We start from the raw sequence: 144,179 nt of genomic DNA, 5'->3' as shown, positions 1-144,179 counted from the left end.
CAAACAGAATGTTGCTATATTGCCTCGGCTGGTCTCAAACTCGTGGTCTCAGGCAATCCTACTGCCTCAGTCTGAAAGTGCTGGCATGAGCCCCCATACCTGGAATTTTTTCTCTTTTAAGAAAAAAGGACTTTAAATAATTAATAGGGAAATAAAATAAAGAAAGGTATTGCATAACGATAAAGGGTTCAATTCAACAAGAAGTCTTAGCTATCCTAAATGTAGATGCACCCAAATTTGGGGAACATAGTGTTATACAACAAGTACTGCTAGACCTACAATAAGACTCAAGTAGACACACAATAATAGTAGGGGAATGCAACTCCCCACTAAGTGTTTGACAGATTATCTAGGCAGAAACTTAACGAAGAAATTCTGGAGTTTGATTTGACACTTCATCAATTGAAACTAATAGACATTTATAGTATACGCCACACATCATCTATGGAAAGTAAATTCTTCTCATCTGCTCACAGAATATACACTAGGATTGACCACTTCCTAGCCATAAAGCAATTATCCATACATTTTTAAAAAATTAAAATTATGCCAAACATACTATCAGCCTACAATGGAACAAAGGTAAAAATCAATACCAAGAAAATCTCACAAAATCGCAGAATGATATTGAAATTAAACAACTTGCTCCTGAATGAATTTTGGGTAAACCACAAAATTAAGGCAGAAAATTAAAAACATTTTGAAATAGATGAAGAGACACAATATAACAAAATGTCTGGGATGTAGGAAAAGCACTGTTAAGAGGAAATTTGAGAGTGCTAAATACTTGCATCAAGAAGTTAGAAAGATCTCAAACTAACAATTTAAAGTCACACTTAGAGAAACTAGAAAAATAAAAACAAACTAACCCCAAAGCTAGCAGAATGGGAAAAATATTCACAACCTATGAACCTGACAAAATCTAATACTCAGAACCTATAAGAAACTTAAAGAATTCACAAGCAAAAAATTACCCCATAAAAAAGTGGGCAATAACAGACACTCTTTAAAAGAATACACACAAGTGGCCAAATAACATGAAAAATGCTCATCATCACTAACCATCAAGGAAATGTAAATAAAAACCACAATAAGACAGCATCGTACACCAGTTAGAATGGCTTTTGTTAAAACATAAGATGATAATAGATGTTGAAGAGGTTTCAGAGGGAAAAAATCACTTATACACTGTTTATAGGAATACAAATTTGTTCAGCCACAGTGGAGAGCAGCTTGGAGCCTTTCCAAATAACTGAGAGTTAAACTATGATTCAATCCAGCAATTTCACCGCTGGGTATATTCCCAGAAGAGAATAAATTCTTCTACCAAAATAGCACATGCACTTGTTGGTTCATCACTGCACTATTTATAAGAGGAAAGACATGAATCACCTTAGGTGTCTATTAATGGTAATTTTTTTTTTTTCTGAGATGAAATCTCACTCTGTTGCCCAGGCTGGAGTGCAGTGGCACGATCACAGCTCACTACAACCTCCGCCTCCCAGGTTCAAGCAATTCTCCTGCCTCAGCCACCCGAGTAGCTGGGACTATAGGCCCATGCCACCACGCCCGGCTAACTTTTATATTTTCAGTAGAGACAGGGTTTCATTATGTTGTCCAGGATGGTCTCGATCTCCTGACCTCATGATCCACCCACATCAGCCTCCCAAAGTTCTGGGATTATAGGTGTCAGCCACCGTGTCCAGCCTATTAAAGGTAAATTGAATATAAAAAGTGTCACATGTACACCGATACTACTTAGCAAAAAACAAAACGAAACAAAACAAAACAAAAGTTGTCCTTTGCAGCAACGTTAATACAACTAAAGGCCATTATACACAGCAAATTAATGCAGAAATGGAAAATGAAAATACTGCATGTTCTCACTTATAAATGGAAATTAACACCGGGTACAAATGGACATAAAAACAAAAATAATAGACAACTCTTAGAGGGTGGAGAGAGGGAGGGACCAAGAACTGAAAAACTGTCTACTTAGTACTATGCTTACTGCCTGGGTGATGGAATTCCTCACATTTCAAACCTCAGCATTATAAAAAATACCCATGTTAAAAACCTGTGTAGGTACCTCCTAAATCTAAAATAAATTTGAAATTCTAAAAAGAGGTCTTACTCTCTCACCCAGACAGGAATACAACACCATGATTATAGCTCAATGCAGTCTCATATTCCTGGTGAAGTCAAGCAATAGTCTTACATCACCCCCAACTTCCTGAGACTACAGGAACATTCCGCCATGCATGGCTAATCTGCAGAAATATTTTTTACATACAGCTTGTCACAATATTGCCCAAGGTGGTCTCAAACTCCTGGCCTTCAGTAATTGATATTGTTTGGCTCCGTGTCCCCGACCGAATCTCACCTTGAATTGGAATAATCCCCACTTCTCCTGGAAAGGACCCAGTAGGAGGTAATTGAATCATGGGGGTGGGATTTTCCCGTGTTGTTCTCATGATAGCAAATAAGTCTCATGTGATTTGATGGCTTTATAAGTGGAGGTTCCCCTGAACAAAGTCTGTTGCTTGCTTCAATAATGGTGAGACCTCCCTAATCATGTGAAATTGTGAGACCGTTAAAACTTTTTTCATGATAAATTACCTAGTCTTGTTTTTGTTCTTATTAGCAGTATAAGAATGGTTTAATACAGTAGTCCTCTTGCCTTAGCTTTCAAAGTAGCTGGAATTACATGCACATGTCACCGTGCCTGGCTAAAACACCTAGCTTAAAGATGCTCAGTCAGCTAAAGAAGAACATAGAAAACTAAACAGAAAAAGAAAACAATGCATGAAGATAATGAGATTATCAACGAAGTGATTAAAGGTACAAAATCGAAACATAAAGTGTGGAGCTGAAAAGTAAAATACCTGAATTTAGAGATTCACTAGAAGGTCCAGCAACAGGTTTGATCTAGCAGGAAAAAATCCAGCAAGCTTGATAAGAAGTCATTTGAAATTATAGGCTGTGGAGGCTAAAAATAATTTTAAAAATTAAGAGAGCCTAAGGGACTTATGGGATACCATTAAAATGGCCAATATACTTATAATGGGAATTCTAAAATAAACAGAGAAAAGACAGCAGCAAAGTTATTTCAAGAAACAAACAGTGGCTGAGAACTCTCAAAATTTGAGGGAGAAAATGACCTAAAATTTAATGAAACTTTACCAATTCTAACTATATTCTTTGTTATTGTAATGAAGATGCACAGAATACTTTACTTCTGCTATATATTTGAGATAACAAAGACTTAAAAGTGACTGTAAATCTGTGCCAATTGATTTATAATACAAAATGATATAATTTGTGACATCAAGAAAACACTTAGGGAGCCATAAAGAGGCACGGTTTTATATGCAATAGTAGTTATTCTTGGTAATATCTATAGTAACAACAAAGAAAATACCTATAGTACTTAGGATTTTGAGACTAGTCTGGGCAACATGGCAAAACCATGTCTCTATGAAAAATAACAAAAATTTGTCAGGAGTAGTGGTGCGCATCTGCAATGTTATTGAATTTGTTTAGTAGTTCTAATAGTTTTTGGTGTAGTGTTTAGAGTTTTTCACATATAAGATTAGTTTGTCCACAATCAGAGTCCATTTGACTTCGTCCTTTCCAATTAGTATGAGTTTTAGTTCTTCCTCTTGCCTAACGTCCTTGCCTAGGACTTCCCGTACTATGTTGAATAAGAGGGCTGAAAGTGGGGGTGATTTGTGTTGTTCCAGATCTCAGAGAGAAAGCTTTCAGCTTTTCCTTATTCAGTATAATGTTAGCATTGCTTTGTCATAAATGGCCTTTATTGTGTTGAGGCACATAACTTCTATTCCTAATTTGTTAAGAGGTTTCATCATAACGAATATTGAATTTCATCCAACGCTTCTTCTGCATAGGCAAAAGGAACAAAAATTAAAATACTTAATGTGATGTTCAATACAGGGTGTCAAATTGATTGGAGGATGGAAAGCACTGATCCTGGGTGTGGCTGTGAGGGTGTTGAAAAACGTGATTAACATTTGAGTCAGTGGGCTGGGAAAGGGAGACCCACTCTTAATTGGGTGAGCACCATCTAATGAGCTGCCAGTGAATATAAAGCAGGCAGAAAAATGTAAAAAGGAGAGACTGGCCTAGGTTCTCAGCATACATCTTTCTCCTGTGCTGGACGCTTCCAGCCCTCAAACACCAGACTCCAAGTTCTTCAGCTGTGGGACGTGGACTGCCTCTCCTTGCTCCTCAAACTTGCACACAACCTATTGTGGGATCTTGTGATCTCTCCAAGGAAGCCCGACTAATACACCTAGAAACAAACTTAACTAAAAAGGTAAAGGATCTCTACTCTGAGAACAACAAAACATGGATAAAAAATATAAAATACTAATGAATACATCAAAAAATCCTGTGTTTATACAGTGGAATAATACTGTTAATATAGCTACCCAAAGTGATCTACAGACATAACGTGATTTTCATCAAAATATCAATGACAGTTTTTCACAGAAATAGAAAAAATATTTTAAATTTGTGTGAATCCACAAAAAACTCTGAATAGACAAACAACTTTGAGCAAAATAAGCCAAGCTAAAGGCATCACTTTATCAAACTTCAAAACTTCCTATAAAGCTACAGTAACCAAAACAGCACTGTACTGGCATAAAAACAAACAAATAGACTAATGTGCCCAATAAGCCCAGAAGTTAATTTATGCACCTAAAGCCAACTGATTGTGAATAAAATTGCCAAGCACACACTTTAGGGAAAAGCTAATCTCTTCAATAAATGGTGCAGGGCCATTTAAATATTTATATTCAGAAAAATTCTACTAGACCATTGGGCTTTGCCATATATGAAAATCAACTCAAAATAAAGACTTAAATGTAATGCCATAAATTATGAAACTATTAGAGAAAAACATAAAAAAAGCTTTATAACATTGGACTGGGAAAGGATTATTAAAATAAGATGTCAAAACCTACGCAACAAAATCAAAAATAAGCAAACAACATTATGTCAAACTAAAATGCTTTTTCATATTAAAAAAACAACTAAAAGATTGAAGAGACAGCTTAGGCAATGAAAGAAAACGTTTTTAGGCTATACATATGATAAAAGGCTAATATTCAGAATATATAAGAAACTTTAAAATCTCAAAATAAATACACTTATAATCTAATTTTAAAAAATGCAAAAGATCTTAACAGACGTTTGTCAAAAAGAGATACAAAAATGGCTAACTGGAACATAAAAAGATGTTCTACATTACTAATCAGCAAAGAAATGCAAATCCAAACCACAATGAGGTACCACCTCACTCCCATTAGAATGGCTATAATAAAAATAAATAAATAAATAAAAAGTACTAATTAGGATATAAAAACTAGTGAATGTATACATTGTTGGTGGAATTGTAAATTAGTATGGCCATTATAGAAAATATTATGGAGGTTTCAGAAAGAAATTGAAAATAAATCTATTATATGATCCAGCAATTTTACTTTTGGCTGTATATCCAAAAGAAAGGATATCACTGTGTCAAAAAGATATCTTCATTCTCATGTTAATTACAGAACTATTTATAATGGCTTATATATGGAATCAATTCAAATGTACAGCAACAGATAAATGGATAAGGAAAATGTAATTTATATACACAGTGAAATCCTATTCAGCCATAAGAAAGGATAAAATTCTGTCAGTTAAGAGAGCATGGATGAACCTTGAACATACCATGTTAAGTAAAATAAGGCACATAGAGAAACACAAGTACTTTATGATCTTATTATCTCACTCATTTGTGTAACCTGAAAAAAAGGGATGATATAAGCAAATAGTACAACGCGGGTTACCAGAGACTGAAATAGGAGGACGGTAAAAGACTGCTTAGTGTTACAATTAGATAGGAGAAAGAAGTTTTTGTTTTTTATTACACAGTAGAATAATAATAATTAATGAAAAGGTATCGCATATTACAAAATACCTAAAAGAGACCACTTGTGGTGGCACATTCCTGCAATCCATACATTTTGGGAGACTGAGGTGGGAGAATCACTTGAAGACAGAAGTTCAAGATGAGCCTGGACAACATAGTGTGACCCTGTCTCTGTGAAAAATTAAAACATTATCCAGGCATGGTGGCAGGTTCCTGTAGTCCCAGCTAATTGGGATGCTGAGGTTAGAAGATTGTTTGAGGTTACTTGAGCTAGGATTGCACCACTGCACTCCAGTCTGGGTGTTAGAGCAAGATCCTGTCCCTAAAAAAAGTTAATACATAAAGATAAAATAAAATAGCTAGAGAAGAAGCTTTTGAATGTTCTCACCACAAAAACAACACATGCATGAGGCAATAAATATACTAAGTACTCTGATTTTTATTGCTATACAACATACATACATAATGGTTTCCCCAAAATATGTACAATTAAATGTGTCAATTTTAAAAAATGAAGACTATAATGTAAAACCTATAGCTGTAAAATTCCTAGCACAATACAGAAGGGTGAAGCTTCATGACGATTGGTCTTGGCAATAATTTGGGGGATGTAACATCAACGGATCAGACAACAAAAGCAAGGGAATGCACATGGTACTAAATCAGTGTGAGAAAAATATCCCAAACAGGCAAAGCAGAACATGGAATAGATATATGCACAATTATGTACATTGTAGTATTACTCACAAACATACTACCTGGAAGCAAATGTACCTTTAAGGATGAGTAGATTCAACAAACAGGGCAGGTATATTCACTGGGATAGCATTCAGCCTTAAAAATAAGGAAATCTTGAAAAGTACTACAATAAGGACAAATCTTGAAAACATTCAGTAAAGTAAAACAAGACAGTCAAAAAGGAAAACCGTATAATTACACTTATATAAAATATTTAGTCAGTCAAACTCATAGAAACCAAGTGTTGTAGTCTCAGCAGTGCACCAAGATGTAACAGTATCTCGTAGTCTGAGATCACACCCAGAGTTCTTTTTTCTACCTCTAAGGAGATTAAGGAGCGTGAACACAAAGGTGAGGTTGGAGTGAAAGTTTGATAAGCAAGAAAAAAAAGCTCTTTGCCAGCAGAGATAGGTGTCTGAACGGGGTGCCCTCTACGAGGCTGGGGTCCAGGGTTTTTATGGACTGGGAAGGGAAGGGAAGGGAATGTGCATAGTTCACAGGCCGTCCTGAAAAACGTGTGGCTCAGCTTGGCCCATGACTTTGGCCCGGTACCAATCAGGAGCTGAAGAGATGATTCATAGATGCTACTTAGCTTGGCCCATGACTTATCAGAAGATAAGGTGAAAGCTTGGCCAAGCAGCTTGGCCAGGGAGCAGTTAGGGGCTGAAGTAATTATTCATAGAGATCAGACTTACAGTTCAAATAAAGGAGAGTATCGACCGGAATGCACCAGAGCCCACTGTGCTTATGCCCACAAAAGGAGAAGAAACTTTTTCCTGGGAGCCCACTGACTGTACAAAGGGCAAAGGCGTTTCTTTTTTTCTTTCTCTGTTCTTTCTTTCTTTCATTTTTTTTTTTTGAGATGTACTTTCTTCTATTTATTTATTTATTTATTTATTTATTTTGAGATGTAGTTTTCTCTTGTTGCCCAGGCTGGTGTGCAATGGTGCGATCTCGGCTCCCAGCAACCTCTGCCACCTGGGTTCAAGCGATTCTCCTGCCTTAGCCTCCCAAGTACCTGGGATTATAGGCATGCGACAGCATGCCCGGCTAATTTTGTATTCTTAGTAGAGACGGAGTTTCTCCATGTTGGTCATGCTGGTCTCGAACTCCCGACCTCAGGTGATCCGCCCTCCTCTGCCTCCCAAATTGCTGGGATTACAGGCATGAGCCACCGTGCCTGGACAAACAACGGCATTTCTATTCCAGTTCGGTCTTGTTCTCTTAACTAAGTGGGCTGGAGGTTTGTACAAGTTTCTATCCAAATGGGCCAGAGGTTTTTCTATCTGTGCAGCCGTGGGCAGGTCTCCAAGCACAACACCAAGTGCTAGTTCCCTTGTTGGTGTCTGCAGCTTGATTTTTTCCAGGATTCATTTTATATTATGAGACACTGACCCATAGGGGGATGAGACACTGACCCAAGGTCCAGGGACTTTCCAGGGACCCTTCTGTTGCTACCTACCTAAAGCAAGCTAACTAACTTCTTTCACAAGTAATGAGTATTCACTTTTACTTTTGTAAGACAAAAATTATCTAAAACCTATTGCAAAACAATAGAACTATTCTTACCACTTCTAAACAATATACTTAAAATGTTAGAAATGACAATGGCATGTTTTTAACGACAATTAGAAACTTAAGACTACCTAAAAGGCACAGTTACAAAATCTTCAAACATCCCCTTCAAATAATAAAGGGTTCTCCTCACATAATTGTTTAGATTTAACTATAAGTTGATTGTGAATTTACGATTATTTCCCTGACTACTCACCAAGATGGAATAAAATAATCACTAGAAACCAAGAAAAAAGGGAAATTTATAGCACTAATGTCCACATCAAAAAGCTAGAAAGGGCTGGGCATGGTACCTCATGCCTGTAATTCCAGCACTTTGGGAGGCTGGGGCAGACAGATCACTGGAGGCCAGGTGTTCAAGACCTGCCTGGCCAACATAGCAAAACCCCATCTCTACAAAAAAATACAAACATTAACAGAGTGTGGTGATGCACATCTGTAATCCCAGCTACTCAGGAGGCTGAGACAGCAGAAATGACTTAAAACTGAAAAGCGGAGGTTGCAGTGAGCCGAGATCATGCCACTGTACTCCAGCCTGGGCAACAGAGTGAGACTCTCCCACAAGAAAAAAAAAAAAAAAAAACCTAGACAGATCTAAAGTTAACAGACTAACATCTTGATTAAAAGAACAAGGAAACCAAGTGAAAAAGAACCTGAAAGCTAGCAGAAAACAAGAAATAACCAAGATCAGAATAGAGCTGAAGGACATAGAGTCACTGAAAACACTTCCAAAAAAAAAAAAAAACTCAACCAATCCAGGAGCTGTTTTTATGTAAAAAATTAATAAACTAGATGGAACACTAGGTAGACAAATAAATAAGAAAAGAAAGAAGAACCAAACACAATGAGAAATAATAAGGGAGATATCATCCCTGATCCCATGGAAATAAGAACAAACATCAGAGAATACTATAAACACCTCTATGCACATAAACCGAAAATCTAGAAGAAATGGACAATTTATTGCAAAAAAAAACCCTCCACAAGACTGAAACCTGAATAGATCAATAATATGTTCTGAAATTGAGGCAGTAAAAACTAGCCTACCAAGCAAGCTGAATTTGACCAGAAGTACAAGGGGAGAGGGTACATTTTCTCCTAAAACTACCCCAAAAAAATTGAAAACAAAGATGTTCTTTCTAACTCATTCTACCAGGCCAGCATCATCCTGATACCAAATCCTAATATAGATACAAAAACAACAACAAAACATCATGCTAACGTCTTTGATGAACACCGTGCAAAAATTCTCAATAAAATACTGGCAAACCAAATCCAGCAGCACATTAAAAAGTGCATCCACCACAACGGAATTGGCTTGGTCCCCAGGATGCAAGGTTGGTTCAACATATGCAAATCAATAAATGTGACTCGTCACATGAAGAGAAGTAAATACAAAAACCACATGATTATCTCAATAGATGCAGAAAAAGTATGCAATAAAATTCAACATTCCTTCACGTTTAAAATTCTCAATAAACTAGGAACTGAGGAAACATACCTCAAAATAATAAGCGCCATATACAACAAACCCACAGACAATATCATACTGAATGTGCAAAAGCTGGAAACACTCCCCCTGAAAACTGGCACAAGAAAATTATGTCTTCTCTCACCACTCCTATTCGACACAGTATCAGAAACCTTGGCCAGGAAAATCAGGACAGAGGAAGAAATAAAGAGTATTCTAATAGAAAGAGAGGAAGTCAAATTATCTTTGTTTGTAGATGACCTGATCCTATATGTAGAAAGCCTTATCTTCTTAGCCCCAAAGATTCTTAAGGTGATAAGCAACAGTAGCAAAATCTCAGGATATAAAATCAATGTGCAAAAGTAGCTAGCATTCCCATACACAAACAACAGGCAAGCAGGGAGACAAATAATGAATGAACTTTCATTCACATTTGCTACAAAGAGAAAAAAAATACCTAGGAATACAGCTAAGAAGGAAAGTGAAGGACCTCTTCAAGGAGAACTACAAACAACTGCTTACAGAAATCAGAGTGGACACAAAACAAAAGTAGAAACATTTCATGCTCATGGAGAGGAAGAATCAGTATCATGAATATGAGCATATTGCCCTAAGTAATTTATAGATTCAATGTTATTCCCATTGAACTACTGACATTCTTCAGAGAATTAGAAAAAAAAAAAAACTTTAAAAATTCATATGGAACAAAAAAAGAACCCAAATAGCCAAGCCAACCTTAAGAAAAAAAAAAAGCTGAAAGCGTCACTGCCTAACTTCAAACTATACTAGTACAGTAATCAAAGCAGCATGGTACTGGTATAGAAACAGAAACATAGACAAATGAAACAAAATAGGGAGCCTAGAAATAAAGCCAAAAACCTACAACAACCTGATCTTTGACAAAGTCAACAAAAACAAGGCATTAGGGAAAGATCTCCCTATTCAATAAATTGTGCTAGGAGAACTGACTAGTCATATGCAGAAAATTAAAACTGGAACCCTTCCTAACACCATAGACAAAAATTAACTCAATATGGATTAAAGACTTAAATGTACAACCTAAAACTATAAAAACCTTAGAAGAAAAAATCTAGATAATACCTTTGAAGATATAGACAGGAGGAAAGATTTGATGACAAAAAGGCCAAAAGCAATAGCAACAAAAACAAAAATTGACTAATGGGGTCTAATTAAATTAACAGCTTCCGCAGACCCAAAGAAACTATCATTAGAGCAGAGAACCTAGAGAATGGGAGAAAAATTTTGCAACCTATCCATCTGACAAACGCCCAATACCCAGAATCTATGAGGGACTTGAAATTTACAAGAGAAAAACAAACAACCCCATTAAAAAGTGGTCAAAGGACATGAACAGACATATCTCAAAAGAAGACATACATGTGCCCAACAAACATGAAAAGCTCAACATCACAGATAACTGGATAAATACACATCAAAACAACAATGAGATACCATATCACACCAATTACAATGGCTATTAATAAAAAGTAAAAAAATAAATAAAAACAGATGCTGGCGAGGTGGTGGAGAAAAGGGAACACTTTTACACCGTTGGTGAGAGTGTAAATTATTTCAAGCATTGTGGAAGAGAGTGTGGAGACTCCTCAAAGACCTAGAAGCAGAAATACCGTTTGACCCAGCAATACTATTACTGGGTATACACCCAAAGGAATAGAAATCTATTTTAAATATACATGCATGCATATGTTCATTGCAGCACTATTTACAATAGCAACGTCATGTAATCAATCTACATGCCCATCAATGATAGACTGGATAAAGAAAATGTGGTATACCTACACCATGGAACACTATAAAGCCATAAAATGTAATGAGATGATGTCACTTGCAGGGACATGGTTGGAGTGTGAAGCCATTAAACCCAGCAAACTAATGCAGGAACTGAAAACCAAACACCACCTATTATTCTAACTTATTAGCGGAAGCAGATCAATTAGAACACATGGACACACTAGGAAGAACAACACGCACTGGACACCTGTTTCATGGCATGGGGGAGGGGAAGGAGAGCATCAGGAAGAATAGCTGCGGATGCTGGCCTTAGTACCTGGGTGATGAGATGATCTGTGCAGTAAAGCACAATGGCATACGTTTATATATGTAACAAACTTGCATATCCTGCACATGGACCCCTAAACTTAAAATAAAAGTTGAAAATAAGTTTATAACATATGGACCCCTGAACTTAAAATAAAAGTTGAAAAAAAAATGCATATCTGGTGGATTCTCTATGTTAGAAACAAACTGAGGATCCTGAAGCTCCCGCTGGGAGAATCAGGGCTGGGGGCATCCTGGGGAGCCGCTGCCAAGGCTGTCCGCCATCCCTACAGGCCACCTCCCTTCCCGGCCAGTGATGGAAAGGAGAGGGGGAATGTGAACAGCTGTGGAACTCAGACTCTCAGGAACTGAATCAGGCCCCAGCCCATGCCCCCCATCCCAGTCCAGCCAGCGTGCCAGCCAGGTTTCCCCCACAGCCAGCCCAGCCTTCAAGATTGTAAGATGGAACAAGGCTCCATCATCACCCAGGCATGGAGGGAAGACGCCTTGGTCCTTACCAAGCAACTCCTGGTTTCCAAAGTGCTCTCCGAAGAGGTCTCATGTTTGTCACACCTTAGAAGGCCCCTTTCTGCTCTTCTTGCACCCAGCATGTTGGCCAGTCACGTTCCCCTGCTAAGCTCTTCACACATAATTAGGAAGTCAACACCATTGCTAAGTCGGATCAGCTCCAGAGTCTCCATTATCAGTTTTATCAGATCCCAGGAACCTGCCTGCTCCCAGAGGTGACAGAGAAAAATCAAGGAAGGATCTGTCTGAGCACTGACCTGGATGAAACCCTTGTGCATAGCTCCTTGAAGGCATTCAGCAATGCTGACTGCCTAATGCCTGTAGAGATTGAGGGGATCAGACACCAGATCCATTTGCTCATGAGGCCTTATATGGGTAAGTTCCTGAGATGACAGGAGGAACTTCTTAAATGTGTTTTTTTCATTGCTGTCTTCATTCCAGCCTGAACAAGGATGCAGATCCTGTTGAGAGGTGACATTGTGCTGGCAGTCCTCACAGCCCTCGCTCGCTCTCGGGGCCTCCTCTGCCAGGGCTCCCACTTTGGCGGCACTTGAGGAGCCCTTCAGCACACCGCTGCAGTGTGGGAACCCCTTTCTGGGCTGGCCAAGGCCAGAGCTGGCTCCCTCAGCTTGCGAGGAGTTGTAGACGGAGAGGTGCGGGCGGGAACTGGAGCTGCGCACCGTGCTTGCGGGCCAGCGCGAGTTCCGGGTGGGCGTGGGCTCATTGGACCCCGCGCTCGGTGTGGCCGGCCTGCCCCACCGGCCCTGGGCAGTGAGGGGCTTAGAACCTGGGCCAGCAGTTGGTGTGCTCAATTTCTCACTGGGCCTTAGTTGCCTTCCCACGGGGCAGGGCTCTGGACCTGCAGCCCGCCATGCCTGACCCTCCCCCACTCCATCGGCTCCTGTGTGACCGGAGACTCCCCGACGAGCACCACCCCCTCCTACACGGCACCCAATCCCATCAACCACCCAAGGGCTGAGGAGTGCGGGCGCACGGTGCAGGACTGGCAGACAGCTCCACCTGCAGATCCGGTGCAGGATCCACTGGGTGAAGCCAGCTAGGCTCCTGAGTCTGGTGGGGATGTGGAGAACCTTTATGTCTAGCTAAGGGATTGTAAATACAGCAATCAGCACTGAGTATCTAGCTCAGGGTTTGTAAATGCACCAATTGACACTCTGTATCTAGGTATTCTGGTGGGGACAAGGAAAACCTTTGTTTCTAGCTCAGGGATTGTAAACGCACCAATCAGAGCCCTGCCAAAACAGACCACTTGGCTCTACCAATCAGCAGGATGTGGGTGGGGCCAGATAAGTGAAAAAAAGCAGACTGCCCGAGCCAGCAGTGGCAACCCACTCGGGTCCCCTTCCACACTATGGAAGCTTTGTTCTTTTGCTCTTTGCAATAAATCTTGCTGCTGCTCATTCTTTTGGTCCACAATGCCTTTATGAGCTGTAACACTCACCGTGAAGGTCTGCGACTTCACTCCTGAAGCCAGCGAGACCACAAACCCACTGGGAGGAATGAACAACTCCAGACGTGCCGCCTTAAGGGCTGTAACACTCACCACGAACATGTGCAACTTCATTCCTGAGCCAGCAAGACCACGAACCCATCAGAAGGAAGAAACTTTGAACACATTTGAATGTCAGAAGGAACAAACTCCGAACATGCCGCCTTTAAGAACTGTAACACTCACCATGAGGGTCTGCAGCTTCATTCTTGAAGTCAGTGAGAATAAGAAACTACCAGTTCCGAACACACTGTGATGGGTGTGCTGGACCAGTGTGGGGTGTTCTGGGGTGGCCTAGCCCATGAGTCATGTTTGTTCCACTAGGGCTGCTATGTCAAGGACCTCAGCCATCTGGGCACGGACCTGAGGAAAACTGTCATCCTGGACAACTCGCCTGCTTCTTACATCTTCCACACAGAGAATGCAGTGCCTGTGCAGTCCTGGTTTGATAACATTCCAGACAGCAGCTGCTGCACCTGATATCAATCTTTGAGGAGACGAGTGGAGCAGATGGTGTCTACACTAGCCTTAGGCCGCAGTGGGCCCTTAGCCTTCCCTGCTTCCCAGCAATGGCCATCACAGTAGGGGATTTTCCCACACTGTGCCTTTATGATCAGCCTGAAAGAGTGAAGGCTGGAACACCTACCCACATGGGCCTGGAAAGGGTAAGAAATGATTGAAAAGAGCTTTAGCACAGCTTAGATGCCCAGTGGGTGAATGCCAGACCAAGGATACCCAGAGCTACCTGCCATCAAGTTGTTGGGTTCCCGAGATGTAGGTGTGAGAGAAAGAAAGAGAGCATGTATGTTTTGCCATGAACTGTGGCCCTAATATATAGTGTTTCAGTGGGGGAGAAGCTGAAGGATGAATACTTCCCAAGTTAGCTTGTCTCCTCTCCTGTCACCCTATGAGCCCCTGAGCTCCATAGGGATGAAGACTCTTGAAGGCTCCATTGCAAACCTGGTGTTTCCTTAGTGCAGCAAGGCCTATGCCAAGGAGAAAGGAAAGGTATGCCTTTGGGTGTTCCAGACACACATCTTTCTGAAATATTTCTCCAGCCAGTTGTTGCAGACAAAAGACTACATTTCTGGGAAGATGGGGACTTATGTCCAGACCAGTACCCAAGCCATCAGGTCTTGTGGCCCAAAGGCTGTGCTTACTTAAGTCCAGCCAAGTGCCTGGGATGGATCATTTCTGCATCTCCCCAAGACTCACCACTTAGCCATAGCCTCAAACCTGTGGGGAAGGAAGTTATCTCCCCACCCTGCAAGAGGACAAATAACTGATTTCTGCTCTTTTTACTCTGTTTTAAAATTCTCTTTTAAAAAAAAAGCCTATCTGAAACTAAAAAACAAACAAACAAACAAACAAAAAAGATGTCAGACTTACATAGGTGAAAACCTCACAGATATATCTATAACCAACAAACACAGCTAATTCACACATATATTAAACATCACATTGAGATAAAGTGTATCGAGCTAAACATTATCATTCAACTCATGATATCAAGCTTTAAAAGCAAAAATACAATTAACTGATCTGAGAAAACATACCCAAGAAAAGAAACGCAATAACACGCAATTGAAAATAAGAAGAGAGATTTTAATGCATAAAATCCTGAAAAAAACATGGATTTACAATGAAAAATAACTTTTTTTTTTTTTTGAGACAGAGTCTTGCTCTGTCGCCCAGGCTGGAGTGCAGTGGTGTGATCTCGGCTCTGCCCACTGGATTCATGCCATTCTCCTGCCTCAGCATCCCGAATAGCTGGGAATACAGGCGCCCGCCACTGTGCCCGGCTAATTTTTTGTATATTTAGTAGAGACGGGGTTTCACCATGTTAGTCAGGACGGTCTTGATTTCCTGACCCCGTGATCCACCCGCCTCGGCCTCCGAAAGTGCTGGGAATACAGGCATGAGTGACCACACCCGGCCAAAAAATTACCCTTTAGATATCTACAGCATTCAACTGCATGCACTCATGAAAAGCAGACATTCTAAGTCATTGGAATTTAATAATTTGCAGTAAAATTATACAGAAAATACATTACAATCATTAATCACAGGCTCTAATTAGAAGAATTTAATTAATAATCATTAAAAAGATAGGAGAATTTAATTATGTCCTCAATATGTTTCTGCTCTTCTTACCACAAAATATAATAAAACTCTATGACTATAATATAGCTTTCAGGAGCTAAAAAAGCCTTATGTTTCCAAATAAAAGAACAACAAAAATTTTGCAAAATACGCTGAGCATTACTGAAGTATAAAGTAAATATCTGGAATTAAAAATACCATCATTTAGATACAGACTAAAAAAAGAATATAAATGTTAATGATTCCTTTCTGGCTGCAGTGAGCTTGAAATTACAAACAAAAATTTTAATAAATATGTTGCACCTACAAGAAATTTTATTAATAGCTTACATAATGTGTAAATTTCAGCAATTTATTTTAGAATTTTTGAATCTAAAAATCACCAGCTTTACATTCATTTCAGAAAGTGAAATATAAACGAGAGTAACATAAGCAAGATGACAGAATGGGTGGTTCTGCGTGCACATCCCTCACAACATAATGCAGCTGCCACAGCAAACATAAGTGCATTCATGTAAGCCTTGGAATCCAGTTCAGAGTTTGTGACACCCAGCTGGAGGCAAAGACCAAGGAAGACATCTTCAGAGGGTAAGCACTTGACCAAGTGGCAAGCTTGCCAATCATGGTCCCGGCTTCAAAACAGAATACTGCCTCATCTTACTGTAGACTTGCCTATAACTCATTTGACTTTGGTCCTGCCACTGCAACTATCTGTCAAAAACACAAGAGAATTCATACTCACCTGAGACAGGTGACAGGCCTGCAGAACTTGATTCTCTCTATAGTCCCTGAATCAGGCAAAACCCACCTTCTTTACTTCTCCAGCCATGGTCTAGAAGAAATCTTCACATTGATAAGATGAAATGCTAACTACCAATATGAAAAATACTAAAGTATAAATGTCACTAAAATGCTAAATACATACCGAAATTCAGAATACTCTAAACTGTTATCATCTTAAACCAGACTATTAAAATACAAGATGTTTTATATAAGTCTCATGATAACCACTAGGAAAGAAATTGTAACAAAAAAAGAGAAAGTAATTAAAGCATATACAAACAACAAAAATTACACATTGGATATGGTGGCTTCTGCTTATAATTCCAACACTTTGGGAGGCCAAGGTGGAAGAATCATAAGCTCCTTGGGTGTTGTGGTGTGTGTCTGTAGTCCAAGCTACTTGGGCGGCTAAGTTGGGAGGATTGCTTGATCCCAGGAGGTTGAGGCTACAGTGAGCCATGATATGCAACTGCACTTCAGTCTGAGCAAGAAAGTATAACTTTGTCTCAACAAAAATTAACAATACCACAGGAAAGACAGAACCAGAAAAAAAAGAAGCAAATTTAAAATGGATAGAAAACTACAAATTTACAATGGTAACTGCTTACCAATCACTACCTTACAAATAAGAAGATTAAATTATCTACTAAACAGATACTGCTGTAGACTGAATGTCATCTCCAAAATTTAGGATAAAATTTAATAGCCAATGTGTTAGAATTAAGAGGTGGAACCTTTAAAAATTAATTAAGCTATAAGAACTCTGCCCTCATGAATGGACTAATGTTGTTATTATGGGAATGGGTTAATTATAACAAGAATGGATCTGTTATGCATTTTAAAAAAAGCTCTCTCTCCCTCACATCTTTGGCCAAGTTATTATCCAGCAACTAGACCTTCAACAAATACCAGTATCATGTTGTTTTGTCTTCCCAGCCTCCAGAATTATGAGTCAAACAAAATTCCATTCTTTATTACCAGTCTGTGATATTCTGTTATAGCAGCCAAAAGACACTAAAGCAGACAGAGTAGATAAATGAATCTTTTAAACCTGGTAATATGCTGCTTACAGGAGACTCAATTATGAATTAAGAGCATAGGCTAAAAGTTAAAGGATAGAAAATGATATTACATGCAAATAATAATCAAAGGAATGCAATGGTAGTTATGCTTAAATTAGACAAAATAGACTTTCTAGCAATGTCTCTCAGAAGCATGAAATGAGTTTACCATACTGTAATAATAGAGGATAATTTGTCAAGAGAATATAGCTATATATATTTATGTGCCCAAAAGGGAGGTTTCTAAACATAAAAAGCAAATATTGCCAGAAGTGTAGGGAGAAGTAGAAAGAAATCCAATAACAGAAAACTTTAATTAAATGTATAGTAAAGGACAAATAGTTAATAGCATTGTGAATTGGCAAGGGAAAGCTGGTCTCATGTGTTGCATTTGAGAATGCAGCAAAGAAAATGGGACCTTAGAATTTTACTGCAAGTCTGAGTTAGGCTGAAAAACAGGGTGGTCGATTAGAGGCTCCATTTGCCATACATTAAAAAAACAGGAGAAAACCAGTCCTCTTCTGGAGTGTTCAAATAATTAAAGAGCAGAAAACTAGACTAAAGTGGCTCTAGTGCCCTGTGTTCATAGGTTAAAAAAAAAATCTAAAACCTAACTCAAATACATTTCCTATAAACCATTATCTTAGCCTGAAACAAAATGCAGGTTTAACCAATGACAAACATGCAATTAACCTCTGAATATGTAACTAGGAAATTTCCATCTGCATAGTTCAAATAAGGCGACTACATAACTGGAAACAATTTATGAATTTGGGTTGCTTTCTCATGCATCTTATAAAAGCCTTTCCTTTATGCCCCTCAGGTGGACCACAAATCATGGCTGGGTGTTTTCCATTTCAGCAATCACCGTTTGTTCAGATAAACTGGTTAACGTTTTAACATAGACTCCCGTTAATTTTTAATAAGAGAGACTGTGGACGCCACGGGCCGCAGCTCCTCCCACGCAAACACCCAGTCTCGGTTTTTCCCTGATGACCCACCTGGCATCCCTGAACAATCTGGGAAATACTCATGGCTGTGGGCGCAGAGCAGGGCGCTGCCCAGGGACAGGACCGGATGGGCCGGGCGGGACGTGGGGGTCCTCGCTGCTGGCCCAGCGGCCATCTTGCAGCCACAGGGGACTGAGGGCCAAGCTGCGGGAGGCTCGGAGCTAACCGTGGGGAGGCCGGTCCTGCCGGTTTCTCAGGCTGCTCTCCCCTCTCGGGATGCCGAACCCCGCATACTCACCATTTCCCAGCTTCCAGGATGTCCTGGCACCTTAACTATGCGTCCCCAAGGACCTACAGATCACAGGGCAACAGGGGCTGTGAGAGAGTAGCCCGGGGCTCCCAAGGTGGAGGAGGCGAAAGAGGAGACGGATCCCAAGCTCCTGTGCCAGCGCCAGCGAGAGACAAAGACCCCGCCAAACGCCGGAAGCCACTCCCTCCTTTCCTCTCCGCTCCCACTGCGCGCCTGATTGGACGGTTCCCACATCAGTGTCACTGATTGGATAAAACTCCAGGACTCACCCACCCCCGCCTGACTCCTGCCCCTACCTCAACTCCCCCTCAGCGTTAGTGCATTTTTGTTAGTTTGTTTTACTTTAAGTTCTGGAATACATGTGCAGAACGTGCAGGTTTGTTAGGTAGTTTTACGTGTGCCATGGTGGTTTGCTGCATCTATCAACCTGCCATCTAGGTTTTAAGCCCCACATGCATTAGGGATTTGTCCTAATTTTCTCCCTCCCCTTGAGCTCAATCCCCTAACAGGCCCCAGTGTGTGATGTTTCGTTCCCGGTGTCCATGTGTTCTCATTGTTCAACTCCCACATATGAGTGAGAACATATGGTGTTTGGTTTCCTGTTCCCGTGTTAGTTTGCTGAAGATAATGGTTTCTAGCGTCATTCACGTCCCTGCAAAGGACATGAACTCATTCTTTTTATGGCGGAATATTATTTCATGGTGTATCTGTCCCACATTTTCTTTTTTCCAGTCTATCAATCATGGGCATTAGGGTTGGCTCCAAGTCTTTGCTATTGTAAACAGTGCTGCAATAGACATATGAGTGCATGTGTCTTTATGCTACAATGATTTATATTCCTTTGGGTATATACTCAGTAATGAGATTGCTAGATCAAATGGTATTTCTGGTTCTAGATCCTTGAGAAATCACCACACTGTCTTCCATAATGGTTGAACTAATTTACACTCCCTCCTGTAGTGTAAAAGCGTTTCTATTTCTCCACTGCCTCACCAGCATCTGTTGTTTCCTGACTTTTTAATAACTTCCATTCCAAATGGTGTGAGATGGTATCCCATTGTGGTTTTGATTTGCATTTCTGTAATCATCAGTGATGATGAGCTTTTTTCTTTTTTCTTTTTGTGCGTTTGTTGACCACATAAATGTCTTCTTCTTCTTCCTCTTCTTCTTCTTCTTCCTCTTCTTCTTCTTTTCTTTTTATTTATTTTATGTATTATTTTTGTTTCTAAGATGGAATCTTGCTCTGTTACCCAGGCTGGAGTGCAGTGGCAGGATCTCAACTCACTTCAACATCTGCCACCCAGGTTCAAGTGATTCTCCTTACTTAGCCTCCCAAGAAGCTGGGATTACAGGCCACCTGCCAATACACCCTGCTAAATTTTTGTGTTTTTAGTAGAGACGCGGTTTCACCATGTTGCCCAGGCTGGTCTTGAATACCTGACCTCATGATCCACCTGTCTCCACGGCTAAAAGTGCTGGGATTACAGGCTTGATCAACCACGCCCAGCCAAATGTCTTCTTTTGAGAAGAGTCTGTTCATATTCTTTGCTCACTTTTTGATGGTATTTGTGTGTGTGTGAATTTGTTTAAGTTGCTTGTAGATTCTGCATATTAGACCTCTGACAGATGGTTAGACTGCAAAAATTTTCTCTCATTCTATAGGTTGCCTGGTCACTCTGATGATAGCTTCTTTTGCTGTGCAGAAGCTCGTTAGTTTAATTATATCTCATTTGTCAATTCTAGCTTTTGTCGTGACTGCTTTTGGTATTTTATTCATGAAGTCTTTGCTCATGCCTATGTCTTGAATGGTATTGCCTAGGTTTTCTTCTAGGGTTTTTATGGTTTGGTGTTCTACATTTAAGACTTTAATCCATCTTGAGGTAATGTTTGTATAAGGTGTAAGGAAGGAGTCCAGTTTCTGTTTTCTGAATGTGGCTAGCCGGTTCTTTCAGCACAATTTTTTAAGAAGGAAATCTTTCCCCATTGCTTGTTTTTGTCAGGTTTGTCAGAGATCAGATGGCTGTAGATGTGCGATGTTATTTCTGAGGTCTCTGTTCTGTTCCATTGGTCTATATATCTGTTTTGGTATCAGTACTGTGCTGTTTTGGTTACTGTAGACTTGTAGTATAGTTTGAAGTCTGGTAGCAGGATGCCTCAAGCCTTGTTGTTCTTGCTTAGGATTGTTTTGGGTTGACAGGCAAACAGGCTCATATAGTTGGGGTCACATGCCCAGAGTATCACAGCTAATTAAGACGTGAGCTGAGAATTGAAATGCACATGCTCCTTCCCCTTCCTGGGTCTGTTGTATAATGCATCTTAGCAGGTATTTAAGGGTAGGAATTAGAATATTTGGACTTCTTTTTAACAACTTTTTAACCTGCATTTTGATAATGCAGGAAAGACCTTCATCCCATCCCTGAGCCCCTCTCTCAGAATGCTGCACCCCACTGCTGACCATATTGTGGGGTGGCCATTAGGAATCAGGTGGGGAGCAGGGGCCGGGAATAAATAATCATGAATTATGTTGCTCAAATTTGCCCATCTTAGAAAGTCTTCTCAACAATTCTGTGTGAAGTGATTATTCCAGGGCAATTGTGCCCTGATGCACTGCATCTCAGTCTGACTTGTCTTTTTGAAAATCACTGGATTACTCTCATGAACGGGGATATTTCTCTTTCTATTTGAAAATGGCCAACTGTCCTCTGCAGGTGTCCTGATTTGCTAGTTTAGACCCTGAAGGTAGCGGTGAGAAAATATTTGGACCACATCAGAATACCTATTCTCAGCTGCAGGATATATAGAAATTTCTTAATAATATCTAACAATTTTCTCAATAACCATTATATTTAACATTGATAGCTTGGAGGGCGGGGAAGGACACAGATGACACAATCTTGAAAGTTTAATTTGTTTATAAGGGTTTTTTTTGTTCTTGTTTAGTTTTGCTTAGTTTTTGGATACAAGGTCTTGCTCTGGTGCCCAGACTGGAGGGCAGTGGCATAATCATAAGTCATAATTTGGTTGTAACGGTTCTTTAAAACATATTTTTGCTGAGAGTGGTAGCTCCCACCTGGAATCTAAACACTTTGGGTGGCCAAGGTGGTATAATCTCCTGATCCCAGGAGTTGAAGACAAGTCTGGGCAACATAAGTAGGCTCAGTCTCTGGAAAAAAATTTAAAAATTGTCTGGGTGTAGCTTTGCATGCCAGTAGTCCCAGCTACTTGAGAGGCTACGGTGAAAGCATCACTGGAGCCTAAGAGTTTGAGGCTGCTATGACCCATGATTCAGCCACTGCACTGACAGAGTGAGACACGTGTGTGCGTGTGTGTGCGGGTGTGTGTGTATACAAAATTTGTATGTGAAAAAAATTCAAGCACGTGAGAAAAGTGAAAGCCCATGTTGGGAGATGTGCAGAAATGTGAGTATGGCTCCAACAACTCAGTGAGACTTGGTTTTCCATCTTGAAAAATTGCCCATCCACACTGAAACCACAGCCTAACAAATGCCCGTTCTCACACTACACCAGCTGGGATACCAGTATGTAGCCTTTTGAAAGAAATAAAATCTTTCACCTAAGAGAAGGACAAGAGAAAAGGAGGGTTTCACATCTTAAGCCTTCATTTTCTTTATGAATCAACAGCCACTTGTCATTTGAGTTGTCCAAAGGTGAGTGACAGCACTAATACACTTAATGAATCAATCAGGAAAAATGGGCCTCTCAGATGAGGAGGCATAATGGTAACAAAACCCAATCCATTCTCTGGTTTGCATGGTGCTCGCATCTCAAGAAGTGGTGTTAACCATGTGAACCATGTTCACTGGACAAGGCCAGAGGAAAGATTATTCAGCACAACACAACTATGAGGCTGCAAATCAAACTGGTAGTGGGAGCATGCGTGAGGCTTCAGTGGCCGAGACACTGGTGGCTACCCTTGCATGTCACTTAAAACTTAGAGGTGAAGGACCATTTTTTTCCCAATTGGCTCAGAGAAACTAATAAACATTAAAATTGAGATTTGTTTTTCTTTTCAAGATTTCCAAGACATAGAGGACTCTCTAACACTCCAAAGACATTCAGCTATTCATGCAGCTGAGTACCTGCCTGCTCTGTAGAGGGATGGCAGAGCAGCAGCCACTAGCTTTAGTAACTTTAAGCTTCTCCTCTCATAGGGAGAGGCCACCCACACACACACAACCCCCCTAACTTCATAGGCTCTGGCTGTCAAGTGCACCTGGGGGATTGTCTTCCTCCCAACTCACTATCTCTCCAAGACAGTCCAGCTCAATCTAAAAGCTACTCTAGGATGGCGAGTTGTAGACTCTCTTCCATTCTCCCAGCACAGTGTGACTTCTGGAGAGTGCTCCCCCATCTTCTTACCTCAACTGATGTGAAAAGAGCCGGTTCCCGGGCAGTTAGATGTTCAGTGACATAAGAGTACCAGCATGCACAGGGCTTGGCCCCACAGTGTGACACCTCTCCCCTACCAGGCCTTCACGCCGGCCTTTTCTCTTCTTTCACCAATGTCAGGTGATGGTCACCTCTGCCACACTCTCATGAGCTTGGTAAGTAGCAGGGGTGTAAACCCCAACAGATTTCCTGTGACTCTACCTTCTTACCTCCCACTCAAGTGACATTATAAGCATAATTTTACACTTGATCTAATTTATGCATAACTTTTTTATAACATTCCTGACAACAGCCTTCACAACCAAATGAGTCTGGGTTACAGAACACACGGGTGAGGCTGGGGTAGCAGGTTTCACTTACTTTATTCCAATGTGAAATGAAGATTGATGATTTAAAACCAAAACAAAGTTGTTTATCAGCTGTGGGGTTGCTACACTTGCTAGCTCATGCTCACTTCCTTTGAAACAAGTTATCTGGACAGACCATATTCGTAAGTAGCTCTTCGCAAAACCCCAGACAGAAGTCCCAGTCAGACACAGCTCCCTCAGGCTCACAGGGCGGCAACCTCCTCCTCCATGTTGGGCTCTGACAGCAGGCAAGGGAAGGAGAACAGGCAGCAGGGGACAAGAAAGGTCCGGGACTGTAGGGATCCCCAAATGCCCCAGAGCTATTCTTTGTAGAAGGGCGCACTCACATCTCACTCTTTCAGTGCAGTGGCTGAATCATGGGTCACTGCAGCCTCAAACTCTTAGGCTCCAGTGATGCTTTCACCTCAGCCTCTCAAGTAGCTGTGTGGCAAAAAGCCTCCTATATTTTGACTTAAAACCTGGACTTTAAGCCAGGTTGGGTCTGGGAATAGTGTCAGCAAAATCAGCAGCCAAATATACACACTCTAGATGTCTACACTCATGGACACAGGCATATTCCACACTTGCTGGAGCACGAGAGGCCTGAGAGGCACCTGTTTGCCAGCTGCTAAGTGATGTCCACACACCCCATTCAAGTGTCTTCATTTAGGTCTCTGCATCGTATATTCTCTCAGTCAGTGCAAACACATCTTCTGGGGGGCATCATTAATTGCAGCACCAGCCCCACTTGTTCGGGAGGGAGTCAAGAGAAATCTGGTTAGCTCCTAATCTCCCAGGACATAGGTGATGCCCCCTTTTCAGGACTTACATCCAGCAGCGCCATCTCGGGATGGGTTTTTCAAACACAAGCAGCATGAGGTAGCAAGCATGTTGTGACAGGCTCAGGGCCATGGGCAGCCGGCTGCTGGAGAAGCAGCACAGGGCAGGCACATCTGCGGGTGGCACCATGACAAGCCAAGGCAGCCACAGCCTCTACCCCCAACAGCCCCAGCCCAGATGGCATTCAAATCTTCCCGGATAGTATTTGGGTACCCAATGCCCATCACTCGCGGGCTCATTAGCACGGCCTTGTTGGTTACTCAGGGACTAAGGAGAGGGGGTGAGGGATGTAGATCCAGGATGGGCGCCGCCTCACGGCCAGAGTCCACCTGACTGCAGGCCAGCAAGCAAGCCCAAGCAGCTCAGCTCTAGTCACCTCTGGTGGCACTTTCTATGTATACTTTACACAAAGGTAGAAAAAGAGGTCAACATTCTCTGTTGTGACATGAAAGTCTACGCTCCATTAAGACCTTAAAATGCTATTGTCTTAAGCCCTCTTTAATAAAATTTATACAAATAAACACACACAAGCTGAAACTACTATAAATGAAGTATTAGGATTTTTTAAACCCATAAACAGACACGAAAACAGTCACTGTTTGATTGCAGAGAAAGTGAGATTCTAAAGCAGCTGACCACAAAACAGCCCCGCCATATCCCAGGCAGGCCAGGCAGTCTCAACACTACAATGCCACGTGATGGTCACAGAGGACGACAGCTCCCATAAGTATTCTAAGGCACTGTGTTAGCTTCTCACTCACAGTCTCAGAATACCCTGTGAGGGGAGGCCCCGCCTGACTAGAGCACAGGAGTTTCCTGAGTTCTTCTCAGAAAATGGTCATCAAAGTGTGGAGCAGAGGAAGCCCAGACAGAACAAGTGAGTCCCTAGGGTATCCTTAACCTCCCTCAGCTCCTACACATGGGTCCCTCAGGGAAAGTGAGCAGCCTCCTAACTCCCTTGATAGGGTCCCAGTCCTGCAGGTCTGGACTCTCTCATTTTATGCTACCATAGGGGGTGACAATGCAAACACAGGCACCCTTATTTGCCATCCCTCAATGCCAGGCCAGGCCCAGAGCCCTTTGCTGACACAGACCAGGGGATGCTCAAGGCCCACCTCCACACAGTCACCTGTAGTGTACTGAGATGAACAAGGGGGTGCAAGTAGACACAAATCCCCATGGGCATGGCCTCAGGCATGTTCCACAGGCTCAGGGCCTCACTGATGAGCTCACAGCCCTCCTTCAGGAATCCTGCAGATCACACCCTCAAGGAGCAGTGCTCAGATGAGCAGGCAGGCCCCACATCCTCCACCCCATGATGCTCTGTTCCACTTTGCAGGCTTCTGCATTGGCCAGTCCCCACTGCTTTCTGGTGAGATGTCCGAGTTGAAGTGAACGTTGAAGGCCACACAGCTGATGGAGCTCACTGCCTTGCCCATGTTGTACATCACCTCCTGGCTCCAAGGGTCAGCTGTGGAGACACAGCTTGATGGGAGGTAGCCCCACTCCACCATCAGTGGTGCTGTGTTGCCCTGATCTGCACCTTCCAGGTCCTTGCTGAGATGTCTGCATGTTTCTCTAAGGGACTGGGTCACGAGGCACCCCTGGCAAGGACCAGCTGGCAGAACAGGCTGGACACTCTCCCTCAGCCTCCCCAGCAGCCCCGCCTGTGCTGTCATCTGTGCTGATGATCTCCGTGGTAAGATTATGGGAAATTTTTAAAAGCATCGTTTCCCCGTTCACTTCCCTATCTTAATAACAGCACTGATAACTTTTAAGCCCTAACAAGCTGAAACTGCAAAACACATGATCTTCTGACTTAGAAGGGCCATGTTAGGGCAGGGTGTGCCCTGTTAAGAGCCCCATGGTTGTTAGTGGAAGCGGGGAGCTGGATGGGCCTGGCCCCACAGCCTAGTGAAAAGTAGGACCCTCTCCTTCCAGAACATGAAAGTCTCAGAGGCTGGAAAAAGGTGCTTGGGTGGCTTGCCAAGAAGCAGAAGGCTAGAAGGCCTGGAAGGAATCCCAACAGCCTTCAAGGTGCCTGAGAGGGCTGGGCTCGTTTCAGCTTTCTCTGCTTTCATCCTGTTAGCAAGAAAACCTGCTCACAGATGGCAGGCGGGCCTGAGGCTGCCAGTCCCGCATCAGGGGCTATAGGCAAATTTCATGTGTCTCTTTCTTGGAGCAGCTGCTCAGGCGGGTTCTTGCAAAGCAGTTCCCTTATTATCCACAGGTCCTTGTTCCAGCCTCATGTCTGCAGAGGGACTAGGGAGGGAGACAAGGGCTCAGCCTGGGTCCCACAACCTGCTCTGAGATATCTGTTTTGTTACTTCCTCACAGATAGCCTCAAACTTCCAAATGAACAGACCCAGCATGGAGGCTCCAGGAAAGTGCACAGAATTCTGTCTAGTACCCAGATGGAAGGGGTTCCCAGTGACGGCAGGGCCAGGCTGCATGCACCTCTCCAGGAATGTTCCCCCCATGGTCCAACTTCAAGGCGTACATCCTCTGTGTGCATGCATTCCATGGAAGGCTCTGCCTGGGGAACCGTCCAGCTGCACACCTGCAATGTGGTGATGACCCTCTTGAATGGGTGGTTGTGGGCCCCATGGCAGGCAGCAGAGAGGGAGATGCTCAGCCCACCAAGCCCAGAGTCCTACCACAGGCTTCTGTGAAGCCTCCACCTGCTCTAGGTTCTTGCCCTGAGAGGCTGCCCTGAAGTCAAACAGAAGCAGGTGGGCCTCTCTTCCACGGCTGTTCTCTCCCCCACTGACAGCTCCCTATAGGGGGACTCAGATGGTGGCGACAGATTACTCAGGCAGAAGGACTGGAGTTTAGGCTGACCGATTCATTCCATACCCCCACGTGACATGACACAAGGCAGGGGATATGGGACAAAGGCATTGCCTTTTCTTCTGGCATGAGGAATGGCTTAGGAACCAGGGTCTGGTGGGGCTGGGGTTGAGCGATAGGCTGTGGGCCTCAAGGAGTGCTCGAACACTAAGTGTCCTGGTTATCTGTCCACAGACCCAGAACAAGTGGCATCCCAGGAGCCTGGGAGGGGCTGGCAGAGACTTACTGGTTCCAGCAAAAGCCCCACATGGATGCAGTAATGCTGCCTGCTGGTCCTTGGCTGTAATTACAAACAGGTACGTGAGGTCCCCTTGCACCCTGCAGCTCTCAGAGAGTTTGTTCCAGCTGCTCATGGTAGGCACTTTTAGTCACTAAACGTGCTTCAAAAATGGTCAAGCTTGATTAAGCCAGGCGTCTTGCTGTGAGACTCTCCACCCAACTGAGGACCCTCTTCCGTGTTCCCCCTGGCAGTTTCACCTTCTAGTTCTGGTTCTGGAGACACGATGGCCCCTCTTGGACTCCCGGGAGAATGTGATCAGGTGACACACAGTCGACAGGGCCCATTTCCAAGCCATTCTTCCATTTCCCACCGTTTGAGGGGCCGAGGCTGGTGATCAGCACAGGGCCACCCAGGGCCAGCTGTCTGCAGCTAAATGTCATGCTGGTCTGGATGTCTCAGGGCCACAACCCTCCAGGTGAGATGGCCTGGTCCTCAGCACCTGGCCTCCATGCTCCTTTTTCCTCTGTTCAATCCTGGCCCCAATGCCTCCCGCAACTCTCAGGTCACCATTGGCGAAGATGCTCAGGAAGAACAAGCAGCTGCAGTCAACCCTGCTGAAGGTGGCATATGGGTCCAGGCTCTTGAGCTCATCTTGGACATGGCATATGTAGATGCAGGCTTTGAGCAGTGTGTGTAACTGTTTCTGGAAGGAGGGGAAAAGGATTTTCCAGGGTCCTACGCCTTAGAACGACCCATCTAGCAAAGAAAGTAGTTTGCAAGGTGCTGTCATGTGTGATTTTAATTTTCAGCTTTGGGCTTTCGTTTTCAAATTCCACAATAAGACATAAGGTAGGGTTCTGATTTCAACACACACACACATTCTCTCTCTCTCCCTCTCTCTTAGAATCTTCCAGTGCATTCACACTGAAAGCCAAAGTCCTCCCAGGATCTTGTGAGAGCCTAAATGATCTGAATAGTTTGTCATTGCTTTTGGGGATCTGGGAAAATCTCTGCACATTTCTGGAGACTGCTGTTAGGTCATTTTTAATAAATCTGTTGGGTTTCAATTCAGAAGTGTGTGACGAGAGTTGTGGAGCAATTGGCATTTGGTTTAGAAATTCCAGGAACTCCAGAGACAGATGATATTTGTTTTCTACTTCATAATTTCGAGTCTTATGAAGGCTAAAACCTAATTCTACAAAAAAATTAAACTGAAAATCTTTATAGACAAAAATTATCTTATTAAATAGGAAAATCTAATTATTTTATTTTAAAATTTTATTTTTCTCATAGGACCTAACCATAGAAATTTAAACTCTGTATGCCAACAGCCTCTACTGTAGGATGGCTTATTGTAAGTACTCATTTTACAGATTTCTTACAAAAACTTTTTCCTTAAGGGAAATTAGAATATTGTTCGACATATATTGAATTCCCAATTATTACCTTATTTCTCACTTATTATTTTATGATTCTGTCTTCTTTAATATGAAGATTACTGTGACTGTGTTTTCCATTTCTGAATTATCATGCATCACATTTGTCTGTAATTTCAGTTTCAGAAGTTCTAAAATAGCATGCTCAAATGAATATATTAGGTATAAATTATATAATTAATAATTTATTAAGATATTTGGCTTGTATGTTTAACAGACTCTAGGCACAATGTTACTATTAGCATTTTCTTCCAGTTTTCCCAACTTTTATTTGACTAATAGTACAATTTATTTCCAATTTTTATTTTACATATCGATGTTTTATATTGTATTTACAATATTTATATTGTTGCCATATATAAAAATGTAAGACTTTTCTATGAAAGGCTAGATTACAGCTTTACCGTTTTGTGTAAGAAAAGCAGCAATGCATCAAGTAGCATAATATAAAACTTTCTCTAGTATTAACTAAAGGCTTAATCCTTAAAACTTTCTAAACACAGCTCTTTGTAATAATTATAATGTGTTTTCTCTGAATTGTTGTTGCCCTAACTGTATACAAATAATTCAAAATTTATACTTTTCATGGATTCACAGGAAGAGTTGAAAATTGTAGTTACCTAGGATTCTTTTTCAGTTGGACACTATGTTCATTCAGGATTTTATGGATTAAAGTTTTCCTTAATTATGTTTTATAATTTTATGTTTCATAATTTTATGTTTCTGTATTTTTTAGAGTAGGCTGTCTCACATCAGTTAATTGTGTTTTTAGTTTCTACCTGTTTATTATGATTTTGAATTACATTATTCAAATAAGAATTCTGGGGGTTAATATTTCTTTTAACGTTGTTTTGCAATTTTACATTTCTGTGTTTCATGTTTTAGGGTAGGGCACATTACATCAGTTTATTGTTTTTAGTTTTAATTTATACAATGTAATTTTGTATGACAATATTCAACTCTGTACACCTTAAGACAGTGTGGGGCAAAAGTCAAATATGAACCATCCCTACGTCTTTTGTTAATATAATGATTTAAGTGTTTGTTTGCTTGTATAAATATTGCACCTATTTTGTTTATGACTGGTATATTTTCTTCTTATTTGATGGCCAAGAATTGATTCTGTCTAAGTGAGTAATCGTGGAAATTGTCTTAATTTCAACAACTACTGTTTATATTATCTTAGTGTGAAAGAAAGATTTATGCGATTGGAAGATAATATTTCAAAAACTTTGTAACCTTGTCTCTTCGGGTGTCTCTTTTTTTTTTTTCTTTTTTTGAGAGACTCTCACCCTGTCGCCAAAGTGCAGTGGCAAAATCTTGGATCACTGCAACCTCTGCCTCCCAGGTTAAAGCAATTCTCCTGCTGCTGCCTCTTGAGTAGCTGGCATTAAAGGTGAGCACCACCACGCCTGGCTAATTTTTGTATTTTTCATAGAGCTGGGGTTTCACCATGTTGGCCAGGCTGGTCTTGAACTCATGGCCTCAAGTAATCTGTATGCCTCAGCCTCCCAGAGTGCTGGGATTACAGGCATGAGCCATCACTCTTGGCCCTTGGGTGTCATTTTTAATTTCGATTGTGGAAAAAATACATAACATAAAATTTAGAATCTTTAACATTTTATCTTATCCAGTTCAGTCATATTAAGTGTATTTACATTGTTATGCAACATATTTGTAAAACTTTTTTCTTTTGCAAAACTAAAACTCAGTACACATGAAATGACAGCTACTCATTTTCCTTAGCACCTGGCTACTGATAAAAATCGTTCTATTTTCTGTTTCTCAGTTTCAATACTTTAGATATTACATATAAGTAGAATCATAGAGCATCTGTTTTATTGTGACTAATTTTACGTAGCATCATGTTCTCAAGATTTCTCTTTATTGTGGATGTTACAAGATTTTCTGCCTTTAAAAGCTGAGTAATAGTCCATTACTTTTATATTACAAATTGTATTTATTTATTTATTCTATCAGGAAAGTTTGTGTTGCTTTCACTTATTGGCCTCTGTGAATAATGCTGCAATGAATATGGGTGTGCAAATAACTATTTGCTCATATGTGCGAGGTTTACATCTGTGCTATCTTCTGTTTTATTGGAAAAAGTGTCCGTCTTTATGCCAGAAACAAACTGTTTTCATTACTGTTGCTTTGTAATGTGCTTTGAAATCAAAAAAGGTGAGGTCACTAACGTTGTTTTTTTAAAACATTTTTGGGCTTTTTATGTTTGCTTGAGATTCCATATAATTTGTTGGTTCCTTTTTCTATTTCTAAAAACAAAATTGTTAATTTAAAAAGGATTGCATTGAATCTGTAACTCGCTTTAGCCATCATGAGCACTCTTCATAATATTAAGTCTTACAACCCTTAAACATGAGCATGCTCAAAAGAGAGCTAATTTCCACATATATGTTGCTGTTTTTGTTTTCTTCTGTTATTGATTTCTAGTTTTATTCCATTTTGATCAGAAATAATAGTCACTGAAAGGCTAAACCACTCTGGGAAGTGACCTCCATTACAGAACACTACAAAGACATGTGAGGGAACCGCTTCAGCCCTGATGGGCTACAGGGATGAGTTCTCTGGAATGACACATTGCAGACAAATGCAGGGAACAATATAATCCCCTTTCCATGTTAGCTCTTCCCTATTTTTGTAGAGTATTAGTGATAGTGGTGGCTTTTAAGTCTTGGAGAAGGTCTGGCAGTACCGTGAAGCTGCCTGCTACAGATGACACCGGGGTGAATAATTAAAACTATACAAACTGTAGTAACATGAATAAATACAGCCTAGTGTAAAGTAAAATCAACACAAAGGCCTCCTCTGCTATTTCTACAAGAATGTAGAAAGGGACTCTATTCTTAACCCAGTTGCCATTGGGACTAGTTAAGGCTAGATTTTGGGGTGGAGATCTCTGGGTCACTCATGGAAACCCCCTACAAGAGAGCCCAGAGAAATTCCATATTTGGGTCTGGATCCTGGGCCCATCCTGGTTTTGTCAGGCCCCTCTCTGTAGAGACCCCCATGTGCCTGCTCTCACCGTAACTCATTGTATGCCATGCTTGGGGGTGTGGTTGAACCTGCCAGTCGTCCAAGGTTTTCGGGGAGTTGAACCCATCAAATATCTGCTTACTGATTTTAATGCAGCTCTACAAAGTGTGTTCCCAGCAGCAAAGCCGGAAAAAAAAAAAAAAAAAGAAAGAAAAAAGAAAAAAAAAAGAATTTAATTGTCTGCTTTGTTTTTACCACCAGGTGACATCTCCATTAGAAATTCTGTTTCCTAGATCAGGAACATAGGAGTATCCACATAGACCCCCAGCCAATGAGGAAACCAGACGACAGCTTAAGGCCTTGGAATTCACATCTGAGTAGACATACTTGGTCCGCAACGCTCAACTTTTTATTCCACCAGCCATGACCTGGGTATGAACATGACAGACCCACCAGGGTTCCAATGCCTTACAACCTGTCCCTGTGAGGAAGAACCCCCTCCTTTCCTGCTCCCCCTGCAACACATGGTAACGGTAGGCAGGGTCGTGTTGCCCAGATTAGATGACAAGGGTGGCCTGGCATGGACGGACCTGCCCTGGGCCACTCTGTGTTACCTGTATGTGCCTCTTGTCGAATGGCCAGTGGTACCAAGGATGTGGGCTGAGCCAATATGTATATTGTCAGAAAAGACTCTCACTTTGAGCCTTTCTCAGGCAACAGCTTAGGAATATAGCATACAATGAGAACACAGTGCTCTCTCAAGCATCTCCCATGAAATTAGCGAGATACAGGGCTGCTCTAGAATATAGTTGTCTGGTTCCCAAAGTTCTAAATTCTTTTAGGTTCCGTCACAAGGGAAGTCTGTTAACTTCTTCAAGGTTTTATTCCTTGAGCCCTTTTCCTCCATAAATCTATGTGAAGGCCCTGCTGGGCTGCTGATTTCTCACCCTCCTCTCCCATGTCAACTCTTTACCTGTAAACAGTTATGCAAACACAATTATGTCCCTTACTCCCCCAAAAAGATTTAAATGCAGCCAGGGCCCCATGTTTGAGAGAACAGAGTTGGGTTAAAATCTTTTCCTTTTCATTTCTGTGACCATATAAAAATCACTGTATGCTTTAGGTCTCCCTAGCCCTGAAGTATGCATAATGGGATTATGCTAGCATCAACTTCCAGAAACAGTCATTGGTGATATATGAGATAGAATGAATAAAACTCGATTGGATGCAGTGGCTCTTGCCTGTAATCTTAGAAGATTGGTAGACGAAGACGGGTAGAATACTTAAGGCCAGGGGTTTGAAGCCAGCCATGACCAGCATGGCAAAAACCCTTCTCTACTAAAAATGCAAAAATTAGCCAGATGTGTTGATGCATGCTTGTAATCCCAGCCACACAGAAGGCTGAGGAGTAAGAATCACTTGGGCCCAGGAAGCAGAGATTACATTGAGTCATGATCGTGCCACTGTACTCCAGCCTGGGTGACAGAGCGAGACTCTGTCTCAAAAATATATAAATATATCAAGTATGTATGTATATATTTATATTTATACATTATATATAACTATATATAAAAAATAAACTTATACATGTATATCTTTATATATAAAAGATACATATTTTACATATCTTTGTATCTAAAAGATACATATTTTATATATCTTTATACATAAAAGATATAAATTTTATATATATGGCATTATTTTTCCATTCTGCAGGAGAAGAGGTTGAAATTAAAAGAAAATCTGATACTGTAGTCTGGCATTAAATATTCCAGTGCTGTTCATTATATTTAGAATCATGTATATGCCTCATCTCAGCCTATGTGGTGGGCGCCCCCAACTAAGTCTCACAACAGCACTAAGTTGTGAGTGACTCTGTTATGTAAAAACGCAGCTCACCGCTCAGTGCCCCAGAAGTCGGTACTATAACACCGGGTTTCCAACAAAGAGATGGGATTCCAGCTCACGTCTCTTTCCCTGTGCTTACTTAAAGGTAGTAATATTCTCAGAAAGGTTTAGGAGGTGGGTTCTGGATTAGTAGGGAATTGCTGAAAGAAAAAATGTATGGAAAGTCATTGGGCATGAACAGTCATCTTTTCCTGCAACACACAGGTCACATGTGCAAATTTGCGGAGAGTTAGTGTAAAACATATGATGGAAATTTGGGCTCTGACATCAGTGAGCTGATTTCACACAGACTCCAGTTGACCATATTGGTTCTGACCAATTTTAGCCAGTTTTTAGAAGTCTCATAAGTGGAATAAATTTCAGTCTTTCAACAAGTTCTATCTTTTCTTATCTGTCATTCTGAAAGCTGAAGAATTTCTGCTAGTCACTGGTTTAACTCTTTGGGGACCTGGTTCTAGTTTCTGTCAAAGAGAATACAACAAATGTGATAGGTTATCACTTCTGACTTAGTTCAGGCTTCTATACCAAAAAACATAGACTAGGCAACTTATAAACAAAAGACTTTAGTTCCGGAGGCTAGAAATTTGAGATTGGGCTTCCAGCATGGTTAGGGTCTGGTAAGGACTCACTTCTGAGTTTCAACCTCCGGACTTCAGGTTGTATTCTCATTTAGCAGAGAGAGGTAGAGACAGCCTTCTGTGGTTTCTTTTACAAAGCTAGTGATCTCTATCATGAGGGCCTCATGCTTAGGACTTAATTACCTCTGACCTGCTAAGGCCATTACGCTAGGGATTAAGGTTCTGGAATGTGAATATGGTGGGGAATCACATAGTCTATTGCAACTTCCAAAGTTATATTTCTAAAACAGCTATTATTTTCCTCCTGCTTGCTCTGTCCTGTGCTTCCTCTCTCAATCTCTCTGTCTCCCTTTCTCTCTTTTTCTGTGCATATGTCTGTCTATCTCTTTCATCTTCCATCTCTCTATTATATTCCTCAAGATGAAGAAGCGACCTCCAGTGTCCTAAGATGCTCTAGGCACAGACCCACATGATACAGAACTGAGGAGATTCCCAGGCCAATCAAGAGGAAGAAACTTGGGCTCTCAGTTGACACTGAATCGTGCCAATTTCCCTGAGGCAGATTGGAGGCTGATCTCTCCCCAAATCCAGCTTCAGTTGAAATCACAGCCCTAGCCTCGTAAGAGACCTTGAGGCAGAGGCACCCAACTAAGCTATATCGAGATTCTGCTTCACAAAAACTGTGAGATAGTATTTGTTGTCAAAACGTGCTAAAATTCAGGGCAATGTTGTCAGAGAGGGGCAAATGACCAACCTCCTCTTTCAGGCCCCAGGATCCTCCCGCCCCTCTCTTCCTGTCTTTATCAGGCTGCCTGCAGCCACACTTGTCCCGTTACAACCTCCACTGCTGAACTCACATGTGCGTGTGAGTCTCTTCACAAAGAGTGGCTTTTCCCTGACACACTTTCCACACCTGCGAAGGACTGGCTCTCTGTTGTCATACTAGTCACAGCATAATGTCACCTCAGCGAGGCATTCATGTCCCCTCCACGCAACCTCTATCCAGCCCTCCCTCACAACATTCTACTTTATTTCCATTATAAAGTGTTCTTTCCTTTCGCATGTACTTGCTTTAGTGTTTTTGTCCAGCAGTCCTCAGACTGTGAGCTCCCCGCGGAGATGCAGGGATAACATAATCATTTTTGGTGCCACATGGTGAACCTACCAAGGTAGCTGCCAGAGGGTGGGTGCTAGGGGAAGAGTCGCTGAGTAAAATAACATGGAAAATCACAAAGCCCTTCTTCCTGCTTTTGGCCACCCAATAATGTGGAGATCAAGAATGACAACAGGAGGTGTAGGACCTCAGCGTGACTCTCCCCCTGGCTCCAGCTGCTCCAGTAAAGCCCAGCGGGCACAAGAAACACGGAGTCTGCCGCCACCTAGAGGCCTCCACTGGCACTGTAGTCCCAGACTGAAGCATCACAAAACAGGTACCTGCATTGGGGGATTCTCAAGGCAGTGGCTCTTCAGGGACCCCTGGGGAAAAGGAGCAGTATCTGAAGGTTCCAAGGGCCATAAAAGTGACCTCGGAAGCCTCCCTTGATTCCTATTTTCCTCAGCCTCTTTGGGTGTGCTGTGCACTCATTAAAAACTTTAACAGCATTCGGACACATTATTTTCTTCCACTTCTGAATGAGGACTTCAAGGACACCCCAAAAATCTAGTATTTTTTCTGGGCCCCACACTCCAGAGCCCAGTGCATTGTCACATTCTGCTTTATTCCAAGTCCTCATCTGCCTAAATCTCTAGGCCTCTCTCTTCTCTGAAGGACCTCTAGAAACTGAAAAGCCTCTTCCCAGAGTCTCAAACCACACTGAGTTACCAATGAAGAGCCAAGGACAGCAGACCCTTCTGAGTATCTTGAATCCTTGGTATTATTCCTTTCGAGTACGCCTATTTATGAGGGAGAAAATGAAGGCTTTCTTTCCCGTAGCCCTTCTTTGTATCACAAGGGGTGGTGGGGGGAGGGCAGAGCTCATTTTATTTCCAGGTGCCCACAGAGGTGGGAGTCACAGCCCCAGTCCTGTCCTTTTGAAACAGCTGGGGAGGTACCAAGGCCCGGCAGAACCCAGGGAACCTGGAGGATCCTTCATCCCATGCTGTCAGCTCCTGGACATGTAGCTGGGGGAGTGGATGCCTCTGCCTCATGGCAAAGCTGCGTCTACTATTTCTTCCCCTTTTGTCACTTATTTGGTTTCCTCTTCCCTAACCTCACTTTAGAAGCTCCACTTTAGATGTCCACTTTAGAAGACTGTGTGCGTTTGTGTCTGTGGTGTGTTTGTGTGTGCATGCCTCAACGTGAGAATATGGAAGAGTAGAAAGCCCAGGTAGAAAGTACAGCACAGGGTTTTCCAGGACTTAGGGGCTCTCATTTCCAAAGCAAACCTGATGGGTGAGGTGCATGCAAGGCCTAGAAAGCTGGCTCCTTCCCTAATACTCTGTGCTCTACCCAATTTCTGGGATCTGGACCAGTCTTTGCCTTTTTTGGGGACTCAGTCTTCCTGTTGTAAAATGAAGACTTGGTCACAAAACTGTATAAGCATATGTTCAGTGAAGACAGGGTGTCATGCTCAATACCAGACAGAATATTGGGATGGGGAGAGTTTGGGCAGACGTAGGTGTCCTCGGGTGCTCAGGCCTCTGGACAGGACCAATGCAGGCGAACATAAAGCATGACACAGCCAGGTTTTCTTTCCAAGGCTACGGGATGAAACTGCACCACAGGCTCTACCCTTGAGGCTGGTCCCGCAAGATTTTCCCGCCTTCAACCAGCAACTGTTTGATGAATTTCATGTCCTGAGAAGCCTATGTCCATCCCCATTACTGTTAGGGGTACAGGATACTAGACCCGTAAAATAATGTCTTTTGACTTTCTTTTCTTTTCTTTTCTTTTCTTTCTTTTCTTTGTTTTAACTGAGTGGATATTTCTTCTTTCTGTTTTGTTTGTTTTTTAACTAATTTTTTAAGAGGTCTTTACAGGTCAGCTGTGGTGCCTCACGCCTGTAATTTCAACATTTTGAGAGGCTGAGGCGGGTGGATCATTTGAGGTCAGGAGTTCAAATCCAGCCTGGCAAAACTGGTGAAACCCCTTCTCTACTAAAATTAGAAAAAAATTAGCCAGGAATGGTGGCACATGCCTGTAGTCCAGCTACTCAGAAAGTTGAGACAGAATAATTGCTGAAACTTGGGAGGCGGAGGTTGCAGTGAGCCGAGAGTACACGACTGCACTCCAGACTGGGTGACACACTGAGTCTCTGTAAAAAAAAAAGAGAGAGAGGGAGAGAGAGAGCGCTCTTTATGGAAATGTGAGCCCCTTTGAAATTTCATGAGTTGGAAATATTTATTCCAATTTTGGAATTTCTTTTCTTATTGTGGTGTTCTCTTTAAATTTGTTTGGATGTTATTAGTGTTCTGTTTTGCTTTGTTTCTATGTAACTTCTCCCCAAATTGATTTATAGATTTCTCTATTCACAATACAGTATTTTGGCAGAGATCTTGTGGAAACAGTCTAATCAGTTTAAAAAATTTAAATAAATATAAAAAATCAAAGAACTGTAGAAACTGTCCTGAAGAATGACAAATATTCAGACTTAGATTAAAGCTATAGCAATAAAAACTATGGATGGTAGTAATGCAAAAATAGGCACACAGAAATCTAGAAAAACTCGAGAGTCCAACTCAGACTCACACATTTGGACATTTTATATATTACAAAAGAGGCACAGAAGAGCAGTTGAGAGAAGACAGTCATCTCGGTAAATAGCCCTGGGTCAACTGGTTATTTATGTGAGAAACAAATACTCTTATCCTATATTATCAACAAATTTCAATGATAAGTGGATTTTAAACTTTAAGGTGAAAGTTGAACACAATATTTCTAGTAGATGACATAGGTAAATATGTTCATGACTGTGGCACAGGCCAAGATTTCTTGGGACACAAAATGCATTAATTATCACGACAAAAGTATGACAAATTGGACTTTATTAGAATTAAAACCTTCTCTTCATAAAAAAAAAACCTTCAGGAGAGCTGAAAGGGAAGAACAAAGTGAAAATCAACATTTGTCTTATATTTATGTGGCAAAAGCCTTTCATCTAGATTATTTAACTAAATCCCATCAATTGATAAACAAAGATGCAATACGTTGAACAAAATTGGCAAACATGTGACTAGGAGTTCCACATACAGAACCGAAGGGCCAACAAGTAAATCAACATATCCACTTCCTTATACATCAGAGCAATGCATATTAAAACTACAATTTAATAACACTATGCAATAATTAACATTTTTTAAAACTGACAAAGTTAAGTACTAGTGATGATGCCATGCAACTGGAACTTTCTTATACCATTCTGTTTGTAAACTGTTATAACCGCATTCAAAACCTCTTGAGTAGTATCTCCTTACATACACGATGTACGTAAGCACACTCTAGGACCCAGCAACTCTGCTACTAGGTATATACACCCAATAGAAATGCCAGCATATTTTCCAATGCAGAAAAGTGCTCGAAGCAGCATTATTTGGTAATTTTCCAAACTGTAAAAAAATTAAATGTGCATCGATAATAAAATAAATAAATAACACAAATACATTTTCCTTTATAAGGGGACATTATAAAGATATAAAATTAATTGGAGACATTAAAATATACAAAAATCTAACAAACACCATTTAATTAGATTTAAAAGTCCTATCCAGAGCAATCAGCCAATAGAAAAGAAAAAGGCATACAAATAGAAAAAAAAAATTGAATTCTCTTTCTCCATTGGCAATATGAGTCACTACATAGAGAATGCTAAAGCCTTTCCAAGACTGCTTTCGGAGAAAGCTTTAAAAGCCTCCTGAAATGGATAAGCAAGTAAAGTTTTAGGACACAAAACCAATGTACAAAAATCAGTAACATTTCTATGCACCAACAACTTTGAATTCTTGAACTTCTTCTGGTTGTATTGCATTTTCAATTTCTTCCCTCAGTTAACTATATATTTTTTCTTTTTTCAGCTAAACTAATTTATTCTTCTATATAATTTCACCTTGTTAATAAACCCCAGGCCAAAAAGTGAGAATAAAGTATTTGTCTGCATCCTGTTTCCTCATTTTGAAAACTAGTCCAGATGAAACCTATACTTGTTCTAGGGAGTTGACATAGACAGCATTTATTTCCATTCTCAGCAGGGATGCCAGCCAGAAAGAGGGATTTCTGCATTTTCAATTTGGTTAGACAGGACTCTGGATAGTTGTATGGGAAAAGATGTAAACTATAAGGGAGCCAAATAGGACATTGCAAAGATTTATGCGTTTAATCCGGGAGCAATTATTGTGTTAAATTTTGTGCGAAACACTGCGCAAAGAGCAATTAAAGTGAAAATTATTAAGGCATTACCTTTACCTTGGGAAACTCACACTAGTCAGATTCTCTGAACCTCAGAATTTAACAACAACCTAGTAAAATCTTGTTCAGAGTGAAGAGAGGGTGGGGGCAGGAAGGTAAGTTTGAAAATTAGGCTGGGTGAATGAGATAATTACCCCTAGTAAGGCAGTGGAAGTATGGATGGCCTTGGGATGGGTGAAGACAAAAGAATCTCAGCAGAGGGTGCAGATAAAAAAGGGCAGAAACCCAGGAGCCTTATGCAGGAAGAGGAATGAGTTTGCTGGACTGGGGAGAATGACAGTAAAAAGCAGAAGATAATAGTCACCTGTGGTCATCTAGGGACAATAGGGTGGATTTGTTGGGGCTTACAGAATCAGTGAGGGACTTTTGAACAGTAGGATAGGTAAAGAAGAGCTATATTTTGGAATAATTATGTAGCAATGGTGGTTAGGAGCAATAGAAACTCAAAGTATTACATAAATATGTTTTTTTCTTATTCTCCCACACAAGCCTTTTGACTTTCCTCTTAAACAGAGAAAGGAGTGGTTTGCTATGATGTTTTTAAATTCTCAGAGGCAAGCATTACTCTTTGCTGCCTTTTAGTAAAGGTTAGTTTTAAACAAAGAAGACTGAATGGATTTTCTGGCTCATAATGGTTCAGTGCAACATCTCATACCTTCTAGTAGTTTTCAGTATAACTGAAATAACTGAGTGTCAATACTCCATGGAGGGGTTCTCTGCTTGCTAAGGCTTCCTCCTCTGGGCTAGGCCTTCTACACCATGGGGGTCCTGCTGTGGCTGGAGCTGGAAATTGGATTGACCTCTGTGGGTCTTCCTAGCACACAATAGGGGCCCCATTAGCATGGCCAGAATCAAGCTCCTTCCTCTCGTCATTTATTTCTCCATTTATCCCTTGTTGGGAATGGAGAGTCCTGCCACTGAGTTCAGCTCAGGGTTGAAGTTCAAATCTCAGCTGATACTTGGTAGATGTTGACTTTTTTGGGAAGAACTTGGGAGAATAAAACATTATAAAGGCCCTGGCCAGGCGCGGTGACCCAAGCCTGTATTTCTGGCATATTTATTGGCTGAGGAGAAACAATTGATTGAGGCCAGGAATTTGCTACCAGCCTCGTCAACATAGTGAGACCGCATTTATACAAAAAAATTTGAAGCATTAAAAAAATTTAGCCAGGTGTGATAGTTCCAAACTGTAGTCTCAGCTATGCTGGAGATTGAGGCAGAAGATCACTTGAGCCTGGAGTTCTAGGCTGCAGGGAGCTATGATCATGCCACTGCACTCCAACCAGGGCAACCATGCAAGATGTTTCAAAAAGAAAATCTTTTATTATTCTTCACCCCTATAATCTCTCCAGAACTTATGCACTATGTAGCAGAAAGAATCAAACTCCGCAAGAGTTTTGTTCTTGCTTATGATTTGGTTTTCTGCTGCTTGGCTGCCCCCTCATGTCCCCATTTTGTATAAAATAAGAACCCCCAAGTGAAGTGGAATTTCTCCCCAGCAGAGGGTCTCACCAAGGCCCCAGGACTGGCACTTTAGGTGGAGGCTTGCCTTTCAAACTCTGAATAATAATTGACACTAAAATTGACAAGTTTTCCAGACACCAGCTTCCTGAAAGGAGCATCCAATCAGAAGACAAGATGAGGTCAGTAGCGAAGGTGACCCAGGTTGAGTGGGGAAGTCCATCAGCACATCTGAAGAATGAGCGAAGGGAGGGTTTCCCTGATGTTCACTCCTTCTGCCCTCCATAATTTCCTCTACTTTTCCCAAACTTCCCTCTGACATCCTCTAAACTTTCTATCTTCCCAGGGCTTTCTTGCCAGGGAGTCTAATGAAGTAAAAGCTTTAAAATTGCTTTGATTTTAAAAATAATTTTATTGATTCTTAAAATGTACTGACACAAAACAATAATCTCATTTCTTAAAATGTTTAAAAAGTTAATTAAGTGTAAGCTTACATTTAATTAACTTATTTGATTCCTAATTAAAATACAGCAAAAATTTTTTTGAAACAAGATCTTGCTCGGTCACCCAGACTGGAGTGCGGTGGCGAGGTCTTGGTATATTGCAACTCCACCCCCTAGGTTCAAGCGATTCTCATGTATCAGCCTCCCAAGTAGCTGGGACTACAAGCACACACCACCAAGTGGCTAATTTTTGTGTTTTTAGTAGATATGAGGTTTTGCCATGGTGCCCATACTGGTCGCAAACTCCTGGTCTCAAGTGATTCAACCGCGTTGGCCTCCCAAAGTGCTGGGATTACAGGTTTGAGTCACCACACGTGACCTTAAATTTTTTAAAAATTATACGTAAATTTAAATTACTCAGAAATAGTCAGAATTAACCGTTGAATACCCTGAATCTTTTTCTCCTTCATAAGCCTTTCTAATCTTTCTATTCAAATTTAGGATTTGATTCGGTTCTAGTGTTTTAAAACCTGCTTCTTTCCTTCAAAGAAATGCAGACCATCTCACAGGCCAATGGACATCACGGACATTCTGATTTTAGTGGCTGACTGGTTGTTTGTCTATGACCTCCCATAATGTACTTAAGTAACACCCTCTTGATGATGGGGTTAAGTAGTTGAAAATATCTTGTCTTTTCTGAAGCACTACGTGGAAAATATTAGATTTTGAAAGAAACACATAGACCCACACCACACCCTTCCTTTGAAATTCTCCACTGCTTATTTAAAGAGACGTTTATTCCTGACTAACGTCCTACATTACACTCTCTGTAGAACTTTTGGAAACTATAAAAGTACAAGAGAATCAATAAAGCACTTTAATTTCTCACAGGATCCTGATTCCTATAAGAAACACCTCAATTCCTATAATTCAGCATATTTCCTCTCAGTCATTTTTCTACACATTTTTAATTTTGAGCTCTAATGTATAAGTTTGGTTATACTTTTTAATGTATGCCTTCGATTAATATGTTTAATGTTATATCATCTCATAAGCACTTCTCCATGTCATAAAAAAATTTTTGTACATCCCATTTTTAATACATATCTGTAGCTCCAACGAAGAAGCATACGTTGTTTACTCTTCTAATCCCCTATTTTTAGAAAATTTTGTTTTTCCAATTCTTTGAGATAATAAACTGGCTAGGGTTAGTATTTTGGTCTCCATTTAAATTTTGTAAGAGTTGCCTTTCTATAAGTGGCTATGTGACTGTTACAGGAGTAAGATCCCTCCTGCAGAAATGTGCCATGGGTTTGAAGCCTCCTTGCAAAGTGCCTTCCTTGTGGCAGGTCCCCATGTGTCTTTCTAAAATCAGCACAGTCTGTCTGGGTGTGCTTGGAATTCTGCAGCTGTGACCCCTCTAGAATCTTTCTTGAATTCAGGTGCAACTAATCTCCTCCATGGTGGACACCAGGAAGTAGGCTGTAGAGCATTCCGTGACCCTGAAGAATGACACGAAGTTCTTGATGAAGAGGGTGGAAATTCCTGAAGGAAAAATAATGTTTTCTCAACAGCAGAAGTAGATAACGAGTCTATTCAATGACTGGGTCATGGAAAACCCTGTTCTCTAGAGGTTGATGCTGCATTCCAGGCAAACCCACACCCTCGGTGTATGCCAGAGGCGTCAGAAACACAAAGGAGCTCATACAAGAGTGCCAGTTAGCTATGAATCCTCAAGGTCTTCCACTGGAACAGAAGATAATAACTTACTCTGAAGAATTGTTTGCATCTCCCTGCCCATCCCCTAGCTACTGAGTGCAATTGTGCAACTCAATTGCATGCAACTATAAATATAGCTACAACTATGAAAAGAGCTCAGATTCTAAACCACAAATACAGACAACTACGAATATAGATGAGATGAAAAACTGTAAGCCTTCTTAAGGGTGTACAACATGTAACAATGGCACCCACTAGCTCATGTTTAGATACCAAGGAAATAATAGCAGAAATGTTTTATGTTCACATTCAGAACAAGACCTGTTATCATTCATCATCAGTTAATTTAGTCCTATTTTACTCATATTTGTTTTACTCTATCTTGTAAGCACAGATGCTTCTCTGCTAAAATTAGGGAAATAATTAGTCCACTGATAGTGTCTCAAATTTACGTAGGTCATTCTATCAGAAGCCTTTATATAAGAGTACTTGGCGCAGTTATTTCTGTGCGTTTCTGAGACATTCTTTTTACGTTGAAGACAAAGCCCTGTGGCCTTTAACTGATTTGCAAGCACTTTTAGAAAAACAGCGGAGTACAACCAAAGGTATATACTAATGAAAAATAAGCCATGATTTCAGGGATGTAGTTAGTTGGTACACTAAAATGTTCTTTTATATAATGCAAACAGCATTAACACTTTAAAAAATAGAATTATATTATGCACAGTGAAGGCACTGGAAATTTTTCTACAAACTTTAAATAATTTATGGATTATTTATGTTAATAAAAATTATGTAAAAAATTTAACCTAGGGGAAGTTAAGCATACTTCTGATTATTTAATATAACAAGATGCAAAATAGGCAAATTTCCATTTATGATAGTAGGATATAAAGAGTTTGTTCTGATACAAATATCAAACATAAAGTGTAAGTAAGAAATAGAAAAAAAATGACCTGTGTATGTTGATTATTTATATGTGTGTATATTTCTATGCAAAATTATTTATTTTTAGTAACTTAGATTATGTAAATATGTAACATATTTTAGGCAGCAGCAAATATTAACACATTTTTTAATGTGCAGCTTAGATAAGAGTTGATGATTAAAATTTATTAATATTAGCAACTTACAACCAACGTTATGCAGAAAGAAATTCTAAAAATAATTTTGTATTATCTTTGAAAATTTTAAACCGTTTTCTACAGAAGTTTTTAAATTACAGATAATAAAATAGACAGTTTATAAAAAAGAAAATGCTACTGAGAAATAGTTGGATATTGATTTATTATTTTTTCTGAATATTAGTATTTGGAGCTTCACTGTTAATAATTCCAATAGGCTACACAAATTTTCTCTTCGGTAAAATGGCAAAATAGAAGTCACTCTATTCCTAAATATATGATGCAAATTTATTACCATTTTTTCTATATAAATGCCACAAAATTTAGGCCAATAAAATCAGAATTTCTTCCATGAAATTTCAAGAGCTGAGCTGAGCTGGGAAGAGCTTAACTGCTTAATATCAGAGTTTTAAATTAAAGCAAGAGGCCCACATCAAAGTAATAGTTAAGCCTTTTTGTCTTCCTTTCTGTGATTGTGGTAAGCAACAGGCAACATCACATGAAGCACCGACTCCTCATTGTTCCATTTTTTCCTCATGGAGAAGCACCAGGAAAGGGTCAGATGGATCAGCGCAAACATGGGGCACTGTCTCACTGCCGTGGTGACCCCTCATTAAAAACAGGCCTGCAATTTTGTGAAAAAGGGGGCAGGAGAGCGAGAGGCGAAAGTATGAGCAAGATTAAAAAGTAAAAAGAATTGAGTATTAATAGGAATGTATAAAAATTATTATCAAAGTTCCATTTCTTCTCCAGAAACAGGGATCTGAGCAAAGGTTTCTGAAGAAGGCCTTGACCAAAAGCCCCTGAGGAAGGTGCCCCTGAATCTAGATGCCTGGATTGGGAATGAAAACTACATGTGAGCCTCAGTGGCCAAGATGGCCGGTATTGTTTATTTCAACCCCTCAGAGACTGCAAAGCATTGACATTTATATGCTTCTCCTAAATGCACATGTCAGCAGCAGTGTGACAACCAATGCTTTCAAAGATATAATGTAGGCATCAGAATTTCTGCCAAAAGTTTAAATAATCTTATCTTTTCAACCTCAAATAACCGTATATGCTGAGAACCTTCAAAGGCATGTACCGCCACAAATAATTTTTCAGGAAAGAAAGAAGCACAGCTGTAGAATAAAAATTAGACTGGAAGTTGATGCTACCTGTGGGAATTGCTAATAATGAAAGCACAGCTTGTTAGAATTCAACATGTCTGATTGGTGAATATAATGTCACAGCAGAATAGATGCAGGAGTATTTGGATCTGACTATGCTATCTAAAGCTAGAATCCTTACGTTTTCAAAAGTTTAGAAAAATAAGTTACAGTAGTTAGTGGAGGTGGTATTTCTTTTCTTTGGTTGACTTGGAAATTAACACCAATCCTCATATTAGCTTCTGGTTCATATGTACACCTTGTGTTTTAATCAGGACAATTTAGGTAAATAAATTTAATCTTTTTCAGGTGTCTGTAAAGGGAGCATTATTAACATTACATATAACTTTTCACTGGAATAAAATACCTCGACCCAGAATCTTCAATGGTCCCATCAATTGATGTCAGTCCTTTATAATAAAATGAAGTCTACTATTCTTTCTGAAATATACAAAGTTAAAGACATCAAGACCAAAGTTACTCAGAAACAAAATTATAATAAAAACATGGCTGTACCATTAGATCTTAATAAATCCCAAAATTGTATATATAGTATAGAAATAATATAAGTAGTTATAATGTTTAAATATATTAGGGGAAAAGTATAAAAGTAAGATCAAAATAAGTTATATTATCAAAATAATTAGGTAAAAATTTTAAATGTAAAGGATAGAATACATAGACAAATTACATAAATGAAAAAAGAAATTACGAATTAGAAGATAGGATGAAGTGAATATTTAGAAGTCCCAATAGGGATAAAACAAATAAACAATATGAAAAATTAAAATACATAAAAATCTAGAGTAAGTCGTATTGTTTAAATACAAGTTTAAATAAAAGGGAATGAATGTCGAATGGGAATAAAATATATAATTATTAAAATAATTAATTATAATAGCTTGAAGGCATACTGATCAAAAGAAAAACAATAGCTAAAAGCACAATACCAAAATAGAGAAAATCACGTAAAGGAATCTAAGATAATATTCAAATTAATTATAAAGCAATGAAAAGAAACATATTTCTCAATATGTGAATAAGATCAAGAATCCAATAGCTTATGGTCCTCAAAGATCTGAGGGAAAAACTTGCATTTAAAATTTTCTGAAAACTTAGTTTATGAAGAAAAATACTCTTCCTGAGAACAAACATTGAGCTAAAATAAATGTGCAAACATCTAAATAGACCTAAACCATATTAACACTGTGTCAAATTATACACAATGTGTGATATATCCATGTGAAGCATATTTATGGAAGAAGAAAAGAAAATGTTATCCCAAGGGTTATACTAAAGAGTAAATTTGGTAATAAATGAGGAACTTATTTTATATCAGTATAATGTGTATTTAAGGGATTTCTGTCACTAAATTCTTAAATATTGAGTGCAAATCCTATATACTGTTTGAACAATACTATTATTTTCTCAGCAAAGGTCAACACTGAAAGACTGACTCCTGCATAGCCACTGACCACAGCTTCTGGAACAACAAAAGCATTGAATCATTAATCCTGAATGTGGCCAATGAGCATGAGATGAGAAAATCTACCCAGTTCATGACCACAAAGCAACTCACCAGCAGCTGGATGGTCTGGGTAGCTTATTTCTCTGGAGAAACTCTTGGAGAGGGGCTCCTGCTATAGAGATGCTGAGACTGCATTTTGTGCCTGGAGCAGAGAATTACCACGTGTGATTTGAGAGCATCAGTGTTCCTCCAGAAGAGATATTTCTAAATGCTGCTAGTGTGAAAAACAAGCTTATGTTCACATAACCCCTGGGGGAAGGAAAAAAGTAATAAACAAGAAAAATAATTCTTGCCCAGGTTACATTTGATTTAGCTTTAGTGGGGTAGAGCAAGTCTCTGCTAATAAAGAAGTTGAGAATCCATGAGAAGAAGACAAAACATAGGGTATAACTAAAATGGGTGAGTTTGAAATTCTACCAACCAGTAGGTTCTGGAATTAATGGCAATGGCTTGTAGTATGCTCAAAGAGCAGGTGGTTCATGGGAAGAAGCTGCTGATTATCATGTTAAGGTAGACAGCAGCCTTCTATTTGAGGCCACTCTAGAGAACATCTTCCCAATCTGTCTGTAGAGAACAAGTTTGCCATGGTTGAGCATCACTATGTAGATGAAGACCAAGTTACTGATGCCCTTGTCACAGGACCTGGGGCTGCAACCAAAAAGCATGCAAAAATCCAGAAGACAGGAAGGAAGATGTTATAGGTTCCAATGCTATGGAATAAAAAGGAATTTTATGGCATTATTATTTGAAGATGTGCTCTTTGTCAGAAAAATAAACGTATATCTGGAAAACAAACGAGGAACAAACAAAGTCTCTTCTTAGGAAATCTCTGTGATTAGGTCAACCACGACCACCACTCTCCTCAGTGTTGACTATCATGTTTACTTCAATCAAAAAGTCCTGAGTCATTCCTAGCAACCCCATGGGCATCATCCCGCCAGCCTCCTCTTTCCTTCACTTCCCATAAGCATCAAATCTGCAATGATGCCATTGAAGACCCCTCTTTTTGTGATTTTATTATCTTCACACTTTCTGAACAATTATAAGTGCCATACCACTCTCCTCAGTGTTGACTATCATGGTTACCTCAATCAAAAAGTCCTGGGTCATCCGTAGCAAACCCATGGACACCATCCTGCCAGCCTGCTCTTTCCTTCACTTCCCATAAGCATCAAATCTGCAATGATGCCATTGAAGCCCCCTCTTTTTGTGATTTTATTATCTTCACACTTTCTGAACAATTATAAGTGCCAAGTGTCCCAGAAGTTGTTAATTTGTATATCTTCTCTTAAATTCCACAAGATTATGGACAATGACTTATGAACATTTTATCTGCATACCTGGTACACTGTTAGGTTAATGTTTTTCAAAAAGATGAATGACTGGAGATAAGCAGGCAATCCATTCGTCAGATTTTTTCACTCCGCTAATTAATATGAGGTGGGGAGAAGCTATAATGTGTAACTGACCAAACTTTCTTCATCGAACTTTTTAATAAGAGCAGTCATCTATTGATGAGGATAAAGCACACCTGACCTAAACACATCCCGAAAGACCACACCTCTCAATAGTGTTGCTGTGAGGATTAAGTTTCAACATAAATTTTTAAGGGAAATAAAAACAAGAAAACCATACCTCATGTGCCCAATTTATTTTTTTCTTCCACACAAAATACAATCATTCTATCTACTAGTTCTGTAATTCTTAGCTCATTCCAGAACCGATGATAAAATCTAAGTTCAAAGTCTTGTGCAAACATCATATGGATGAAATTCAAGGTGTAATTATTTCAAATGGAAATTTTTCTTTAGCTGTGAATCCATGAAATCTAACATGTTACATGTTCTTGAAAAACAACGGTGGGAAAGGCAAAGGACAGACATTGCTCTTTCAAAGGGAGAAAAAGGCAAGAAAAAATGAATAACAGGTCCCAAGTGTGTTGTTAAAAAAAAACAACAACAAGGTAGGCCATGCACGGTGTCTCATACCTGTAATGCCTGCACTTTGGGAGCAAAGGCAGGTGGATCACTTCTGGTCAAGAGTTCAAGACCAGCCTGGCAATATAGTGAAACCCGGTCTTCACAAAAAAAAAAAAATTAGGCAATCATGGTGGCACGCACATTTGGTCCCAGTTACTTGGGAGGCTGAAACAAGAAAATCACTGTAGCCTGGGGGGCAGAGGTTGCAATGAGCTGAGATCACACCACTGCACTCTAGCCGGGGCAACAGAGTGAGAATCCATCTCAAAGTACGTAAATAAATTTTTTAAATGGACAAAAACTGCTCAAATTTGAAAAAGGAAATGGACAAAAAAACTCACGAGGTTTAATAGATTTTGACTATCCTAAATTTAAAGAAAACCAAAGTGAGACACAATATAAAACTGTTAAATATCTCATAGAAAACATTTCAAAAGTTTCAACAGAAAAAAGAATAAACACATTCAATTTAGTCCTACTAATACTATCAAGAGATGTGTTTAAAGATATTTTGCAGTTCAGAATGTGGGATGATATACTAAAGTATAAAAAAAAAGAAAAATTACCAACCAAGAACATTATATATGGCAAAACTCTCATTGAAACATGAAGGTGAAATTAAGATTTCTTTTCAGATAAACTAAAGCTAAAGGAGTTTATGACCCCTAGGTTAGTTCTTCAAGAAATGCCAGAAAGTCCCTTAAGATTAAAAAATGAGAGTACCAAAAAATATACAAAACTATAAAGACCTGTTGTAAGGTAAACATATACAGAAATATAGCATCCTGTATTATTGTGATGTTGGTAAGAAATTTTGATTCCTTTACAGAATTTGACAGAGAATATACAAAAATATTATATGTGTATGTTAAATACACCATAAAAAAGGACTAAGTTGTGACATCAAGAGCAAAGTGTGTGTTGGGAAAGACAGCCACATAAAACAACGGATTTTTTATATGCTACTGGAGATAATATCACATTAAAAGTGATTGTTATGACTTTGAGACGTTTCATTTAATCTGTATATCAGCCACAAAAATAATACATATAAAATATACAGAAAAGAAAAAGAAATAGAAACATATTAGCACAAAAATTAATTAGATGAAAAGGAAGACAGCAAGAAAGAAAATAAATAAATAGAAGAACTACAAAAGAAACACAATACAATTAACAAAATGGCAATAGTAACTCCTTAACTGCAAATAATAACCTTATATGTAACAATGTTAATCTCTCCAGTAACAGACACAAGGTCACTGAAAAAATAAAAATAGAAAATCAAATAAATTCTGTTTATAAGAGGCTCACCATTTATTTAAGGATAAACATGGACTGAAAGTGCAGGGATGGAAAATTATATTCTATATCGTGACCAAATCATCCTAAATAGCAACCAGAATAGAACAAAGTTGGTCACATTTACATTAGATGATTAGACTTTAAGCAAAAAACTGTCATAAAGACAAACAAGGACATTATATAATAAAAGTAAATCTCCAAGAAAATATCGTAATTAAAATATGCACAAGTATCAGCAACTATTCCAAACATATAACACAAATAATGACAGAATTAAAAGGAGAAATAGGCTGAGTACAGTGGCTCATGCCTGCTTGTAATCCCTGCATTTTGGCGGGGGCTGAGGCAGGAGGATAACTTGAGCCCAGGAATTGAGATTAACCTGGGCAAGGTAGCAAAACTTTGTCTGTATATTAAAAAAAAATTATAAACAAAAATAAAGGGAGAAATACACACAACCACCAAAATGATAGGAGACTTTAAAATAATGGAGAGGACAATCTGGCAGGCCAACATGAAGACAGAGGATTGAGCAAGCAGTGATTCAACCAAATCCAATACACATATAGAAACGATCTTCTCAACAACAGACTGCACGTGCTTCTGGTGCGCACGTGGAACATTCTTGAGACTATATCACAAATTGGACCACAATTCAAGAAAATTAAATTCATGCAAAGTATCATTTGCAACTAAAATGGAACGGAACTAGAAATGAATACCAGAAGAAAAATTTAAAAATTTGCAAATACATAAAATTCAAGTAACATGCTCCTAAACATTATGGGTTAAAGAAGAAATCATAGTGAAAATTTCAACATAACTGGAGACAAAAAGCATCACGAAATTATTGAATGCATGTAAAGCTTCTATTCAATTGTAGTAGTAAATGTGTACATTTAAAAAAATCTATCTAAATCAACTACTAAATGTAACCAAACATAATTAAAGAATAAAAATTTCAGCAGTTAAAATAATAACAATTAAAAACCATAGACAAATCAATTAAAGTTTGGTTTTATTGAAAAGATTAAGAAGACTGACAAACAGATTAAAAGAAAAAAAGAAGGTATCTCAAATAATTAAATTCGAAATAAAAGAGGAGCTATTACTACTGATGCCACAAAAGTAGGAAAAGAAGAGATTATAAAAGCTTAACTCCAAGTATATGCCAAAAAATGTGATAAGCTAAAAGGAATAGACAAACGTCTAGAAATACAGATTATACTAAAAAGAAACCATAAAAAAATCTGAGCAGGCATATAACTAGTAACAACAACCTCCCCTCAAAAAGCCCAGGCCCGTCTCACTTCATTCAATAATATTTTTCAAAATGTTAAAGCAGGGTTAACACCAACCATTCTTAAACTACTTCAGAAAAATGAAAAAGAGAAAATAATTTCCAACATATTTTATGATCCCAGCATTAACACAACACCAAACCCCAGAAAGACACTAAAATATAACCACAACTCAATTTTCCTGATGACTATTGACGTAAAAATTCTCCTCGGAACATTAGAACACCAAATTCAATAACACATTGCAAGGGTTACACACCATGACAAAGAGGCAGTTATCTCTCCAATATAAGTATTGTTCAACACATGTAAATCAATTATTTATTTTTTATTATACTTTAAGTTCTAGGGTACAATTGGACAACGTGCAGGTTTGTTACATAGGTATACATGTGCCATGTTGTTTTGCTGCACCCATCAACTCGTCATTTATTTTAGATATTTCTCCTACTGCTATCTCTCCTCCAGCCCCCCAGCCCCTGACGGGCCCCGCTGTGTGATGTTCCCCACCCTGTGTCCAAGTATTCTCATTGTTCGGTTCCAACCTATGAGTGAGAACATGTGGTATTTGGTTTTCTGTCCTTGAGATAGTTTGCTGAGAATGATGGTTTCCAGCTTCATCTATGTCCGTGCAAAGGACTTAAACTCATCTTTTTTTATGGCTGCATAGTATTCCACGCTGTATATGTGCCTCATTTTCTTAATGCAGTCTATCATTGATGGACATTTGGGTTGGTTCCAAGTCTTTGCTATTGTGACTAGTGCTGCAATAAACATACGTTTGCATGTGTCTTTATAGTGGCATGATTTATAATCCTTTGGGTATATACCCAGTAATGGGATGGCTGAGTCAAATGACATTTCTAGTTCTAGATTCTAGAGCAACTGCCACACTGTCTTCCGCAATGGTGGAACTAATTTGCAATCCCACCAACAATGTAAATTCCTTCCTATTGTTCCACATCCTCTCCAGCATCTGTTGTTTCCTGACTTTCAAATAATCGCCATTCTAACTGGTGTGAGATGGTATCTCACTGTGGTTTTGATTTGCATTTCCCTGATGACCAGTGATGACGAGCAGTTTTCATTTGTCTGTTGGCTGCATAGATGTCTTCTTTTCAGAAGTGTCTGTCAATTTCCTTTGCCCACTTTTTGATGGCATTGTTTTTTTCTTGTAAATTTGTTTGAGTTTTTTGTAGATTGTGGCTATTAGCCCTTTGTCAGATGGATAGATTGCAAACAATTTTCTGCCATTCTGTAGATTGGCTGTTCACGCTGATGGTAGTTTCTTTTGCTGTGCAGAAACGCTTTAGTTTAATTAGATCCGATTTCTCTATTTTGACTTTTGTTGCCATTGCTTTTGGTGTTTTAGTCATGAAGTCTTTACCCATGCCTATGTCCTGAAAGGTATTGCCTAGGATTTCTTCTAGGGTTTTTACGGTTTTAGGCCTAACATTTAAATCTTTAATCCACCTTGAATTAATTTGTGTATAAGGTGTAAGGAAGGGATCCTGTTTCAGCTTTATACATGTGGCTAGCCGGTTTTCCAAGCACCATTTATTAAATAGGGAATCCTTTCTCCATTGCTTATTTTTGTCAGGTTTGTCAAAGATCAGATGGCTGTAGACGTGTGGTGTTATTTCTGAGGGCTCTGTTCTGTTCCATTGGTCTATATATCTGTTTTGATACCAGTACCATGCTGTTCGGTTACTATGGCCTTGTAGTACAGATTGCAGTCAGGTAGCATGATGCTTCCAGCTTTGTTCTTTTTGCTTAGGATTGTCTTGGCAATACTGGCTCTTTTTTTGTTCCATATGAACTTTAAAGTAGATTGTTGCAATTCTGTGTAGAAAGTCATTGGTGACTTCATGGGGATGGTGTTGAATGTGTAAATTACCTAGGGTAGTATGACCATTCTCACAATATTGATTCTTCCTATCCATGAACATGGAATGTTCTTCCATTTGTTTGTGTCCTCTTTTATTTCATTGAGCACTGGTTTGTAGTTTTTCTTGAAGAGGTCCTTCACATTCCTTGTCAGTTTTATTCCTAGGTATTTTATTCTCTTTGTAGCAATTGTGAATGGCAGTTCACTTTTGATTTGGCTCTCTGTTTTTCTGTTATTGGTGTATAGAAATGCTTTTGATTTTTGCACGTTGATTTCATATCCTGAGACTTTGCTAAAGTTGCTTATCAACTTAAGGAGATTTTGGACTGAGACAATGAGCTTTTCTAAATATACATCAGGTCATCGGCAAACAGAGAAAACTTGACTTCCTCTTTTCCTAATGGTATACCTTTTTTTCTCTTGCCTGATTGCCCTGGCCAGAACTTCCAACACTATGTTGAATAGGAGAGGTGAGAGAGGGCATTCTTGTCTTGTGCCGGTTTTCAAAGAGAATGCTTCCAGTTTTTACCAATTTAGTATATTGGCTGTGGGTTTTTCATAGATAGCTCTTATTATTTTGAGATACATTTAATCAATACATAGTTTATTGAGAGTTTTTAGCATGAAAGACTGTTGAATTTTTTCAAAGGCCTTTTCCACATCTATGGAGATAATCAAGTGGTTTTTGTTGTCGGTTCTGTTTATGTGATGGATTATGTTTATTGATTTGTGTATGTTGAACCAGCTTTGCATTCCAGGGATGAAGCCTACTTGATCGTGGTGGATAAGCTTTTTGTTGTGCTGCTAGATTCTGTTTGCCAGTATTTTACTGAGGATTTTCACATCCATGTTTATCAGGGAGTTTGGTCTAAAATTATTTTTTTGTTGTGTCCCTCCCAGGCTTTGGCATCAGGATGATACTGGCCCCATAAAATGTTAGGGATGATTTCCTCTTTTTCTATTGATTGGAATAGTTTCAAAAGGAATGGTACTAGCTCCTTTTTGTACCTCTGGTAGGATTTGGGTGTGAAACTGACTCTACACAGTGCTTTAAGTGTTTCCCAGAGATTCTGGTATTTTGTGTCTCTGTTCTCATTGGTTTCAAAGAACATCTTTATTTTTGTCTTCAATTCCTTATTTACCCAGTAGTCATTCAAGAGAAGGTTGTTCAGTTTCCCTGTATTTGTGCTGTTTTGAGTGAGTTGATTAATCCTGAGTTCTAATTTGATTGCACTGTGATCTGAGGGATAGTTTGTTTTGATATCTGTTATTTTAGATTTGCTGAGGAGTGCTTTGCCTCCAATTATGTGGTCAATTTTAGAATAAGTGTGATGTGTTGCTGAAAAGAATGTATATTCTGTTGATACGGGGTGGAGAGTTCTCTAGAAGTCTATTAGGTCTGCTTGGTGCAGAGCTGAGTTCAAGTCACGCATATCCTTGTTAACCTGTCTCATTGATCTGTGTAATATTGACAGTGGGGTTTTAAAGTCTCCCATTATTATTGTGTGGGAGTGTAAGTCTGTTTGTAGGTATCTAAGGACTTACTTTATGAATCTGGGTGCTACTGTATTGGGTGCATATATTTTTAGGGTAGTTAGCTCTTCTTGTTGAATTGATCCCTTTGCTATTATGTAATGGCCTTTTTTGTCTCTTTTGATCTTTGTTGGTTTAAAGCCTGTTTTATCAGAGACTAGGATTGCAACCCCTGCTTTGTTTGTTTGTTTTCCATTTGCTGGGTAGATCTTCCTCCATCGCATGATTTTGAGCCAATGTGTGTCTCTGCACGTGAGATGCATCTCCTGAATACAGCACAGTGATAGGCCTTGACTCTCTATCCAAATTGCCAGTCTGTGTCTTTTAATTGGGACATTTAGCCCATTTACATTTAAGGTTAACATTGTTATGTGTGAATTTGATCCTGTCATTATGAAGTTAGCTGGTTATTTTGCTCGTTAGTTGATACAGTTTCTTCCTAGCATCGATGGTGTTTACAGTTTGACATTTTTGCAGTGGTTGGTACTGGTTGTTCCTTTGCATGTTTTGTACTACCTTCAGGAGCTCTTGTAAGGCAGGCCTGGTGGGGACAATATCTTTTAGCATTTGCTTGTCTGTAAAGGATCTTGTTTCTCCTTCACCTATGAAGCATAGTTTGGCTGGATGTGAAATTCTGGGCTGAAAATTGTTTTCTTTAAGAATGTTGAATCTTGGTCCCCACCCTCTTCTGGCTTGTAGGTTTTCTGCTGAGAGATCTGCTGTTAGTCTGATGAGCTTGCCCTTGCCGGTAACCCGACTTTTCTTTCTGGCTGCCCTTAATATTTTTTCCTTCATTTCAACCTTGGTGATTTTGATAATTATGTGTCTTAGAGTTGCCCTTCTTGAGGAGTATCTTTGTGATATTCTCTGTATTTCCCGAATTTGAATATTGGCCTGCCTTTCTGTATTCGGGAAGTTCTCCTGCATAATATCCTGAAGAGTGTTTTCCAACTTGGGTTCTATTCTCCACGTCACACTTAAGTACCCCAAACAAAGGTAGATTTGTTCTTTTCACATAGTCTCATATGTCTTGGAGGCTTTGTTCATTTCTTTTCACTCTTTTTACTCTAAACTTGTCTTCTCATTTTATTTTATTAATTTGATCTTCAATCACTGGTATCTTTTCTTCTAGTGGATTGAATCAGCTATTGAAACTTGTGCATGTGTCACAAAGTTCTCGTGCCTTGGTTATCAGCTCCGTCAGGTCTTTTAAGGTATTCTCTACACTGTTTATTATAGTTAGCCATTCGTTTAACCTTTTTTCAAGGTTTTTAGCTTCCTTGAGATAGGTTCGGACATGCTCCTTTAGATCAGTGAAGTTTGTTATTACCGACCTTCTGAAGCCTCTTTCTGTCAACTCGTTAAAGTCATTCTCTGCCCAGGATTGTTGCATTGCTGGTGAGGATCTGCAATCCTTCGGAGGAAAAGAGGTGCTCCGGTTTTTAGGATTTTCCGCTTTTCTGCACTGGTTTCTTCCAATCTTTGTGGTTTTATCTACCTTTAGTCTTTGTTGTTGGTAACCTACAGATGGGGTTTTGGTGTGGATGTCCTTTTCGTTTATGTTGATGGTATTTTCTTCTGTTTGTTAGTTTTCTTTACAACAGTCAGATCCCTCAGCTGCAGGTCTGTTGGGGTTTGCTGGAGGTCCATTCCAGACGCTGTTTTTATGGGTATCACTAGAGGAGGCTGTGGATCAGCAAATATTTCAGAACAGCAAATATTACTGCCTGATCGTTCCCCTGGAAGCTTTGTCAAAGAGGGGCTCCTGCCTGCATGAAGTGTCTGTTGGCCCTTACTAGGAGATGTCTCTCAGTTAGGCTATATGGGGTTCAGGGACCCACTTGAGGAGGCCATAGGTCCATTTTCAGAGCTCAAACTCCATACCATGAGAACCACTGTTCTCTTCAGAGCTGTCAGATGAGAGGTTTAAGTCTGCAGAAGTTTCTGCTGCCTTTTATTCAGCTATGCCCTGCCAACAGAGGTGGAGTTTATACATGCAGTAGGCCTTGCTGAGCTGTGGGTGGCTCCAACCATCTCAAGTTTCCTAGCCACTTTGTTTACCTACTCAAACCTCAATAATGGCAGATGCACCTCCACCTGCCCAGCTGCAGCCTCGCAGGTTGATCTCAGACTGCTGCGCTAACAGTGAGCAAGGCACTATAGGTGTGGGACCCGCCAAACCAGGCAAAGGAGAGTATTTCCTGGTCTGCCGGTGGCTAAGACTCTGGGAAAAGTGCAGAATTTTGGTGAGAGTGTCCTGGTTTTCCAGGTACAGTCTGTCATTCCTTCTCTTGGCTAGGAAAGGAAAATCCACCGACCTCTTGCACTTCCTGGGTGAGGTGATGTCCTGTTCTGCTTCAGCTCACCCTCTGTGGGATGCACCCACAGTCCAACCAGTCCCAATGAGATGAATCAGGTACCTCAGTTGGAAATGCAGAAATCAACCATCTTCTGCATTAATTACACTGGGATCTGCAGACCAGATCTCTCTCTATATGGCCACCTTGGAACGGGAGTTTAAGTCAATCAATTTAATATACCACATTAACAGACTAACAGATATAAAACACACAATCATCTCAAATAATGCAGAAAAGTCAACTGACAAAATTAAGCATCTTTTCAAGATTAAAAATAGTTCAATAAACTAGAAATAAAAGGAAACTGCTTTAACATAATAAGACATGTAAAAACTCATCACCAACTGGGTGCAGCACCTCATGCCTATAGTCCCAGCAAAAAAAACACTCATCACTAACATTATACTGAAATCTGAAGTGCGGAAAGTTTATCCTCTAAGATTAATAAGGAAGCAAGATATTCACTTTTGATGCATCTATTCAAAAATAGCAGTGAAAGTCCTGGAAAAAGCAACTAGGCAATGACAAAATGAAAACATCCACATTCTAAAGGAAGAAGTAAAATTACCTGTATCTTATGATATGATGTTATATATAAAAAACCCTGAATGCTGAACACAACACCTGTTACAACTAATACTTGAATTTAGCAAAATTGCAGAACACAAAATTAAGTGTGTTTCTCTTCACTACAATGCACAATTTAAGTTTTTAAAATTCCACTGAAAATAGCATTAAAAAGAATGTACTTTGGAATAAACAAGCAAAGAGATATAAGACTAGTATAATAGACATTAAAAGATGTTGCTGAAGAAAATCACAACCATTTCGGAAGATATTCTGTATTTACAGATTAGAAAATTGATATCCCATATGCATATATTAGAAGAAAAATTCTTGTCTATGCTAATGAAAGTAATAATAGATTAAATGCAATAGCTATATAAATCACAATAATATTTATTTGCAGAAATAAAAAATTCTAAAACATATGGAATCTCAAACCTGAAAATAGGCAATTAAACTTGCAGCAGAATGTCAAGTGGGGAGCCGTCACAATTTTTAAATCAAAAACTAGTGGCAGTGCTGTTGAACTCTTTTTAAATGTGGTATTTTGAGGCCAGGTTCTATGGCTTACACATGTAACCTCAGCATTTTGTAAGGCTGAGGTAGGAGGATTGCTTGAGCCCAGGAGTTCAAAACACACTGGGCATCATAGTGAGAACCTCCATCTCTACAAAAAATAAAAAATAAAAATAAAAATTAGCTAGGCATGGTGACATGAACTTGTAGTCTCAGCTATTCCAGAGGCTGAGGTGAGAGGATTGTTTAAGCCTAGGAGATCAGGCTGCAGTGAGCGATGGTGGCACCAGTGCACCGCAGCCTGGATGACAAAGAACCTGTCTCAAAAAATGAAAAGGGGAAAACCAGAAAAGAAACGTAATAAATCAAGACATGCACACATAGTAAATAATAGAGACCACCCCTCTCCACAAAAGCCTTGTATATGCCGTCAAAATGATCTTCAAAAAGAGTGTAAAGGCCAAACTGTGCAGAAGGAATAGCCTCCTTTAACAAACAATGGTGGGAAGACTTGGTATCAACACGTAAAATACAGAGATCAGAATTGTAGTTTATACTATATTTTTTAAAAAACTCAAAATGGATTAAAGACCTAAATGTAAGGCTGAAAGCTGTAAAACTCCTACACAAAAATACAGAGGAAAAAATCCAACATTATGCCGTTGAATTTGGCAATGGGTTCTTGACTGCCAGCAGCCCCACATCCCTGGAGCATCCATCCGCTCACCGCTGCCTGGTGCTGGGTCCTTCCACACCTGTGGCGCTGCTTTGTTCGGGGCTCTGAGGGGCACCAGCCGGGACACCACGCCGAGCACAGGGCGCAGGCCGGGCGTTCTCGGGCTATTCGCGGACAGGCTGGCCCCATGCCTGCCTCAGGCGCCGGAGAGAGGACGGCCTGATCCGAGTGTGCGGAAGGAGGAAGAAACTTGTCTCCTGAGCCAGCAGGAACAAGGAGGTGGATGCGGGACACAGGCACACAGGGGTGGATGCCATAAAAATATATGGCGTATATTTCTAAACATGGCCGCAATTTGAATACTTACAATATTTAAAAACTCCAAAGATTGTTATGTTGACCCTGCACCAAAATTTGTCATTCCAATGACTACAAGAATTTTTAAGACTCTGAGGTCCTGCACCTCCTGTTGTCATTCTTGATCTCCACATTATTGGGTGGCCAAAAGCAGGAAGAAGGGCTTTGTGATTTTCCATGTTATTTTACTCAGCGACTCTTCCCCTAGCACCCACCCTCTGGCAGCTACCTTGGTAGGTTCACCATGTGATACCAAAAATGATTATGTTATCCCTGCCTCCCCGCGGGGAGCTCACAGTCTGAGGACTGCTGGACAAAAACACTAAAGCAAGTACATGCGAAAGGAAAGAACATTTTATAACGGAAATAAAGTAGAATGTTGTGAGGGAGGGCTGGGGAGAGGTTGCGTGGAGGGGACATGAATGTCTCGCTGAGGTGACATTATGCTGTGACTAGAATGACAACAAAGAGCCAGTCCTGCGCAGATGTGGAAAGTGTGACAGGGAAAAGTCACTCATTGTGAAGAGACTGTAAGGCACAAGTGAGTTCAGCAGAGGAGGTTATAACGGGACAAGTGTGGTTGCAGGCAGCCTGACAAAGACAGGAAGAGAGAGGCGGGAGGATCCTGGGGCCTGAAAGAGGAGGTTAGTCATTTGCCCCTCTCTGACAACATTGCCTTGAATTTTAGCACATTTTGACAACAAATACTATCTCACAGTTTTTGTGAAGCAGAATCTCGATATAGCTTTGTTGGGTGCCTCTGCCTCAAGGTCTCTTACGAGGCTGGGGATGTGATTTCAACTGAAGCTGGATTTGGGGAGAGATCAGCCTCCAATCTGCCTCATGAAAATTGGCACGATTCAGTGTCAACTGAGAGCCCAAGTTTCTTACTCTCGATTGGCCTGAGAATCTCCTCAGTTCTCTATCATGTGGGTCTGTGCCTAGAGCATCTTAGGACACTGGAGATCGTTTCCTCATCTTGAGGAATATAATAGAGAGATGGAAGATGAAAGAGATAGACAGACATATGCACAGAAAAAGAGAGAAAGGGAGACAGAGAGATTGAGAGAGGAAGCACAGGACAGAGCAAGTAGGAGGAAGATAGTAGCAGTTTTAGAAATATAACTTTGGAAGTTGCAATAGACTATGTGATTCCCCACCATATTCACATTCCAGAACCTTAATCCCCAGTGTAATGGCCTTAGCAGGTCAGAGGTAATTAAGTCCTAAGCATGAGGCCCTCATGATAGAGATTACTAGCTTTGTAAAAGAAACCACAGAAGGCTGTCTCTCCCTCTCTCTGCTAAATGAGAATACAACCTGAAGTCTGGAGGTTGAAACTCAGAAGAGAGTCCTTACCAGACCCCAACCATGCCGGAAGCCCAATCTCAAATTTCTAGCCTCCGGAACTAAAGTCTTTTGTTTATACGTTGCCTAGTCTATGTTTTTTGGTATAGAAGCCTGAACTAAGTCAGAAGTGATAACCTATCACATTTGTTGTATTCTCTTTGACAGAAACTAGAACCAGGTCCCCAAATAGTTAAACCAGTGACTAGGAGAAATTACTTCAGTTTGCAGAATGACAGATAAGAAAAGATACAACTTGTTGAAAGACTGAAATTTATTCCACTTATGAGACTTATAAAAACTGGCTAAAATTGGTCAGAACCAATATGGTCAACTGGAGTCTGTGTGAAATAAGCTCACTGATGTCAGAGCCCAAATTTCCATCATATGTTTTATACTAACTCTCCCCAAACTTGCACACGTGACCTGTGTGTAGCTGGAAAAGATGACTGTTCATGCCCAATGACTTTCCATACATTTTTCCTTTCAGCAATTCCCTACTAATCCAGAACCCACCTCCTAAACCTTTCTGAGAATATTACTACCTTTAAGTAAGCACAGGGAAACAGACTTGAGCTGGAATCTCATCTCTTTGTTGGAAACCCGGTGTTATAGTACCGGCTTCTGAGGCACTGAGCGGTGAGCTGCGTTTTTACAGAACAGAGTCACTCACAACTTAGTGTGTTGGGGGCGCCCACCACATAGGCTGACATGAGGCATACAGATATGATTCTAAATATAATGGACAGCACTGGAATATTTAATGCCAGAAGACATTATTTGATTTTCTTTTGATTTCAACTTCTTCTGCTGTAGAATGGAAAAATAAGGCTATATATATAAAATATATATCTTTTATATATAAAGATATATATGTATAAGTTTATATATTATATATAGTTATATATAATATATAAATATAAATATATATATACATTATATTTATATATTTTTTTGAGACAGAGTCTCGCTCTGTCACCCAGGCTGGATTGCAGTGGCACCATCATGACTCAATATAATCTCTGCTTCCCGGGCCCAAGTGATTCTTACACCTCAGCCTCCTGAGTGCCTGGGATTACAGTCATGCATCAACACATCTGGCTAATTTTTGCATTTTTAGTACAGAAGGGTTTTTGCCATGCTGGTCATGGCTGGTTTCAAACCCCTGGCCTTAAGTGTTCCACCCGCCTTGGTCTACCAATCTGCTAAGATTACAGGTAAGAGCCACAACATCCAACCGAGTTTTATTCATTCTATCTCATATATCGCCAATGACTGTTTCTGGAAGTTGATGCTAGCATAATCCCATTATGCATACTTTAGGGCTGGGGAGACCTAAAGCACACAGTGATTTTTATATGGTCACAGAAATGAAAAGGAAAAGAAGATTTTGACCCAACTCTGTTCTCTCAAACCTGGGGCCCTGGCTGCATTTAAGTCTTTTTGGGGGAGTAAGGGACATAATTGTGTTTGCATAACTGTTTACAGTTAAAGAGTTGACATGGGAGAGGAGGGTGAGCAATCAGCAGCCCAGCAGGGCCTTCGCATAGGTTTATGGAGGAAAAGGGCTCAGGGGATACAACCTTGAAGAAGTTAACAGACTTCCCTTGTGACGGAACCTAACAGAATTTAGAACTTTGGGAACCAGACAACTATATTCTAGAGCAGCCCTGTATCTCGCTAATATCATGGGAGATGCTTGAGAGAGCACTGTATTCTCATTGTATGCTATATTCCTAAACTCTTGCCTGAGAAAGGCTCAAAGTGAGAGTCTTTTCTGACAATATACGTATTGGCTCAGCCAACATCCTTGGTACCACTGGCCGTTCGACAAGAGGCACACACAGGTAACACAGAGTGGCCCAGGGCAGGTCCGTCCATGCCAGGCCACCCTTGTCATCTAATCTGGGCAACACTACCCTGCCTACCGTTACCATGTGTTGCAGGGGGAGCAGGAAAGGAGGGGCTCTTCCTCACAGGGGCAGGTTGTAAGGCATTGGACCCCTGCTGGTTCGGTCATGTTCATACCCAAGTCATGGCTGTTGGAATAAAAAGTTGAGTGTTGCGGACAAAGTGTGTCTACTCAGATGTGAATCCCAAGGCCTTAAGCTGTCATCTGGTTTCCTCATTGGCTAGGGGTCTATGCGAACACGCCTATGTTCCTGATCTAGGAAACAGAATTTCTAATGGAGATGTCACCTGGTGGTAAAAACAAAGCAGACAATTAACTACTTTTTTTTTCTTTTTTCTTTTTTTTTTTTTTTCCGGCTTTGCTGTTGGGAACACACTTTGTAGAGCTGCATAAAAATCAGTGAGCAGATATTTGATGGGTTCAACTCCCCCATAACCTCGGACAACTGGCAGGTTCACCACACCCCCAAGCATGGCATACAGTGAGTTACGGTGAGAGCAGGCACATGGGAGTCTCTACAGAGAGGGGCCTGACAAAACCAGGATGGGCCCAGGATCCAGACCCAAATATGGAATTTCTCTGGGCTCTCCTGTAGGGGGTTTCCATGAGTGACCCAAAGATCTCCCCCCCAAATATCTAGCCTTAACTAGTCCCAATGGCAACTGGGTTAAGAGTAAAGTCCCTTTCTACATTCTTGTAGAAATAGCAGAGGAGGCCTTTGTGTTGATTTTACTTTACACTAGGCTGTATTTATTCATGTTACTACAGTTTGTATAGTTTTAATTATTCACCCCTGCTGTCATCTATAGCTGGCAGCTTCACGGTACTGCCAGACCTTCTCCAAGACTTAAAAGCCACCACTATCACTAATACTCTACAAAAATAAGGAAGAGCTTACATGAAAAGGGGATTATATTGTTCCCTGCATTTGTCTGCAATGTGTCATCCCAGAGAATTCATCCCTGTAGCCCATCAGGGCAGAAGCGGTGCCCTCACATATCTTTGTAATGTTCTGTAATGGAGGTCACTTCCCAGAGTGGTTTAGCCTTTCAGTGGCTATTATTTCTGATCAAAATGGAATAAAACTAGAAATCAATAACAGAAGAAAACAAAAACAGCAACATATATATGGAAATTAACTCACTTTTGAGCACGCTCATGTTTAAGAGTTGTAAGACTTAATATTATGAAGAATGTTCATGATGCCTAAAGCGAGTTACAGATTCAATGTAATCCCTTTTAAATTAAAAATTTTTTTTTTTTAGAAATAGAAAAAGGAACCAACAAATTATATGGAATCTCAAGCGAACATAAAGAGCCCAAAAATATTAAAAAAAAAAAACAATGTTAGTGACCTCACCTTTTTTGATTTCAAAGCACATTACAAAGCAACAGTAATCAAAACAGTTTGTTTCTGGCATAAAGACAGACACTTTTTCCAATAAAACAGAAGATAGCACAGACGTCAACCTGGCACATATGAGCAAATAGTTATTTGCACACCCATATTCATTGCAGCATTATTCACAGAGGTGAATAGGTGAAAGCAACACAAAGTTTCCTGATAGAATAAATAAATAAATACAATTTGTAATATAAAAGTAATGGACTATTACTCAGGTTTTAAAGGCAGAAAATCTTGTACCATCCACAATAAAGAGAAATCTTGAGAACATGATGCTACGTAAAATTAGTCACAATAAAACACATGCTCTATGATTCTACTTATATGTAACATCTAAAGTATTGAAGCTTAGAAACAGAAAATAGAATGGTTTTTATCAGGAGCTAGGTGGTAAGGAAAATGGGTAGTTGTCATTTCATGTGTACTGAGTTTTAGTTTTGTAAAAGAAAAAAGTTTTACAAATATGTTGCATAACAGTGTAAATACACTTAACATGATTGAACTAGATAAGGAAAAATGTTAAAGATTCTAAATTTTTTGTTATGTATTTTTTCCACAATCTAAATTGAAAACGACACTCAAGGGCCAAGAGTGATGGTTCATGGCTGTAATCCCAGCACTCTGGGAGGCTGGGGCATACAGATTACTTGAGGCCATGAGTTCAAGACCAGCCTGGCCAATATGGTGAAACCCCAGCTCTATGAAAAATACAAAAATTAGCCAGGTGTGGCGGTGCACAGCTTTAATGCCAGCCACTCAAGAGGCGGCAGCAGGAGAATTGCTTTAACCTGGGAGGCAGAGGTTGCAGTGATCCAAGATTGTGCCACTGCACTTTGACGACAGGGTAAGAATCTGTCAAAAGCTGAAAAAAAAAAAAAAGAGACACCCGAAGAGTCAGAGTTACAAAGTTTTTGAAAAATTATCTTCCAATCGCATAAATCTTTCTTTCACACTAAGATAATATAAACAATAGATGTTGAAATTAAGACAACTTCCATGATTACTCACTTATACAGAATCAATTATTGGCCATCAAACAAGAAGAAAATATACAAGTCATAAACAAAATAGGGGCCATATTTATACAAGCAAACAAACACTTAAATCATTATATTAACAAAAGACATATGGATGGTTAATATTTGACTTTTGCACCACACTGTCTTAAGGTGTACAGAGTTGAATATTGTCATACAAAATTACATTATATAAATTAAAACTAAAAATAATAAACTGATGTAAGGTGCCCTACCCTAAAACATGAAACACAGAAATGTAAAATTGCAAAACAAAGTTAAAAGAAACATTGACCCCCAAATTCTTATTTGAATAATGTAATTCAAAATCATAATAAACAGGTAGAAACTAAAAACACAATTAACTGATGTGAGACAGCCTACTCTAAAAAATGCAGAAACATAAAATTATAAAACATAATTAAGGAAAACTTTAATCCATAAAATCCTGAATGAACATAGTGTCCAACTGAAAAAGAATCCTACGTAACTACCATTTTCAACTCTTCCTGTGAATTCATGAAAACTATAAATTTTGAATTATTTGGATACAGTTGGGGCAACAACAATTCAGAGAAAACACATAATTTTTACAAAGAGCTGTGATGCGAAAGTTTTAAGGAATAAGCCTTTAAGTAATACTAGAGAAAATTTTATATTATGCTACTTGATGCATTGTTGCTTTTCTTACACAAAACGGTAAGGCTGTAATCTAGCCTTTAATAGAAAAGTCTTACATTTTTATATATGGTAAAAATATAAATATTGTAAATACAATATAAAACATTGATATATAAAATAAAAATTGGAAATAAATTGTACTATCAGTCAAATAAAAGTTGGGAAACCTGGAAGAAAATGCTAATAGTAACATAGTGCCTAGAGTCAGTTAAACATAAAGCTAAATATATTAATAAATTATTAATTATATAATTCATACATAATATATTCATTTGAATATATTAGCAATATATTGAATATATATGCTATCTTAGAACTTTTCAAACTGAAATTACAGACTAATGTGACACATGATAATTCAGAAAGTGAACACACAGTCATAGTAATCTTCATATTAAAGAAGACAGAATCATAAAATAATAAGTGAGAAATAAGGTAATAATTGGGAATTCAATATATGTCGAACAGTATTATAATTTCCCTTAAGGAAAAAGTTTTTGTAAGAAATCTGTAAAATGAATACATACAGTAAGCCATCCTACAATAGAGGCTGTTGGCATACAGAGTTCAAATTTCTATGATTAGGTCCTACCAAGAAAAAGAAAATTTTTAAATAAAATAATTAGATTTTCCTTTTTAATAAGATAATTTTTGCCTATAAAGTTTTTCAGTCTAATTTTTTTGTAGAATTAGGTTTTAGCCTTCATAAGACTTGATGTTATGAAGCTGAAAACAAGTATCATCTGTCTCTGGTGTTCCTGGAATTTCTAAACCAAATGCCAATTCCGCCACAACTCCCTTCACACACTTCTGAATTGAAACCCAACAGATTTATAGAAAATGACATAACAGCGGTCTCCAGAAATGTGCAGAGATTTTCCCAGATCCCCAAAAGCAATGACAAACTATTCAGATCATTTAGATTCTCACAAGATTCTGGGAGGACTTTGGCTTTCAGAGTGAATGCACTGGAAGTTTCTAAGAGAGAGGGAGAGAGAAAATGTGTGTGTGTGTTGAAATCAGAACCCCACCTTATGTGTTTATTGTGGAATTTGAATATGAAAGCCTAAAGCTGAAAATTAAAATCACACATGACAGCACCTTACAAACTATTTTCTGTGCTAGATGGGTCATTCTAAGGCGTAGGACCCTGGAAAATCCTTTTCCCCTACTTCCGGAAAGAGCGACACACACTGCTCAAGGCCTGCAGCTACATGTACCACGTCCAAGATCAGCTCAAGAGCCTGGACCCATATGCCACCTTCAGCAGGTTTGAGTGCAGCTGCTTGTTCTTCCTGAGCATCTTCGCCAATGGTGACCTGAAAGTTGCGGGAGGCATTGGGGCCAGGATTGAACAGAGGAAAAAGGAGCATGGAAGCCAGGTGCTGAGGACCAGCCCATCTCACCTGGAGGTTTCTGGCCCTGAGACATCCAGACCAGCATGACATTTAGCTGCAGACAGCTGGCCCTGGGTGGCCCTGTGCTGATCACCGGCCTCGGCCCCTCAAACAGTGGGAAATGGAAGAATGGCATGGAAATGGGCTCTTTCGACTGTGTGTCACCTGAGCACATTCTCCCGGGAGTCCAAGAGGGGCCATCGTGTCTCCAGAACCATAATTGTAAGGTGAAACTGCCAGGGGGAAAAAGAAAAAGGTCCTCAGTTGGGTGGAGGATCTCACAGCAAGACGCCTGGCTTAGTCAAGCTTGGCCATTTTTGAAGCACGTTCAGTGACTAAAAGTGCCTACCATGAGCAGCTGGAACCCACTCTCTGAGAGCTGCAAGATGCATGGGGACCTCACGTACCTGTTTGTAATTACAGCCAACAAGCAGGCAGCATTACTGCATCCACATGGGGCTTTTGCTGGGAACAGTAAGTCTCTGCCAGCCCCTCCCAGGCTCCTGGGATGCCACCTGTTCTAGGTCTGTGGGCAGGTAACCAGGACACTTACTCAGTGTTGGAGCACTCCTTGTGGCCCACAGCCTATCGCTCAACCCCAGCCCCACCAGACCCTGCTTCCTAAGCCATTCTTCATGCCAGAAGAAAAGGCAATGCCTTTGTCCCACATCCCCTGCCTTGTGTCATGTCATGTGGGGGTATGGAATGAATCGGTCAGCCTAAACTCCAGTCCTTCTGCCTGAGGAATCTGTCGCCGCCATCTGAGTCCCCCTCTAGGGAGCTGTCAGTGGGGGAGAGAGCAGCCCTGGAGAGAGGCTCACCTGCTTCTGTTTGACTTCAGGGCAGCCTCTCAGGGCAAGAACCTAGAGCAGGTGGAGGCTTCACAGTAGACTGTGGCAGGGCTCTGGGCTTTGTGGGCTGAGCATTTCCCTCTCTGCTGCCTGCCATGGGGCCCACAACCACCCATTCAAGAGGGACATCAACACATTGCAGGTGTGCAGCTGGACGGTTCCCCAGGCAGAGCCTTCCATGGACTGCATGCACACAGAGGATGGACACCTTGAAGTTGGACCATGAGGTGAACATTCCTGAAGAGATACATGCAGCCTGGCCCTGCCCTGACTTGGAACCCCCTTCCATCTGGGTACTAGACAGAATTCTGTGCACTTTCCTGGAGCCTCCATGCTGGTCTGTTCATTTGGAAGTTTGAGGCTATCTGTGAGGAAGTAACAAAAGAGATATCTCAGAGCAGGTTGTGGGACCCAGGCTGAGCCCTTGTCTCCCTCCCTAGTCCCTCTGCAGACACCTGGATGGAACAAGGACCTGTGGATAAGGGAATTGCTTTGCAAGAACCGGCCTGAGCAGCTGCTTCAAGAAAGAGCCACATTAAATGTGCCTATAGCCCCTGATGAGGGAATGGCAACCTCAGGCCCGCCTGCCATCTGCAAGCAGGTTTTCTTGCTAACAGGATGAAAGCAAAGAAAGCTGGAATGAACCCAGCCCTCTCAGGCATCTTGAAGTCTGTTGGGGTTCATTCCAGGCCTTCTAGCCTTCTGCTTCTTGGCAGCCCACCCAAGCACCTTTTCCCAGCCTCTGAGACTTTCATATTCTGGAAAGAGAGGGTCCTACTTTTCACTAGGCTATGAGGCCAGGCCAATCCAGCTCCCCACTTCCACTAACAACCATGGGGCTCTCACCTGGGCACACACTGCCCTAACATGGCCCTTCTAAGGCAGAAGATCATATGTCTTGCAGTTTCAGCTTGCTGGGGCTTAAAACTTATCAGTGCTGTTATTAAGATAGGGAAGTGAACGGGGAAATGATGCTTTAAAAAATTTCCCATAATCTTACCACGGAGATCATCACACAGATGACAGCACTGGCGGGGCTGCTGGGGAGGCTGAGGAAGTGTCCAGCCTGTACTGCCAGCTGGTCCTTACCAAGGGTGCATCGTGACCCAGTCCCTTAGAGAAGCATGCCGACGCCTCAGCAAGGACCTGGGAGGTGCAGATCACGGCAACACAGCACCACTGATGGTGGAGTGGGGCTACCTCCCATCAAGCTGTGTCTCCACAGCTGACCCTTGGAGCCAGGAGGTGATGTACAACATGGGCAAGGCAGTGAGCTCCATCAGCTGTGTGGCCTTCAACATTCACTTCAACTCGGACATCTCACCAGAAATCAGTGCGGACTGGCCAATGCAGAAGCCTTCAAAGTGGAACAGAGCATCATGGGGTGGAGGATGTGGGATCTGCCTGCTCATCTGAGCACTGCTCCCTGAGGGTGTGATCTGCAGGATTCCTGAAGGAGGGCTGTGAGCTCATCAGCGAGGCCCTGAGCCTGTGGAACATGACTGAGGCCATGCCCATGGAGATTTGTGTCTACTTGCACCTGCTTGCTCATCTCAGTACACTACAAGTGACTGTGCGGAGGTGAGCCTTGAGCATCCCCTGTGCTGTGTCATCAAAGGGCTCTGGGCCTGGCCTGGCATTGAGAGATGGCAAATAAGGGGGCCGGTGTTTGCATTGTCACCCCCGATGGTAGCACAAAATGAGAGAGTCCAGACCTGCAGGACTGGAACCCTATCAAGGGGGTTAGGAGGCTGCTCACTTTCCCTCAGGGACCCATGTGGAGGAGCTGAGGGAGGTTAAAGAGACCCTAGGGACTCACTTGTTCTGTGTGAGCTTCCCCTGCTCCACACTTTGATGACCGTTTTCTGGGAAGAACTCAGGAAACTCCTGTGCTCTAGTGAGGCGGGGCCTCCCCTCACAGGGTATTCTGAGACTGTGAGTGAGAAGCTAACACAGTGCCTTAGAATACTCATGGGAGCTGTCGTCCTCTGTGAACATCACGTGGCCTTGTAGTGTTGAGACTGCCTGGCCCGCCTGGGATATGGCGGGGCTGTTTTGTGGTCAGCTGCTTTAGAATCTCACTTTCTCTGCAACCGAACAGTGTCTGTTTATGGGTTTAAAAAATCCTAATACTTCATTTATAGTAGTTTCAGCTTGTATGTGTTTATTTGTGTACATTTTATTAAAGAGGGCTTAAGACAATGGCATTTTAAGGTCTTAATGGGGCATAGACTTTCATGTCACAACAGCAAATGTTGACCTCTTTTTCTACCTTTGTGTAAAGTATACATAGGAAGTGCAGCCAGAGGTGACTAGAGCTGAGCTGCTTGGGCTTGCTTGCTGGCCTGCAGTCAGGTGGACTCTGGCCGTGAGGCGGCGCCCACCCTGGATCTACATCCCTCACCCCCTCTCCTTAGTCCCTGAGTAACCACCAAGACCATGCTAATGAGCCCGCGACTGATGGGCATCGGGTACCCAAATACTATCCGGGAAGATTTGAATGCCATCTGGGCTGGGGCTGTTGGGGGTAGAGGCTGTGGCTGTCTTGGCTTTTCATGGTGCCACCCGCAGATGTGCCTGCCCTGTGCTGCTTCTCCAGCAGCCGGCTGCCCATGGCCCTGAGCCTGTCACAACATGCTTGCTACCTCATGTTGCTTGTGTTTGAAAAACCCATCCCGAGATGGCTCTGCTGGATGTAAGTCCTGAAAAGAGGGCATCACCTTTGTCCTGGGGGATTAGGAGCTGACCAGATTCCTCCTGACTCCCTCCCGGTACAAGTGGGGATGGTGCTGCAATTCATGACTCCCCCCAGAAGATGTGTTTGCACTGGCTGAGCGAATATATGATGCAGAGACCTAAATGAAGACACGTGAATGGGGTGTGTGGACATCAGATAGCAGCTGGCAAACAGGTGCCTCTCAGGCCTCTCGTGCTCCAGCAAGTGTGGAATATGCCTGTGTCCATGAGTGTAGACATCTAGAGTGTGTATATTTGGCTGCTGCTTTTGCTGCCACTATTCCCAGGCCAAACCTGGCTTAAAGTCCAGGTTTTAAGTCAAAAAATAGGAGGCTTTTTGCCACACAGCTACTTGAGAGGCTGAGGTGAAAGCATCACTGGAGGCTAAGAGTTTGAGGCTGCAGTGACCCATGATTCACCCACTGCACTGAAAGAGTGAGACGAGAGTGCGCCCTTCTACAGAGAATAGCTCTGGGGCATTTGGGGATCCCTACTGTCCCAGGCCTTCCCTGTCCCCTGCTGCCTGTGCTGCTTCCATTGCCTGCTGTCAGAGCCCAACATGGAGGAGGAGGAGGTTGCCGCCCTGTGAGCCTGAGGGAGCTGTGTCTGACTGGGACTTCTGTCTGGGGTTTTGCAAAGAGCTACTTATGAATATGATCTGTCCAGTACCTTGTTTCAAAGGAAGTGAGCATGAGCTAGCAAGTGTAGCAACCCCACAGCTGATAAACAACTTTGTTTTGCTTTTAAATCATCAATCTTCATTTCACATTGGAATAAAGTAAGTGAAACCTGCTACCCCAGCCTCACCCGTGTGTTCTGTAACCCAGACTCATTTGGTTGTGAGGGCTGTTGTCAGAAATGTTATAAAAAAGTTATGCATAAATTAGATCAAATGTAAAATTATGCTTATAATGTCACTTGAGTGGGAGGTAAGAGGGTAGAGTCACAGGAAATCTGTTGGGGTTTACACCCCTGCTACTTACCAAGCTCATGCCAGTGTGGCACAGGTGACCATCACCTGACATTGGTGACAGAAGAGAAAAGGCCAGCATGAAGGCAAGGTAAGGGAGAGGTGCCACGCTGTGGGGCCAGGCCCTGCACATGCTGGGCCTCTTATCTCACTGAACATCTAACTGCCCGGGAACGGGATCTTTTCACATCAGTTGAGGTAAGAAGAAGGGGGAGCACTCTCCAGAAGTCACACTGTGCTAGGAGAATGGAAGAGAGTCTACCGCCATCCTAGGGTAGGTTTTACATTGAGCTGGACTGTCTTGGAGAGATAGTGAGATGGGAGGAAGACAGTCCTCCAGGTGCACCTGACAGCCAGAGCCTATGAAGTTAGGGTGGTTGTGTGGGGGTGGCCTCTCCCTATGAAAGGAGGAGCTTAAACCTACTAAAGCTGGTAGCTGCTGCTCTGCAATCCCTCTACAGAGCAGGCAGGGACTCAGCTGCATGAATAGCTGAATGTCTTTTGGAGTGTTAGAGAGTCCTCTATGTCTTAGAAATTTTGAAAAGAAAAACAAATCTCAATTTTAATGTTTAGTAGTTTCTCTGAGCCAATTGGGAAAAAAAAAGTCCGTCACTTCGAAGGTTTAAGTGACACCCAAGGGTAGCCACCAACGTCTCGGCCACTGAAGCCTCATGCATGCTCCCACTACCAGTTTGATTTGCGGCCTCATAGTTGTGTTGTACTAATCTTTCCTCTGGCTTGTCCATTGAACACGGTTCACATGGCTAATACCACTTCTTGAGATGCGAGCACCATGCAAACCTGAGAATGGATTGGGTTTTTTTTTACCATTGTGCCTCCTCCTCATCTGAGAGGCCCATTTTTCCTGGTTGATTCATTAAGTGTATTAGTGCTACCAGTCGCCTTTGGACAACTCAAATGACAAGTTGCTCTTGATTCATAAAGAAAATGAAGGCTTTAGATGTGAAACCCTCCTTTTCTCTTGTCCTTCTCTTAGGTGAAAAATTTTATTTCTTTCAAAAGGCTACATACTGGTATCCCAGCAGGCATAGTGTGAGAACGGGCATTTGTTAGGCTATGGTTTCAGTGTGGATGGGCAATTCTTCAAGATGGAAAACAAAGTCTCACTGAGTTGCTGGAGCCATACTCACATTTCTCCACATCCTCCAACATGGGCTTTCATTTTTCTCCCGTGCTTGAATTTTTTTCACATACAAATTTTTTATAAACACACCCACACACACACGCACACACGTGTCTCACTCTGTCAGTGCAGTGGCTGAATCATGGGTCATTGCAGCCTCAAACTCTTAGGCTCCAGTGATGCTTTCACGTCAGCCTCTCAACTAGCTGGGACTACAGGCATGCAAAGCTACACCCAGCCAATTTTTAAATTTTTTTCTGGAGACTGAGCCTACTTATGTTGCCCAGACTCGTCTTCAACTCCTGGGATCAGGCGATGATTCCACCTTGGCCACCCAAAATGTTTAGATTACAGGTGTGAGCTACCACTCTCAGCAAAAATATATTTTAAAGAACTGTTACAACCAAATTATGAGTTATGATTATGCCACTGCCCTCCAGCCTGGACACCAGAGCAAGACCTTGTATCCAAAAACTAAACAAGAACCAAAAAAATCTTATAAACAAATTAAACTTTCAAGATTTTGTTATCTGTGTCCTTCCCTGCCCTCCAAGCTATCAATGTTACATATAATGGTTATTGAGAAAACGGTTAGATATTGTTAAGAAATTTCTATATATCCTGCAGCTGAGAATAGGTATTCTGATGTGGCCCAAATATTTTCTCACCGCTACCTTCAGGGTCTAAACTAGCAAATCAGGACACCTGCAGAGGACAGTTGGCCGTTTTAAAATAGAAAGAGGAATATCCCCGTTCATGAGAGTAATCCAGTGATTGTCAAAAAGACAAGTCAGACTGAGATGCAGCGCATCAGGGCACAATTACCCTGGAATAATCACTTCTCACAGAATGGAGGAGACTTTCTAAGATGAGCAAATTTGGGCGACATAATTCTTGCGTATTTATTCCCGGCCCCGCTCCCCACCTGATTCCTAATGGCCACCCCACAATGTGGTCAGCTGTGGGGTTCAGCGTTCTCAAAGAGGGGCTCAGGGATGGGATGAAGGTCTTTCCTGCATTATCAAAATGCAGGTTAAAAAGTAGTTAAAAAGAAGTCCAAATATTCTAATTCGTACCCTTAAATATCTGCTAAGATGCATTATACAACAGACCCAGGTAAGGGAAGGAGCATGTGCATTTCAATTCTCAGCTCACGTCTTAATTAGCTGTGATACTCTGGGCATGTGACCCCAACTATACGAGCCTGTTTGCCTGTCAACCCAAAATAATCCTAAGCAAAGACAACAAGGCTTGAGGCATCCTGCTGCCAGACTTCAAACTATACTACAAGGCTACAGTAACCAAAACAGCACAGTACTGATACCAAAACAGATATATAGACCAATGGAACAGAACAGAGATCTCAGAAATGACATCATGCAACTACAGCCGTCAGATCTCCGACAAACCTGACAAAAACAAGCAATGGGGAAAGATTTCCTACTTAACAAATTGTGCTGAAAGAACTGGCTAGCCACATTCAGAAAACAGAAACTGGACTCCTTCCTTACACCTTATACAAACATTACATCAAGATGGATTAAAGTCTTAAATGTAAAACACCAAACCATAAAATCCCTAGAAGAAAACCTAGGCAAAACCATTCAACACATAGGCATGAGCAAAGACTTCATGAATAAAATACCAAAAGCAATCGCTAAATTGCAAAAGCTAAAATTGACAAATGAGATATAATTAAACTAACGAGCTTCTGCACAGCAAAAGAAGCTATCATCAGAGTGACCAGGCAACCTACAGAATGAAAGAATATTTTTGCAATCTAACCATGTGTCAGAGGTCTAATATGCAGAATCTACAAGCAACTTAAACAAATTTGCACACACACACAAATACCATCAAAAAGTCAGTAAAGAATATGAACAGACTCTTCTCAAAAGAAGACATTTGGCTGGGCGTGGTTGATCAAGCCTGTAATCCCAGCACTTTCAGCCGTGGAGACAGGCGGATCATGAGGTCAGGTGTTAAAGACCAGCCTGGGAAACATGGTGAAACTGTGTCTCTACTAAAAACACAAAAAATTAGCGGGGTCTATTGGCAGGTGGCCTGTAATCCCAGCTTCTCGGGAGGCTAAGGCGAGAGAATCACTTGAACCTGGGTGGCAGATATTGCAGTGAGCCGAGATCCTGCCACTGCACTCCAGCCTGGGTAACAGAGCAAGATTCCATCTTAGAAACAAAAATAATAAATAAAATAAATAAAAAGAAAAGAAGAAGAGGAAGAAGAAGAAGAAGAAGTCATTTATGTGGTCCACAAATACACAAAAAGAAAAAAGAAAAAAGCTCATCATCACTGATGATTACAGGAATGCAAATCAAAACCACAATGGGATAACATCTCACACCATTTGGAATGGAAGTTATTAAAAAGTCAGGAAACAACAGATGCTGGTGAGGCAGTGGAGAAATAGAAATGCTTTTACACTGCAGGAGGGACTGTAAATTAGTTCAACCATTATGGAAGACAGTGTGGTGATTCCTCAAGGATCTAGAACCAGAAATACCATTTGACCCAGCAATCTCATTACTGGGTATATACCCAAAGGAATATAAATCATTGTAGCATAAAGACACATGCACTCATATGTCTATTGCAGCACTGTTTACAATAGCAAAGACTTGGAGCCAACCCTAATGCCCATCATTGATAGACTGGAAAAAGAAAATGTGGCACATATACACCATGAAGTAATATTAAGCCATAAAAAGAATGAGTTCATGTCCTTTGTAGGGACGTGAATGACGCTGGAAACCATTATCTTTGCAACGTAACACGGGAACATGAAACCAAACACCATATGTTCACACTCATATGTGGGAGTTGAACAATGAGAACACATGGACACCGGGAATGAAACATTACACACTGGGGCCTGTTAGGGGATTGAGGTCAAGAGGAGTGAGAAAATTAGGACAAATCCCCAATGCATGTGGGGCTTAAAACCTAGATGGCAGGTTGATAGATGCAGCAAACCACCATGGCACACGTAAAACTATGTAACAAACCTGCACGTTCTGCACATGTATTCCAGAACTTAAAGTAAAACAAACTAACAAAAATGCACTAACGCTGAGGGGGAGTTGGGGTAGGGGCATGAGTAAGGCGGGGGTGGGTGAGTCCTAGAGTTTTATCCAATCAGTGACACTGATGTGGGAACCGCCCAATCAGGCGCGCAGTGGGAGAGGAGAGGAAAGGAGGGCGTGGCTTCCGGCGTTTGGCGGGGTCTTTGTCTCTCGCTGGCGCTGGCACAGGGGCTTGGGATCCGTCTCCTCTTTCGTCTCCTCCACCTTGGGAGCCCCGGGCTACTCTCTCACAGCCCCTGTTGCTCTGTGCTGTGTAGGTCCTTGGGGACGCACAGTTAAGCTGCCAGGACATCATGGAAGCTGGGAAATGGTGAGTATGCGGGGTTCGGCGTCCCGAGAGGGGAGAGCAGCCTGCGAAACCGGCAGGACCGGCCTCCCCACGGTTAGCTCCGAGCCTCCCGCAGCTTGGCCCTCAATCCCCTGTGGCTGCAAGATGGCCGCTGGGCCAGCAGCGAGGACCCCCACGTCCCGCCCGGCCCATTCGGTCCTGTCCCTGGGCAGCGCCCTGCTCTGCGCCCACAGCCATGAGTATTTCCCAGATTGTTCAGGGATGCCAGGTGGGTCATCAGGGAAAAACCACGACTGGGTGTTTGCGTGGGAGGAGCTGCGGCCCGTGGGGTCCACAGTCTCTCTTGTTAAAAATTAACGGGAGTCTATGTTAAAACGTTAACCAGTTTATCTGAACAAACGGTGATTGCTGAAATGGAAAGCACCCAGCCATGATTTGTGGTCCACCTGAGGGTCATAAAGGAAAGGCTTTTATAAGATGCATGAGAAAGCAACCCAACTTCATAAATTGTTTCCAGTTATGTAATCGCCTTATTTGAACTATGCAGATGGAAATTTCCTAGTTACATATTCACAGGTTAATTGTATGTTTGTCATTGGTTAAATCTGCATTTTGTTTCAGGCTAAGATAATGGTTTATAGGAAATGTATTTGAGTTAGGTTTTAAATTTTTTTTTTTTAACCTATGAACACAGGGCACTAGAGCCACTTTAGTCTAGTTTTCTGCTCTTTAATTATTTGAACACTCCAGAAGAGGACTGGTTTCCTCCTGTTTTTTTAATGTATGGCAAATGGAGCCTCTAATCGACCACCCTGTTTTTCAGCCTAACTCAGACTTGCAGTAAAATTCTAAGGTCCCACTTTCTTTGCTGCATTCTCAAATGCAACACATGAGACCAGCTTTCCCTTGCCAATTTACAATGCTATTAACTATTTGTCCTTTACTATACATTTCATTAAAGTTTTCTATTATTGGATTTCTTTCTACTTCTCCCTACAGTTCTGGCAATATTTGCTTTTTATATTTAGAAGCCTCCCTTTTGGGCACATAAATATATATAGCTATATTCTCTTGACAAATTAACCTCTATTATTATAGTATGGTAAACTCATTTCATGCTTGTGAGAGACATTGCTAGAAAGTCTATTTTGTCTAATTTAAGCATAACTACCATTGCACTCCTTTGATTATTATTTGCATGTAATATCATTTTCTATCCTTTCACTTTTAGCCTATGCTCTTAATTCATAATTGAGTCTCCTGTAAGCAGCATATTACCAGGTTTAAAAGATTCATTTATCTACTCTGTCTGCTTTAGTGTCTTTTGGCTGCTGTAACAGAATATCACAGACTGGTAATAAAGAATAGAATTTTGTTTGACTCATAATTCTGGAGGCTGGGAAGGCAAGAAACATGATACTGGTATCTGTTGAAAGTCTAGTTGCTGGATAATAACTTGGCCAAAGATGTGAGGGAGAGAGAGCTTTTTTTTAAATATATAACAGATCCATTCTTGTTATATTTAGCCCATTCCCATAATAAGAACATTAGTCCATTCATGATGGCAGAGTTCTTATAGCTTAATTAATTTTTAAAGTTTCCACCTCTTAATTCTAACACATTGGCTATTAAATTTTATCCTAAATTTTGGAGATGACATTCAGTCTACAGCAGTATCTGTTTAGTAGATAATTTAATCTTTTTATTTGTAAGGTAGTGATAGGTAAGCAGTTAGCATTGTAAATTTGTGGTTTTCTGTCCATTTTAAATTTGCTTCTTTTTTTTCTGGTTCTGTCTTTCCTGTGGTATTGTTAATTTTTGTTGAGACAAAGTTATGCTTTCTTGCTCAGACTGAAGTGCAGTTGCATATCACAGCTCACTGTAGCCTCAAACTCCTGGGCTCAAGCAATCCTCCCAACTTAGCCGCCCAAGTAGCTTGGACTACAGACACACACCACAACACCCAAGGAGCTTATGATTCTTCCACCTTGGCCTCCCAAAGTGTTGGAATTATAAGCAGGAGCCACCATGTCCAATGTGTAATTTTTGTTGTTTGTATATGCTTTAATTACTTTCTCTTTTTTTATCACAGTTTTTTTCCTAGTGGTTATCAAGAGACTTATATAAAACATCTTGTATTTTAATAGTCTGGTTTAAGATGATAACAATTTAGAGTATTCTGAATTTCGGTCTGTATTTAGCATTTTTAGTGACATTTGTACTTTAGTATTTTTCATACTGTTAGTTAGCATTTCATCTTATCAATGTGAAGATTTCTTCTAGACCATGGCTGGAGAAGTAAAGAAGGTGGGTTTTCCCTGATTCAGGGACTATAGAGAGAACCAAGTTCTGCCGGCCTGTCACCTGTCTCAGGTGAGTATGAATTCTCGTGTTTTTGGCAGATAGTTGCAGTGGCAGGACCAAGGTCAAATGAGTTATAGGCAAGTCTACAGTAAGATGTGGCAGTATTCGGTTTTGAAGCCAGGACCATGATTGGCAAGCTTGACACTTGGTCAAGTGCTTACCCTCTGAAGATGTGTTCCTTGGTCTTTGCCTCCAGCTGGGTGTCACATACTCTGAACTGGATTCCAAGGCTTTCATGAAAGCACTTATGTTTGCTGTGGCAGCTGCATTATGTTGTGGGGGATGTGCACGCAGAACCACCCATTCTGTCATCTTGCTTATGTTACTCTCGTTTATATTTCACTTTTTGAAATGAATGTCAAGCTGGTGATTTTTAGATTCAAAAATTCTAAAATAAATTGCTCAAATTTACACATTATGTAAGCTATTAATAAAATTTCTTGTAGGTGCAACATATTTATTAAAATTTTTGGTTGTAATTTCAAGCTCACTGCAGGCAGAAAGGAATCATTAACATTTATATACTTTTTTTTAGTCTGTATCTAAATGATGGTATATTTTCATTCCAGATATTTACTTTATACTTCAGTAATGCTCAGCGTATTTTGCAAAATTTTTGTTGTTCTTTTATTTCGAAACATAAGGCTTTTTTAGCTCCTGAAAGCTATATTATAGTCATATAGTTTTATTATATTTTGTGGTAAGAAGAGCAGAAATATATTGAGGACATAATTAAATTCTCCTATCTTTTTAATGATTATTAATTAAATTCGTCTCTTTAGAGCCTGTTATTAATGATTGTAATGTATTTTCTGTATAATTTTACTGCAATTTATTAAATTCCAATGACTTAAAATGTCTGCTTTTCATGAGTGCACGCAGTTGAATGGTGTAGATATCTAAAGAGTCATTTTTTGGCCGGGTGTGATCACTCATGCCTGTATTCCCAGCACTTTGGGAGGCCGAGGAGGGTGGATCACGGGGTCAGGAGATCAAGACAATCCTGACTAACATGGTGAAACCCCGTCTCTACTAAATACACAAAAAATTAGCTGGGCATAGTGGCGGGCGCCTGTATTCACAGTAACTCGGGAGGCTGAGGCACGAGAATGGCGTGAACCCATTGGGCAGAGCCAAGATCACGCCACTGCACTCCAGCCTGGGCGACAGAGCAAGACTCTGTCCTAAAAAAAAAAAAAAAAATTTTTTTTTCTTTTAAATCTATGATGTATTCAGGATTTTATTTATTAAAATCTCTTTTCTTATTATCAATTGCGTGTTATTGCGTTTCTTTTCTTGGGTATGTTTTCTCAGATCAGTTAATTGTATTCTTGCTTTTAAAGCTTGATATCATGAGTTGAATGATAATTTTTAGCTCAGTACACTTTATCTCAAAGTGATGTTTAATATATGTGTGAATTAGCTGTGTTTGTTGCTTATAGATATATCTGTGTGTTTTTCACCTATTTAAGTCTGACATCTTTTTTCCTTGTTTGTTTTTTTTTTTTTTAGTTTCAGATAGGCTTTTTTTTAAAAGAGAATTTTAAAACAGAGTCAAAAGAACCAAAATCAGTTATTTCTCCTCTTGCAGAGTGGGGAGATAACTTCCTTCCCCACAGGTTTGAGGCTAGGCTAAGTGGTGAGTCTTGGGGAGATGCAGAAAAGATCCATCCCAGGCACTTGGCTGGACTTAAGTAAGCACAGCCTTTGGGCCACAAGACCTGATGGCTTGGGTACTGGTCTGGACATAAGTCCCCACCTTCCCAGAAATATAGTCTTTTGTCTGCAACAACTGGCTGGAGAAATATTTCAGAAAGATGTGTGTCTGGAACACCCAAAGGTATACCTTTCCTTTCTCCTCGGCATAGGCCTTGCAGCACTGAGGAAACACCAGGTTTACAATGGAGCCTTCAAGAGTCTTCATCCCTATGGAGCTCAGGGGCTCATAGGGTGACAGGAGAGGAGACAAGCTAACTTGGGAAGTATTTGTCCTTCAGCTTCTCCCCCACTGAAACACTATATATTGGGGCCACAGTTCATGGCAAAACATACATGCTCTCTTTCTTTCTCTCACACCTACATCTCGGGAACCCAACAACTTGATGGCAGGTAGCTCTGGGTATCCTTGGTCTGGCATTCCCTCACTGGGCATCTAAGCTGTCCTAAAGCTCTTTTCAATCATTTCTTACTCTTTCCAGGCCCATGTGGGTAGGTGTTCCAGCCTTCACTCTTTCAGGCTGATCATAAAGGCACAGTGTGGGAAAATCCCCTACTGTGGTGGCCATTGCTGGGAAGCAGGGAAGGCTAACGGCCCACTGCTGCCCAAGGCTAGTGTAGACACCATCTGCTCCACTCGTCTCCTCAAAGATTGATATCAGGTGCAGCAGCTGCTGTCTGGAATGTTATCAAACCAGGACTGCACAGGCACTGCATTCTCTGTGTGGAAGATGTAAGCAGCAGGCGAGTTGTCCAGGATGAGAGTTTTCCTCAGGTCCGTGCCCAGATGGCTGAGGTCCTTGACATAGCAGCCCTGGTGGAACAAACACGACTCATGGGCTAGGCCACCCCAGAACACCCCACACTGGTCCAGCACACCCTTCACACTGTGTTTGGAATTGGTGGGTTCTTGTTCTCACTGACTTCAAGAATGAAACTGCAGACCCTCACGGTGAGTGTTACAGTTCTTAAAGGGGGCATGTCCGGAGTTTGTTCCTTCTGACATTCGGATGTGTTCAGAGTTTCCTCCTTCTGGTGGGTTCGTGGTCTCGCTGGCTCAGGAATGAAGCTGCAGATGTTCGTGGTGAGTGTTACAGCTCTTAAGGCGGCGCGTCTGGAGTTGCTCATTCCTCCCAGTGGGTTCGTGGTCTCTCTGGCTTCAGGAGTGAAGTTGCAGACCTTCACGGTGAGTGTTACAGTTCATAAAGGCATTGTGGACCCAAAGAGTGAGCAGCAGCAAGATTTATTGCAAAGAGCAAAAGAACAAAGCTTCCACAATGTGGAAGGGGACTCGAGTGGGTTGCCACTGCTGGCTCGGGCAGCCTGCTTTTATTCCCTTATCTGGCCCCACCCACATCCTGCTGATTGGTAGAGCCAAGTGGTCTGTTTTGGCAGGGCGTTGATTGGTGTTTTTACAATCCCTGAGCTAGACAAAGGTTCTCCATGTCCCCACCAGAGTACCTAGATACAGATTGTTGATTGGTTCATTCACAAACCCTGAGCTAGACACAGGGTGCTGATTGGTGTGTTTACAAACCTTGAGCTAGATACACAGTGCTGATTGGTGTATTTACAATCCCTTAGCTAGACATAAAGTTTCTCCACGTCCCCACCAGACTCAGGAGCCTAGCTGGCTTCACCCACTGGATCCTGCACCAGATCTGCAGGTGGAGCTGCCTGCCAGTCCTGCGCCGTGTGCCTGCACTCCTCAGCCCTTGGGTGGTTGATGGGATTGGGTGCTGTGGAGCAGGGGGTGGGGCTTGTCGGGGAGGCTCTAGTCGCACAGGAGCCGAAGGAGGTGGGGGGAGGGTCAGGCATGGCGGGCTGCAGGTCCAGAGCCCTGCCCCGTGGGAAGGCAACTAAGGCCCAGTGAGAATTGGAGCACACCAACTGCTGGCCCAGGTTCTAAGCCCCTCACTGTCTAGGGCCAGTGGGGCAGGCCGGCCACTCTGAGTGCAGGGTCCACCGAGCCCACACCCACCCGGAACTCGCGCTGGCCCACAAGCACTGTGCGCAGCCCCTGTTCCCGCCCGCACCTCTCCGTCCACAACTCCTCGCAAACTGAGGGAGCCAGCTCTGGCCTTGGCCAGCCCAGAAAGGGGTTCCCACACTGCAGCAGTGTGCTGAAGGGCTCCTCAAGTGCCGCCAAAGTGGGAGCCCTGGCAGAGGAGGCCCTGAGAGCGAGTGAGGGCTGTGAGGACTGCCAGCACACTGTCACCTCTTAACAGGATCTGCGTACTTGTTGAGGCTGGAATGAATACAGCAATGAAAAAAACACATTTAAGCAGTTCCTCCTGTCATCTCAGGAACTCATCCATATAAGGCCTCATGAGCAAATGGATCTGGTGCCTGGTCTCCTCAATCTCTACAGGCATTAGGCAGTCAGCATTGCTGAATGCCTTCAAGGAGCTAGGCACAAGGGTTTCATCCAAGTCAGTGCCCATACAGATCCTTCCTTGATTTTTCTCTGTCACCTCTGGGAGCAGGCAGGTTCCTGGGATCTGATAAAACTGATACTGGAGACTCTGGAGCTGAATTGACTTAGCAATGGTGTTGACTTCCTCCTTATGTGTGGAGAGCTCAGCAGGGGAACGTGACTGGCCAACATGCTGGGTGCAAGAAGAGCAGAAACGGGCCTTCTAAGGTGTGACAATCATGAGACCTCTTCGGAGAGCACTTTGGAAACCAGGACTTGCTTGGTAAGGACCAGGGCATCTTCCCTCCATGCCTGGGTGATGATGGAGACTTGTTCCATCTAACAATCCTGAGGGCTGGGCTGACTGGGTGGGAAGACTGGTGGGCACGCTGGCTGGACTGGGTTGGGGGTCATGGCCAGGGGCCTGATTCAGTTCCCGAGAGTCTGACTTCCACAGCTGTTCACATACCTATTCTTTCCATCACTGGCCGGGAAGGGAGGCGGCCTGTAGGTATGGTGGACGGCCTTGGCAGCGGCTCCCCAGGGTGCCCCCAGCCCCGATTCTCCCAGCGGGAGCTTCAGGATCCTCAGTTTGTTTCTAACATAGAGAATCCACCAGATACGCATTTTTTTTCAACTTTTATTTTAAGTTCAGGGGTCCATATGTGATAAACATTTTTTTCAACTTTTATTTTAAGTTTAGGGGTCCATGTGCAGGATATGCAGGTCTCTTTCATAGATAAACGTGTGCCATTGTGCTTTACTGCACAGATCATCTCATCACCGAGGTACTAAGGCCAGCATCCGCAGCTATTCTTCCTGATGCTCTCCTTCCCCTCCCCCAGGCCATGAAACAGGTGTCCAGTGTGTGTTGTTTTCCTAGTGTGTCCATGTGTTCTAATTGATCTGCTTCCGCTAGTAAGTTAGAATAATAATAGGTGGTGTTTGGTTTTCAGTTCCTGCATTAGTTTGCTGGGATTAATGGCTTCAAACTCCAACCATGTCCCTGCAAGGGACACCATCTCATTACATTTTATGGCTTTATAGTGTTCCATGGTGTAGGTGTACCACATTTTCTTTATCCAGTCTATCATTGATGGGCATGTAGATTGATTACATGACGTTGCTATTGTAAATAGTGCTGCAATGAACATATGCATACATGTATATTTAAAATAGATTTCTATTCCTTTGGGTGTATACCCAGTAATAGCATTGCTGGGTCAAACGGTATTTCTGCTTCTAGGTCTTTGAGGAGTCTCCACACTCTCTTCCACAATGCTTGAAATAATTTACCCTTTCACCAACGGTGTAAAAGTGTTCCCTTTTCTCCACCACCTCACCAGCATCTGTTTTTATTTTTTTTTACTTTTTATTAATAGCCATTGTAATTGGTGTGATATGGTATCTCATTGTTGTTTTGATGTGTATTTATCCAGTTATCAGTGACGTTGAGCTTTTCATGTTTGTTGGGCACATGTATGTCTTCTTTTGAGATATGTCTGTTCATGTCCTTTGACCACTTTTTAATGGGGTTGTTTGTTTTTCTCTTGTAAATTTCAAGTCCCTCGTAGATTCTGGGTATTGGACGTTTGTCAGATGGATAGGTTGCAAAATTTTTCTCCCATTCTCTAGGTTCTCTGCTCTGATGAGAGTTTTTTGGCTCTGCGGAAGCTGTTAATTTAATTAGACCCCATTAGTCAATTTTTGTTTTTGTTGCTATTGCTTTTGGCCTTTTTGTCATCAAATCTTTCCTCCTGCCTATATCTTGAATGGTATTATCTAGATTTTTTCTTCTAAGGTTTTTATAGTTTTAAGTTGTACATTTAAGTCTTTAATCCATATTGAGTTAATTTTTGTCTATGGTGTTAGGAAGGGTTCCAGTTTTAATTTTCTGCATATGACTAGCCAGTTCTCCTAGCACAATTTATTGAATAGGGAGATCTTTCCCTAATTCCTTGTTTTTGTTGACTTTGTCAAAGAACAGGTTGTTGTAGGTTTTTGGCTTTATTTCTAGGCTCTCTATTTTGTTTCATTTGTCTATGTGTCTGTTTCTATACCAGTACCATGCTGTTTTGGTTACTGTACTCTTCTAGTATAGTTTGAAGTTAGGCAGTGACGCTTTCAGCTTTTTTTTTTTTTTTTTTTTTCCTTAAGGTTGGCTTGGCTGTTTGGGCTCTTTTTTGGTTCCATATGAATTTTAAAAGTTTTTTTTTTCTAATTCTCTGAAGAATGTCAGTAGTCCAATGGGAATAGCATTGAATCTATAAATTACTTAGGGCAATGCACTCATATTCATGATACTTATTCTTCCTCTCCATGAGCATGAAATGTTTCTACATTTGTTTTGTGTCCACTCTGGTTTCTTTAAGCAGTTGTTTGTAGTTATCCTTGAAGAGGTCCTTCACTTTCCTTCTTAGCTGTATTCCTAGGTATTTTTTTCTCTTTGTAGCAAACGTGAATGAAAGTTCATTCATTATTTGTCTCCCTTCTTGCCTGTTGTTTGTGTATGGGAATGCTAGCTACTTTTGCACATTGATTTTATATCCTGAGATTTTGCTACTGTTGCTTATCACCTTAAGAAGCTTTGGGGCTAAGAAGATGAGGCTTTCTAGATATATGATCAGGTCATCTGCAAACAAAGATAATTTGACTTCCTCTCTTTCTATTAGAATACTCTTTATTCCTTCCTCTGTCCTGATTTTCCTGGCCAAGTTTTCCGATACTGTGTCGAATGAGAGTGGTGAGAGAAGACATACTTTTCTTGTGCCAGTTTTCAGGGGGAATGTTTCCAGCTTTTGCACATTCAGTATGATATTGTCTGTGGGTTTGTTGTATATGGCGCTTATTATTTTGAGGTATGTTTCTTCAGTTCCTAGTTTATTGAGAATTTTAAACGTGAAGGAATGTTGAATTTTTTGCATACTTTTTCTGCATCTATTGAGATAATCATGTGGTTTTTGTATTTAGTTCTTTTTATGTGACGTGTCACATTTATTGATTTGCATATGTTGAACCAACCTTGCATCCTGGGGACAAAGCCAATTCCATTGTGTTGGATGCACTTTTTAACGTGCTGCTGGATTTGGTTTGCAAGTATTTTATTGAGAATTTTTGCACAGTGTTCATCAAAGCTGTTAGCATGATGTTTTGTTGTTGTTGATGTTGTATCTATATTAGGATTTGGTATCAGGATGATGCTGGTCTAATAGAATGAGTTAGAGAGAACGTCTTTGTCTTCAATTTTTTTTTGGTAGTTTTAGGAGAAAAGGTACCATGTCCTCTTTGTACCTCTGGTCAAATTCAGCTTGCTTGGTAGGCTAGTTTTTACTGCCTCAATTTCAGAACACATTATTGATCTATTCAGGGTTCAGTCTTGTGGAGGGTTTTTTTTTGCAATAAATTGTCCATTTCTCCTAGATTTTCTGGTTTATGTGCATAGAGGTGTTTACAATATTCTCTTTTGGTTGTTCTTAATTCCATGGGATCAGTGATGATGTCTGCCTTGTTATTTCTCATTGTGTTTGGTTCTTTCTTTTCTTATTTATTTGTCTAGCTAGTGTTCCATCTAGTTTATAAATTTTTTTCATAAAAACAGTTCCTGGATTGGTTGAGTTTATTTTTTTTGGAAGAGTTTTCAGTGTCTCTATCTCCTTCAGCTCTACTCTGATCTTGGTTATTTCTTGTTTTCTGCTAGCTTTCAGGTTCTTTTTCACTTGGTCTTCTTTTTCTTTTAATCAAGATGTTAGTCTGTTAACTTTAGATCTTTCTAGGATTTTTTTTTTTTTTTCTTGTGGGAGAGTCTCACTCTGTTGCCCAGGCTGGAGTACAGTGGCATGATCTCGGCTCACTGCAACCTCCACTTCTCAGTTTTAAGTCATTTCTGCTGTCTCAGCCTCCTGAGTAGCTGGGATTAGAGATGTGCATCATCATGCTCAGTTAATTTTTGTATTTTTTTGTAGAGATGGGGTTTTGCTGTGTTGGCCAGGCAGGTCTTGAACACCTGGCCTCGAGTGATCTGTCTGCCCCAGCCTCCCAAAGTGCTGGAATTACAGGCATGAGGTACCATGGCCGGCCCTTTCTAGCTTTTTGATGTGGACATTACTGCTATAAATTTCCCTCTTTTCTTGGTTTCTAGTGATTATTTTATTCTATCTTGGTGAGTAGTCAGGGAAAAATAATCGTAAATTCACAATCAACTTATAGTTAAATCTAAGCAATTATGAGAGAAGAACCCTTTATTATTTGAAGAGGATGTTTGAAGATTTTGTAACTGTGCGTTTTAGGTAGTCTTAAGTTTCTAATTGTCGTTAAAATCATGCCATTGTCACTTTCTAACGTTTTAAGTATATGGTTTAGAAGTGGTAAGTATAGTTCTATTGTTTTGCAGTAGGTTTTAGATAATTTTTGTCTTACAAAAGTAAAAGTGAATACTCATTACTTGTGAAAGAAGTTAGTTAGCTTGCTTTATGTAGGTAGCAACAGAAGGGTCCCTGGAAAGTCCCTGGACCTTGGGTCAGTGTCTCATCCCTGCATAATATAAAATGAATCCTGGAAAAAATCAAGTTTCAGACACCAACAAGGGAACTAGCACTTGGTGTTGTGCATGGAGACCTGCCCATGGCTGCACAGATAGAAAAACCTCTGGCCCATTTGGATAGAAACTTGTACAAACCTCCAGCCCACTTAGTTAAGGGAACAAGACCGAACTGGCATAGAAATGCCTTTGTTTGTCCAGGCACGTTGGCTCATGCCTGTAATCGCAGCAATTTGGGAGGCAGAGGCGGGCGGATCACCTGAGGTCGGGAGTTCGAGACCAGCGTGACCAACATGGAGAAACTCCGTCTCTACTAAGAATACAAAATTAGCCGGGCATGCTGTCTCATGCCTGTAATCCCAGCTACTTGGGAAGCTGAGGCAGGAGAATCGCTTGAACCCAGATGGCGGAGGTTGCTGTGAGCCGAGATCGCACCATTGCACTCCAGCCTGGGCAACAAGAGCAAAACTACATCTCAAAATAAATAAATAAATAAATAAATAAATAAATAATAAGAAAGTAAGTCTCAAAAAGAAAAAAAAATGAAATAAAGAACAGAAAAAGAAAAAAAGAAACTCCTTTGCCCTTTGTACAGTCAGTGGGCTCCCAGGAAAATGTTTCTTCTCCTTTTGTGGGCATAAGCACAGTGGTCTCTGGTGCATTCCCGTCGATACTCTCCTTTATTTGAACTGTAAGTCTGATCTCTACGAATAATTACTTCAGCCCCTAATTGCTCCGGGGCCAAGCTGCTTGGCCAATCTTTCACCTTATCTTCTGATAAGTCCTGGGCCAAGCTAAGTAGCATCTGTGAATCATCCCTTCAGCCCCTGATTGGTACCGGGCCAAAGTCATGGACCAACCTGAGCCACACGTTTTTCAAGACAGTCTGTGAACTAGGCACATTCCCTTCCCTTCCCTTCCCAGTCCATAAAAACCCTGGACCCCAGCCTCGTAGAGGGCACCCTGTTCAGACACCTATCTCTGCTGGCAAAGAGCTTTTTTCTCTTGCTTATCAAACTTTCACTCCAACCTCACCTTTGTGTTCACACTCCTTAATCTCTTTAGAGGTAGAAAAAAGAACTCTGGGTGTGATCTCAGACTAGAGATACTGTTACATCTTGGTGCACTGCTGAGACTACAACACTTCGTTTCTATGAGTTTGACTGACTAAATATTTTATATAAATGTAATTATACGGTTTTCCTTTTTGACTGTCTTGTTTTACTTTACCGAATGTTTTCAAGATTTGTCCTTATTGTAGTACTTTTCAAGATTTCCTTATATTTAAGGCTGAATGCTATCCCAGTGAATATACGTGCCTTGTTTGTTGAATCTACTCATCCTTAAAGGTACATTTGCTTCCAGGTAGTATGTTTGTGAGTAATACTACAATGTACATAATTGTGCATATATCTATTCCATGTTCTGCTTTGCCTGTTTGGGATATTTTTCTCACACTGATTTAGTACCATGTGTATTCCCTTGCTTTTGTTGTCTGATCCGTTGATGTTACATCCCCCAAATTATTGCCAAGACCAATCGTCATGAAGCTTCACCCTTCTGTATTGTGCTAGGAATTTTACAGCTATAGGCTTTACATTATAGTCTTCATTTTTTAAAATTGACACATTTAATTGTACATATTTTGGGGAAACAATTATGTATGTATGTTGTATAGCAATAAAAATCAGAGTACTTAGTATATTTATTGCCTCATGCTTGTGTTATTTTTGTGGTGAGAACATTCAAAAGCTTCTTCTCTAGCTATTTTATTTTATTTTTATGTATTAACTTTTTTTAGGGACAGGATCTTGCTCTAACACCCAGACTGGAGTGCAGTGGTGCAATCCTAGCTCACAGTAACCTCAAACAATCTTCTAACCTCAGCTTCCCAATTAGCTGAGACCACAGGAACCTGCCACCATGCCTGGATAATGTTTTAATTTTTCACAGAGACAGGGTCACATTATGTTGTCCAGGCTCATCTTGAACTTCTGTCTTCAAGTGATTCTCCCACCTCAGTCTCCCAAAATGTATGGATTGCAGCAATGTGCCACCACAACTGGTCTCTTTTAGGTATTTTTTAATATGCGATACCTTTTCATTAATTATTATTATTCTACCGTGTAATAAAAAACAAAGACTTCTTTCTCCTGTCTAATTGTAACACAATACTTGTTAAGCAGCCTTTTCCCATCCTCCTATTTCAGTCCTCTTATTCAGTACAACCCGCGTTGTACTCTTTGCTTATATCAACCCTTTTTTTCAGGTTACACAAATGAGTGAGATAATAAGATCATAAAGTACTTGTGTTTCTCTCTGTGGCTTATTTTACTTAACATGCTATGCTCAAGGTTCATCCATGCTCTATTAACTGACAGAATTTTATCCCTTCTTATGGCTGAATAGGATTTCACTGTGTATATAAATTACATTTTCCTTATCCATTTATCTGTTGCTGTACATTTGAATTGATTCCATATGTAAGCTATTATAAATAGTTCTGTAATTAACATGAGAATGCAAATACCTTTTCGACACAGTGATATCCTTTCTTTTGGATATACAGCCAGGAGTAAAATTGCTGAATCATATAATAGATTTATTTTCAATTTCTTTCTGAAACCTCCATACTATTTTCTATAATGGCCATACTAATTTACAATTCCACCAACAATGCATACATTCACTAGTTTTTATATACTCATTAGTACTTTTTATTTATTTATTTATTTATTTTTATTATAGCCATTCTAATGGGAGTGAGGTGGTACCTCATTGCGGTTTGGATTTGCATTTCTTTGGTGATTAGTAATGTAGAACATCTTTTTATGTTCCAGTTAGCCATTTTTGTATCTCTTTTTGACAAACGTCTGTTAAGATCTTTTGCATTTTTTAAATTAGATTATAAGTGTATTTATTTTGAGATTTTAAAGTTTTTTTATATTCCGAATATTAGCCTTTTGTCATATGTATAGTCTGAAAACGTTTTCTTTCATTGCCTAAGCTGTCTCTTCAATCTTTTAATTGTTTTTTTAATATGAAAAAGCATTTTAGTTTGACATAATGTTGTTTGCTTACTTTTGATTTTGTTGCGTATGTTTTGACATCTTATTTTAATAATCCTTTCCCAGTCCAATGTTATAAAGCTTTTTTTATGTTTTTCTCTAATAGTTTCATAATTTATGGCATTACATTTAAGTCTTATTTTGAGTTGATTTTCATATATGGCAAGGCCCAATGGTCTAGTATAACTTTTCTGAATATAAATATTTAAATGGCCCTGCACCATTTATTGACGAGATTAGCTTTTCCCTAAAGTGTGTGCTTGGCAATTTTGTTGACAATCAGTTGGTTTTAGGTGCGTAAATTGACTTCTGGGCTTATTGGGCACATTAGTCTATTTGTTTGTTTTTATGGCAGTACAGTGCTGTTTTGGTTACTATAGCTTTATAGGAAGTTTTGTAGTTTGATAAAGTGATGCTTTTAGCTTTGCTTATTTTGCTCAAAGTTGTTTGTCTATTCAGAGTTTTTTGTGGATCCACATAAATTTAAAATAATTTTTCTACTTCTTTGAAAAAATGTCATTGATATTTTGATAAAAATCACGTGACGTCTGTAGATCACTTTGGGTAGCTATATTAACAGTAGTCTTCCAGTGTATAAACACAAGATTTTTTCATGTATTCCTTTGTATTTTATATTTTTTATCCATGTTTTGTTGTTCTCAGAATAGAGATCCTTTACCTTTTTGGTTAAGTTTGTTGCTAGGTGTATTAGTCGGGCTTCCCTGGAGAGATCACAAGATCCCACAATAGGTTGTCTGCAAGTTTGAGGAGCAAGGAGAGGCGGTCCATGTACCAAAGCTGAAGAACTTGGAGTCTGGTTTTTGGGGGCTGGAAGCGTCCAGCACAGGAGAAAGATGTAGGCTGGCAACCTAGGCCGGTCTCTCCTTTTTACATTTTTCTGCCTGCTTTCTATTCACTGCCTGCTTTCTATTCACTTAGATGGTGCTCACCCAATTAAGAGTGGGTCTCCATTTCCCAGCCCACTGACTCAAATGTTAATCTCGTTTGTCAACACCCTAACAGACACACCCAGGATCAATGCTTTCTATCCTCCAATCCAATCAATTTGACACCCTGTATTGACTATCACATTAAGTATTTTAATTTTTGTAACTTTTGCGTATGCAGAAGAAGCGTTGGATGAAATTCAATATTCATTATGATGAAAACTCTTAACAAATTAGGAATAGAAGGTATGTGCCTCAACACAATAAAGTTCATTTATGACAAAGCAATGCTAACATTATACTGAGCAAGGAAAAGCTGAAAGCTTTCTCTCTGACATGTGGAACAACACAAATCACCCCCACTTTCAGCCCTCTTATTCAACATAGTACGGGAAGTCCTAGCCAAGGACATTAGGCAAGAGGAAGAAATAAAACTCATACTAATTGGAAAGGACGAAGTCAAATGGTCTCTGATTGTGGACAAAATAATCTTATATGTGAAAAACTCTAAACACTACACCAAAAACTATTAGAGCTACTAAACAAATTCAATAACATTGCAGAAAATCAACAAAATATTAGCTTTCTGTATGCTTATAGCAAACGATCTGAAAAATAAAGTTAAAAATTCCATTTTAATAACTACAAAAAATTTGTTATTTTGAGTTTATTTCTTTATTTGAGATGGAGTCTTTATCTGTTGCCAGGCTAGACGGCAGTGGCATGATCTCGGCCCACTGAAACTCTTGCCTCCCAGGTTCCAGAGATTCTCCTGCCTCAGCCTTCCGAGTGTCTGGAGCTACAGGCATGTGCCACCACTGAAAACTAATTTTTGTTTGTATTTTTAGTAGAGACGTGGTTTCCCCATGTTGGCCAGGATGGTCTTGATCTCCTGACCTTGTGATTCACTTGCCTCAGCCTCCCAAAGTGCTGGGATTACAGGTGTGAGCCAACACACCCAGCCTTGAGTTTATGTTTTTATTTGGTGCAAGGTAAGGTCTAACTTTGTTATTTTTTCCCTGCGAATTTTTATTATTCCCAATACTGTTTGTTGAAGAGACTGTTCTTTCCTTATTGTGAATTCCTGGAACACTTTTTAAAAATATGTTTACTAAACCCATGAGGTCTTATATCTGGACTCTCTCATCTGTTTCATCATTCATTTGTCTTTATGTCAGTCCCAAAGTGTTTTGATTACTATACCTTTGTAGTATATTTTGAAATTAGACAGTATGATGCCTCTATCTTTACATTTTTTTCCCCAATATTGTTTGGCTGTTTGTGATCCCTTGAAATTCCATGAAAATTGTAGAATATTTTAAAACTTCTGCAAAAAGTTTCATTGGTATTTTGATAGAAAGTATATTGAATCAGTTGAGGGTGGTGACTCATGCCTGTAATCCCAGCACTTTGGGACGCTGAGGAAGGTGGATCAACTGAGGTCAGGGGTTTGAGACCAGCCACGGAAAAACACCGTCTTTACTAAAAATACAAAATTAGCCGGGTGTGGTGGCACAGGCCTGTAATCCCAGCTTCTCAGGAGGCTGAGGCAGGAGAATTGCTTGAACCCAGGAGGTGCAGGTTGCAGTGAACTGAGATCACACCATTGCACTCCAACCTGGGCAACAAGAGCAAAACTCCATCTCAAGATAAAAAGAAAGAAAAGAAAAGAAAGAACATTGAATCTGTAGACCACTTTCTTTAGTAGTGACATGTTAACAATATTAAGCCAACAACCTCTTGAACAAGAGTGTTTGAGAATTTGTTGTTTAATTTTTACTTATTCTTTGACATGCTGGTGTTTTTAACTTCTTGTTTTATTGTATCATAGGTAGCAATAATTTGTGTAATTCCATCCGTTTAAATTTACTAAGATTTGTTTTTTAACTTAACAGGTGGTCTATCTGGAATATTGTGGCATGTGTGATTAAAAGTATTGCATATTCTGCTGTTGAGTGGAGAGATATAAATGTGAGTGTTAGGTCTGATTGTTCTATTGTATTGTTGAAATCCTCTGTTTACTTATTCATCTTATGTTTTTTTTTTAATTTACATTACTAAAAGTCAGATATAAAAGTCATCTACTGTTATCAGGTGCTGGCTACTTCATGTTTCAGTTCTGTAAAATGTTGCTTCATATATTTGGGAACCGTGATGTAAGGCACATATGTTGCTGTTGTTGCTTTTATTGTTGTTTGTTGTTTCAATGTTGTTGCTTTTATTGTTGTATGTCGGTTTATTGTTGCATTTATTGTTGTTTTTATTGTCCATTTCCTCTCGTCTCTTGAGGAAGTTTTTGATATAATATGTATTTTGTCTACGATGACGATATTTGATTTTGCATTTAATTTTTTTTATTCTTTCATGTACGGGTTATATGTGTTCCAGATCATAATTTGTTTTTTTCTAGGAAGCAGAGAGTTGAACCTTGTTTCATGAATTTATTTAGTGAAAGTATGTTTTTGATTGATGTAATTTATTTATATAAAAAAATTACTAAAAGGGAATGATTTCCTATTGCATTTTGTTTCTTTTTTGTTTTAGGTCCTCTAGCTTTTTTTTTTTTTTGAGACGCAGTCTCACTCTGTCGCCCAGGTTGGAGTGCAGTGGTGAGATCTTAGCTCACTGCAAGCTCCGCCTCCTTGGTTCATGCCTTTCTCCTGTCTCAGATTCCCCAGCAGCTGGGAATACAGGCGCCCGCCACCACGCCCGGCTATTTTTTCTTTTTATTATTTTTAGGAGAGACGGGGTTTCACCGTGTTAGCCATGATGGTCTCGATCTCCTGACCTCGTTGATCCACCCGCTTCGGCCTCGCAAATTGTTAGGATTACAGGCGTGAGCCACCGCCCCTGGCCGGTTCTGTAGCTATTTTGTTCCTGTTTTTCTCTCTTGTTCTCTTTCTAAGTATATTATTGATTTTTGTAGTGACATGTTTTAATTCTTTTCTCACTACTCTCTGTGTGTGTGTGTCTTCGTGCGTGTATACTATAGGTATTTCCTTTTTTTTTTTTTTTTGACATGGTCTTGCTCTGTCACCCAGGCTGGAGTGCAGTGGCACAGTCTCTGCTTACTGCAAGCTCTGCCTCTCAGGCTCAACTCAAACAATCCTCCCACCAAAGCCTTCTGAGTATCTGGGATCACAGAGGTGCACCACTATTCCTGATAATTTTTGTTATTTTTCATAGAGACAGGGTTTTGCCATGTTGCCCAGAGTAGTCTCAAAACCCTAAGTACTATAGGTATTTTCTTTGTTGTTACTATAGCTATTACCAAGAATAACTACTATTGCATACAAAACCCTGCCTCTTTATGGCTCCCTATGTGTTTTCTTGGTGTCACAAGTTATATCGTTTTGTATTGTAAATCTACTGGCAAAGATTTACAGTCATTTTTAAGTCTTTGTTATCTCAAATATATAGCAGAATTAAAGTATTCTGTGCAGCTTCATTATAATAACAAAGAATATAGTTAGAGTTGGTAAAGTTTCATTAAATTTTAGGTCATTTTCTCCCTCAAATTTTGAGAGTTCTCGGCCACTGTTTGTTTCTTGAAATAACTTTGCTGCTCTCTTTTCTCTCTTTTTATTTTAGAATTCCCATTATAAGTATATTGGCCATTTTAATGGTATCCCATAAGTCCCTTAGGCTCTCTTAATTTTTAAAATTATTTTTAGCCTCCACAGCCTATAATTTCAAATGACTTCTTATCAAGCTTGCTGGATTTTTTCCTGCTAGATCAAACCTGTTGCTGGACCTTCTAATGAATCTCTAAATTCAGGTATTTTACTTTTCAGCTCTACACTTTATGTTTCTATTTTGTACTTTTAATCACTTCGCTGATAATCTCATTATCTTCATGCATTGTTTTATTTTTCTGTTTAGTTTTCTATGTCCTTCTTTAGCTGACTGAGCATCTTTAAGCTAGGTGTTTTAGCCACGCACAGTGACATGTGCATGTAATTCCAGCTACTTTGAAAGCTAAGGCAAGAGGACTACTGTATTAAACCATTCTCATGCTGCTAATAAGGACAAAAACAAGACTAGGTAATTTATCATGAAAAAAGGTTTAATGGTCTCCAGTTTCACATGGTTAGGGAGGTCTCACCATTATTGAAAGGACAGCACGGGAAAATCCCACCCCCATGATTCAATTGCCTCCTACTGGGTCCCTCCCAGGACATGTGGGGATTATTACAATTCAAGGTGAGATTTGGTCGGGGACACAGAGGCAAACAATATCAATTACTTAAGGCCAGGAGTTTGAGACCACCCTGGGCAATATTGTGAGAAGCTGTATGTAAAAAATATTTCTACAGATTAGTCATGCATGGCGGAATGTTCCTGTAGTCTCAGAAAGTTGAAGGCTGATGTAAGACTATTGCTTGAGTTCCCCAGGAATATGAGACAGCATTGAGCTATAATCATGGTATTGTATTCCTGTCTGGGTGAGAGAGTAAGACCTCTTTTTAGAATTTCAAATTTATTTTAGATTTAGGAGGTACCTACACAGGTTTTTTACATGGGTATTTTTTATAATGCTGAGGTTTGAAATGTGAGGAATTCCATCACCCAGGCAGTGAACATAGTACTAAGTATACAGTTTTTCAGTTCTTGGTTCCTCCCTCTCTCCACCCTCTAAGAGTTGTCTATTATTTTTTTTTGTATCCATTTGTACCTGGTGTTAATTTCCATTTATAAGTGAGAACATGCAGTATTTTCATTTTCCATTTCTGCATTCATTTGCTGTGTATAATGGCCTTTAGTTCTATTAACGTTGCTGCAAAGTACAAGTTTTTTTTTGTTTGTTTTTTGTTTTTTTTTTTGCTAAGTAGTATTGGTGTACATGTGACAATTTTTATATTCAATTTACCATTAATAGGCTGGACACGGTGGCTGACGGCTGTAATCCCAGCACTTTGGAAGGCTGATGTGGGTGGATCATGAGGTCAGGAGATCGAGACCATCCTGGACAACATAATGAAACCCCGTCTCTACTGAAAATATAAAAGTTAGCCGGGCGTGGTAGCATGCGCCTTTAGTCCCAGCTACTTGGGTGGCTGAGGCAGAAGAATTGCTTGAACCTGGGAGACGAAGGTTGTAGAGAGCTGTGATCGTGCCATTGCACTCCAGCCTGGGCAACAGAGTGAGATTTCATCTCAAAAAAAAAAAAAATTACCATTAATAGGCACCTAGGTTGAATCTTGTCTTTCCTCTTATAGATAGTGTAGTGATGAACCAACAACTGCATGTGCTATTTTGGTAGAATAATTTATTCTCTTCTGGGTATATACCCAGCGGTGAAATTGCTGGGTTGAATCATAGTTTAACTCTCAGTTATTTGGAAAGGCTCCAAGCTGCTCTCCACAGTGGCTGAACTAATTTGTATTCCTATAAACAGTGTATAAGTGATTTTTTCCCTCTAAAACCTCTTCAGCACGTATTATCGTTTTACGTTTCAACAAAAGCCATTCTAACTGGTGTACGATGGTGTCTTATTGTGGTTTTTATTTACATTTCCTTGATGGTTAGTGATGATGAGCATTTTTCATGTTATTTGGCCACTCGTATGTATTCTTTTGAACAGTGTCTGTTATTGCCCACTTTTTTATGGGGTAATTTTTTGCTTGTGAATTCTTTAAGTTTCTTATAGGTTCTGAGTATTAGATTTTGTCAGGTTCATAGGTTGTGAATATTTTTCCTGTTCTGCTAGCTTTGGGGTTAGTTTGATTTTAGTTTTCTAGTTTCTCTAAGTGTGATTTTAAATTGTTAGTTTGAGATCTTTCTAACTTCTTGATGCAGGTATTTAGCACTCTCAACTTTCCTCTTAACAGTGCTTTTCCTACATCCCAGACATTTTGTTATATTGTGTCTCTTGATCTATTTCAAAATTTTTTTAATTTTCTGCCTCAATTTTCTTGTTTACCCAAAATTCATTCAGGAGTAAGTTGTTTAATTTCAATATCATTCTGTGATTTTGTGAGACTTTCTTGGCATTGATTTTTATCTTTGTTCCATTGTGGCCTGACAGTATGTTTGGCATAATTTTAATTTTTAAAAAATGTATGGATAATTGCTTTATGGCTAGGAAGTGGTCAATCCTAGCTTATATTCTGTGAGCAGATGAGAAGAATTTACTTTCCATAGATGATGTGTGGCGTATACTCTAAATGTCTATTAGTTTCAATTGATCATGTGTCAAATCAAACTCCAGAATTTCTTCGTTAAGTTTCTGCCTAGATAATCTGTCAAACACTTAGTGGGGAGTTGCATTCCCCTACTATTATTATGTGTCTACTTGAGTCTTATTGTAGGTCTAGCAGTACTTGTTGTATAACTCTATGTTCCCCAAAGTTGGATGCATCTATATTTAGGATAAATAAGACTTCTTATTGAATAGAACTCTTTATTGTTATGCAATACTTTTCTTTGTTTTATTTTACTATTAGTTATTTAAAGTCCTTTTTTCTTAAAAGAGAAAAAATTCCAGGTATGGTGGCTCATGCCAGCACTTTCAGACTGAGGCAGTAGGATTGCCTGAGACCACGAGTTTGAGACAAGCCGAGGCAATAGGATTGCCTGAGGCCATGAGTTTCAGACCAGCCGAGGCAATATAGCAACATTCCGTTTGTACAAATTTTTTTTAAAGAAACTATACAGGAGTGGTAGTGTGCAGAACTGTGGTCATATTTACTCAGGATACATAGGTGGCATGACTGCTTGACTTCAGAAATTTGAGGATACAGTGAGCTGTGATTGCACCACTGCACTCTGTCCCAGGAGATAGAGTAAGATCCTGTGTTTTGTCACTAGTACCATCCTGTCTTGGCTACTGTGGCCTTTTAGTATAGTTTGAAGACAGCTAGCATGATGCCTCCAACTTTGTTCTTTTTACTTAGGGTTGTCTTGTCTATGCAGGATCTTTTTTGATTCCATATGAAATTTAAAGTAGTTTTTTTTTTTTCTAATTCTGTAAAGAAAGTCAACAGCAGCTTGATGGGGATAGCACTGAATTTATAAATTTCTTTGTGCAATATGGCCATTTTCACAATATTGATTCTTCCTATCCATGAGCACGGATTGTTTTCCGTTTGTTTGTGTCCTCTTTCATTTCCTTGAGCAGCGGTTTGTAGTTCTCCTTGAAGAAGTCCGTTACATCCCTTTTAAGTTGGATTCCTAGGTATTTTATTCCCTTTGTAGCAAGTGCGAATGAGAGTTCACACATGATTTGGCTCTCTGTCTGCCTATTATTGCGTATAGGAATGCTTGTGATTTTTGAACATTGATTTTGTATCCTGAGACTTTGCTGAAGTTGCTTATGAGTTTAAGGAGATTTTGGGCTGAGATGATGGGGTTTTCTAGATATACAATCCTGTCATCTGCAGAGACAATTTGACTTCCTATTTGAATATGCTTTCTTTCTTTCTTTCTTTGGCTGGTTGCCAGAAGTTTCAGTACTTTATTGAGTAGGAGTGGGGAGAGCAGGTGTTCTTGTCTTGTGCAGGTTTTCAAAGGGAATGCTTCCAGTTTTTGCCCATTCAGTATGATATTGGCTCTGCATTTGTCATGAATAACTCTTATTATGTTGAGATACGTTCCATCAATACATAATTCATTGAGAGTTTTTACCATGAAGAGGTGTGGAATTTTATTGAAGGTCTTTTTTGCATCTATTGCGATAATCATGAGGTTTTTGTCATTTGTTCTGTTTATGTAATGGATTACATTTATTGATTTGCATATGTTGAATCAGCTTTGCATCCCAGGGATTAAGCTGACTAGATCGTGGTGGATAACGTTTTTGATGTGCTGCTGGATTCTGTTTGTCAGTATTTTATTGAGGATTTTCGCGTCGGTGTTCATTAGGGATACGGGCCTGAAATTTTCTTTTTTTGTTGTGCCTTTGCCAGGTTTTGGTTTCAGGATGATGCTGGCCACATAAAATGAGTGAGGGAGGAGGACCCCTTTTTCTATTGTTTGAAATAGTTTCAGAAGGAATGGTACCAGCTCCTCCTTGTACCTTTGGTGGAATTCGGGTGTGAATCCGTCCGGTCCTGGACTTCTTTTGGTTGGTAGGCTAGTAATTACTGTCTCAAATTTAGAACTTGTTATTGGCCTATTCAGGGATTCGACTTCTTACTGGTTTGGACTTGAGAGGGTATACGTGTCCAGGAATTTATCCATTTCGTCTAGATTTTCTAGTTAATTTGCAAAGAGGTATTTATAATATTCTTTAATGATACTTTTTATTTCTGTGAGATCAATGGTTATATCCCCTTTATTATGTATTTGATTATTCTCTTCTTCCTTATTAGTCTGGCTAGAAGTTTGTTTATTTTCTTGATCTTTTCAAAAAACCAGCTCCTGGATTCATTGATTTTTTTGATGGGCTTTTTGTGTCTCTATCTCCTTCAATTCTGCTCTGATCTTAAATCTTTTCTTCTGCTATCTTTTGAATTTGTTTGCTCTTGTTTCCCTAGTATTTTTAATTGTGATGTTATGGTGTCTATTTTAGACCTTGTCTGCTTTCTCTTGTGGGCATTTAGTGCTATAAGTTTCCCTTTACACACTACTTTAGCTGTGTCATATTTTATTTTTAAGTCCTCAGTCTTTCTTTTTCATCATGATAGTCTTGACTGTTTTATGTTTCTGTAATGTAAAATTGACTACACAGTATTTACAAAGATTTTACCAAAATATTTTATTGAGAATGTACAAACCTGTCAGTCAATTAGAGGAGAAATTACATTGTAGTAATAAATAGCCACAAAACAAAACCCCAAAAGACATCCAAACCAGAATAAAACAAAACATTTTAACAAAAACAAAAATAACAAACTGGCAACAAATTTGTGCAGTTTATATCACAAAGATGCTCATATTTCCACTCTGAAGAGAGCTTTTAGAAGTTCATTTAAAACATGGCAAATACATTATACCACACTTCACAGAAAAAATAAATTTAAGCAGCTGTTAAACCATGAACATATTATCAAGTTCAGATATAATCAAAATTAAATATTTCACAAAAGATTCTACAGTATGGTAGAAACAGAAAAGCGCTTTTTTTCTTTTCTCCAAGCCCACAAGTCTAGTTTCTAGGGCTCCCTCAATATTCTGGGGGTTTTCATCAACTCCCCAAAATATAGGAAGCACAGAGCTGGTGGTGGCTGAATGTGGGTTATCCTTTGAAACCATATTTAAGATGAGAGCCCTTGGTCCATTGTATTGTAATCAGCTGGCTCAGGAAAGAAGACCTGGCTGTCCAGAGCTCTACACCTACTGCACAGGGTATGACAGGAGGCCTGAGAACCCATGGGGCCCAAACCCACCCCATCCCAATATATCATCCAGTATTGAGGACTCTGACACCAAATTCTCTCAGAGCATATGCTTATGCAGTTTTACATTTAATTTCTCATTACAATTGGGAAATTGAGGTCCCAAAAGGGGCAGGGACTTGTCCAGATCTCAGGAGGTAGGCAGGCTCCAGAGCATTAGGGAGGGCTCCAGCTTCCTAGGCCTTGGCTCCGTCCCACCTATCAGGTTTGTTTTGGAAATTAGAGTCTGTAGCTACACATTCAAGGGCACAGAAAATGAGCAGATCCAGGGTTCTTTTCACATGGGGACCTCTCCATGTCAGTTTCAAGATGACAGGACTGGGGTTCTGCATCCAGCTCTCAGGGCACCTGGAAGTAAAATGAGCTATGCTCCACCTCACCCTAATGTAGACAATGCCTACAGGAAAGCCTGTTTTCTTCCTCATAAAAAGGAGTGCCTGAAGTGGGTGACCTCGACGATTTCACATACTCATAAGTGTCTGCCTGCCTGAATTCTTGCTCTGAGACTGCAAAAATGCATCCACTCTCTGCAGTTCCTTCAAATCAGAGGGAAGCATGGCCATTTGAGAGGCTTCTTGGGTAGATGAAGATGAGACAGAGTTAAATGTGCCAGAGCATTGGACTCCGAGGCTGAAGTCCACGAAAATCCCAGCTACTGTTGGGTTCTTAAGGTCCTCATTTGAAAGTGGTAGAAAATGATTTCACTGGATAAGGGGAGGATACCTCATGAGTAAATAGCACAACCGAAAAGGTGGAGGCAAAGAGAGGGCAAAAGGGGATTCCTAGGTCACTCATTATACTTGGGACCTTCAGATCCTGCTACTTTTTCCCCTAGGACCTTGAAGAACCAGTGTCTTGAGGACAGAAAAATCAACGTACCTGATTTGTTCCATAGTGCTCCTTCATGGGGCTGTAGTGTTAGTGATGGTCTGGAGGTGGTTACAGCCTGCTGTTTCTGGTGCCCACTGAGCTTTGCTGGAGCAGCTGGAACAAGTAAGAGTCACACACCTCATGTTGTTATGAGTGATCTCCACATTATCATGTGGTGAAAAGATGAAGGGATATTAGAGATCCCCCATATAACCACAGCCAGTCTGTTTTCCCTTGCACTCACCCTTTGCCAGCTAACCTGGTGGGTCCAACATGTGGTACAGAAAATTATTACATCATGCCTGCAACCCCCAACCCAGGACCAAACAGTCTGAGGACAGCTGGACAAAAGCACTAAAGCAAGTATATGTGAAAGAAAAGAGCAAGGGCTATAATATAAAGTAGATTGTTGAGAAGAACAGCTGGAAAATTATTGCACGGGAGGACCTCAGGCCTCACTGGGGTGACTTTTAGTCCATGATGAGGATGACAACAGGAAGGCATCTGCACAAGCATGTGTCAGGGAGAAGCCACCCTTAGTGAAGAGACTCATAGGTGTGACTTTGACAGAGGTTACAAAGGAACTAGTTTGGCTGCAGACAGCCTGAGGAAGATATAAGCAGAGGAATGGGGAATCCTAGGACCTGGGAGATGAGGTTAGATATCTGCTCCTTTCTGACAACATTGCCCTAAAACTCGGGACTTTTCAACGACATATAATATCTCATAATTTGTGTGGACCAGAATCTGGACACAGTTCAGCTGGCTACCTCTGCCTTCAGGTCTTTTATGAGACTGGGGCTGTGGTCTTAACTGAAGCTGGACTGCGAATGTATAAGCCTTTAAGCTGACTCATGTGAAAATTGGCAGGGTTTAGTGTGGACAGAGAGCCTGACTTTCCTTCTCTCTACTGGTCTGAGCACCCTAAGGTCTTTGTTATGTGGGTCTCTACATGGAGCATCTCATAACATTGGAGCTTGCTTTCTGTGTTTGAGGAATACAATAGAGACAGAGAATTAGACAAAAAGGTTTACACAAAAAGAGACAGAGAGAAAGATCGAGGGCGCAAACAGGAAAAACCCAGTAGGAGAAAAATGAGAGCTTTAAAAAAATCTTGTCAGCGTGCCGTGGCTCACACCTGTAATACCAGCACTTTGGGATGCTGAGACGGGCGGATCGCCTGAGGTCAGCTGTTTGAAACCAGCCTGGACAACATGGTGAAACCACCGTCTCTTCTAAAAATACAAAATGAGCCAGGTGTGGTGGCGCATGCCTGTAATCCCAGCTACTTGGGAGACTGAGGCAGGAGAATCACTTGAACCTGAGAGGAGAAGGTTCCAATAAGCCGAGATCGCACCACTGCACTCCAGCCTGGGATAAAAGAGTGAAACTGTGTCTCAAAAACGAAAACAAATACAAAAAAAAAAAAGAGAGAAAAAAAGACTTGAGAGTTACAATAATTTTTCTTCTATATTTGTGTTAAAATTGTAACCCCCGGTGTAATGCTATAAGGAAGTAGGATGTAATTAACCCCTGAGGGTGGGACCCTCATGTAGAGATTACTGGCTTTATACAAGAAACTGTAGAGGGCTCTCATCCTCCTTCTACAAAATGAGGATAAAACCTGAAGTGTGCAGTCTGAAATTCAGAAGCGAGTCATCACCAGAGCTCAACGATGCTGACACCCTGATCTCAAATTTGAACCTCTGGAAGTATGAGAAATTAAGTCCTGTTGTCTATAAGCTGCCTATCTATGGTTCTTTGGCGTAGCAGCCTGAACTGATACAAAAGTGAAATCCTTTTCTGTATTTCATTGGACAGAAGATGAATTTGTGCTCCCTACACTGTTAAAAAAATGACTTAAAAAACGGATCTTCAGAATGAAAGATAGGAAAAGGCTTGTTGAAACACTAACATTGTATCTGCTTATGAGGTTTTAAACATTGGCTGAAATTGTTGGAACCAATATGGCCAACAGAAGTCCATGAAGAATCAGTTTGCAGATGTTAGAGCCCAAATTTCCGTTGTGTGTTTCATACTAACTCTCCCTGAATTTGCATGTGACCTGTGAGGAAGCAAGAAGAGATGACTGTGTATGTCTCATGACTTTCCAAATTCCTGCTTTCCTTCCAGCAATCCCCTACAGAATCCGCTTCTTAGGCCTTTTCTAATCACTGCCTTAAAGCCAGTATCACAAAACAAATTTGAGCTGGACTCCTATCTCCTTGTTGGCCAACCTACAAGATGATATTTTCCTCAAAACCGAAGGGCCATACTACTGGCCTCAGGCAGTAGGCCATTTTATTCGATAAAAAACTGAGTCACTAACCATCTAGTACTGGGAGACTTTGTGAAGACTTCCCCTGTCATAGGCGTGATAAGGCACATGGATATGATTCTAAATATAAAGAGAAAGGACTGTAAAGTTGAATTCCTGTATTAGTCCATTCTCATACTGCAATGATGAAGTACCTGAGACTGGGTAACATAAAAAAGAATTTAATTGACTCACTGTTCCACATAATTGGGGGGGCACCTCAGAAACCTTCCAATTACAGTGGCTGACAAGTGAAGTGAGTGAGAGCAGGGGATATAGCAGATGCTTATGAAACTATCAGATCTCGTGAGAACTCACTATCACAAGAACAGCACGAGGAAAACCCGTCCCCATAATCCAATCAACTCCCCTCAGATTTTTCCCTTAACACCTGGGGGTTATAATACACAATGTGGTTTGGGTGAGGACAAGCTGCTAAACCATATGAATACCAGAGGACAATATCTACATTTAATTTCAACTTCATACTGGAGCAGAATGAAACTGATGGCCAGTGGAGAAGTGACATTCCCAGGATCACCCTGCCAGACCCCAAGCCTGTTTGAGTTGTGGCCCATGCTACCTCTCACCTATTCTCCTAATGCTTCCATCTCTAAGTGTGTGCATCATCTACAGGTGACATCACATCATTATTTTTATGTCTTATCTTATATACACCTAATACATTGCATAGGAAGTAGATGTTAGCATCATCCCCACTGTGCATGCTAGGAGGCTGGGGAAGCCTCGAATACACAGTGACTTTTATTGGGTCCCAGAGATGGGAAGATAAACAAGGTTATTTTCCCGCTATGTCTTCTATCCTGGAACCCAGGCTGCATTTAGTTCTTTCCAGGGAATTAAGGGGAAGTTGTGTTTGCCTCATTGTGGACAAATAAAAAGTTGCCATGTAAGAGGAGACTGAGCCATCAGTAGCAGAGTGGGGCCTTTGGGTAGGTCTTACAGAAACAAGGGGCCCAGTAGATGGAATCTTGAAGAGTTTAACACACTTTCTTGGTGACAGAACCCAACAGCAGTTAAGAAACCAGGAATCCACATTCTTGAGACAGCTCTGTATCCATCTCTGGTGGTGAGAGATGCTCAAGAGTGTGAGATGCTCTTTCACTGTGCCCTGAAATTTCTGAGTTTTGGCCTTACAAAGGCTCAAGGTAAAAGTCTTATCTGATAGCACGGATGTCAAGTCAGCCTTCATCCCTCATGCCCCTGGCTATTGGCCGGGTGCACCTACAAATAACACAGGGCAGCCCAAGACAGGCCCCTCCACACCAGGCCTCTCTTGTCAACTCATCTGGGTAGTCCCACACCACTTCTTGGTACCATGAGTTGTAGGGGGAACAAGAGGGCGGGCACTCTTCTTGGACTGAAGCAGATTGTCAGGTGTTGGAACACTTGTATATCTGTCGTGTTCATACCCAGGCCATAGCTGGCAGAATAAATAGAAGAGCGTTGGAGAACGAGTCTGTGTACTCAGATGTGAATTCCAAGACTTTAACTTGTCCTCTGGTTTTCTTCCTTGATGGAGATTTATACAGATTCTCCTTAAGTGCCTAATCTGAAGAGCAGAATTTCTTTTCTTTTCTTTTCTTTTCTTTCCTTTTCTTTTTTCTTTCCTTTTCTTTTCTTTCCTTTTCTTTTCTCCTTTCTTCTCTTCTCTTTTTCTTTCTTTCTTCTTTCTTTCTTTCTCTTTCTTTCTTTCTTTCTCTTTCTTTCTTTCCTTCTCTCTCTCACTCTTTCTTTTGATGAATTCTCCTTCTGTCACCCTGGCTGGAGTGTAGAGAAAAGCAGAATTTCTAATGGAGGTGTCACATACGGTGAAAACAAGGCAGACCACTGACTTTTCTTTGCGTTGTTTCTAGGCACTTTTTACAAAGATGCATTCAGATTGATGAGGAGCTGTTTGATGTGGCCAACTCCTCCCTCTCTTTGGAAAAAGATCAGGTGCACTAAACCAACAACCACAGCCAGCACCGGGCTGTGCTGAGAGAAGCCACATAGGAGTCTCTACAGACAGAAACCTGAGAAGACTGGGACAGACCCAGGACCCAGACTCAAATATGAAAAATTTCTGGGCTTTGTCCTACGGCCTTCCCATGAGTAACTCATAGTCTTGTTTCAGTGGAATCTGGCCTTCATCAGTCTCAGTGGCAATTGGTTATGTGGAAAGTTTCTGTTCACACACGTGTGAATAACAGTAAAGACTTTTGTGTTGTTTTCATTTTACATTAGGCCGTGAGTATTTACGCCTGTGGCTGCAGTTTGTATTAGTTTCCTGCCCCAGGTATCTCCTGCAGAATGCAGCTTCAGTCCTACCAGACCCTCAAAACTTAAAAGCTAACAGTATTACTAGGGAGGATTTCGCAGGAAAATGGAGAAAGTGTTACACACAACAAAGGTTAAACTACTCTATGCATGTTTCTGCAATGTATTATCTCAAGAACTCATCTCTGTAGCCCATCAGGACAGGAGTTGGGCTCTCACCTTTTGATACTATTCCATAAGGGAGGTTCTTCCCCACAGTGTTTAGTCTTCCTACGCTGGTACAGCCTGACATGATGACATTCTACTGTCATGTCCGTCATGCTGCAGGGAATATTCTGTGAGTGTCCTAATAGGCTGGAATCATTTGCTAGGGTGAAGCCCATCTTTGGTGCTCACTTTTCTGTTATCTTATAATTAGCTTTATTCTAAGCAAATCCATGTCTATTTTATTTATCTGTTTACTTATTTATTTTTATGTATGGAAAAACACATTTTTTAATATACTTATTTATTTAGAGACAAGGTCTCCCTCTGTCACCCGAGCTGGAGCATATTGGTAGAGTGGTGTGATCATGGCTCATTGAAGCCTCCAACTCCTAGGCTCTAGTGATTCTCTCACCTCAGCCTCCTGTGCCACCATGGCCTGCTAGTTTATTTTAATTATTTATAAAGAAGGAATCTCATTATGCTGCCCAGGCTGGTCTCAAACTCCTTGGCCCAAGCAATTCCCTCATCTCAGCCTCCCAAAGCACTGGGATTAAAAACATGAGCCACTGTACTGAGCTGTGCCTACTTCAAAAGACAGAAAATAAAAAAATAGATAAATCTTTGCCAAATTAAAAAATAAAACAATAGTTTCCAGGTCTTAGATAAAGACAATTCTGTGTCACGAAGAATGGCAAAAGGCTTATTTAGCTGTTAAAATGATTTGCTTATATTTCAAAAAGCAGAGAAAAAAAGGTACATATAAAAGTTTACCAGGCCAGACAAGGTGGTTCATGCCTGTAATCCCAACATTTGGGGAGGCCAAGGCAGGAGGATCTCTTGAAGCCAAATATTTGAGTCCAGTGCAGGCAATATGGTGAAATTCTGTCACCATAAAAAAATAAAATAAAATAAATATGGCTGGGCATGTTGGCTCACGTTTGTAATCCCAGCACTTTGGGAGTCGGAGGCAGGTGGATAATGAGGTCAGGGGTTAGAGACCAGCCTGGCCAAAATGGTGAAACCCTTTCTCTCCTAAAAATAATAACAATAAAAAGTAAACCAGGCATGGTGGTTTGCACCTGTAATCCCAGCTACTCAAAAGGTTGAGGCAGGAGAATTGCTTGAACCCGGGAGGCGGAAGTTGCATTGAGCTAAGATCATGCGACTACACTCTAGCCTGGCCCACAGAGCAAGACACTGTCTTGAAAAAAAAACAAAAATAAATAAAGTTAGCCAGGCATGGTGGTGCATGCCTATAGTCCTAGGTAATTAAGAGGTTGACGCAGGAGGACTGCTCAAACCTAAAAGTTTAAGGTTATAGTGAGCTATGATTATGCCATTGCACTTTAGACTAAGTAAAAGAGTAAGATTCTGTCTCAAAAAATTAATAATAAAAGTTTTCTAAATTACATTGTTTAAGAAAAGGGAAAAGGAAAAACTATATTGTTTTTATTTTCAAATGGGAGAATAGAGCCTCTCATTTCTAACTTGTATTTCCTTCTGCAGAAAGTTGGTCTAGGTCCATGGTCTTGAACTATTGGACATCTGAATTTTAGTAGGTGCTGGATTCAGGCAACTGAAGGGTGGCCATGGGCACACTCTGTGCATATAAAAAAAAGTTTTGAGGTGAACTAGAAGGTAAAAGAGGGGAAAGTGCTGTTAAGAACGCACAATTGGGAGACAGTACAGGGTTGGTGGAAGGACTGGTTCATGGTACAGATACTGACCCAGGTGAAACTTTGTTCTGACTTATTTCTATGTTCATGCAGGAAGGTGAGATTGTGATCAGGTGGCACAGAGACCTGGGATGGTGAAAAAACCAAGTTGCCACTGCAGATACGGTGTCTGAGGTAGAGCATATGCCAGGGGTCTTGCAGGCTCCTGTGTGGGTTTTTGGTGGGAAAGTCTATGAGGAAAGGTAGCCTGGTAACAATCTTGATGCCGAAGCCCTGTCCTGGGAGGGGCTTGACCACATCAACACGTAGTGCGTATGTTCGGTGGGTGAAAAACATGTGGTGGCCTCAGGTTGGCAGGAGGGAAGAGGGCATCTGTTCTCAGAAATTCTTCCCTCAAAGTCCTTGGTCCTTCTCACCCTGGGAGGATGCCTTTAACCACAGGGCAGTGCATGGTGTAGCAGGCTGTGTGCAGAGCAGAGCCTACCTTCCCCGAGACATCTGGAGTCTCTCTCCAGCAGAGGCCCCCACATTGTCTTTCTTCTTACAACACTTTTGATCCTGAAGGTGTAAAGTTCCCTGAAAACCCACTGATTCTCCAACACCCATTTGTTGCCCAAAAATTTAATTCTGACACAAGTTAGAGTTCGCACAGACCCCACAAATTCAGGGCTCAGTCTCACATCACTGCTCTCACTGCAGAGGACAGTCACATGTCCCGGAAGCCCATCTATATTTCTGAGCTACCTCCTATAAATCTGAGACTCCCATAAACCCCTTTTCAAGATAAATAATTTGACAGAATTACTTAAAAAATCAACAAATAACTATAATTATATTTACCACTTTATTATAAAAATATAACTCAGAAACAGCCAAATGGAAGAGATGTCTAGGGCAAGGAACAGTTGTGTGTGAATGTAATCCTGGAAATAGCTATATTCAAAGAAATTCCCCCATTCTTTGTCTTCTCAAAGAAGAGCTTAGTGAAGAGAAACGTGCTTCCCATTATGACTTTGGGGATGCTCCCCGCTGTTTTTTTTAAACTCTCATGAAGATGGACACAGATTGCAAATTCCTATTTTTAAAAATGAACAATCATTCAGTAATTTAGTCTTCAGTGGTCAAAACAAAGTACTCGTTACAAAAATTTTGCTTGTTTCTCTTCTTCCAACCAGCCCATGAACTTTGACTCACCCACAGCCTCAGCAAACCTACAACCCTTATTTATACATACCCTTCCTAAGAACAGGCTGACTTCAAGGTGAAACATTACCTTATCTGGGATCAGATTTTGCTACCGTCCATCCTGTGCTTCCCTTCCTACCTTCTTTGTAAACTTGTTTTCTCCTCCCTATGAAATAAAGCCCTTTTCCACCTAACCTTTGAGATCCTCAAAGATCTAATCATTTGTAGTTTTTCTTTGTTCCAATGCTTCTTAGGTATCTTCTTAGGCCAAGTCTAGAAACAGTCTTAGGACAATAACAATTCCATTCTAGAAAGAATCTCCCAACATTTCTTCTATCTCAATCTCAACTGCATCTGCCTGTGAAATTCCAGCTTACCAAGGCTCTATATCTTCTGGCAGTGACAAAGGCTCCTTCCGTGGTTGGTGTGAGCAGGCTTGGACACCTGCAGGGCAGACACCCAGGAATAATCAACTGGGCCTTAAGTGGTCCCCTTTTGCTGGATCAAGGTGGGCCTTAGCTTTTAGTCAATGGTCTAAGACCTCTACTTACTAGTTAGAGTCATTCAGTTAGTTTTCAATTTAAAAAATACTTCATGTTTGAAGAATCCAGCAAAAATTATTCAAATCTAAGGTATAAATGAGAGGAAATTATGGCCAGGCATGGTGACTCATGCCTGTAATCCCTGCATTTTGGGAGGCCGAGGCGGGCAGATGACATGAGGTCAGGAGTTTGAGACCAGCCTGAATAACATGAAGAAACCCCGTCTCTACTAAAAATACAAAATTAGCCGGGTGTGGTGGTGTATGCCTGTAATCCCAGCTACTCGGGAGGCCGAGGCAGGAGAATCGCTTGAACCCGGGAAGTGGAGGTTGCAGTGAGCCGAGGTCGTGCCATTGCACTCCAGCCTGGGCAACAAGAGTGAAACTACATGTAAAAAATAAAATAAAATATAAAAGAACATTATAAGGGGCTTACATCTTATAACTCATCAAGAAAAGCCAAAGTGTCTATCTCTTTCAGAAAATAAACACGTAATTTAATTATGTTCATAACAAATCATTTGGATAAACAATTAATCATATGTGAACACTTCCAGGAGGTGTGAAGTCTCAGCTCCTAAAACTTAGCATCACCCTCAGACACCCAGATGGCAGCATATGGAACAGAGATATTCACTTGCACAAGTTCTCTGTTTTGAAAAAAACAATAACTGATGGGATAAATTTATGTAATTTGACAATTAATCTACCTCACTTGCTTGTGGATATGTATTCATTTCCTACCACTGTAGTGGAAGAGAGACTATCCCTGTCTTTACACCCGGTAGAATTTCCAACAGTAAGCTGTGAGATTCTCCTTGAAATCACCTCTCAAACAAATAAAAAACAGACCTGGGAAATGTGCGACACTCATTCTGCTGAAGAAATCGGTAAGTAATAATTTTTAGCAAATGAAATATATACTACTTAATTGTATTAAAAATCCACCAACTTAATGTTTTTATAAATATTTTCATACCTTTGAAGCTCCACTGACAAAACATAATTTACAGTTAATGAAAAAGTGAAGTTAAAATAAATACAATAATATTTTCAAAGTGACAAAATTAGAAGGTGACAATGCCAATTGAAACACAGACATATCTGACCCAAGGGTCAAGTCAAGCCATTCTATGACTTGGGATATTTTCCCTGCTCCTATCTTGTTCAGTGATGTGGGTCATGAGCGTCCCACCAGGAGCCGCTACGCTGTGCTCCACTGTGTCTGTGAGGTGCATTTTACTTTGCGGGTTTTTGCACTGCCTCACTGGGTTGGGTTTCTTTGTCTTTTGAAATATTTTCTCTCCCTTCACCAATCTGAGAATATTTTTTCCTCAGTATCAGCATTCAGTTGCCTGGACTGCAATGTGTCTCTAAGGAATGGAAACTAAGCGTTGGGGTAAGAAAATCTTAATGTCCTAAGGGGTTTGCTTTTAGCACAAGGGTATACCTGGAGATTCCTTCCAGGTACAGTACATCCAACCACTCCACAGAGAGACTGCATTCCCATACCTTGGGCTGTTCCCTGAGAGGAGATGACACAAGGGATGCTATTTACTAGACATTTAAGAGTCATGGCCACTGCTGGCATCTTGGGGAATCCTCAAACAGTTTTGAAACTCAAAACCAAAAAATAACAAGATGGCTGAGGATGTATTGCTCTGTGAAATTTCCGAAATGAAACCTGAACCCAAAGACATTCTGATGGGGTGTCTGTGCCAAGGTAAGATTAAAGAAAGGGGCACAAAGATTTTCTTTTTTTTTTCTTTTTCTTTTTTTTTCTTTTTCTTTTTTTTTTCTTTCACTGTGGAGCGTCAGGGGATTATTATCTGCTTCCGTCTCCTGTAAAATGTCTACAATTGAAAAATATTTTTTTAAGTGTCATCGACTGCTTTTTGAAAAAATGAAGAATTAAACTAGTGTGTCTAAAATGTACAATAAAGAACAGTTGATAATGTTGTGAGTTACACAATTTAGTTAATGTTGGTGTCAGGAAAGAACTGGAAATTTAAAATGTGACTGCAAGCCAGAGTTAGGCTGGGGTAACATGGTTGTAGATTTGAGGCCCTCTTTGCCACACATTTGGAAAATGCATGAGAAAACTAATTCTCTTTTGGAGTATTAAAACAACTAAAAAAACAGGCCATTGCATTGAGGTGGCTCTAGTGTCCTGAAGTTCTTACTGGGGAGACAGGGAAAGACCTCCCTAGATCCAAAAAGCTGCCCATTCTTCTCCTGCTGTGCACCTGATTAGATACTTTCCACTCCAGCACCCATGATTGGTTAGAGTTCAATTCCCCATCCCGTCCCCTCAGGCCATGAGTGACATATGTGATTTGACACTGGATTGAATAAAGCAAGAATTATAGGTTTTTCCTGGATCCTTTTCTGGCAGGACTTCCTCCATGCACTGGACCCTGGCCCTGCCTGTAAAATACTTGCATTTACATTTGTGTGTAAGATTATTTTTATTTATGAATAATATATATGTGTTATTCATACATGGAAACAATATAATGACAATTATTTTAAAATTTCAGATTTTTTACTTTCCTGGCACATCCAGGCTTTAGAGCAGATAGCCTGAGATTTCAAAAATGAGGCAATTCTCTAGGAAATAATATGTGAGGCACTTGTGAATTTTAAATATTCTAGTAGCTACATTTTAGTAAATACACCAGGCATGCTTCCCTGTGCTTGTAGGTCGAACTGTTAGGGAGTCTGATGTAGGAGGATCACTTGAGGCCAGCAGTTTGAGACCAGCTCAGGCAACATAGAGAAAGCCATCTCTACAAAAAAAAAAGAAAAAAATGGAAAAATTAGCCAGTTATGGTGGTGCATGCCTTCGGTCCCAGCTACTGAGAATGCTGGAGCTGGAGGATCGCTTGAGCCTGGGAGGTCAAGGCTGTAATGAGCCGTGATCACCAGTGCACTCCAGCCTCACTGACAGAGCAAAACCCTGTCTCAAAAAACTGATCTCTGGAAAGGCATTTTCATTTTCTTCAATGTAGCCAAACAGCTAAGTATGTATTGAAGCCATCCTTTAATTTTTAACAGGGCAAGGATGTTTTCTAAAACCGCAAACTCCAGATTTGCGATGTGGCAAATCCTGAAGCGTACATGGATATCTCTCACAGCTAAAGTATCCCTCACCCCTACCCAGTGCTTCTTACCCCTGGCGCGAGAGAATCACCTGCGGGGAGAAAAACTTTCGAAATCCCTTAAACCCAAGTTGTAACCGATCAATTAAATCAGAATCCTTGCAGTTGGATCTGAAAAAAATACGGTTTAAAGTTGTGCAGGTGATTACAATGTGTAGGCACGCCACAAAACCATGGGTTTAACCAGCAACCTTTGTTAGAAATGATTTCTCAAATGAATGTAAAAACGTTTGCTGCTGAATTGTGACCTTTCAATTTTACTTGCTTTTCCTACAAAGTATATTTTGCAGACCCAGGCAGTGCTGCTTGTTCTGTTCTTGATTCACCGAGTGCCGTGTGTGCTCAGTGCAATCCTGTGCACTGGTCACTGTGCTGTGTGCCCTGGCCTGGGTGAGCATCATTCTTCGGGGAGAACCTTGCTGAAAACAAAGCTGCATTCCAAAAAGTTAAAACCATGCTACTTACTGTGTTGAGGTTAAAATTAAAAGACCTAGGGGACTCATCCAAAAGTTAAAACATAAATAAATAACGTGGAACATTACTATACACCTGATGATGTCTTGAGTGAACATGCCCCACTTTAAAACAAAACAAAACATTACTATTATTCTAAAATATTAATTTAGGATTTTTATGCAAATATGTACAATTTAAATTTTTATTGATGTATAACATGCATACCGCAATATAGGCACAAAACGTTTATGGAATGCTTGATGAGTTATTACAAAATAAATACACTTGTGTATCTAAGAATCAGATTTGTTCATGCCCTTGACACTTTCTCCTTCCAAAAGGTAACCAAGACCTTAAGAGATAAATGCAGATAAACTTTGTCATTTTGTACAAGTGTTTTATTACAGAACATTAAAAACGTATACACGATACAAAAAAAGTATAACAGACCAGTCACCCAGCTTTAAGAGCTACTAGTCATGTGTCATTTTTGTGTCACTTATACTTCCAGCCATTCCCCCACCAATTTCATTTTTTTTTTAGGCTTTTTGGATAAAATGTATATTCATTGCAAGGTACAATGTGAACTGTAAATAGTAGAGAGATGGGGTTTCAACATGTTGGCCAGGCTGACCTTGAACTCCTCACCTCAGGTGATCCAACCTCCGGTGATCCAACCGCTTCAGCTTCCCAAAGTGCTGGGATTACAGGCATGAGCCAATATACTCTGCCTGAGAATTCATATTTCTAACGAAGTACAAATCCATAGGTCACATGACAACTGCAATATCTATCTACAGTAGATACAGTTTGATGAATAAAATGAAAGGCAATTGACCTAAGGTGAAAAAAAAAAAAACAAAAAGCAATCAAAGCATGGGTATTACGTGCTATCTGTAGGAGCATTTGGTTAAGAATAACAAACATACCAATTTTATCGTTTTAATAACCAAAATTGTCAAAATTTCTAGTTCTTCTTTCATAGAAACGCTCTCTGCAAGAAAAAATTTTCATATAGTGAGGGCAAAAATGACAACCATTTGCAAGTAAATGTCTTATGAAATTAAGTAGCAGATAGCAACCTCATGACCTTCAGATAGCCAACCCAAACTCAATCATTTACATAGCAAGTGCAGATAATTTTCATAGCTTCCTATTAAAATTGTATTTGAATGCTCTTACAAATTGTGACTGTTTTCACATAAAGTTCACTAACTAGTATTTTGTATATGACTTATGATAAATTCCACTTCAAGTCACCTTACATTTACTTAATTTTATTAGGCAGTGTCTGTCTACCACCCAGTAATACGTGGGGATTCTCCCTCCATTTGCACATACATCATAGCTGGGGAAACAGGGATTCACAAGACCCAGGCTGTTCCCTACATATTTTTCCTCCTCAGACATCAGTTCATCAGTCAGTCAAGTCATGTGAGAGTGGAGGCCATGTATTCCATATTCTTGGGCACTCTCTTCCAAGGAGGAAAAGGCCAGGAGGTCCTGTTAGAGGATGCATTCTGAGAGGCCGGGCTCCCTAAGGTGTGAGAGTTCTAACCAGCAGGTGTAGACTTTTCAGGAGTGAGGAATGAGGCAGGTATTCCAAACCTGGAGCTTCATCACCTTTTGTTTCATCTCAAGACAACTCTGAGGGGCTGTTTTGGAACGTGTCTGGAAGGTGAACGTTGAAGAAGAGTGTGGGCTTTGATGTGACTCAGATGAGATCTTTCATGGGGAGGCAGGAATTTAATGCCCAGAATCTGGGCTGGTGTCTTTGAGATCAGTGGGTTGCCTTTTTGTATCCAAGTCCATTGTTACTAGGTTGGAGGCTGGAGATGCTAAATGGCTTCCAGACCGCCTCTCTGATTCTCTTTTGGAGATGGGGTCTGAAAAAGACAATGTCAGTATTTTTGGGAAATTCTGGAAAGTCTGTTTGGAAACCTGTGAAGACCTCTTGCCTAGTGCCTAAATGCCCAATGTGCACCCCTAGCCACGTAGATGTTTGGTAGGTATAGAGCTGGGTTTGCATTTATATCAGCAAAACCTATGGCAGAGTTGAAGAAGTAATCAGGACAAAGTGCCTTGGTCGCATGCCAGAGAACATCTTAAAAGCAAACTTCTAGCCTGCTGACTCTTGGCAATGAGTGTTGGGTCCTGGCCAAAGTGCCTTGAATGCAGCATGAAGCCAATCCATAAATCCAACTTCTAATGGAGAAATGTTAATATTTTTTCAGTTTGAATCAATCAGGGTGAAATTACCATGCTATTGGTTTGTTTACTTTTTATTATTTCATATAAAATCTAAGACAAAATACATTAAACGCTTATTGACATATGTATTTATTCTTCACCTGGCTCATAACATTTGCCTAATTTTAAACTTTCTTCTATTATGTAGGTTTCAACTTATTTTATTGTAAGATATTTTTAAATCTAATACAGGCATTGTCACCTTTACATGTAATTTCATTTTATTTCATATATTTCCTATTCGCTTTCTATATTTAAATTATGGACTGTTTCATCGTATAAAAAGCGTCATTTCTGTTTTAAAAATAATTCTTTGGGTTTTTTTGGTCTTGTAATTTCCATATTACATAGTAATGAGATAAATATTAATGTTTCCAGGGTATTTAAATTTTAGATAATTACTCATTGTATCCATGTGAAATTTGTTTTTACTGCATGTGCGGGTTGGAGAACTGTTTTCTCTTCTGATTCGTCTTTACTGTGATCTCCTCAGAACTCATACCTCTCGTAGTTGGGGGATTGCAGTTTAGAATTCCAATAAATGGGGCAAATTCAACAATAACATAATGCAAATGAGTTTGAAAGGAGGACATGTCTTCAAAGCATACACAAATGGGCCTACATATGTACAACAATAATTTATAAGTTAGAGTTTGGATGGAAAGTAAAAGTACGGAAAATTTGTTAAAGTAAATTAAAATGGAGATCATGTCTCAATAATCTCTGAGCAGGCAAAATTAGTTAGGTCTCATAAGTGATCTCGACCTGCTTGATTTGCAAATAAAAGCAAAGCAAATTATTTCTTGTAGATGCACATTTAAAAAAGAGAAATTAAGCTCAACAAATCAGGAGTAGCCAACAACCTTATATAAATAGAAACTGTCCAACAAGGTAAACAGACAAACAGAAAACAATAAAAAAAGTTGTGCTACCACCAATTAAATGATTTCTTTGTTTCTACATTTTTCCAATAAATACTTGCTTCTTACACAGTCAGTGAAGCACTGAATATCTTTTGGTCTGATATTTTATAATTTATCAATTGGTCTTTCTCAAATAAACATTTTACAATTTCATTGTGTCTCAAATTACTTTTTAGCAGAATAAAATAAACTGGAATAAATATTACAATAATATGTACACAATATGAGAAAAAACAAAGTTTATGAAATATATGAAAGTAGACATAAGCAAAGAGACAGTTTGTATCGTATTCTTAGGCAGAAAAATGCAATATTGTCAACATCAATTGTCCTTAAGGTTATTTATAAATTCAATTTTGTTCCTATACAGATACCATTAAATATTGGAAGTACACGTTACTATAAAATATTATGTAGATGAAAACACAAATAAGAATAGACAAGAAAACTCTGAGAAAAAATTAAAACAAGACTGGCAAGCCCTCTGAAAAATCTTAATTGATTAAAAAACTCATAGGTCACTGAAACTAAACATTCAGAAATAGACCAAAGTGCCTAAGAAAGTGTCATAGGGCATCCAGGCTGCTATAACAAAGTTCCTTAGACTGGATATAGGACAAACAACAGAAATGTATTTTTCACAGTTATAGAGGCTGGAAATGCAAGATCAAGGCAGCAGCAAATTTAGTATATGGTGAGAGCTCTGTTCCCCATAGATGGTACCATCTTGCAAACGGAACAAGGGCATTCCCTTCAACTTCCTTTGAAAGAGCACTGATTCCATTCATGAAGATGAAGAACTCTTGGCTTCACCACTTCCCCAAGGCCACATGCCTAAAATTATCCACATATGAATTTGAATGGCAACATAAACATTCAGGCCATAGCAACAAAACTACATGGAGGATGGCATCATTAATACTTGAGGTGTAAAAATGTGATGTTCTTATCACAAAGGAAATAAATGATTTATTCTTCATGACATATAACAAAATAAAGGTCCAAAGAAATCTTTTTTTATAAAGAAAAATCTATATGCTAAAAAACTAAGTGTTCATAAGTTTAACCCTACAGGTTGCATCACGATGTTCAAGGTTTCCGGGGATGAGCAAGGCCCCGGAATTTCCTCATGTGACATTTTCGTGGAAGTTGCTCATGCTGTTATTCAGTTTGAAAGTAGATAATATTGTTTGTTTCTATTCCAATGTTTACTAAATTCAAAATAATATAGAGCTCTTTACGCATAATTCTCAAAGAATCATTCAGTCAAAGGTGCTTTGCTGAGGAAGAGCACAGATATATCCACACACGTATGATGTTTCTCAAATAGAGGACTTCTCCCTGTGCTGGAGCCACCTATGTTGCACATGATCAATGGCTTTCCCAGGCGAGCATTTCTCTGCAGCCCTACCACAGACTTAACCATGAAAATCTGACTCAGAAGGTGACGGATGAACACCCACTCTCGCGTTCTAATCTAATGGATCCTCTCCTAATAATCCCTTCCAGGGATCTGGGATCTTTCCTGGATTCATCTGCCACACACATCTAGGCTCAAAAATTTGGACAGAAGCTTTTATCCTCACTGGTCCTCCTGCCCTGTCCTACCAGCTTCTCTAGAAGTATGCTTCTCTAATGGCTCCTGAGAGACCCCATCGAAGGGTATCTCTCCCTGTGCCAATATAATTGATATCATAAAGTGAGAAGAGAAATAGGTGAGTTCACCTATGCTAGAAGCTGTGTCTAGGGTTCCTTACATGATTTATGTCTCTAATTTACCTAAATATTGACAAATACAGATTCATCTCTAGGTAGTAGAAAAACAGAAGGAGAAATCCCAGTTCATAGAGGAAGAAGAAAATGCAATCAATGCTGTCTAGAGTCCCGCTTAAGCTCAGCCACAGGGTACTAAGTCTCTTCAGGAAAAAGCAATGGTTGTCCATCATCTGAAAAACTATGGCCTTGAACCATGGGCACTGAGAGTGCACACTGCCTACTACAGTTTCATGCCTACATCACAGAGAGATAGAGTAGTCTCAAAGGATTCTTAAGAGTAATGTGGGGGAGAAAAAGGAGCTGAATCCACAGCCTCTGCCTTACCGTCTGGTCTAATAGTATTTCAGACTCTTTGGTGGGCTGCACCAGGGGTTATTCAGAAAGAAAAACAAGTTGTTGATGTCCCACCATTCCCCGTAGCTTCCGAGGTCTAAGTTGTTCATTCCCCAGGTTACAGGTTGTTGTTCTCCCTCTACCTCCACAGAATCAGTGTGTCTCATTCCGGTACCTATAATCTCACCTTTATTCTAGTCGCCCTCTACTTTTTTCTAGACATTTTATCTAGTAGAGCCAGGTAAAATAGAGACAAGAATATTTACATAAAACTTAACTAGAACTAAGTTGGAGTCCTATAACTGCTACTAGGCTGGGATGCAACTCAGAGGGTACACAAGCCAGGCTGGCCTAGAATTGCAGTTATGGGAAAGAAAGAAATTTCTCCCAGGAATTATTAGCATGAAATTCCAAGCTTGTGAAATGGATTCTTAGATCCCCCAACCATTTCATCCTTATCTTGGAGGCAATCAGGAAGAGATAATCCCCTTATAGAGAAAAGCATACCTAATCAACAAATTAACCAACATGTGTGGAACAGGAGGGAACATCATAGAGTTGGCCCGTTTTAGTAGATGTGGTGATAAATGCCAAAATTCAGAGCTCAATTGGTCTCAAAAGCCTAAAAGGTGGCACAGATTAGCTTCAAGAGACACATGGTATGGCTGGAATCACATGACTATTATGCTGAAGATGTCAACAGTGGTGACTGATATCTCAAGAAGTGGGCTAAAAGTCCACTTCTGGTTATTCTGCTAGTTATTGTCTAGGAATTGTTCAATCATGAGACAAATAGGTCAACTTTCTCCACCAACCCCAAATCTGGCCTGCAGTATTAGACTCTGTGTTAGACACAGATTTAGGTTCAATCTGCAGCTTGATTGTGGTTACTCTCTAGAAAACAAACACTTACCATGGACTTCTAGATGAGTGACCCAGTTAGATCAGCATCTGGGATTGTTTCTGGCTTGCAGCCCAAAAGATATTCAGACAGTCTACAATTTCCATTGTAGATAACCAAACAGATAGAATATGGGCATTTACCCCAAAGCCTGAGTTCTGACCTTTGAGAGGAGCAACCATAAATTTCAGGTTCTGTATGGTTGGCACAGGTAAAACAGCCATAGTAGCCCAGTGGACATCATGAGATTTCAGCTTTCCTGACTCATCTATGAACGAGGACCCGTCATATAGGAAATACTCAGTAAATTGGGGGCCCCACAGAGACAGCAGCTTTGTTTCAGAGGATAGAAGGAGGCACAAAATTTCAACTAGCTGGGGATTCCCTAGCCCTCTATAGGTCAAATTTAGTTTGTCAGGAGTTCTTTAGCAAACTCTTAGCTGACTTTCAAATCAGTGTAACCAGTAGTAGTGTCAAGATGTCTCTGAGTCCAAAAGGCCAAAGAACACCTCTAGGTGGAGGCTAATCCTTTACTGGAGGCTCCAAATGTCAAAATCAAGATTTTCTTGACCTCAGGATGAATTGATCAATGCAAATCTCCCCAAATATTTTCACTGAACCTTAATTGGAAAGTAAGACTTCAGATTTTTTAACCTTCACTAAAAATAAATATCTGATTTTTTTTTCACCTGGGATATATGTATGTGTGTTGGAGCATGCCTTTACCAATGAGCATGAAGTTACAACTCTCCTTGCACCTCTACTTTCTACTTGTGCAGAGTTTAAAATACAGAGGTGAGAGCTTAGGGTTTTCTGGGTCTTTTGCTAAGCATGCACCTGACCCTAAGAATCCCCATTTCCCCATTTCCTTCTTGGTCCCAAAGACCATTATCACAGTCCTAATTCCCAGCAGCTCTTCCTCCTATAGCTTTTTGGCATGATTATTCTTAGATCCAACTGATATCCTTTGTTCCTGGTGGACTGGGTAGTTCATTTCCATTTAAATGCTTTTACAAACATTAAGCTATTGATTTAAGATTTCTCTGCTTTTTAAATTAAGTAATGCTGCTGTTGGCTTTCCACAGGACTTCAGGGTTATAAAAAAAGGAAGAAAAAAATTATTGTATACCAATAATATGAAAAAGAGACTGGGGATGACCATATTAATAGCAGACAAAATAGACTTAAAAAGTTACAAGATACAATAAGACATCGTATAGTCATAGAATGTCCACTTGGCAGGAGGATAGAAATAGTTTAAACCCACACCTAATAATAAAACATTTATATATAGAAAGCATAAGTTGACAGAATTAAAGGGACAAATAGGCGTTTCTAAAATAATAGTTGAAGATGTTAATACTCCACTCTGAGTAATGAATAGAAAAATGAGATAGATGATAAATTAGGAAATAGAGGACTTGACTAACTCAATGAACCAAATTGATCTAACAGATATATACAATATACTCCATCCAACAAAAGAGAGTACACACTCTTCTCAAATGCACATGGGGAATTCTCTAGGATGGGCTGTATAGTAGATCTCAAATTAAATCAATAACAGACGAAACACTAGAAAGTTTAAAAAATTGTATAAATTAAACAACATACCCTTAACTAACCAATAAGTAAAGGAAGAAATCACAGAGGAAGTAGTAACATACTTACAGAGGAAGAAAAATGAAAACAAAACATATCAAAAGTTATGGGAAACAGCAAAAACAGTGCTAAGATGAAAAGTTTGCAGCTAAAATACATTTAAAAAGAGCAAATATTTCAAATAAATAATAACTTTATCACCTAGAAAATTAGACATATAAGATCAAATTAGATGCATAGCAAAGAGAAAGAAGAAAGTATTAAAGATTTTAGCAGAGATAAATGCAATACAGGTTATACAAACAACAGAATTCCAAAAAACCAAAAGTTCATTCTCATTTCTTCAAAAAATTAACAATTGGCAAACGTTCAGCTACACACAAAAAAAATTAACAGCATATTCACATACTAAAATGAGAAATGAAAGTGGGACATTACTACTAATTTGAAGAAATAAAATGTTCATAAAAGTGTACTGTGAACTATGATAGGATGGTAAATTGGAAAACCTAGATAAAGTAGGCAGATTCCTAGGTATACAAGACTTGATTACAACGAAATACAGAATCTGAATAGATAGAAAACTACTAAGGATATGGAATCAGTAATTAAAAACCTCTTCATGAAGAAAAGCCCTTGTTTTGTTGGCTTCACTAGTGATTTAGATCAAGCATTTATAGAACAAAAATCCTTCCAAAGTCTACCAAAAGCCTGAAGAGAGCAGTTCCAAACTTATTCCATGATGCCAGCATTAGCTCATATCAAAGCCAGACAAAGAGACTACAAAAACCCGTAGACTAATATCCCTTATGAACACGGATGCAAAACTACTCAGCAACATCCTATCTAAATACATTCAGCAGCATACTAGCAAGATTACAACCCGTGACGAAGGGGAATTTATTATTGGAATGTAAGGAAGTTTTAGCATATGTCTGGTTTCAGTGCAGTGGTGTTTACAACTAATTGATCACAACCAGTATAGATTTCTTTATTCTTTTTCCAGTCTCACTGGTTCACTTAGCTAGCCTTTCTTAACCAAAGTTTTAGCATAAGAAAATTAATCAATGCATACGTCACATTAACAAAATTTTTAGAAAACATTATCTCATTAATACAGAAAATGCATTTTACAAAATTCAAAATATTTCATAATAAAAACATAATAAATTACCAATAAAATAAAACCATCTTTGTAAAATTAACATATAAAAACCCACAGCAAATAACATGTTCTAGAGGAAAAGGCCAAAATTCTTTCATCTAAGCTCAGAAGACAGACAGAATATCTGCTCTTGCCAGCCACTTTTATTCAACACAGTATTAGAAGTTTCACTCAGAGAAATTAAAAAAGACAACGAAATAAACTGCATCAAAGTGTGTACAGATGTACAGAAAATATATTCTTTTATGGAGAAAATCTTAAAGATTCCACACAAAAAATATTAAAACTAATAAATTCAGCAGAGTAGTAGCATACAAAATCAACATAGAAAAATAAACTGTATTTTATGTAGTCATATGAATAATCTGAGAAGAAAACTATGAAAACAACTCAATTTACAATAGCATCAAAAGAATAAAATACTTAGGAAGTAACCAAGAAGTAAAATGCCAATTTTTCTGTGTAGATATTAAAACATCAATTTTTACATTTATGAGGAATCTCAAGGGATTGCAAAAATAATTTTGAAAAAAAATACCTAAGTTAGAGAAGTCACATTTAATGATTTCAAAACTTACTACAAAATTCCAAAATAGCATGCTACAAATAGACTAATGGAGTAATATAGAAAGCCAATATAAGTAAACCCTCATATATATGGTCAAATGATTTTTATGGGAAATGAATTGCCTTTACAACAATTAGCACAGGGAAAATTGGGTACCCACATGTAAAAGAGTGAAGCTGGGTCCTTAACTTATACCATAAGAAAAAATTAACTAACTGGATCAAAACCCTAAATGTAAGAGCTAAAACTACAGAATTCTTAGTATAAAATGTAGGTAAAACATGTCATAACACTGGATTTGGCAGTAATTTTTTTTTTTAACAGGACACCAAAAACGCAAGAAACAAAAGAAAAATAGATAAATAGGACTCTATCCAGAATATACAAAGAACAATTCAGCAATAATAAAACAAACTACTTGTTTAAAGTATGGGCAAAATACTTAAACAGACATTTCTCTAAAAATTATGTGAAATGGCTAATAAGTCCATGAAAAGGTGCTCAACAAAATTAATCATTAGTAAAATGCAAATATAACCCCAAATGATATATCACTTAATACGCATCAGCATAGCTAGTACCAAAAGAAAAGAAAACAGAAAATCACAAGTGTTGGTGGGGACGTGGAGCAATTAGAATCCTTGTACACTGTTGGTGGAAATGTAAAATGCTGCAGCTGCTGTAAAATAGCAGCATAGTAACTAAAAAATTTACACATAAACTCACCATATAAACCCGCAATTTCACATCTGGGTATGTAGCAAAAGATGTGAAAGCAAAGACACAAAATAATACACGTACACCTAGGTTCGTAGCAACATTACTCACATCACCCAAAAGGTTTTTGAATTACCCGTGTTGTTTGAATTATCATCAATATATAAAATGTGATTTATACATACATTGGAATATTATTCAGTTATGTAAAATAAGGAAATTCTGACACATGGTACGTCATGCATGAACCTTAAGGACACTGTGCAAAGTGACACGAGCCAGTCATAAAAGGACAAATAATGTGTCATTCCACTTATGAGATACTTAGAGTAGTTAAATTCTAGAAACCCAAGTAGAAGAGTGGTTCCTAGGAGCTGAAGGAGGAGTAACAGGGAGTTTTTATTTAATGTGTATTGAATTTTGGTTTTGGAAGTTGAAAGAAGGTCCCTATGAATGGGAGTAATAGTTGCAAAACAATGTGAGTGTAGTTAATTTTTCTCAGCTGCACACTTAAAGTAGCTAAAATGGTTAATTTTATGTATACTTTGCCAAAATGTAAAAAATATTTTTTAAATAAACAAACTATAGTTATCTGCAATAGCATGAATTAATATCATAAATATAAAGTTGCATAGAAGAAAGTACATGTAAAAGTATACATATTATATAATTTCACTTATATAAAATCCGAAAAGTGAACACAACTGAGGTTCTGACTTCCAGTAATAATGAAGTAAACTAGTTCGTTGAATAACTATTTCACAGATAAGTATAATAAAGCTTAATAAAATACTATATTTTGCTATATAGAAACGCACACTGTTTAGAAGAACCGAATGAAGATTTTAGCTATGCCACTGTAGAAGAGATAAGGATTGGGGTTTGAATCTATTCAAATTAACTCCCTCTTAACATAATAATTTTCAAAGAAATGCAACACAATCCAGAGTCCCTGTAGTTCCTGTCACAGAATTTAATAATTCATGAGATGTGTGAAGAAGCATGAAAATGTAATCGATTCACAAGATAAAAAGCAGACAATAGAACCTATTCTCAAGAAGTGCAAGATGCTGTAATCAGTAGATAAGATTTGAAAGAAGGTATGGTAAGTATGTTCATGGGGGTAAAGGAAAAGACTCTCATGACAAGTAAACAGATGTGTAACTGTGCATTCCCAGGCCTTTGGTCACAGGGCTAGGGGCCTAAGGAAGGAAATTAAAGAAAAATAAAATTAAAAAGAAAGAGAAATAAGTTTTCTTGTATTAGGCTGACTTGTCCCAGAGGCAGCAATAGGCACAGCCCAGACCCAGGAAAAGTCTTGATAATATTATCTAATGTGCTTTGGAGACTCTCCCAGCTCTTCCCCAACACAGGGAAAAGAAAAACAAATTACCTTTGTTTTATGGAAAGAGTTTATAGATTCTTGTTCTCTGTAACTAGTGACTTCAAGTATTCTGTTTTATCGAAGAAGTACAATGAAATTCATGAGAAGCCTGAGTAGGCTGAACTACAGCTGTTTGGGCACCACAGTGACGGTTATAGGATAAGCCCATGCCCAGGGAAACCTAGATAATGGACATGTGGGTTGCTTGACAATGGTCATGTGTAATCCTGTCTTTGTCCTGCCTCTGTATTCCTACTTTCATGCCACTGTAAGCTTGCTTCAAGCTAGCCCACCCCCTTTTGTGAAGTGTGTCTAAAAGTCAGGTGCTGTCTTTGTTCCAGGCCCAGTCTTTTCGACGTGAGTCAGCTGGTCCTGAGTGCACTCAATAAAGATTCTCCTGTTTCAACCCGAGGTCTCTCTCATCCTCCTGAATCCCGCAACAGGACAATTCCACCATGCACCAGGTTCACGGGACAGTGCACAGCACTGAAGGAAAAGTGGGGCTGGAGGGGGGTGCACGGCTGTGAGCACCTCTTGGGCTTGCAAGGAGACGTAGTCTTATAAAGACTCACAGCCCCTTGGTCACAGGGTTGCAGCACCACAATCCCAGCATACAACGGAATCAGGGACAGTGTGTATCGCTAGAGGAAGAGGTAGAGCTGTGCATGACTCGCTGGGCTTGCTGGAAAATGTAATCTCATGAACACTCCTTAGTGAACAGTGCTCGTCACTGGAGGAAAAGGCGGGGCTGTGCAGGCCTTGCTTTGCTTGCTGAGAGTTGCTGTCTCATAAACACTCCCAGCCCTTGGTCACAGGGCTGCAGGACTACATTCCCATCATGCACCAGGATCAGGGATTAGTGGGTGTATCTGGATGAAGAGGTAAAGCTTTCTGCTCCTCCTTTGGCTTGCTGGAAGATGTAGTTTCATAAAGTCGCCCAGACTTTTCATTACAGGGCTGCAGAACTACTATCCCAGTATGCACCAAGTTCAAGGATAGTGCACGTTACTGGAGGATGAGGCGGTATTGTGCACGGCTCGCTGGGCTTGGTGGGATATGTATTCTCATAAACACTCCTAACCCTTTGGTCACAGGGCTGCAGGACTACAATCCCAGCCAGAACAGGGCTCAAGGAAATTGCGCGTCCCTGGAGGAAGAGGCGGGGTTGTTTGCTACTCGCTGGGCTTGCTGGGAGATGTATTCTCATAAACCCTCCTAGCCCTTTCATCACAGGGCTGAAGGACTACACTTGCAGCCCCAGCATGCACTGGGTTCAGGGACTGCGCACGTCACAGGAGGAAGAGGGAGGGCTGTGCGCTTCTCGCTATGCTTTTTTGGGAGCTGTAGTCTTATTAACAATCCTAGCCCTTTGGTCATAGAGCACCAGGACTGCAATCCCAGCATGCACCCAGCTCAGGGACAGTGCGCTAGTCACTGCAGGAAGAGTCAGGGCTGTGTGCACATCCTGGGAGTAGTGGGAGATGTATTCTCATAAACACGTCCAGCCCTTTGCTCACAGGGCTGCCGAACTACATTCCTAGCATGCACCCAGCTCCGTGACAGTGCGATAGTCTAAGTAAAAAGAGGGATGGCAGTGTGCGCCTTGCTGGGCTTCCTGGGAGATGTAGTCCCATGGCGTCTCCCTGCCCTTTGGTCACAGTGCTATAAGACTACAATCCCAACATGCTTGGGGCTCACGGACAGTCCGAGTGACTGGAGAAGGAGGGGAAGGTTGTGCACACCTCGCTGCGCTTGTTGGGAGATGTTGTTTCATAAAGACTCTCAGACCTTCTTTCACAGGGCTGCAGGACTACAATCCCAGAATGCACCGGGATCAAAAACTGTATGCGTCACTGGGAAAAGATGCGGGGCTGGGTGCATCTCCCTAAGTTTGCTGGGAGATGTTGTCTCCTGGCCTCTCCCTGCCCTTTGCTCACTGTGCTATAAGACTACAATCCCAGCATGCTTGGGGCTCACCGACATTCCTCTTCACTTGAGAACTAGGGGAAGGTTCTGCGCACCTCGCTGCGCTTGCTGGGACATGTAGTTTCATAAAGACTCTCAGACCTTTTGTCAGAGGGCTGCAGGACTACAATCCCAGTATGTATCGGGATCAAAACCGTATGCGTCACTGGGAAAAGCTGTGTGGCTGTGTGCGTCTCCCTACGTTTTCTGGGAGATGTAGTCTCATAAACACTCTTGGCCCTTTGATCACAGGGCTGCGGGACTACAATCCCAGCATGCAGCGAGTTCAGGGACCGTGTGCGTCACTGGAGAAAGACGTGGAGCTGTGCGTGCCTCTCTGGGCTTGCTGGGAGATGCAGTCTCATAACCACTGCAGTCCTTTGGCCACAGGGATGCAGCACTACAATTTCAACATACGCCGGGCTCAGGGAGAGTGAGCAAGTCAATGGAGGAAGAGTCAGGTCTGTGCGCACCTCGCTGGGCTTGCTGGGTGAGGTAGTCTCATAAACACTTCCAGCCATTTCATCACATCGCTGTAGGACTACAATCCCAGCATGCATGGGGCTCAGGGAGCGTGGGCTAATCAGTGGAGGAAGGGGCAAGGCTCTGCAAGCCTCTCTGGGCTTGGTGGGAGATGCAGTCTCATAAACACTCACAGCCCGCTGGTCACAGGGCTGCAGCGCTATAGTCGTAGCATGCACCGGTGTCAGGGAAAGTTGGCGTCACTGGAGAAAGAAGTAGGGTTGTGCGCGCCTCGCTGGGCTTGGTATGAGATGTAGTCTCATAAACACTCGCAGACCTTTCATCACGGGGTTGCAGGACTACAATCCCAGCATGCACCCGGCTCAGGGACAGTACGCATTACTGGAGGAAAAGGCTAGGCTGTGGACACCTCCTTCTGCTTCCTGGGAGATGTAGTTTCATAAAGACTCCCAGCACTCTCGTCACAGGGCTGCAGGACTACCATCCCAGTATGCACTGGGGTCAGGGACAGTGCGCGTCAGTGGTAAAAGAGGCGGGGCTGTGTGTGTCTTCCTAGGCTTGCTGGGAGATATATGCTCACAAACACTCCCAGCCCTTTGGTCGCAGAGCTTCAGGACTAGAATCTTAGCATGCACCTGTCTCAGAGACAATAAGTGTCGCTGGGGGAAGAGGCGGGGCTGTGTGCCCCTCCCTAAGATTGCTGGGAGATGTATTCTTATAAACACTCCCAGCCCTTTGGTCAAAGGGCTACAGGACTACAATCCCAGCATGCGCCAGTCTCCGGGGTGAGCATAGCCCTGGAAGAAGGGGCAAAGTGGTACTCGCACCACCTAATATGCTGAGAGCTGTAGTCCGTTCACTGCTCTCAGCCTGTTTGTCGGTAGGCTTCAGAACTATAATTCCAGCATGTACCAGGATCCGGGGTGCATAGCCCTGGAGGGAGGGAGGGAGAGTGCGCTGTGGACTTCCCAGTGTCCAAAGCACTGCTGAGTTCTCATGCTATGCCAACTCTTTGCCACGGAGAGTGAGTACAGAGGTGGACCTGGAGGACAGGTCTGGGCTGAGCGTTGGGGAGGGTATTACCCTACGAAGATACCTTACCTTTGCCCAAATTGGGGGGGTTGTCCTCACCCGATTGGCCCTATGCTTCTTAGGTTCCTCTTTCAGCTGCACCCAGGGTTCCTTCCAGAGCACTGCATCCTCTGCAGCCCAGGGCTCTGCCTTCTTTCCTAAACTGCTGTGGAAACTGTCCTGATGTCTGAGACACCGTCCATTGTGCCACAGCCCTCTTTTTTCTCTAGCCAGAGCGCGTGCTCAATCGCTTTTTAGAGAAATCTTCCACCTGGCCTGCTTGTGAACAGCTTCAGAGCTCTGCAGGGGTGGACAAGGGCTGTGCCTTCCTGGAAACGTCACTCTCAATGGTGCCTTTTTCACGAATGTGAAAGTCGAGGCATCAGGAAGGCTAATTATCGGTTTTCATAAAATCTGTTAAAAGCAAAGGAGAAAACCCCATTTCCAAGGCGTGAGTCTTGTGAGCCATTTTCATCAACCAAGTTAAGTGGAGAAGCTCCAAAATACACCCGAAGCTGCTATTTAGGTATTTTACACTTAAAATCATCAGTCTCATCTCAAGTCAGGCCTGACTTGCCAATGTCTCAGAGACACAAATGGGACCGGATCCCTCAGGAACAGATAGTGTTCCAGCTTCATGGGGGCCAGTTTTAAGTTGCGGAGCACTTGGGTTCTTTGAAATCCACTATCTTCAGTAGGGACTTTTCCTTCTAGAGATCATGTGCATTTTGATTTTATCTGTCCTCAAGCTGAACCTTTGCTCATTTTAATAGTAAAAACACATTCCTGGGTGCAATGTCATTGCATGCTAATGAGACATGCAATATATGCACAAATACGTACAGCTACTGCACATGTGCACCCAGAAGACCACTCAAAACATGCTTACTATAACGCTTCTTTCCACCTTCTTATGAATAATCATGTAAAACTCCCAGAAGGAGGTTTTCTCCAGCAACAATTAATGCTATCTCACTCTTATGAGCAGGCTGCCCTGGAATCTCTTTCTCAGACTGTACCGTCTATTCTGCAGTTAATTTTCAACGTATTGTTTTCTCTTTTGTGTGCAATAAATTACTCTGTGCTGTACTTCTTTTGCTGCGTGCTTCTTGTTTAAATTCTTTTAAGCTAAGAAGATAAGAACCAAGGTATTACATCAGCCACCAACATTTCTGTTGCCATGGTCCAGAGAGAGCTTTGTACGCTTCATTAATTTCAGTTTCCCTTTACTTGCAGTGAATACTATGGCACTTCCACACTACTGGGTTAGCTATCGCTGGTTGTTCCAGCGCTGTTTCACTAAACTTCTGGGGGAAACCTGTTTAAATCACCTACATTCTCTAGAGAGAAAATATATGTCCACTCCCCTTTTGGCTGCTGCCTCTGTACTATCCATAAATAACACTAACCACATGGGTTGCTCTTAACATTTCATATTAGGGCTACTTTGCTGCTTAATTTCACATCTTTCTGGCCATACTTCAGACTCAGCTTAGCGTTTGCTGTCCCTTCGGCAATACTCGATCACCACCTAGTGGTTGTTGTAATTTATTTTCTGGTCAGGTTTTCTGTTTACAATTTTCTTTTGTTTTGTTTTGAGTGGAATATTAAGATAACCCTGTCCCTTCAGGCTTTATGCGTTTCCCAGCTCCTTGAAATTGTTCTTCAACAGGTTTTCTTTGCTGAACAAAAGACGCACAGTCATGTAGATGTCCGGTCGTGGGGTTTGAATCAGAGTATTGCAGGTGTTATAATTGGGCATCATAAATGGCAAACCAGTAAATTAGGGAAAGTCTTGTCAGCCAGACGTCTGCCCCCCAGCCAGCAGTGGGGGTCATCTCGGTAGGGCTGGAGATGTCCAGCACTGGTGAGAGATAGGACGGTGTATGGCAAATGACTATGACCTCCTAGAGCTTCTGTTAATGGAGTCTTGAGGGGAAGCGCTGGACACTTTGGTGGTTCCACTTTTCCCATTGTGATGCCCATGGCCTCCCGGACTTAGTACATGTTCTGACGTTGCAAGATTCTCTCGGCACCATGGGAGCCGCTTCCTCTACTGCCATTAAAACACCCCTGGGATGTATATTTAAAAATTGAAACAGCTTTTGGCTAGATGAACCAAAAAAAACCTTATCTTCTTTTGTAATACTATTTAACCTGGATACAGAATAGCTGACAAAACATAGCTGAAGAATGAGACTGTGAAATTTTTAACCCCTCCTACAGCTAGACCTTTTCTGTAGAAATCAGGGAAAATTGTCTGAAATATCCTATGTGCAAACATTTTTTGCCTGACAACAAAACCCAGCTCTATGCAGCACCTGTGGGCTAAAGCCTAGTAAGCCACAAAGCTCCTCAGAAGCATTAGAAGATCATCTCTTATTAAGGGGAAGGGACCCGAGACTGCACAGCCCAACAGCAGCTCCAGATAGGGGCCCTTATAGGCCCACACCTCCTTTAGAATCCCCAGCATCTCCCACACTATCAGAGTCTCCTGTAGAATCTAAGCTTGTTTCACCTCCTCCTTATACTCCTCTCTATCGGCCTTTGCCAGGTACAATAGAGACCAGCCCAACTGTAGCTTTTCTCAGTGGAGCTTCACACCATGCAGGGCCAGAGAAATTGCTCCCCTTACAGAAAGTCTCAAATGGAGAGAGGACCATCAGACTGCTTGTTCTCTCAATAAATTATCTAATCCAATGGAAGCAACAGCTCTGAGGGCTCTCAGACAACTTCAGCGCATTTACTGCAGCCTCCCATGTTCTAACTTTGACCACCATTCAACTTCACCTTTCATAAATGGAACCAATGACTGCTGCCAACTTAGCTGCACAAAACTTTTGCTTATTGGCAAAAAATAGAAAAGACTTAAAAGTTTTGTTGCTTTCACCATTTTAATGCAGAATACTTTTGCAGCACAAATGTCACCATAAGGTGGAGGCTCTGGAACCCATTAGAAACTATCTCAGAAAACCTCAATGTGTCCCCAACAAGCAGTAGAGGGCCTCAATAGACTCAACAACGTCTGGACTCCATGGGTACTGTAGTCCGACAAAACCAAAGAGCCTGGGATCTTCTCCCAGCCAGGCAAAGAGGAGCATGTTTATATCTAAAAGAAGAATGCTGTTTTTGAGATCAATCAGTCTGGTTAAGTCGAAGAAAATATTAATAATATCATCACCCAGGCAGACAAAATTGAATCTCTAGGAACATCCATGGGAACATGAAAGAGATGTCCATTGCCTGCCTTGCTCTCTTTAATAGTATCAGTCATTATTATACTTACAGCTTTTACTTTTGTTCCAATTTTGTTTAAAATGTTAACTGATTTCTTGCTGTCTTGCTTGCGGCAACTCCATGTTTGCATGACAGTTTTGCAAGGCTTTCAACCTTTGGCTGTCAAAATCTTGCCCACTGGCTCCATGAACGATGTTGTTTACACCCGGTCAGATCACACAGGAAGAAGCTTTAAGGCCCAGGCTAGGCAGAAGTAACACCCACTCAGCAGGAAACAGCTCCAGAAAAAAATGGCCTAACCCCTCAACTTCCAATGTGAGGATTGCCCTAAAATATCTTAGGGGGAAATTGAGGCCGAATAGATAGTCAAGAAAATGACCATGATCTCGGGATACAGAAACTGTGGTGACTGTACAGAAAACACAGTAAGCCTTAGCATTCGCATTGTAATTGGGCTTATTTGAGCAAAGCTATCCCCATTAAGGTCTTTCTGTTCTAGAAAGCATGTGCGTTTAGAATTTACCTGTCCTCAAACTTAACTTTTGCTTATTTTAATAACAAAAAATACACCCCCTAGCCAGGCACGTTGGCTCATACCTGTACTCCCAGCACTTTGGGAGGCTGAGGAAGATGGATCACTTCAAACCAGAAGTTCGAGACTCAACTGGCCAACATTGTGAAACCGCGTCTCAACTAAAAATACAAAAATTAGCCAGGTATGGTGGTGCATGCGTGTAATCCCAGCTACTCAGGAGGCTGAGGCACAAGCATGGCTTGAACTCAGGAGGTGGAGGTTGCAATGAGCAGCGATCACACCACTGCACTCCAGCCTGGGCAACACGGCGAGACTGTGTCTCAAACAAACAAACAAACAGAAATACCCTCCTGGGTGGAGATCTAAGATGCTAACGAGACATGCAACATATGAACAAGCATGTACAGCTACTGCGCATGAGCACCCAGAATACCACCCAGAACATGCTTAGTAGCAACTCCTCTTCCTTCCTCCTTATTAATAATAATGTAACACTCCCATAAGGGTGTTTCTCCAGTGACAATCCACGCTGTCTCACTCTTATGAGCAACCCACCCTGGAATATCTCTCAGGATGTACTGTATTCTGCACTTAACTTTCAAATATTTTCTTTTCCAATAAATTATGCTGTACTTTTTTTCTTCGTGTCTCTTGTTTAAATTCTTAAAAACTAAGAAAACAAGAACAGATGTATCACATCAGCTGTCAACACAGCAATAAGTCAGCCTCCTTCTTGTAAGCATAGCCCATGCAGAAAAGGAGAATCGCATCACCTAGGTGCTGGATCCAGAGATATGTCACAATTTATCCCATGCACAAAGTTAAGGTCATTGAGGAGAGTCATATTAAATAGTTTCTGGGCCCAGGGATATGTCACAATGGCTCCTGTGAGAAGAGATCAGGCAGCATAATCACATAACCGGTATGCTGGACACAGTGATAAGCCACCCTTTCATCTGTGGGCATGAACCAGACAAGGAAGAAGAGTCACAGCATTTAGGTGCTTGCTGCAGAGGTACTTAGCAATCCCTCTTATGAGCAAAGCTCAGGTAAGAGAGAAGAGTCAAATCTCCAAGGTGATTCATGTAGAAGTTTGTCACAAGAAACTTTTTAGGCAGGGCCCATGCTGGATCTTCTTATCTTCCAGATGTTAGGTCCAGGGATAGGTCAGAATACCCAAAATACACAGGGCTCAGTCAATAAAGAAGACTCACATCACCCAGTTGCTGGGTCTAGACATATGTCACATCTCTTTTATGGGGAAAGCTCAGGTATAAAAGGAAGGTCACATCAAGTAGTTGATAGGCCCAGAGATATGTCACATTGCCTCCTGCTTGAAGTGTCTAGGCCAAAGACTCTCATCACCTTGGTGCTAGGCCCGTGTTCATATATAAACATCCAACCAGAGTTGAAATGGTGGCTCATTTCTAAACTCAGCTCATAGGCAAGGGAGGACTCTCCTATCCTGACCTAGTTAATTGTAATGATGTTGACTCTCATACCTGGGCTTAATGCTACAAGTACGATCATGGGTCCCTACCATTAGGAAGCTCTCATAGTTGATTACAACTCTCATTCATACTGTATAGGGCCATTAGGTAGTACACAGAGCGTGCTAACTGGGCCGAGCACACAGGTGAGATTGTGACACTCATATGCACACCCAGCCAACAGTAACTATTGTCATCTTCTCACAGGAACACAGGTCAGTCTGCAGAGGAATTGAGGCTCTCATGCACAAATCCAGCTTGGTTTTGAGATGGTTATTCGTGGGCTTAGACCCAACATATAGGAGGTGTTGAATGTCATGCCTACAACTCAGACAGTTGTGGGATTTTTAATCTAATTCCTGGACCATTTTGCAGCTTTCATTGTGAAATTTGCCAGTGCCTAGCACCTGAGTGACTTGACGGTCTCGCATGGACCCAGCCCACGGATGGGATATTAACATATTTCTGGATCCAGCATATTGAGGATGTAACTCTGTTCTGCTTCCTTGGCACTGCCCACAATGAGCATTTTGACATATTGCTAGACCTTGCACCCAGGTGATGTGAGTCTCCTCTTCTGCCTTGGCACTGCCCACAGGAAGCGTGGTTATATATAGCTAGGCCTCACTCCCAGGTTATGTGACTCTCCGGCTTGTGCACTGCCCATATGGGACACTGTGTTATATTGCTGGGTCCACTACTCAGGCGATGTAACTCCCCTGCCTGGGCCCTTCCTTACAGGGGCATTATGATATATCTCTGTGCTCTTCAGCCAGGTAATGTGATTCTCTTCTCCTGCCTGGTCCGTTTACACAGAAGGGATTGTGACATGTTGCTGGGCTTAGCGCCAACTTGATGTTGATGTGAATCTTCTGCCTGGATCTAGTTTACAGAAGGCATTGTGAAATATCTCTGGGTGCATCACCTATTTTATGTGACTCTCCTCTCTTACCTGAGCGTTGCCCGTAAGAGACATTGTGACATATCTCTGGGTCTAGCACTGGGATGATGTGACTCTTCTCCCTGCCTAGGTCATGCCCACAGAAGGAAGTGGGACTTATAAATGGGCACAGCACACGGGTCATGTGATTCTTCTCCCTGGTCCCTATGTACAGGAGTCATTGTCAAATACCTCTGGGCCCATTATCTAGAGTATATGACTCTCTACTTCTTCCTAGGGCCTGCTCACAGTAAAGATTGTGACATACTACTTTGCCCAGTACCTACATCATGTGACTTTTCTCTCATGTCTGGGATCCATCTTGGAGATGAATGTGACACATAGCTAGACCTAGCCCCTAGGTTCTTTAACTTCTTTTTCAAAATCCTACCCACCAGGGGCATTGAAACATCTCTCTGGGCACTTCACTTAGGTAATGTTACCCTGTTGCTTGGAGCTTCCACTCAGAGGATATTGTGACATATTGCTGGACTCAGTACCTACGTGATATTACTCTCCTTTCTTGCCTGGGCCTTGTATGCATTGTGTATTATAATATATGGCTGGGTTCAATGACTAGGTGATGCAACTCTCATGCATAGGCCCTACCCACAGATATATGATGACATTTCTTTAGCTCTGACTCTCCTCTTTTTCCTTAGTCCTGCCAAAAAGAGAGGTGGTGACATATAACTGGACCTAGCAACCAGCTAATATGACTCTCCTTTTTCACATGCACCCAGCATATTTTAGGTGTTGTGTCATATCCTTTGTCTCAACACCTGCAGGATGAAAGGCTCCTGCCTGAGCCCAGCCATCAGTCAAAATTGTCATTCTCCCACATGAACATGGGCCATAATTGAGGTTCTGAAACTCACACCCAGAGGCAGCCAAAAGTTGGAAAATTGGCCTTATAAGTGGATTTTGTCCGCAAGTGGGTTTGTGACTCCCTGACCAAGATCTAAAACACTTGTGAGGCTGTGACTACACTAAGATAACACAGCTTTCCAAAGGGATTAAGGCTCTCATGGAAAAAATCCATTCCACCATTGAGATTGTGACTTATGCACATAGATGTTACATACAGGAGGCGTTCACTCTCATACGCAGAACCGGCACTTATGTGGGATTGTTAATCTCATCCATGGACCTTCCTGCAGGTGTGATTCTAACGTACACCTCTAGCCAGCAGCTGAGTGATTTGACATTTTTGCCTGTGTATAGCCCACAGATGAGATTGTGATATATCCCTGAATCCAGCAGCTAATTAGTATGCCTCTATTCTCCTGTCTTGGCACTGCCCATAATGGGTATCCTGACCTATCACTGGTCCTGGCACTTTGTTATGTGAGCCTGTCCTGTGCTTTGCCCACACGAGCCATTGAGACATATTGCTGGGTCCAACACCCAGGTGATGCTACTCTTGTCTAGGCTTTGCCTACAGGGGGCATTGTGACATATCTTTGCACTGATCACCCAGGTGATGGTACTCTTTTGTCCTGCCTGGTGCCTGTTCACAGCTGGGATTCTTACAAATCGCTGGGGACAGACTCTAAGTAATGTGACTGTCTTTTTACTGAGCACCACCCACAGGAGGCATTGCAAAATATCTATGGGCTTCTCACTTAAATGATGAGACTCTTTGCCTGAGCTCATTTCTCAGGTGTATTGTGACATATGGCTGACCTCAGCATCGAGGTGATGTGAGTTTCTTCTACTGCTAGGGATCTGACCAAAGAGAGAATAAAATGTATCACCGGGCCCAGCACCTGGGTGATTTGACTCTTCCCTCTTGGCTGGGCCCTGCATATATTGTGCATTGTGACATATCACTGGGTCCAATGCCTAAGTAATGTGACTCACCTGCATGGGCCATTTCCACATGGGTATTATGACATATCTTTTTGTTCATCACTTAGGTGATGCAACTCTCTTCTTTGCCTTTTGCCCTGCATAATTTAGTTATTGTGATGTATCACTGGGCCAATCACATAGACAATAGGAAGCTTCTGCCAAGGCCATGACTACTGGAGGCCTTGTGACATAGCTGTGCATTTATCACCTAGAAAATGTGATCCCCTCCATTTCTGCCTTAGCCCTGCTCACAAGAAAAATTGTAGCATACTTCTGGGCCCACCAAACAGGTTATGTGTTTCTCCTGCCTGTGCCTTGTTCACAGGGAAAATTGTGACATACCACTGGGCCCAGAACCCAGGTGAGGTGACTCTGATGCATGTGTCGTGCTTTCAGGAGGGAGCAAGAACATATCCCTGGCAGAACACCTAGGGATGTGACTCTCTTGCCTTGTCCCTGTCCTCAGGGGAGACTGTGACATATCCCTGACACAGACCCAGGTGATGAGACTCTCCTGCTTGCTGACTACCCAAATGTGAAGTTGTCACATATATTTTGGCCTAGCACGTAGGTGTGATGATGACATTCATACCTTAAACCAACCAATAGGAGAGATACTTTCTCTCATAGCCAGGCTTAACAAAACGTGCAAAATTATGGGTCTTCTCTTACTATGAAGGTCAGAGAAAATAAGCACTCTTGCATATCACATAAAGCACTCAAATGGTACAGTGTCATCACAGGGCCCAGAACACAGGTGAGATTGTGTTCTCTGTGTGCACACCCACCAATCATCAGAATTATCATTCTTACACAGGAACAGAGGTGATTGCAGATGTCCTAAATCTCATACCTGAATGCAGTCCACAGTTGGAATTGTAACTATCATATGTGAACATCCAGTCACAGTTGGGATAGTGACTTATTTCTGAACCCAGTTTACAGCCAAGTAAAGATCCTCTTATCTGGATCCAGCCAGCTGGAGAGATGTTGACTCTCATACCTGGGCTTATGGCCACAGGTATGATAATAGCTTCATATCAGCATGAAAACCTCAGAGTGGATTATGTTTAATGCATATTGTACAAGGACCACAGGAGGTAAATAGTGTCTTAACAGGTCCCAGCAAACAGGTGAAATTGTAACACTCATGCACACTCTGGTGACAATAAAAGTTACCACCCTCAAAAATGGGCACAACCGGCTGGGCTCGGTGGCTCACGCCTGTAATCACAGCACTTTGGGAGACCGAGGCGGGTGGATCACGAGGTCAGAAGATCAAGACCATCCTGGCCAACATGGTGAAACCCCGTCTCTCTATTATTTATTTATTATTATTATTTTGAGACAGACTCTTCCTCTGTCACCCAGACTGGAGTGCAGTGGCACCATCTAGGCTTACTGCAACCTCTGCCTCCCAGGTTCAAACAATTCTCTTGTCTCAGCTTCCCAAGTAGCTGGGACTACAGGCTCATGCCGCCATGTCCAGATAATTTTTATATTTTTGGTAGAGACGGGGTTTCACCATAATGATTAGACTGGTGTCAAACTCCTGACTTCAATTGATCCACACACCTCGACCTCCCAAAGTTCTGAGATTACCGGTATGGGACGCCGCGCCTGGCCACCTCGTTCTCTACTAAAAATGCAAAAATTAGCTGGTTGTGGTGGCATGTACCTGTAATCCCAGCTACTCAGGAAGCTGAGGCAGGAGAGTCGCTTGAACCCAGGAGGCACAGGTTGCAGAGAGTCGAGATCGTCCCACTGCACTCCAGACTGGTGATAGAGTGACACGCCATCTCAAGGGAGAAAAAAAAGAAAGCAAAGAAGAAAAGAAAGAAAGAAGGAAGGAAAAGAAAGAGAGAGAGAGAGAAAGAAAGAAAGAAAGAAAGAAGAAAGAAAGAAAGAAAGAAAGAAAGAAAGAAAGAAAGAAAGAAAGAAAGAAAGAAAGAAAGAAAGAAAGAAAGAAAAAGAAAAAATTGACTCTCATATAATGATCTTTTCCACAGGTAGGTGGGTGACTCCCAGAACAAAATTCATTACATCTGTGAGACTGTAACTCTCCTAAGGGGACACGGTCAGCCAGAGAAGACTCATTTATGAATCCAGTTCACTGTTGAGATTGGGACTGGTGTACTTAGGCCCAACATACAAATTCTCATACCTGGAATCTGGACATGTGTGGAGTTATTCATCTCATCCCTGTCGCTTCCTACAGGGGGGATTGTGACATACATCTCTGCCCAGCTCCCGAGTATTTTAGCTCTGTTTCCTGTGCCCAGCTCACAGATGGGATTCTGACATATCACTGAAGCCAGCACCCAGGTGATGTGACTTTTATCTCCTGCCTTGGTGCTACCCACAGGAGACATTGGGATGTATCATTTGGCCTTGCACCTAGGTAACGTAAGTTTTCTGTCTTGCATTAGTGCTACTCACAGGGGCGTTGTGATGTATTGCTGGGTCCCACATCCAGGTTATGTGATTCTTCTGCCGGTGTCCTGTCCACAATGGCCATTTTGACATATTGTTGCATCCAAAACCTAGATGATCTACCTCTCCTTCCTGAGCTTTGCATAAGGGGACATTGTGAAATATCTATATGCCCATCACCCATGTGGTGTGATTTTCTTCTCCTGCCTAGTCCCTGCTTAAAGAAGGGATTGTGACATATCACTGTGCCCAGCATCTAGCTCATGTTACTCTTCTTTTCTTTTTTAGCATTTGTTTGGAAGGAGATTATGATACGTTGGTGGGTCTAACTCCTAGGTGACATTACTCTGTTGACTTTGCCCTGCAAGCAGAAAGCACTGTGACACATTATTGGGCCCAACACCAAAGTAAGTCTCCTGCCTGAACCCTGCCTACAGAAATTTGTAACATATGACATTGGGACATATCTCTGAGCCCATCAAGTATTTGACAAGGCTCTTCTTTTTTAACAAAGGCTTTGCCCATAGGAGAGAGTGTGACATAATTTTAAGCCCAGAAAATAGGTGATGTTTCTTTTGTTTTTTGCTTGAGCCCCACATTGTGATATATTCCTGGTCCCAACAACTGAGGGAAGGGAATCTCCTGCCTGGGTGTTGCCTACAGGGAGCTTGTGAAATATTTCCGCGTTCACCACCTTAAAGATGTGACCCTCATCTTCTGCCTTGGCCATGTCTACAGAAGGGAGAGTGAGTTATTGCTAGGCAAAGCACACAGATCATGTGATTCTGCATCCTGGTCTCTTCAGAGGGTTCATTTTGACGTATCTCTAGACTCATCAATTAGATGATGTGATGCTCCTCTTCTCCCTGAAACCTATCCATAGTGGAGATGGTGAAATACAGCCTGGCACAGCACCTACATGGTGGTACTCTCTTCTCATGCCTGGGTGCTGCCCACAGGGGTCATTGTGACTTATAGCTGGGTGCAGTCTTCAGGCGATATAACTCTCCTCTATTTTTGGGCCCACACACCCAGGGCATTACCATATAGCTCTGCTCCACTGACCTAGGTGATGTGACTCTCCTGTCTGTTACCTCCTCTTAGGGGAAATTGTGATATATTGCTGGGCCCAGAACCAAGGTGATGTGGCCTTTTCTCTTGCCTGGGCCCTGCATACATGGTGTATGGTAACATATATCTTTGTTGAACACATAGGTGATGTGATTCTTCTGCATAGATCTTGCCAACAGGGGTATTATGACATACCTTTCTATTCATTGCCTAGGTGATGTGACTCTCCACTCTTATCTGGGCCCTTCCAAAAGAGGGGATTGTGACATATCACTGACCCTACCACCAAGGTGATGTGACTGTTCTCTTTTGCCTGGGTTTGCACATTTTGGGTATTTTGACATATCCCTGGGCCCAACACTTAGGGGTTAAAAGGTTTATTCCTGTACCTTATACACAGAGAAACTTGTGACGTATTTCTGCATTCATCACCAAGAAGATGTGACTCTCCTACCTGCATCCTGACCACAGAGAGGATTGTGACGTATTGCTAGATCCAGCACCCAGATGATGTGACTCTGCTGCCTGGGTCCTAATTTAAGGATTGGATTACAACATATCCATGCCTGAGCATTCAGATAATGTGACTCTGTTGCCTGGTCCCTTTTCTCAGGGAAAGGACACATCCCTGACCCAACCTCCAACTGACTTTACTCTCCTGCTCTCTTTCTATATGCAGGTGTAATTCTGACGTATATCTTGGAGCACAACTCACAGGTGCAATAATGACTTTGATATGTCAAACCAGCCAATAGGAGAGATCCTGCTTCTCCTACCTAAACTTACGGAAATAAAAAAAAAAAAAACCCTGGTTCTCCTCGTTAAGATCATCCACTCTCTCACATATTACATAAATCCCTCAGGTGGTAGAGTCTCATCACAGGGCCCAGAACACAGGTGAAATCTTTTTCTCCTATTCACCCCCTGCACCCTCCTGACCATTATGATTTTCACCCTCACATATAAACAGAATCCACTGGTGAGGTCCTGAATTTCACACATGAATGCAGTTTATAGTTGGAATTGTGGCTCTCATATGTAAAGATCTGGCCACAGTTGGAATGGGAACTTCGTTATAAACCCAGCACATAGATAGGTGATGATTCTCTTATCTGGACCCCGCCAATTGTAAAGATGTTGACTCATATGTAGTCTTAAGGCCACAGGTTTGATCATGGGTCCACACCAGCATGAAAATCTCAGAAAGAATTGAGACTGTCATGCATACCATATAAAACCCTCAGGTGCAACACAGAAAGTCCTAATAGGGCTCAGCACACAGTAATATAATGACATTGGGATGCACACCCAGCCAACATTAAAGATTGTCGTTCTTTCACATGATCATATATCACTTTTGAGGCTCTGAATCCCATACCAGAAGGCAGTTTCAAAAGTTGAAAAATTGAGCATTTTTTCCTGTGTCTTTTGGCTGTATAAATGTCTTCTTTTGAGAACTGTCTGTTCATATCCTTGGCCCACTTGTTGATGGGGTTGTTTGCTTTTTTCTTGTAAATTTGAGTTCTTTGTAGATTCTGGATATTAGCCTTTTGTCAGATGAGTAGACGGCAAATTTTTCCCCCATTCTGTAGGTTGCCTGTTCACTCTGATGGTAGTTTCTTTTGCTGTGCAGAAGCTCTTTAGTTTAATTAGATCCCATTTGTCAATTGCAGCTTTTGTTGGCATTGCTTTTGGTGTTTTAGACATGAAGTCCTTGCCCATGCCTATGTCCTGAATGGTATGGCCTAGGTTTTCTTCTAGGGTTTTTATGGTTTTAGGTCTAACATTTAAGTCTTTAATCCATCTTGAATTCATTTTTGTATAAGGTGTAAGGTAGGGATCCAGTTTCGGCTTTCTACATATGGCTAGACAGTTTTCCCAGCACTGTTTATTAAAAAGGGAATCCTTTCCCCATTTCTTGTCTTTGTCAGGTTTGTCAAAGATCAGATAGTTGCAGATGTATGGCATTATTTCTGAGGTCTCTGTTCTGTTCCATTGGTCTATATCTCTGATTTGGTGCCAGTACCATGCTGTGCTGCTAAAAAGACACATGCACACATATGTTTATTGCGGCACTGTTCACAATAGCAAAGACTTGGAACCAACTCAAATGTCCAACAATGATAAGCTGGATTAAGAAAATGTGGTACATATACACCATGAAATATTATGCAGCCATAAAAAATGATGAGTTCATGTCCTTTGTAGGGACATGGATGAAGGTGTAAACCATCATTCTCAGCAAACTATTGCAAGGACAAATAACCAAACACCACATGTTCTCACTCCTAGGTGGGAATTGAACAATGAGAACACTTGGACACAGAAAGGGGAATGTCACACACCGAGGCCTGTTTTGGGAAGGGGGAGGCGGAAGGGATAGCATTAGGAGATATGCCTAATGTAAATGAGGAGCAGCACACCAACATGGCACATGTATACATATGTAACAAACCTACACATTGTGCACATGTACCCTAAAACTTAAAGTACAATAAAAAAAGTTGAAAAACTGACTCTCATGTGTGAGAGTCACAGATGTGTTGACGACTCTCAGATCATGAGTCAGCACACCTGGGAATCTATGATTTCAATTAGGGGACAAAGTCTGCAAGAGAAAATGGGGCTGCCATGCACAAATTTAGTCCACTATTGAGATAGTGACTTGTGTACTTAGAACAAACATACAGAAGGTGTTCCCTCTCATGCCTAAAACAAGAATATGTGTGGGATTAATCTCATCTCTGGAACTTCCTACAGTTGTCATTGTGACAAACATACACATTTGTCCAGCACCTGAGTGATTAGACTCTTCTGTTTAAGCCCAGCTCACAAATAAAATGCGGACATATCATTGGACCTAGAATGTAGGTGATGTGACTCTATTCTCTCGCCTTTGTGCTGCCCACAGGGAGCATTGTAACATATCACTGAACTTAACACCTAGGAGATTGGGGGCTCCTGCCTGAACCCTGCCCACAGGGAGGCTTGTAGCATATTTCTGCCTCCATCACCAGATGATGCGACTCTCCTTTCTCCCTTCACCTTGCCCAAAGGAAAGATTGTGACATATCACTGGGCCTAGTAATCAGTAACCAGGTGATGGGTCTCTCCTGCCATGGCCTTACCCACAGGGAGTGTGGTGATATATCACTAAGCCCAATATTCAGGTGATTTGACTCTGCTGCGTGTACTCTGATTTCAGGAGGGGATTGTAACATATCCCTGGTAAGCACACAAGTGACGGGACTCCCTTCCTAGCCTCCAACCTCATAAAAGATTGTTACATATCCCTGGCCCAGCCTTAGGTATGTGACTCTCCTACCTGGTGCCTGCCATCAGGGAAGATATTGACAGATCTCTGGTGAAGCATCCAGGTGATGTGACTCTCCAGCTCACTCCCTACCCAGAGGAGAGATTGAAACATATATCTTGGCCAGCTCACAGGTGTAATAATGACTCTCATACCTCAAACCTGCCACTAAGAGAAATGCTGTTTTTCCTAGTGAGGCTTTGGAAAATGGGTAGGTCTTAAGTCTTCTCTTTGTATGAAGGTCTTAGAGGAATACAACTTTCTCTTATATTATATAAAGCCCTTGAAAGGTACAAAGAGTGT

The 144,179-nt window shown here is 40.8% G+C and overlaps 1 long non-coding RNA gene across 16 annotated transcripts; it reads left to right on the top strand.

The window, feature by feature from the left end:
• Positions 1-76,612: 76,612 nt before the first annotated feature.
• LOC129053737 (uncharacterized) lies at positions 76,613-114,765 on the top strand. 16 transcript variants are annotated; one of them, XR_008518527.2, is made up of 5 exons: positions 76,618-83,565; positions 92,542-95,612; positions 96,714-111,138; positions 111,587-111,647; positions 113,688-114,765. It is a non-coding gene; the product is annotated as an uncharacterized LOC129053737 (long non-coding RNA). The 16 variants fall into 16 exon arrangements; XR_010137523.1 differs by having other exon boundaries at positions 76,622-83,565; positions 92,542-92,826; positions 93,730-93,805; positions 95,509-95,612; positions 96,714-114,765; XR_008518526.2 differs by having other exon boundaries at positions 111,587-114,765.
• The last annotated feature ends 29,414 nt before the right edge of the window (positions 114,766-144,179 follow it).

The sequence above is a fragment of the Pongo abelii genome, chromosome 17 (assembly GCF_028885655.2).
Source record: "Pongo abelii isolate AG06213 chromosome 17, NHGRI_mPonAbe1-v2.0_pri, whole genome shotgun sequence".
Lineage (NCBI taxonomy): Eukaryota > Metazoa > Chordata > Mammalia > Primates > Hominidae > Pongo > Pongo abelii.
This window is presented reverse-complemented; position numbering and strand designations above follow the sequence as displayed.